Raw genomic sequence first — 144179 nt, 5'->3', positions numbered from 1 at the left:
AATTACTCTTTTTATTTTTTTTTTATTTAGTGGCTGAAACGGGCTTCCATACAAAAGACCTCCGTTCATCTTCGGAACACAAATGAAGATATTTTTGATGAAATCCGAAGGCTCAAAGGTCAATGAAATGTACACTCTCAAGATCCATGATGTACTAAAAACATATATAAATCAGTCCATGTGAGTACAGTGGTTCAATATTATAACGCGCCGAGAATATTTATCGGTGTATCGAGTGTATCGGTTCGGAGCGGAGCGCCAAAGTCATGTGATTTCAGCAGTTTGGTGGTTTGACATGCGATCCAAATCATGATTCGACTGGCTGATTTGTTTCCGCAGTGTTTTGAAATCGGTTATCACTATAAAGTATCATGCACTTTCCCTGCATCAGCTTACTCTGCATGCTCTGCTATTTTTCAGATCCGCTCGAATCAATCTACTGTATATCGATATAAACGGTATTGCCTCATTCCGTATCGCATCTAAAAAATATATCGATATATTGTACAAACTCGATATACCGCCCAGCCCTACTACTGCGCACTGTGCACAGACTCAGTCCCAAATCTGCACAGGATGTCAGCGCCATATTCGGACCTCTGGTGGCTTCACTTTTCTTCAGCGGAAGAGAATGAAGTCACGTCGTCCATATTTTTTTTACGGTCTATGGGCGTGACATTTAAAATCTCAACACACTGGGCCAGCTAACCAATCACAGCACATTTCATATTTCAGAAAGCGTGGCTTCATCGAACACGACACATTCCAGTCAGACTGGAAGAGAGGAGCTGTAATAATGTTAAATATTTTTGAACAATCAAGCAAGAAAACCCAGAGCCAGCCCAAGGCATAAGCAAACTAATCGGCTGCTTAGGGCCCTCTTGGCCACCAGGGGCCCCCAAGAGCACATGAAATTACTTTTTGCTGTGTGTTATTTTATGATGATTGAAATCACGAAATGGCCTTAAACAATTATTAAATAAACTGCAAAATGTTAAGTTTTCTAATATATGCACGGATTGATTATATATAGAATATCTTGTCTGACGTGCTGCATGTTTTGGACGGAGTCGGCTACAGCATAGCTTCCAGTTCCTCAGTAAATGTTTTTCTGCAAGTGCTATATCGTCCTCTTGGAATTATAAGTTGTGTAGCCTACATTTTGGAAGTTTTTATTTAGAAAATAAAAAGGTTGTTTCTACACAGTCGAATGACTGTACATTTTATTTCCGCCAAAATAAAAGCTCTGTTTAATGTTTGAAAGAAATCAACATTTCTTGTTGTTGAAAGGAGTCTCTTCTGCTCACCAAGGCTGCATTTATTTGATTAAAAGAAAAACAGTAAAACAGTAATATTGTGAAATATTATTAGCCTATTATGTAAAACAGCTGTTTTCTATGTGAATATTAACACATGACCACTCTTGTGGGTTTGCTACTGTTACAATTAAAAACCATATAAGGGTAAAACATGACAGCCAGACGATGTAAGCAACACAGCTACAACTACTATCATTGATACTGGGTGCGTGAATGATCAAGAATTGACAATAGTCAATTGTAGTGGTGGAACAGAGGGGCCCCCAAATAAAATTCTGCTCAGGGCCCCATAAGGGCTTGGGCCGGCCCTGTGAAAACATATTCTAGGACACCACAAAAACAAAATCAAGACGTAAAAGGGCATATTATGACCCCTTCTAGTGTTATTTACAGTATCCGCCAGAGGGCGCCAAACACCCAACAGCCAAACGTGTGAATGAAAGAGTGTGAAACTGATTTTCATTTACAGCTATTAAAGGGATAGTTCACCCAAAAAATGAAAATTCTGTCATCATTTACTCACCCTCAAGTTGTTCCAAACCTGTATGAGTTTCTTTGTTCTGCTGAACACAAAAGAAGATTTTTTGAATAATGTTTGTAACAAAGCAGATTGAGCAACTATTGACTTCCATAGAAGGGGAAAAATACTATGGTAGTCAATAGTTGCTCAATCTGCTTTACTAAACCTCTGGTTTACTGCTCCCCATGTCACAAGCTCTTTGGGATGAATCACTTTTGTTTGAAAAGCATCTGCTAGCCTAATGAATGAATAAATGTGGGAGAAGCTGATTAACAAAACCGCCTGTCGATGTTAATAGATTATATTACAAAATAAACACTGATGTAATGAATAGACATCACACATTTGTCTGAGCTAGTTTGTTATTGGTTTCGATCCAGTGAGGTAAACGTTCTCAGAGATCCTAAAAAATTCTCCATCTTTTCCTACAGAATGTGTGCAGCTCTCGGCTGCGACTCCTGAACGACGAATGCTGTTTTAAAGCAATTAGATTAGATTAGATTAGATTTGATTAGATTAGATTAGATTAGATTCAACTTTATTGTCATTACACAAGTACAAGTATAAGGCAACGAAATGCAGTTTAGGTCTAACCAGAAGTGCAATAGCAGCAAGTGCAGGATATACAACGTTTGCATAAGTGCAGGACATGGATATGTACTGAATATATATAAATATATCTATAATTAATACATAAAAGTGTCATTTCAGGCATATGTCATCGCAAGCATTCACAAACATCACACTGAATTTCCCCTGATAACAGCAGGGCTGTGATTGGCCTCTTTCAGGTTACACAGGATCCAAAGACATTCCAGACGTGCCCGGACAGCTTATGATCAAACATCATCTGATCCGCTGAAACCAACTAATACCATGTATCACCCAAAATGATCCAACTGTGATCAAACTAATGGCGTATGTAAGGATAAAATTTATATTCTCAATATTTTGGTCTTGTTTTCCAGTACAAATACCCAGCTAACAAAAATATGTTCTAAGAACATTTAGCTAACATTGTCATTAAGTTATGAAAACTTTATTTCTGAATGTTCAAAACCAGTTTTTTCAAATGTTTTAAAAAAGTTTTTTTTTCTTGGTTATGCGAATGTTAAAGGTGCACTATGTAATTTTTTTCCCCAAAAACCACTAGGCTAGTGTTGTATATTTTGTTCAGTTGAGTACAATATCCCAAATGTTTCCAACTATTTGTAAATCGTGTGAAAAATACTATTTAATCAAGGAACCAGGACGTGTGAGGGAGTCGCCTGTCAATCGGTAAGCCCCTCCCCTCGAACGCAGATGAGCCAATAGCAGTTGAGTATCAGTTGCGCTGGGACCGGAACTCGGACATCTTTAGGTGTCAGCGCCATAGAGAAACATTGGAAAATACGAAGCGTGTTTATGCTACAAAAATGCTAAAATGTCGTGCCTGAGGTACTGTAACACTGATTCCAGGGATCCTGAGAGGATTTTCTGTCTGTCATACTCTTGTTAAGTTACGATTAAAGTCCCTGCTAACATTCAAACCGAAATTAAAAAAACACGAAGGTCTACATTTCAGTGCCTCTCCATATTAAACTGATTATATGTAAATTAATTACATTTTAGATATGTTTAAGGTCTACATTATCTGTAAGGAGGACTCCTATTTTGATGGGTATTATAGTCTCCGGGTAACGAAGGGAAGAGCTCGCACTTGCAGTTTATCGGAGTTGTTTTGCAGATACAAAGTTCACCAGTTATTAACTGCACCCCCGAAAAGTCATAAGCTCTGTGTATATGTTTGTTTACTGTTAGTTGTATGAGTGTTTTTGTGTAATTTGCTGTGTATGTTAATGGTAATGCAACGGAGAGAGATAGTTTGTGAATGAGTCTTTAATGCGCACTTCTTATGCTTTGTTTGTTCAGCTCTTACGAAGATTTTTTGGAGTGAAAAATGACATAATAAACTTGATAAACCATCAGTTCAGTTTGGCCATCATTCAGACAGGGTATACACTACATTCTGTGTCCAAAAACATCTTGGGATAAGGTTTTCACACTGACCGCTGTCATTGTAAGATATAGCAACTCCTTTTGTTTGTCCGATTTAGCAACAATAACTAAGGGGGGCGGGGCTTACCGATAGGTCAATTGCGTCACACCTGCATTAGCCTGGGTTTCCGGTTTTATTTTGCAGAAACGCTTTACTCTCACTGCAGTGTGAAGAAGTGTCATAGCAGCCGCCGAGAGAACGCACAGAGTAACCTCATAACATCACTAACACACTCAAATGTGTCTAATATGATAAACAGAGCTACCTCATACTCATGACCGGAAATCCCGCCGGCAACTATGCCATAATAAAAGTCCCGCTGCTTGCAAGGCATGTGTTCCGCTCTTCTTATTAACAATCGCTCCTGCGGCCTTGCTCAGCTCCACAACATTCGGTCCTGCTCTGCTTCATCAGATACTACAGTAACGTTAATAATCTCATCCATCAACATGATTTCTACTCGAGTCCTATCCCGATTCTTTCCCACCGGCTGTGAGGTGAAGACCACATGTCCCATGAATCCGTGCTCAAACTTGGCGTCATCAAACTACGCCTTTGTTTTGAACAGGCGACCTCTAGCAGACGGAAAAGTTACATAGTGCACCTTTAAGGGAACATTCCATTTTGCAAACATTATGAGAACGTTACTTTTGAATGTTTTCTAAACCTGCTGAAACAAGTTGTAGCCTAACATTTAAAAAAAAAAAAAATTAGGCTCGATCACTTTTAGTTTTGTGTAATGTTTTTGTGCTAACATTTCGAGAACATTATTAAAGACCAGATAACTTTGAACAAATGTTCTATTAATGTTATCGGAAGAACATTTGTTCATAACTTGTTTGCCAGAATTCTGAGACCCTTCCCTGTTTTTTGGGAAACATAACTAAATCAAGATGCAGTTACTTGGGATGCAAAATAACAGATATTATTATATAAGTGAATGAAGTGAGTTTATGCTTAAATAATATCTGCAAATGTAGTTTGAATTTTTTTTAATTGTTTATTTTTCTGACCCTATAAGCAGATATTTCATCTTGTTTTAAGCAGACTCACTTTATTTTGACATATTTTTCAGAAAACAAGACTTTATACCTTGACATTAATAATGTCATTTTGCATCTCAAGTTATTTATCTTGATTTAGATGTAGGACAACGTCGTCCCACCAGTGATCGCTTCGAACCCTTATCCACAGATGCCTTTTTTGGGTGTGTTTTTATGTTCATTTTTTTTTTAAATGTGTGTGTATGTGTGTGTGCGTTCATGTTTTTCTTTCCCGGTGGGGACTTCTGAATGCACACAGAATCATGGAGACTCGTGTCACAGTTGGGCCCTAAATTGAGCTTATAATACAAACTTATAAATCACACAGAATTCTTTTTTTTTTTTTTTTTTTTTGAAAATGTAAACATGCAGGAAGTTTTGTGTGATGGGTAGGTTTAGGGGTAGGGTTAGTGTAAGGGGAGAGAATATACCGTTTGTACAGTATAAAAACCATAATGCCTATGGAGAGTCCCCATAAAGAAAGTGAACCAGACGTGTGTGTGTCGTTGAGGCAAACAAAAATTCAGGAATATCAGTCAGGGCTGACTTGTTGGCATTGGTGTTGGTGAGGTTCTGGTTTCAGTGTAGACGTACAACTGTTTGTGGTATGTTTATCAAACTGGAGCTGTCACACGTCTCCTGACCTTTGACCCGTGATAGTAACTCCTACAAAAAAATGTCAAAGACCATGTAACTAGAGAACAAAACAAAACACGAGAGCAGCAATGAGACTGTTGACCAAACAGACTGACATCGTGTGTGTGTGTGTGTGTGAGAGAGAGAGAGAGAGAGAGAGAGAGAGAGAGAGAGAAAGAGAGAGACTCTACTACAGCTAATAATTAATGTCCATGAATGTCCTTTGTAATTTAAGATATTATTGTACATTGAATATATTTACATGCACCCTCATAATGCGAATAAGTCAATATTGTGCTAAAACTTTAACTCACGTAAACACAAACCTTCGATCAAATTGATGCAATTAAGCTCATAATTGTAGTGACCATAATCATAATAAAATGATCACATTTTTGGGGTTCTGAAGAAACCGAGTTCATGTTTACAATGTTGCATGACATATAATGCAGTATATTGATGGTCATTGAAATGAAAACATTTTAGGTGTCAAAAAAAAAAAAAAAAAAAATCCATTAGGTCATTAGAAATGTGTTTTGTAATTGACATAAGTAGACTAAAATATTGTCCAGTAACACAGACTGCACAGACTATGCAAGTTCATCATTTGTGATGTGCATGTGTGAATAATGCACTAAAAAGTAACCACAATACTTCAAATAAATAATCAGAGGTGCGTTTCCCGAAAGCGTCATTAGCCAACTATGGTCGCAAGTTCCGTCATTATCAACATATCAACGAGTCAGTGTTTCCCGACACCATAGTTCCAGCAATCATTCGCAAACAGCATCGCAAACTTGTGTGGTTGGAACGACTGCTCTCGACCTGTGGTTAGAAGCAGAGTTTCTTGTTTGCATGACATGTGGACTTAATCTTAATTAATCTTTATTTGTTGAGCAAAATAAGCAAGCTGACATTTAGTACAATCTATATCTTTTATTTCGGATGCATACAAATGTAATGTATGTCTTGTTTGTCAAGAGATTTAAAGCACCTTTTTTGAAGAGTGCGCATGTGCGTACATGCTCTAGTACGTACACTCTAAAAAATGCTGGGTTAAAAACAACCCAAGTTGGGTTGAAAATGGACTAACCCAGCAATTGGGTTGTTTTAACCGAGCATTTGGGTTGTTTTAACCCAGCGGTTGGGTTAAATGTTTGCTTAAAACAACCCAATCGCTGGGTTAAAACAACCGAATCGCTGGGTTAGTCCATTTTCAACCCAACTTGGGTTGTTTTTAACCCAGCATTTTTTAGAGTGTAAGAACGAGCCTATTTAAATCTGGAAATAAAGCAAAATAACTGAGAAAAATAAGAATAAGTCCTCAGGTGCCATGTCCATAATTTATAGCAAAAAATCTAGCATGAATTCGATCTCAAAATAATTCACTAGAAGCAATACGGTTTCGGGAAATATTCGTGACTAGCTAGTTGATTTCTTCAACGATGCGTCGTACTATGGTAGTTCAGCAGTGAGTTACGTCGTTGTACGGGAAACACAGCCCAGAATAATGAAAATTGCATGCAAACAGAGGTTTGTCATGTCATGTTAACATCTTACTGTGATTAATTCCTCAGTCTGATTAGTGGGAATAATCACATTATTGGAGCACATATAAACATAGTCATTTACTCTCAGTAAAAACACACAGGACATCTGTGAGCTGCATTAGCGTGACGATCCGTCACAGCGTGTGAAACTCAAGCTCTGATGTCCGTCTGCAGTGGCCCCTGAGAGACTCCTGAGGGCCGCTGGACATATTGATGAATGAAATGAGGCTAATGAACTTCAGCTCAGACCTTTACGTGGAAAAATCCTCTATATTTCTCACCGAAAGCAAGCTACAGACTTGTATTTGCTATCACACTGCACAATTGGGACAAACACCACGGCTCGCTTGATATGGACCATATTTGGTGTTTTAAATGCTTTCACTTCTGTGGAGGCAGGTTCAAACCATGTCAGTCGACACAGAGACAATGATGAGGCTGTTAAACCACGGCCACATATTACAGGCCTGCCCAGTGACAAGCTGACAATGACAGCATCAGATCTTTGATATTATCAGTCTTTTCCTTTCTTTCTTATTATGTGCACTGCAGCATTTTAATTGCAAAGGCAACTGATGTAAAATGCAGTGGTTTTAAACATGAGAGTGTCGTTAACTATGTCAGTATGATATACACCAGTCAGGCATAACATTATGACTGATAGGTGACGTGAATAACACTGATCATCTCTTCATCACCTGTTAGTGGGTGGTATATTTTAGGCAGCAAGTGAACATTTTGTCCTCAAAGTTGATGTGTTAGAAGCAGGAAAAATGGGCAAGCGGATTTGAGCGAGTTTGTCAAGAGCCAAATTGTGATGGCTAAACGACTGGGTCAGAGCATTTCCAAAACTGCAGCTCTTGTGGGGTGTTCCCGGTCTGCAGAGGTCAGAATCTATCAAAAGTGCTCAGAGGAAGGAACAGTGGAGAACCGGCGACAGGGTCATGGCCAAGGCTCATTGATGCACGTGGGGAGCGAAGGCTGGCCCGTGTTGTCCGATCAAACAGACGAGCTACTGGAGCTCAAATTGCTCAAGAAGTTAATGCTGGCTCTGATAGAAGAGTGTCAGAATACACAGAGCATCTCAGTTTGTTGCGTATGGGGCTGTCCCATGGGGTGCCCATGCTGACCCCTGTCCACCATCGAAAGCCAACAGTGGGCACGTGAGCATCAGAACTGGATCACGGAGCAATGGAAGAAGGTGTCCTGGTCTGATGAATCACATTTTCTTTTACATCACGTGGATGGCCGGGTGTGTGTGTCGCTTACCTGGGGAACACATGGCACCAGGATGCAGGAAAATGTGCCCTGCCACAAAGCAGAAACAGCTGCAGACCTCGACCTCATTCAACCTGACACACATTTGTAACTTCCTGGAACAAAATCAAACAGTAAGTGATTTCCCTCCCATAATGCAGCGTTATTGTGGTGTGTGTGAGAGTGGTTGTGCCTCCGTGACGCTGATGATAGAGCCTGTTAACAGTCACACATTGTGTTTTTGTGTTTTATGGGTATTTTCATTAGACATAATGCTTTTTATACTGTACAAACTGTATATTCCATCCCCTTACACCAAACCTACCCATCAAACAAAACGTTCTGCATTTTTACAAATAAAATAAAAACATAATTTAGTATGATTTATAAGCTGTTTCCTTAATTTTGTCCCCATAATGTCAAAAATTCCAGGTTAGGAATTATCCCTTCAGGGATTTCACACTGTACGTCTGTAAACTCTATGTTAACGGTGTCAATGTCACTTTGACATTTTAATTCCCCCCTACAATACAGTCTGATATAGTATTATACTGTACAATGCTCATGAATTTATAATCAATATTCATCCTCCTAAATAATTATTATGACTTTAATAATTCTTTCCAGTTCTGATTTTGCTTAAATCAAGAGGACCAATGATTGTTTCTTCCTTTATATTTTCTAAAGTTTGTATTTGATATTTGGAGTGGTGACTGCTTCCAGAGATGAAATATGGATTTGTCTTTCATTTTATTTTATTTTATATTTCCTTTTACTGACACACTAAAGAATTGGCCTGTCTGAATCTCTCACTGAGAGAAAAGCACATGTTATCAGTGTTTTGGAAAACTTTCTCTTGTTGGGACCAGATCTCACCAACTCCAACCTTGGAGAGGCTGTTTATCTGTGTATGTGCGTAGTATTCGGTGTTAAAGATCAGTATTGGAGGTGGATTACGGGCATCCTAAGAGATGAGTGGACGTGTTGTTCTGGACAAGCTGGCGCCTGCTCCAGAATCTGGAAGGTCATTACGTGCCTAATTCTGGGGTGAAATCGTCAACAAGTGATATCTGTACACGTGAATCTGATTAACTGACAATGTGTGGAAATTTACCAAGACTGTCCATTTTCTCTGAGCCAATCCACTCAAAAAAATTATTTGTTGCATCAAGTGGTTCCACACAACTATATTGAGTAATTTTTACAATAACAATTTAGTTATATGAACAAAAGAAAGTCAAGTAAAGCTGACAAAATTTCTTTAAGTAAATACAAACCATTTGAATTTGTCAATGTTACATAATAATTATATGTGCAATTTACTTAATAATGTAATGTTCAATTTATAAAAGTTTATTATGTTAGGTGAACACATTTATGGATTTAATTTAACATATTAAATTAACTACTTGCTCTACAATTGCTCTACAAATACCATTATTACAATAATGGTAACCACAAAATTACAGAAACTCCTCTAAATGTCCAACATAACTGCACATAACACTAACATAAACTCACAACATCTTTCCCTTTATACTGAAAAAGATAAAATAACACTTTAATCCCTAAATTTACTCTCCTAATGCAGTCCCTTGCAAAGCATGCTGGGAACTACAGATCCACTGCCCAGTTTGTTCATTTCACTCAGCAATGTTAAGTTGACGGAACAAACACTTATTAAGTAAAGCTGACAATACTCATTTTTAGTAGAAACAACTCAGTAAATCTAAGTGCATTTAGTTACATGAGTTTTTTAAGTTATGTGAACAAGGATGATTTGAGTGCAATTAACAACAGTGAAAGTTCATTTTTTTGAGTGAATCAGATTCATCCACATGGCAGTAATGACGTGGTTAGACCTTGAAAACAGTATAACTGTTGAGAAATTGTATGTACGATAGGCGGAGGTGGGTAGAAGGAGCGCGGCCGACTTGAAGCTGCTTCTGCTGATGAAACCGCAAACTATTCTTCAGTAAATTTATCTTGAATTAATTACACTTCTTACTCTTGGTCTTCACTTTTCACTACTGGTCCTGGGTCCAGTCTAAATCATTGTTGCGGTTCCTTCATACAGACACCATCAATGTCGAGACAAAGACTTCATTCTGCAGTGCTGGAGTTTTTCCAGCTCCTCACGGACACTTCAGCTCTCAGCGGCTTTACACCGCTTCAGGATTTAACATTAAACTGGAGGAATTCTGGAGCTGCAGGGCGTAATGCGTTTACCAGCCGCAAACTCAACGTGAATCATCTGAAAGCAGCTTGTAGCACTTAGTTTGAGCATCAGTAACTCAGTGGCTGTTTGTGCTAGATGTCTCAAATTTGAATACATTGTAGTCACAATTGTCTGCTTCAAATATAACTCGCTTAGACGTGTACTACACATCGACAGATTATGTGAGTTAATACAAAGAGTTCCGTTGTTACAATCTACCCCACTACTTTTGTTGTAACGCTAGCTGGGGATAGCTGTAACACTGAGAGGTCATTTGCTGAAATAACACCCACATACAATTTTTGCATAAACATTATTGAAGAACAAAGAAAAACAGTTTTGAACAATTTAAACTTACAAAAAAGCATTGTAATGTAGTGTAAACAATTGCTGTGTGCGTCTGTGTGCGTGTCACATAAGGGTTCAGTCACTAGCTGTGTTTCCAAGATCCACCTATTTTTATGAGTTTTGAGATATTGAGACATCATGGTAACACACATGACATTTTAAAAATGCAATAAACATTAATTTAACAACATTAAATGTAACATAAAACCCTGATATACATAACTGATTATAGAAAAAACTAAGAAGAAACAGTTATTTCAATGAAAATACATCATGATGTGAAGGTTCAATTTGTCAAGTTGTCTTTTTCAATTCCAAAAAACTGTCAATTTAACGGTATTTTACTGTAAAATACATTAAATGTAAGGTTAGATCTATTACAGTTATTAACCATATATAGTGCAGAAACTTTCTGTTAAGCAGTTTTTAACCGTGGCATTTTTACAGTCTTTTACCGTTAAAGTCAAACATTTTTACAGTGAACTTGTTCAATTGAGGCAGTTCAATTGAGGTGTTCAATTGAGGCAGATCATTTTTTAGCTGGTAAGAAGACATGCACATAAATTATGATGGAAACACATTTACTGAATAAATCCCTACGCAAAAAAAAAAAAAACCTCACAAGATTTTGCCTCAACAGAGGATGTGATTGATAACTGGACTCATTACATTTTTAATAAACTGTTACCGCACTATCCCCACCGCAAACAGCATAACAAGGCCAACTGTTTAGCATGTGGGCTTGAAGTTAGCATAAATACAAAGCATCAAATTAAACTACTTCAGGTCATGTAAGTTAAATAACTATACCTACAATTCAATGATTGCTAGGCAAAAAAATAATCCTGATGAAGAATTTTCCTTTCTTACCTGAAAATCTTTTTTTTTTCTTTGTCACAAAATCTACAAATTTGTTCACAGTCACTTACAGTGTTATATCTAACCCAGTGTTACAACACTTCCCGGTCTCCCCTACATGAGCTCATGACCATACGGACAATATAATCTTGTTTTTATGAATGCAGATTCTTTCAGTGACACGAGCTCACTTGTCAAAGCTGGGACACGTTTGGCTAATGTTCCCATATATGAAAACGTTCCCTAAACATTCAGTTTTTTAAATGTTTAAAAAAAAATCTTGGAACATTAAGTGTACATTACAACATGAGAATGTTACTTTTTTTTTTTAAATGTTAGACACATGTCAGACTAAAACATTTCCGAAAAAAAGCGCTCCGTGAACATTGTATAAATAATGATTTTGTTCTAAAGTTTTGAGAACATTATTAAAGACCAGATAGCTTTGTTCAAACGTTCTATTAACGTTACTGGAATAATGTTTGTTCATAACGCTGAGAGAACCTTGCCAGAACGTTCCCTGTTAGCTGATATGGGGGGTTTAATATTGCTGAGATTATTTTTAAAGGTAATTTGTTCAGTTATTATTTCTGATAGTATTCAGCTTGGCATTCTTCAAGAGCTTCGGCTGAACACAGGACCTGAAAGAAACACACAGTCACACTTCTTGGGCTGAAGCGACGGGTCAGAGGTGAGACCGTTTCAGCAACATTTCAACAACATCAGGGTCTCAAAGGAAACAGAGCTGCACTCACACACACACACACACACACACACACACACACACACACACACACACACACACACACACACACACACACACACACAATAACACACACGTTGGGTTTTCATCTTTTAAGGGGACTTTCCATAGACATTATGGTTTTTATCCTGTACAAACTGTATATTCTCTCCCCTTACACTAACCCTACCCCTAAAAATACCCATCACACAAAACTTCCTGAATTTTTACATTTTCAAAAAACATCACTTAGTATGATTTATAAGCTGTTTTCCTCATGGAGACCAAAAATGTCCCACAAACACAAGGATTTTGGATATTGCCATCTTTGTGGAGACATTTCTGTGGCCATAACTAGGGTTGGGAATCGTGAGAAATTTTCCGGTTCCGGTTCCGGTTCCGGTTCCGCCTAACGATTCCGGTTCCGATTCCGGTTCCATTAAAATTATTAAACAAATAGTGGTAAAGGAAAAAGGCACAATACGCAACTCAAACAATCCATTTTGTGTTTATACTTGCTCTAAAATTCATTTACAGGTTGGCAATGTCAAAAAAGTCCTGTACTGTACATATATTACAGTATTAATTAAGCCATTCTTGCAACACATTTTTTTCATATGAACACCTCTGAAATTGTCTTATTACATTTTATCTCTCTGTCTCTGAATAAAACCAAGTTATAAATTATATTTATTAGTTATATTTATTAATTAGTTGTATATTAATTTAATAGTAATTCAGTTATTCAGTGAACTTGTAAATAATACATTGCAATTCAGCATTACAAAGGTAATTGTGCCTAAACGCTTACCTAAACCATGGTGACTCAACGGTTGACAAATATATATATATATATATATATATATATATATATATATATATATATATATATAGGCCTTTCACTATAAATCTGGTAAGCCCTGAGGCACTCTGTGCTGTAGCAAATGTTTTGTCAAATTGCTAGTGCAGCCTCCTTTGCATGTTATTAACTTTTCACATGTGTTACATTTTGCTTCATTATCATTCATTCTTTGGAAATGAATCCATACTTGTGACTTTCTCTTCGCCATGCTGGTGGTTAACGAGAAAATATCTGACGCAAAACCGTAAATGTGTAGCGCGAGGGCTTTCAGGCTTAACACTCCTGGAAGCGGCAGGCAACGTAATTAATATTCATGATGAGGTGAGCCAGGGTTGCCAGGTTTTTACAAAAAAAAACACACAATTGCACAATCGCTTCTACTCGCGGACATGAAACACAGCCCGCGGCAACAGTGGAAAGCGGGAAAACCACGGACTTGGCAACACTGGCTGTCACTCGCTATGAAAGGATACGCTTCCAGCGCTTCGCGCACACACATTGCACCAGAACCGTTTTCGGAACCGAAACTTAGGAATTTCGCGCGGTTCTGGTATTTTTCAAAAATCAGTTTCGGTTCTGCATAAGAACCGGTTCTCGGTTCCCAACCCTAGCCATAACATAGGTTTTACCTAAACAACACACTCACATGAGTTTTGTCCCAAATTACGCATTATACAGTGTGCTAGTATGCAAATATGTACCCCAGCCAACACATACATGGGTTAAACATGGGTACAGAGTGGGCATGGGCTCAAAATGGGTGACCCAACTAAGTGAACTTATGGGAAATGTGTGCATGGGCTCAAAATGTCTTGATGCCGCCATTTTCAAAATTCGTTGTGCTGTCAAGTACCCGGAGGTGTACTAGAATGTATTAGAAATACATTGTTTTCACAACATAACGTTAACCGAAACATTAGTTTGGCTCATTTTCACGTATTAACTTCCTCAGAATTCGTACTTCTTTAGAAAAATCTGATGCCCTATACCAAAAACGATAAAATTACTGTATGAGATTACAGTAACATTCTTATTTTCTTATCATTTATATTACACAAACTGTGTACAACCCCAAATCAGAAAAAGTTGGGACAGTATGGAAAACGCAAATAAAAAAAAAAGAAGTGATTTCTAAATTTACTTTGACTTGTATTTCATTGCAGACAATATGAACACAAAATATTTCATGTTTTGTCTGGTCAACTTCATGTAATTTGTAAATATGCATCCTTTCCTGTCATTCAGACCTGCAACACATTTCAAAAAAAGTTGGGACAGGAGCAATTTAGGGCTAGTAATGAGGTAAAATGGTTAAATAATGATGTGATTTCAAACAGGTGATGTCAACAGGTGATTGTAATTATGATTTGGTACAAAAGCAGCATCCAAGAAAGGTCTAATCCTTTAGGAGCAAAGATGGGCAGAGGATCGCCAGTTTGCCAACAAATACGCGAGAAAATTATTGAAATGTTTAAAAACAATGTTCCTCAAAGAAAGATAGGAAGAGATTTGGATATTTCACATTCAACAGTGCATAACATAATTAAAAGATTCAAGGAATCTGGAGGAATTTCAGTGCGTAAAGGACAAGGGCGCAAGCCTAAGCTGAACAACCGTGATCTCCGATCCCTCAGGCGGCACTGCATCAAGAATCGTCATTCATCTATAAGCGATATCACCACATGGGCTCAGGACTACTTTGGCAAACCTTTGTCAAGTACCACAATACGTAGTTACATCCACAAATGCCAGTTAAAACTGTACTGTGCCAAAAGGAAGCCCTATGTTAACAGTGTCCAGAAGCGCCGTCAACTTCTCTGGGCTCGGCGGCATCTGGGATGGACCATCACACTGTGGAAACGTGTACTGTGGTCAGATGAAGCAGTATTTCAGGTATTTTTTGGGAGGAATGGACGCCGTGTGGTCAGGACCAAAGAAGAAAAGGATCATCCAGACTGTTACCAGCAACAAGTCCAAAATCCAGGGTCTGTCATGGTATGGGGTTGTGTCAGTGCACTTGGCAAAGGTAACTTGCACTTCTGTGAAGGCACCATTAATGCAGAAAAGTACATAGAGATTTTGGAGCATAATATGCTGCCTTCAAGAAGACATCTTTTCCAGGGACGTCCATGCATATTTCAACAAGACAATGCAAAACCACATTCTGCACACATTACAAAGTCCTGGCTGCGGAGGAAGAGGGTACGGGTACTTGACTGGCCTGCCTGCAGTCCCGAACTGTCTCCAATAGAGAATGTGTAGGGCATTTTGAAGCGCAAAATGCGACAACGAAGACCCCGTACTGTTGCCCACCTTAAGACTTGTTTGCAGGAAGAATGGGACAAAAATACACCTGAAACACTTCATCACTTGGTGTCTTCAGTCATTAAACGTCCTTTAAGTGTTGTGAAAAGGAATGGCAACATTACAAAGTGGTAAATGCTTTACTGTCCCAACTTTTTTTTAAATATGTTGCAGGTCTGAATGACAGGAAAGGATGCATATTTACAAATGACATGAAGTTGACCAGACAAAACATGAAATATTTTGTGTTCATATTGTCTGCAATGAAATACAAGTCAAAGTAAATTTAGAAATCACTTCTTTTTTTTTTTTTTGCGTTTTCCATACTGTCCCGACTTTTTCTGATTTGGGGTTGTATTATTGCAAATTGATTCAAGTTGAGACTCCATGTTTAATATTTGACCATAGTTTTACGATATAAATCCAACAATGGCAGTAATTTGTGTGTAATCAGTTGTACACATAAACCCACAAAATGAAGACAGGAGTTATTGATATTGTCAATGTAATAAATAGCCTGTTCAATCGTGTCAGTGAACAGTCCAAAAGTGTGCATATCAGTGAAATATTGATATTGATATCTATTAACAGAACTATAATATATATCATTTTTTCACCGAATTCTGTGATCTGTAGAGCTTTGGAATGAATTAATGCTTTAATTAAAATAGTGCATTGGACAAAGTGATGAATTGCTGTTTAAATTGAGTGATTTTCCTATGGATGTTGCATTCTTTCATTGACAATGATTAACAGCTAGATTCGGACATTGAAACTTGTACAACTACATAATTATGCATCACATTTTGTACATTTCAAGGCCAGCACTACTCAAGGTTTCCCCCCCTGAAGATGGTCTTGGAAGTTGAAGCAATTTTAATTGTTAAGCAACATGTTAAAACAATTAATGAAATGTATATGTAATCAATCTTTTAAAATGCACAGTTTTGCTGCATGGGCACCATGGTGACCATTAATAATGTGTATTAATCATGAGAACACAGAACACATTTTTCCATTCCAATGTGCTACTTTTCCGTTGTTTTTCCATGCAAACATGCGCATGTTTATGTGTATGACGTGTATGACCGTTGTGCGCACGTCTTGTGTCTTTTAAAGCATCTCGCGCATGACAAGGCATTCTAAAAACGCAGCGCAGTTGAATCAGTTAAACTTTTAAAAGATGTGTCTCAAGATCTTGCACGAGGAAAGGTCTTAGAAACAGAATGAGGAACAGAAATAAGGGCCAAATTAGTATTTCCATTTAGACATGCAAATACAGCTGTACTTTAACTCTAGGTAAGATACCCATCTCATGAGAAACTTAATAAACAAGATACCACACATACACCACACTGAGCAGAAAATGGAAATATGATAGCAGTAGCCAGTAGCCACAAAATATAAACGTACATTTTCAGAGTAGGTGTGAACTAAATGTCTGGTCTGAATTAAACACATGAATGTGAGTATAACCGAGTATATAAAAGGTGCTGTATTTAAGTTTTTTACTTTACTAAAGCATAAAAATATCATATTATGCCGATATTTAGGAAACAAAAATCTTCTCTGAAAAGCTATGCTACAGTCTTGTTTTGGTCTGTGCATTAACGCACGCTGCCAATTTACCCAATAGTATTTTGACACCCCGGGTTGCTAGCTGGCAGAAAACACAATGTATTGCAGCCATGGAAGCCAGCGTGCGAACTGGGTCAGAGATCTACCCGACCTAAGCCTCTGCATCCATCTAAAAATGTCTATGAATGAGAGCATATAAAAACGTGGATAAATCAACTCATCAACTTACAGTGTGGCTTCTATTGTCAATTGCGAGAGCTTCTGTTGCATGTCCTCAATCTGGCAACCCGTGTGAGCGAGGAGGGGGCGGGAAAACAACGATCTCCAATATTTTGAATTTGGACTGCATTTCGACCTCTAGTGATCAATCCTACATACCGCTCAGACCTAGATAAGACCTAGCTGGGTCCCATCACTAACCCATGTAAGCAGACTCCTGAAGGCACCAAATGGGAGTTACCTAGGTAACCCATAGTGGCCCTATATGGAAAAGGAGGACGAAATTAGCTGGGTCTCAGTTGGGAAGCCCAAGATATCAGCCCAGATGCAACCCCTTTATTTTGTCATCCAGATTCTGATGGCTCGTCCTCTTCTTCTACATAAGAAAAGCTGCGACAGTTGAGTGCATGAAGTATCCAATACTGCACACTTATTTTTTCCGGTTAATTAAGTGCATCATCCATGTATTTTAAGTGCACTACTTTTTGTAATATTTAGTGTGAACACATTACCCATACTACAAAATTATATATAGTAATGCATAAATATGTGAATTGGGACGCATCTATAGAGCGCATTAATGCTGTTTTAGAGGCCCTCTTATACATAACGCACAATAATGATTTACTAAATCGTACCTCACACCAACCCGTTCTCACTCCCAAGGCGTCAAAATCTGAAGCATGGCCAAGTGCCTTCTGCGTCACAATGAAGACGCTAAAGGCACCCCTAGGAGTCACTATAGACCCTTTTTGTGTCGACGTCACAATTACGTCATGGCGTTAGCTGGAGGCAAAACAAAAGAAAAACTGGAGGCGGCCAATACAAACCAGCTCAGAGTAGGAGCTCAAAATGTCATCTTGTTGTGATTTTGGGCGCCAGAATCGACGGAGTATAGGCTCCAAATTGAAATTTTACCGCATCCCTGCTACTACTGCCAGACAAAAAAACGATGACAGCTGTGGTTAAACGCAATAAAACGAGCAGACTGGAGTGAGTGTGTGTGCAGGCGCTGGCTAACCAGAACTTCGGATCGTACGACACAAAACTGATCTGTTAAATCTTTGTATTTTAAGTCTTGTACGTGTCCATTTAGCACATAGTTATAGCCAGCATCTAAGATCTAAACTATATGCACATTCATGTTTTCCCCATGAAGTATAGCCTAAACTGAGAAATTTTGATATTTAACCCTTAATTGTCCCTTGGGGTCCAGCTGACCCCACTGGACTTTTCCTCCATTTTATAAAAGTGTTCCCTTCATCTCAGGGCCATGAGACTCTGGGCTTGATTTGGTTGTTCTAAAGGTGTGTAAAAATTTTTTTTACCGTTTAAGTCCCTCGGGGTCAGATTGACCCATAAAAGGCACTTAAAACATTGTTACAAAGTCCATCTCACCACAGTGGCTCTACAATAATTTTACGATGCGACGCCAATAGTTTTTGTGCGCAAAAAAAAATAAAAATAACACCTTTATCCAACTTGTTATTGTCTTCCGTGTGTGCCTCCACGACGCATGCGCGAGAATATGACGTAGCGCCGGGGTTCAGGAATCCATGAAATGCACACTTAAAGGTCCCATGGCATGAAATTTTCATTTTATGAGGTTTTTCAACATTAATATGAGTTCCCCTAGCCTGAATATTGTCCCCAAGTGGATAGAAATGTTGATCGGTGTAAAACCGAGTTCTGGCTGTCTTTCTCTGCCTTTGAGAAAATGACAAGCCAGATGAGCCAAACCTGAAGTCTCCTGCTTTGACGTCCAAGCAGGAACGGTTTCCTCCCTTTCCTCCGCCCAGAGAATCTGGCACACCCATGCAAACGCTCGAGAGATCATGGGTTGTGAACGAGTGAATGCTGGCAGTTTCTCAGTGTTTGGATGTACAAATGAAAACAGAAGTCTTTTTTCAGTTCCTTCTGATCTGTGATCAGTGATTTCTTATGTGTAGCTAATTATTTATTATTTGTGCACACACTGTGGCTTCTCTCTCTCCAGACAGAACGGTGTTTTCGTGTTTTCTATCTTGTGAGTCAGTGTTTTTGTACGTCCTCGTCGCGTCTATCTGTTCTACAATGTGCATACAGTCGTTTCTGCTCAACATCAGCAGAGCCACATCTTTAGAGATAAACCTTACACACGCCGAGGCTCGGGCTGCACTGGCCAGTCGGCCTCCAACATCCCCGACCCCCAGTACTGCATCAGGCCCACAGCGGAGGCACCAAACGCGGGCGAGATGAAGCAGAAGGGGGGTAAGCGTGAGGGTATCCGGCTATGCTAGCCAGCTATTCCCACAATAAACTGGATTACATTCGATTACTGCTGTTGTGTCTTTGTTTGCGCTGTGTACTCAATGCGCGTCACTGACGCTTTCCATATGATTGGAACATATCTAAAAATAATGCTATACTCAACACTTACTAACTCGTTCATCTCGCTGTAATGGTACTTTGCATGTGTTACAAAGTTGGTAATAATGATGAAGACGGACTCGGTGTGACTGGGACTCGTGTTTATTCAGAACTCTCAAATACAAACACAATAAACTCGCGCTGACTGACAGCGCTCTCATAACTCAGTAGTTACTATAAATAACTTTGTTAGCAATCGCTGAGCTCAGTCTCTGGTACATTACTGATGTCCGGTTCGCGAACGATCTTTCTTTTGAACCGGTTCTTTTTAGTGAACCGAATCAGTTCACCAAATCGGACTGAATTGTTCTAAACGGTTCGCGTCTCCAGTCAGCGCTGATCCATAATTTACTAAAGTTACTAACTTTCTGACATGAGTGACAGTCCCTCCGACTAGAAATAGACTAATAACCTGAAGTATATGCTGTAACTAAAACAGTTCACTGAACTGAGACTGACAGAACCGATGTGAAGTGAACTCAGGTCCATCCGTCTCTCTGGCAGCAGCTCGTGCGTCGTAGACCTCGTTAAACCACGCCCCCTCCGCTCATATCAAATGCAAAGATGTCAGCCAATCACAACAGTGGGCGTTTTTACTGAAGTCTCACAGCAGACACGCCTCTTGTAACAGGGCCTTCAGCCACAGGGCAAACAGCAGTATAGAAAAAATGCCTTTTATTTCTAAATTATGACATTTTATGATGTAAAAATCATACTAACAATATAAGTACACCTCAGGAAACATTATAAAATAATAGAAAAATGCCATGCCATGGGACCTTTAAGCCCCATTATGAGAACTACGCCGAGACCTAAAGCACGATCAATGTAGAATCCAACAGCTTAGACACGCGCGTCTTCCTCTGCTTGTAAACAAATCGCTTCTGGGTCATGTGTCCGAACGCCGGATCTGCGTCATATTCTCGCGCATGCGTCGTGGAGGCACACACGGAAGTCGAGAACAAGTTGGATAAAGGTGTTATTTAGATTTTTTTTTGCGCACAAAAACTATTGTCGTCGCATCGTAAAATTATTGTAGCGTCACTGTGGTGAGATGGACTTTGTAACGACGTTTTAAGTGCCTTTTATCGGTCTTGGGAGTGAAAATATACTGAATGCCAATGGAGGCCTGTCTGAAGCCTTTCTCAGCCATCAGCTTTACACTAAAATATCTTCATTTGTGTTCCGAATATGAACGGAGGTCTTACGGGTGTCGAACGACATGAGGGTGAGTAATTAATGACAGAATTTTCATTTTTGGGTGAACTAACCCTTTAATGTTTAGGGAACATTCTGCAAACATTATGGGAACATTACTTTTAAATGTTCTGAAGCTAACATTTTAAAAAACAGACAAAAATATTTGTTACACATTACTTGCTATAGTAACAGTAACAGTAAAGTGTGCATAATTACATGCAACTAACTAACCCTATAGTAAGTACATATTGTTAATTAATATTGCTTAGTATTTAAATGTATAATTACACTGTAACAAGGATACCTTTAAAATATGAGTGTAATCAAAAATGTCCCATGAACAATGTATAAAAAACATTGTTTGTGCTAACATTTTGAGGACGTTATTAAAGACCAGATCATTTTGAATGAATGTTTTATTAACATTACTGGAAGAACGTTTGTCCATAACTTTGTAAAGTTCTGAGAATGTTCTCTGTTAGATAAGCAGCTGATCTCCAGAAACATCAAGAGACGTTTGAGCTTGACAACCTTACAAACAATTAATGAATCAGCAGGGTTTGTGTTGGTCATTATGAAGAGCCTCATGTAAAGCAGTGTGTTCAGATAGCTCACTGAACGTGTGTGTGTGGAGGAAACGGCTGCTGTATGTGCGTGTGTTATCAGATCACTGAGCGCCCGTGAGGATCTGTTCAACGGCCCGTGTGCGGTGAGAGAGACGGCTGATATCTGCATCTGACACACTCGCTGTCTGTCACTCTAGCAGATGAAATATAGTGAAGGTTTCCTGTAAAAAAAAAACACACACCCACACACACACATATATAGGCCTGATCATTACAAAACTTCCAGGAAATGTAAGTTAATTATGGTTTTAGTTTGTAAATTACCTAGTAAAAGTGGGTTCATCGCTGTGGATCGCGGTTGTGTTTTATTTTTGTAATCTTCAGTTTGGTTGTTTCCTCAACTAAAGACACTTTTACATTAAACTCCCCTAAAACACATTATCATTTTTCCAGCGGTGGACAGAAGGATCACAGACATGAACAAGTTCATCGGATCTCAAACGATGTACCTTGTTTGACAACATTCTATGAATAGCATTTTAAATAAAATTACTTATTTTTCACATTCAGCATGAAACACACAATTGACACTGTTTTCATGTCTATTTTCTCACGCAGTGTCTATCAGTTATAACATACAGTATAGTTAGCAATATTAGACAAGGAAAAAGAAAGCTTTTATTTACGAATACCAGCACAATTGCAAATGTGATACTAATTTTCTAAACTCAAAAATTACATTTTAGACATACACTCACCTAAAGGATTATTAGGAACACCTGTTCAATTTCTCATTAATGCAATTATCTAATCAACCAATCACATGGCAGTTGCTTCGATGCATTTAGGGGTGTGGTCCTGGTCAAGACAATCTCCTGAACTCCAAACTGAATGTCAGAATGGGAAAGAAAGGTGATTTAAGCAATTTTGAGCGTGACATGGTTGTTGGTGCCAGACGGGCCGGTCTGAGTATTTCACAATCTGCTCAGTTACTGGGATTTTCACGCACAACCATTTCTAGGGTTTACAAAGAATGGTGTGAAAAGGGAAAAACATCCAGTATGCGGCAGTCCTGTGGGCGAAAATGCCTTGTTGATGCTAGAGGTCAGAGGAGAATGGGCCGACTGATTCAAGCTGATAGAAGAGCAACTTTGACTGAAATAACCAGCAAAGCATTTGTAAAGCCACAACACGCACAACCTTGAGGCGGATGGGCTACAACAGCAGAAGACCCCACCGGGTACCACTCATCTCCACTACAAATAGGAAAAAGAGGCTACAATTTACACAAGCTCACCAAAATTGGACAGTTGAAGACTGGAAAAATGTGGCCTGGTCTGATGAGTCTCGATTTCTGTTGAGACATTCAGATGGTAGAGTCAGAATTTGGCGTAAACAGAATGAGAACATGGATCCATCATGCCTTGTTACCACTGTGCAGGCTGGTGGTGGTGGTGTAATGGTGTGGGGGATGTTTTCTTGGCACACTTTAGGCCCCTTAGTACCAATTGGGCATCGTTTAAATGCCACGGCCAATCTGAGCATTGTTTCTAACCATGTCCATCCCTTTATGACCACCATGTCCCCATCCTCTGATGGCTACTTCCAGCAGGATAATGCACCATGTCACAAAGCTCCAATCATTTCAAATTGGTTTCTTGAACATGCCAATGAGTTCACTGAACTAAAATGGCCCCCACAGTCACCAGATCTCAACCCAATAGAGCATCTTTGGGATGTGGTGGAACGGGAGCTTCGTGCCCTGGATGTGCATCCCACAAATCTCCATCAACTGCAAGATGCTATCCTATCAATATGGGCCAACATTTCTAAAGAATTCTTTCAGCACCTTGTTGAATCAATGCCACGTAGAATTAAAGCAGTTCTGAAGGCGAAAGGGGGTCAAACACAGTATTAGTATGGTGTTCCTAATAATCCTTTAGGTGAGTGTAGTATTGTCTGTTTTTGCTCTATAATGTCATCGAAAATCGTTAAAAGATGTTACAAAGTTAAAGGGTTATTTCACCCAGAAATTAAAATTCTGTCATTAATTCCTCACCCTCATGTCGTTTCAAACACGTAAGAACTTTGTTCGTCTTCGTAACACAAATGAAGATATTTTTTTGTGAAATCCGAGAGGTTTCTGAACCATAGGCAGCAACGTCATTGCAACTTTCAAGGCCCATAAAAACATCGTTAAAATAGTGCATGTGACTCCAGTGGTTCAACCTTAATATTATGAAGCAACGAGAATACTTTGCAGGTAAAAACAAACAAAACGAACGACTTTATTCAACAATCTCTTCTCTTGCACGTTATTCTCCTACGCTGTTCATGTAGTAAATACAGTGCAGCTCTTCCGGGTTCCATGTCAGAACGCCGGCTCATTATTGGCCATCTCTTGCGTCAGCATCACACGCATGTGTCGTGGTGCTCACGCGAACAGCGTTGACGTAGAACCTGCACTGTATTAGGTAAACAGAGGAGAATGATGTGGAAGAGAAGATGACAGGAAAAAAACTACAAACATGGAAACAGGAAACTAGCATTACAACATAAAAGTCCAAACAGAGAACATTGACAGTGACAATGTGATACATCAGTTTATAAATACCCAGGATTAATTGTTAACCCCCGGGTAAGGGATCTGTTTACTCGGGATACTAACTAGTTCAAGTAAGGCCTAGGCCCTATTGTGTCCTAAATACATATTAAATGGCTGGGTAGTTGACAAATAAACAGTTAAAACACTTAAAAAACACATATTATTATGTTGTGTGAAGTCTGATGTTTGAGAAAATATAAGGGGTCCCTGACTTTGTCAATTCTTTCACTGTTTTTTTAACATTTTTACTGAAATGTGTCCTATGGTGTGACATAGCAACAATCAAGAATATAGGAATGCCGCACCAAAGGACAACAGAACTCAACACTTATGGGCTTCACAGGGAGCTTCAGTGGCAGGACCTTGAATTGGGTCCTTCAACTAATTAAACTTGTCAGTGGAATTGCCGGATATGGCGGGATCTGGTGTCACACCGGAGGACATGGTTTTCAGTGACAAAATGTATACGCTTTTAGAAATATATGGAGGAAAAAAATATTGTTGTTTACTAAAATAGACACTTGTAAAATTATGCCTGAGATATTTATTAACATTTTAATGCTTTTCTTTTTAATTTATAAAAGTTGTAATTTATGGAACCATGCTTGAGACAGTCACACCATTGGACAATTTTGAGATTTTGCTTAAAAATCTAAAAGACAAAGCAGTTTTTAAATGAATAGGTCCATGTAAGACAAAGAAATGTTTAACCACATTACATTTTAAATGATGACAAATACTAATAATAATAATTTTCATCTTGTGTGACAGTAAAAAAAAAAAAAAAAAAGCCATGTCACGCCAACAACCCAAATACTAAAATATATTCAAGCTTTTTAATTATTTGACAAAATTACAGCTTTATTAGCAAATTTATACAAATACAACTTTAACAAATGTTCTGTTTACCTTGATTTATTTTCATCTCAAGCTATTCACTCTCTCTGGGGTTTTCAAGTATATTAAATGTTAGAAAATGTGACCGTTAAAATGATGCCACAACTGTCAGACAGTCAAAAATGTAAAAGAAATACCTGACACTGTAAAAATTAGTTTGAAAAAAGCATGCAAACCGATTGCCTTAAAAAAACAAGTAAAGTGAAATAGGAATAGTATGTTGTGCTAACAAATGCTTAGTAGTTTGCTTTCACGAGTTCTAGTAACTGAAAAAGAACTGTAGAAAGTTGATATTTTAATTTAGGTTTACTCTTGACTTAATATAACTACCATTGTTGTACCATATAACTTACCATTGTTGTGTTTTGCTGAATGTTGAAGTGTGTGTGACTCAAGCATGATCAACTGCGAGATATCGTTACAAATATAGAGGGATTATATCAGCCCAATTAACAGTTTCACATGTGTTTATGACGGAAGTGTAGAAATAAAATAGTAAATTATCATTATATGACATAAAGGGAAATATTACAACGGTTAATTTTAAAAGATAATCTTAATTTCTGACTAAATCACCAATAGTGATATATTCAGTCAGAAGCTATAGGTCAACTTTAAAAAGCAACCTATTTATTACTTCTCTTCCTTTGAAACCAAATAACTGTGATTTCTTGTTGCATCGCTGCATCAGAAAGAGAGTTATAATAATATGAATGTGAACACTAATCACCATAATGGTGAGTTTTTTTGTTTGCTTGACAAAATGGCACTCAAACCAGTCAATTAATCTTAACTTGTTTTGTGAGTAAACAATGAATAGTATGTGAATAGTACAGATTACTAGATTTTTACATTTAAGTTAAGACACTAAGTAAAGTTAACTAAAAATTTAGAATCGCTGTTTGTGTTTATTTCACAATATGTTTAGATTATCAAGTTTTAGATAAGAAATAGGCTATTTCACTTTTTAATAATGAAAGTGTGTATGTGAGAAATGTCTTTATTATTTTACGGCTGAACATCTGTTTCTGAGTCAAAAGTTAATTAACAAAATAAAGGAGTGTCATTTGCGGGTTTCTGCTTGTCTCACTCTTGCTGGCCACACACAAACTATCAAAAGACCACGTCTGACAATAAGTCAGAATATTTCAAATCAGAACGGCTGCAGTTATGGCCTCCTCACATTAGTATTCAAGAGTCATTGTGATAATACAGTTTATATGAATGGAACAAAAACAGTGTTTTCTTCTGTTCACCTACAGGACAATTCAACTCAGTGCATATGCGTGTGTATGTGAATGCAGACAGTGATGCCATGCTGCGTTCACACATTCATTGAGTTTTATGAGGGTGATTCACACACTCAATTACAGGCTGAGTGTTTCTTCGATTACACACGTCTGTCTGATTGTCTCACACTCTTGCTTGTCTGTGGATCACACAGCAGGCCAAACAGAGAATAAGATTTGCCTGATAAAATTGTTGTGAATGAATATGAATTTGAGGTGTGACATAAAACTGATTTACATATTAAAATGTTGGAAATATGTTGCTGATTGACAAACATTGACAAACAGTAGTGTTCATTAAAGGTGTAGTGTGTAGTATTTATGAGGATCTAGTGACAGAAATGCAATATAATATACATTTCTGTCAGGACCACTATTAGGGTGACCACCATCAAACATGGGACAATTACTAAGTTTGTGTGGGACAATGTGGGACATGTTACCAACACTAAAACATAACCTGAAACATGTTGTATAATCTTAAATTCAGCATCACTGAGCCCAAAGGAAGCAGGCATCATGCAGATAACTATTTTTGAAACAGTTCTGAAGTGGAACTAAAATCCAACTAAATAAATAATGAAACAAATAAAACAACATGAAATTAGTTCATCTTACCGAACTATCCATTCGTTTTCTGACAGGGAACACATGGAACGAATCACCGCTCCACATTTTGATTGACAGCCGTCACAACCTACTAGTGACTGTGTTTACTCCTTTCTTTTCAACCATTGGATATGATTTAAAAAACGACTGTTGTATTTGTGTAAGGCGGGATGTTACTTGACGAAGCGCTGTTAAATATAGTTGAAAAACGAGGCCGCAAAAATAATAAATAAAATGCTTTCTTAAAAAGGCAAAAGAACGCATGCATGTTTTCTCAATATGATCATTAAAAATCAACAGACTGATGAAAATGCGGAACATTTTCTCAATATGCGACATGCGGGACAAGGGGTGAAAATTCTGTGCGGTACAACGCAAAACGGGACGGGTGGTCACCCTAACCACTATTGTCAAAGATGATAGACGATTTGCATATAGTTTGGATTGGTGGTATGGTTCTGTTCTGGGCAGGGGCGTTGGACTGGGGGTAAAACCAGTTCTGATTAACAGGGCCCCAAGGGGAGAGAGGGCCCTTGAAAAGTCTGGAATATATTTTAACATGGAACATGGGGGCCCATCAGGACTGCCTATGCATAGGGCCCGGGATCTTGTGCTACGCCCCCGGTTCTGGGGAAAGAACTCCCTGTGCATCCATGCAGCCTAGCATGAATAATAGCAGGGAGAGCTGTGATAAACGGGTAAACAGAACAGAAGCAACGATGTATTGCAGATAGCATTAATGTCAATATTAAAATGTACAACATCATTTGGGAATTTAGTCTGATTCAGGGGGGAATCAGAATGCCAAATCCTGGCTTTTAAATCCTGAAAATCTTACATATTGTGCCTTTCTTCTTAAACTCTGAGGACCCTGTACAGGGAATGACATCAACAAGGATATACTTTAAATTTTAATTGTCTGTGGAGGAGCTCTGACCTCATATGTGGTACCATTTGAAAGCTTGGAGTTTCTACTTTCTGGGGATATGCATCACAGCTCAGACAACATATACTTACATGTTTATCACTTTTAGCAGTGGTTTATGTAACTTCAAAGGGTTTCCTTTAAATGTGTCATGAACTGGCTTTTTACATTTTGTTAAACTGTTATTTGAGGTCAACTTATGGCGTTCGCATGGTTTTTACATTCAAAAGCATCATAATGAATAAGTTATAGGCTATTTTCTGCCTTGGTTTTGAGGCTCCCTGAAAAACGGTCGGTTTTGATGGACGTGCTGCACTGAAGACTTGGTAGTAAACGCCCACGGCTAGGATTGGATAAGATTTGCATATTTAATGAGCTTCAGCTCCTCTCTGTACATGTGGGGTTTGTTTTGGAAGCGTGTGGGGAAACGCTCAAAGGACCCGCAAAATATATTTATCAAACAAACACAAAGATTCATCTCTCATCCAGCCACGATTGATTGGAATGTTATTTCTGTATTACTTGGTCGGCCCGATCATCAGTGAATATAACCGCAAACTGTACACACACACACACGCACGCGTAAGGAATGTTATTTCACTATAGCCCGTCGGCAGGCCAGTTATAGCCCGTCTGAAAAGCACATAGCCCCGGGACTTTGGGCTTTGCGAGCTGGTGTTACAAGTCAGAGTGTGATCACGAATGAACCAATAACACCTTCTCCAGCCTGTGACAGAGTGCTAAGGTATGTAATCAATAGATATCAAACAATCTGTAACAATACAATACTAACACATATAAGTTTTACTCACATAAGTGTGTTGCACCATTCCTGTCGGATCCAATATAGAAGACACAGCATTGTGTTTTAATCTCGATATGTCTCCAAATCCAGTCTCGACCTGTGTCTTGTTTACAATCGATTCTGCGGTGAAATGAACAAACAAACGCCCAATGTCTTACGCACGTGAGCTGGAACCGGCATCGTTTAGCTCCACGAGTCGGTGGGCGGGCTTGAGGCGGTGCTTCTGCATCCTATCACGTCAGTGGTCGACATATTCTGAGATCTCTCGTTTTCTGGGCCTGATGTCAATAAAAGCTTTTCTTTGACTAACAAGGCCGTTTTCAGCTCTGAAACTTCCAGGATATTCTTATATCACGATGGACTTTTACATACCAAAGGCTCAAAGGAAAGTTGATTTCTCAATTCATCACCCCTTTAAAATTGTGTATTTAGACCACTGTATGTGGGTATGGGAAGCTTTTCAATTTGGGAAGGCAAAATCCAGGCTGAAATCCCCAAAATGGTCCTAGAGCATAAGTAGTTAAACATGTTTGGAATAAAATTGCCAATACTAAGTCATATTTAATTACATAAAAGGACTAGATGTTGCAATCCCAACTGATTCAGTCCGATACTTGCCTTGTGTTGGTTTTGAGGCATAATCTAGGTTGGGGGGTTTCATTGGTGACCACTTAGTGATGTTTCCTCCTATACAACACATCTTCAGTTGTGCCCCTTGGCTTCTTTGGGTGTTTCGGCCATTTACCACAAGACACCCTCCACTGAGGCAGGCCCACCACAGGCTCATCAGACCTGGGTGTGTGTCGTAAGGGGACTAAGTGGTTATTTGATTCCTCACGCTATCTCCTTTCTTCTCAGCCACAGCCAGTGACTGCTCCTTTCAGCAACTATGGCAAGTTCTTTGATGGGGACCCACTTTATATTAGGTGGCCTTAACTACTATGTACTAACATTTGAATTCATCACTTGATACAATGTGTACATACATGTTTTTACATTGTACTTACATTTTTAAAAATACCTGCATGTAATTACATCTGTAATTAATTTCTGTAGTTACATTTATAATTACACTGCTGACCCTTCCCTTACACCTAACCCTACCCTTAAACTTACCCATACCACCACATCTGTCCCTAACTTTACCCTACAATATAAACACAATAAGTACATTGTACTTATTTTTTATGTTATTTTATGGTAGTTAAGGCCACCTAATATAAAGTGGAGCCAGCCCGTGCAGCCTACCTCCGCTGGACACACCGGAGAACAAGTATTTGATACAGTGCCGATTTAGCAGGTTTTCCCACTTACAAAGCATGTAGAGGTCTGTAATTTTTATCATAGGTACTCTTCAACTGTGAGTGACGGAATCTAAGATCCAGAAAATCACATTGTATGATTTTTAAGTAATTAATTTGCATTTTATTGCATGACATACGCATTTGATACATCAGAAAAGCAGAACTTAATATTTGGTACAGAAACCTTTGTTTGCAATTACAGAGATCATACGTTTCCTGTAGTTCTTGGCCAGGTTTGCACACACTGCAGCAGGGATTTTGGCCCACTCCTCCATACAGACCTTCTCCAGATCCTTCAGGTTTCGGGGCTGTCGCTGGGCAATACAAACTTTCAGCTCCCTCCAAAGATTTTCTATTGGGTTCAGGTCTGGAGACTCCAGGACCTTGAGATGCTTCTTACGGAGCCACTCCTTAGTTGCCCTGGCTGTGTGTTTCGGGTTGTTGTCATGCTGGAAGACCCAGCCACGACCCATCGTCAATGCTCTTACTGAGGGAAGGAGGTTGTTGGCCAAGATCTCGCGATACAAGGCCCCATCCATCCTCCCCTCAATATGGTGCAGTCGTCCTGTCCCCTTTGCAGAAAAGCATCCCCAAAGAATGATGTTTCCGCCTCCATGCTTCACGGTTGGGATGGTGTTCTTGGGGTTGTACTCGTCCTTCTTCTTCCTCCAAACATGGCAAGTGGAGTTTAGACCAAAAAGACAATTTTTTGTCTCATCAGACCACATGACCTTCTCCCATTGCTCCTCTGGATCATCCAGATGGTCATTGGCAAACTTCAGACGGGCCTGGACATGCTCTGGCTTGAGCAGGGGGACCTTGCGTGCGCTGCAGGATTTTAATCCATGACGGCGTAGTGTGTTACTAATGTTCTTCTTTGAGACTGTGGTCCCAGCTCTCTTCAGGTCATTGACCAGGTCCTGCCATGTAGTTCTGGGCTGATCCCTCACCTTCCTCATGATCATTGATGTCCCACAAGGTGAGATCTTGAATGGTGCCCCAGACCGAGGGAGATTGACTGTCATCTTGAACTTCTTCCATTTTCTAATAATTGCGCCAACAGTTGTTGCCTTCTCACCAAGCTGCTTGCCTATTGTCCTGTAGCCCATCCCAGCCTTGTGCAGGTCTACAATTTTATCCCTGATGTCCTTACACAGCTCTCTGGTCTTGGCCATTGTGGAGAGGTTGGAGTCTGTTTGATTGAGTGTGTGGACAGGTGTTTTTATACAGGTAACGAGTTAAAACAGGTGCAGTTAATACAGGTAATGAGCGGAGAACAGGAGGGATTCTTAAAGAAAAACTAACAGGTCTGTGAGAGCCGGAATTCTTACTGGTTGGTAGGTGATCAAATACTAATGTCATGCAATAAAATGCTAATTAATTATTTAAAAATCATACAATGTGATTTTCTGGATTCTGTCTCTCACAGTTGAAGAGTACCTATGATAAAAATTACAGACCTCTACATGCTTTGTAAGTAGGAAAACATGCAAAATCGGCAGTGTATCAAATACTTGTTCTAACATATAAATATTCCCCCACACGAAGTACACATTATCTTACAACATGAATTAGAAACGTTGCGTAATTTAAGGATTAGAGAATTAATTTTATATAGAACTACGGTATGAAAATGGGTCTGTTGGTGTTCTGATCATTCATTCATGAGTTTATTATGTTTCATAACGTGATGAAACATTTACAGACGAGCCGTTCCAGATCCCGTATCGCTGCTGGCTGTCGACTTTGCCATCTAGTGGAAGTGAGAGATCTTTATGAGAACGACAGGCCTGTGCTGCTACAGTGAACGTGATTCTTAAGGGTTTCAGGAACACACTGATGTGAAACAAAGACTGTCATTCATCATCAATACGGCCCGCAGAGGAGCTTCATCACATCTCATGTGATCTCCTCAGTCTGAAGCTGAAAGCAGCATAAAGAGCGAGATGTTAATCAGAAAAACATCCAGACACAACAGCAGTTTGTCTTCATGACTCAGTGGGTTCATGTTTTTTAGCTTCTGTCAGATCAGTGTTGTTTACATAACCAAGAAAAAAAAGGTTTTAAAACATAAAAGAAATAAAGTTTTGGGACTGTAACTTGTTAGCAAAAAGTTCTTATAACATTATTATACAAAGGGCAAGATCTAATATTTAGTTTAGTGTTACGTTCAGGTCTGTTAATAAAAAGCTTTAAAATGAGTGTAAGTCAACAGAGAAAGACTGATATTCTTACAGAAAAAAGGGTTTATTTTAAAAACACTGTGTGTGTGTGTGTGTGTGTGTGTGTGTGTGTGTGTGTGTGTTTGTTTTTGTGATTTATGAGGACACAAATTTGTATAATGACAGGTAATACACTGGTATTACGACGTAAACAGGAAATATGAGGACATTTCAGATTTCCTCATTTTTAAAATAGATTTTAAAACATACTAAACAATGTTTTATTAAAAATGTAAAAATGCAGAATGTGTGTTTTTGTGTGTGTGTGTGTGTGTGTGTGTGTGTGTGTGTGTGTGCGTGTGTGTGTTCAACCTGAATGCACACAAACCCATGGGGACTCATGTCACCGTGGGGACCCAAAATTGAGGTCCCCATGAGGAAACATACATTGTTTCACACAAAGCTTATAAATTGCATAAAGTTTTGTGTGATGGGTAGGTTTAGGGGAAGGTTAGTGTAAGGGTATAGAATATACAGTTTGTACAGTATAAAAACCATTATGCCTATGGAAAGTCCCTAGAAGATAGCGAACCAGACGTGTGTGTGTGTGTGTGTGTGTGTGTGTGTGTGTGTGTGTGTGTGTGTGTGTGTGTGTGTGTGTGTGTATTTGTGTTTGTTTTGCAAGCACGTATTCAGGCAGATGGCTGTGAGACGGTGGGTTTGTTTAGTCTTATAAACCTCAAAAACAACCTAAACAGAAAGAAAGAAGAGATGTTCAGATACTACAACAATCACAGACAGACAGATAAGCAGACGTGAGTGTGAGGAATGGCGTGTCTTTCTGCTCATGTGACTTTCATGTTTTCAGATTTCTTGTGATGAGGTTTACAGACACACAAACAGAATCGTGTTGCGTTGGTTTAGACAGACACAGATTCACAGACGAATTAAACTCTTCTGAACTAAAGCAGGTCAAAATGAACACCCCAGCTCACAGGGAACGTTCTGGCAAGGTTCTCTCAAAGTTGTGAACAAACGTTCTTCCAGTAACTTTAATATAACACACAACAGCCATATGTCACACACACACACACACACACACAGGACTCATAATTGTACACTGTAAAAAAAAATATTTAAAAAGTAAGTTACCTGGTTGCCTTAACATTTTGAGTTCATTGAAATTAAAAATTTTAGTTAATGCAATGAACATTTGAGAATCGACATCACCCTTTATTCAAATATTATTCAATATTCTGTAAGCATAATGCGTAATTGTGTATTTTATTTGTAATAATGCAGTGAAACATGCCAAATTGTGAAATTTCCATGATTTATCACATTTTTTATTTATTTATGTGGTTCAGATACAATAATATTTTGAGTTTCTATTTATGAAACCAATTTCCTTCATTGTATTACCTCAAATTTTTAATTTCAATGAACTCAAAATTAAGGCAACCAGGTTACTTTTTTTTTTAAGTTAAACCAACAATATGTTTTTTACAGTGTACAGTGTTCATTTCAACTCTCTATATTACAATTTACATTCATCTGACTTACAATTTTGAGTTGAATCTTGTGTAACTTAAATTAAAAAGTTGAAATTGCTTAACTTATTTTGATTTTGAGTTCAATTAACTTAAAAACATATGTTGTCATAACTTATTGATCCTATAATTGTTTACAGTGTAAATAGCACCAAGAAAAAGACAAAGGGAACAAGATGGGAATCTCATCAAATGTGTTTGAAATGAGAATGTCATAGATACTCTTAACAATTGCTCTATATGAGGAGGAGGAGAGATGAAGAACACACTAAACATGCTACTCATCACTTTACTGAAGGACAGATGATGATATATACACTGAACCATCATAAACCACCTACCCACTCACTACACATAAACCTGCACACACAGCAGTCAAGTTAGTTTTAAGAGCACACATGATGGACAAACAGAAATGTTTAATATCACTTGAATGAGTAAAACCATCTGATTCTGAAATGAGCAGCCCAACATACATGTGCCAACAACTGCAGAAAGACAGGAAACAACTCCTCAATTACCACAATATATTAATGAAGACCTGCAACCACAGCAGAGCCGTGGCATTTACAAGAAATACACATAAAATCTCATTTTAAAGGTAGGGCCTACTAAGACTTTTTGCGGCAACAGCTGCAGAAAGACAGGAAACAACCTCCTCGTTTAGGCCTATATTAATGAAGCACTGCAACCACAGCAGAGCCGCAGCATTTACAAGAAAGAAAGAAAAAGAATTGTCTTTAGTAGGCCCTACCTTTAAAATCTGATTTTACGAAAGATATTTTGTTTATTCCGTTCTTGATTTTGCATTATTTTTATGCTGCACTGTGCAGTGTGACCTCAAAGGTCAAAGTGGATGCTCAGTCTGACTCCGTCTGACATTTAACAGTCAGTGATGCACACGAGCTTTAGACAAAACTATGAACATTCATGCTAAAAACTAAACTACACAAACAAACACGCTCGCTTATATTTAATTCCCCGATACACCCATGAGAACTGCATCTTTCGTTCTGCAGGATCTGCCCAGAGATAAACCGGATCAGATTATCTCTAGACTCGTCTGTTTTGCCTGTGCCGTCTCTCAGCTAAACACAGATGCTCAGTGTGTGTTTTATTCGAGGGTTCCTCTCTCGAGTCCTGTTGGCAGTGTATGGCGTGTGTCATGGGACGGGAGGTTCCCTACACGACACAGTGACATAGTTCAAAGACAAATATAAACGCGCAGGTGTGTGAACAGGAAGCTCAGAGATGCAGTCGGGCAGGTCGGTGGGCAGTAACAGTAACTCTGATACCTGAGGCGAAACACGAGAAGACAAGTCTGAGCTCGAGTCTGATCCAACGACAGTCACTTTCATTACATTTGACTGAACCTTCATTCGGCTCAGTCGTGTCACAGCCTTTCAGATACACGATGAAAGTGATCCAGTAGGCTTAACTAAAGAAGGTAGAACGCCATAGAAGGACAATTTTTGAAATCTTTTTCCACTATATATGTGTCTTTATTTTTAAGGGTAGGTAATTAACATGGTTACATCGATAATAGCATTTTGAGCTAATTGACTTGTTTATCAGTGGACATTATATTGTAACGCCTACAGCAAGATCCATATCAGAATCATGTTATGACTCACAGAAACCAACAAACATAAAAAGTGTTAAACCCTCAACCACTGAAGGAGGAGAGAGGGAGAGAGATAGAGTGAGAGAGCGAGCGAGTCTCCAGTAAACGTGCAGCTCCTCTAGTTTCATGTTGAGTCGTGTTTCTTTCTGCCACTGAAGTTCTTCATGGCACAGCAGAAGCTTCACTGACACACAACCAGAAACGGTAAGTGATCTCTAGCCTTTCTGACAAATAATTACTATGAATAATGCGGGTCAGGAACTCTGTGAGAAGAGATACGCGTGTGAAAGTTGTCCCTGTGTGTGTGTGTTTCTGCTTGGAATTACTCATTCCAGTTTGTGTATTATTTGATGGTTTTATTTGACAGGGACGATACAGAATAATATTGCTAAACCATTTTGAAAAGCAGATTCTCATATGTGCTCTTAGATGATTAATAATCTAGCATGTGTCTCTTTAAAGCGTTTACTAAGAACCAAAGACATCTGACATCCAACAAACAATCTAAAATTTATAACAGAAAAATTAAAAACATGCAAAAAAAAATGTGTATTTAAATGATTTTAGCATCTCTTTAATTAACTTTGTGGAAAGCTTAATAAGATTTCATTTGATAACATGAACTAAAATTACTTCTAAAGAATATAATAGTCTTAAATCATGTTCATTTCAACATTTACTAATATATGACTAAAATCAATATCTGTTAATATTATTACATGGACCTGAGCTGATATGAACTAAAAATGAACAGCTCTATTTAATAAATATTGTAACAAATGTATTGCTCATCATTGTTAATGTTAACTACACTGCAAAAAATGCTTTTCTTACTTAGTATTTTTGTCTTGTTTTCAGTCCAAATATCTAAAAAATCTTACATTAAGAAGCATTTACTAGACAAGCAAAAGTTTTTGTCTTATTTTGGGGGAAATGCCAATGGGGTAAACAAAATAATCTTAATTCAAACAGAAAACAAGATTATTTTGCTTACCCCATTGGCAGATTATTTTGCCTATTTTAAGCAAAAACTCCCTTAATTTTCAGTTATTTCCCCCCAAAACAAGACAAAAACTTTTGCTTGTTTAGTAAATGCTTCTTAATGTTAGATTTTTTTTATATATTTGGACTGAAAACAAGACACAAATACTAAGTAAGAAAAGCATTTTTTGCAGTGTAGCATGGTAACACTTTATTTCAATGGTCCGCTTTAGACTTTCCACTGACTATAAGTAAATTTGCAACTACATAACTTATTCTACTAACCCGAACCCTAACCTAAGAGTCTACTACTACTCTAATGAGAGCATGTAGTTGCAAAGTTACTTATAGTTAGTAGAATGTCTGAAGTGGACCATTGAAATAAAGTGTTACCCATTAACCTCATTGTAAAGTGTTACTGAATCAAATATAGGCCTATCTGAACATTTCAATGGACTGATTGTCTTTAATTTGATGCTACCTTATCATTAAAAGTAAATCGATAGAATTTGCAAGAGCTTTTTCATTTAACGGTAGAACTTACTAACAGTTGAGTTGCTTTCCTATGGCAAACAGGCATCAATCTTTCACACACGCAGTCCTCTAATGTAACACGATACAGCTAAACGTTAACATGTGTCTGAATGGAGCCTTCCATTGGAGAATTCCTTGGCTCAACATCACTCACACGCGTCTGAAACTGAACAACTGTAAAAGACTAAAGATTTCTGGTCCTGGAATGAATCAGACTGGCTCAAGTGAATTTCTCTAAACGCCATTAAATACGAAGAGTTGACTGAATGTGAAGTTAATCGGATGACTTTGGATGCTAATTGAACTTTGGGGTGTTTGGTTTGTTTCTGCTCCCTTTGTTTAGTAAGCTGATGTTTTCATGCTCTTGTGTTTTAAGGGCTGAAGTGATGGACCCAAATGAAGCAGCTCTGCTCACTTGCGCCAACTGCTGGTCGCTCAGTGTTCAACACAATCGGCCTGTATAAAACTCAACTCTTGTTTGGTTTTTTGACACTGCAATGATGAATAGCTGAATTTAACGCTGTCTTATCACTGAGGAAGACTAACATCTAGAAGACGTTTGTGACTGTTGATGACCCATGGCGATGTCTCCCAGTGCAGGGATGCCCAAACCATCCTCATCCACTCTCTTAAGCACCTATCAAAACAATTCAGTCCTTCATGAGCACTATAAGCACGTGGGCAAACTGGATATGGGCCGTCCCAAAGATGGGCTCAAACCGGAATCCATCTTCTTTCTTTTCATTTGCCTCATCATTGTTGTGGAGAACTTTGTCGTCCTCATGGCCCTCTGGAGAAACAAGAAGTTTCACATGCCCATGTATTATCTACTGGGCAACCTGACGCTTTCAGACCTGCTGGCCGGATTCACCTACATGCTAAATATCATCCTGTCAGGGCCGAACACACTGAAATTGACACCGCTGCTGTGGTTTCTAAGAGAGGGCGGTGTGTTTATCATGCTGGCGGCGTCCATTATCAGCTTGTTGGCCATCGCCATTGAGCGCTACTTCACCATGCTCAACACAAAGCCTCATTCCCACGCCAAGCGCAACCGCATGTTTGCTCTGATCGGGGTGAGCTGGGCACTGTCACTGTTGCTAGGCACCCTGCCCATTATGGGCTGGAACTGTTTGCATCACCTGGAATCGTGCTCCACCGTGCTGCCGCTTTACGCCAAAAACTACATCTTCTTCTGTGTGATTGTGTTCACGACCGTCCTGTTGGGCATCGTCGTTCTGTACGGACGGATCTTTCACTTCGTAAAGTCTAACACGCAGAACCCGAGCTCTGTGCCGCGCAAACCCTACGGCCTTCGCTCCCGGAAGTACATGGCGTTGCTGAAGACGGTCACCATTGTGGTGGGAGTGTTTATCCTGTGCTGGCTGCCGCTGTTTGTGCTCCTGCTCATGGATTTCATGTGTCCCGCGAAGAAGTGTCCGGTGCTCCTCAAGGCTGATTACTTCCTGGGCGTGGCCATGGTTAATTCCTTCATCAACCCCATTATTTACACGATGACGAACAGAGACATACGGCGGGCCATCCTGAAGCTGCTCTGCAAATGCTGCCTGATGACCAAAGACGGGCAAGTGAGGAATATCGGTATTAAGATTAGCTTCACAAAGACGGACGCAAATCACCACGGACAGGAGACGACCGTTTCATCTGGCAATGCCACAACCGTAAATCTCAAATCAATCTACCCGAAGCTCAAATTATCCGTCATCGCCTAACGCCATGTCAAGGTTTTTCCTAAACAACAACATACACTGGAACAACAACATACAAAGTGTGACAATGATAATCTCAGGTAGTAATTATATGCTTTATCTAATGTTAAAAGCATCTATCATTTTGCGTGACCTTTATAGCCGTACTGAAAGCGACAATGGGAAATTCAAACAAGGACATTCTAACTGTGAACAAACAAAAGTATTCTATGACAAAGTTTGTTTGTCACTCAGAATGTATTTTTAATAATGTTAAAATTGTGTAATATTTATGAATTTGATGTGCTTATCCATTTCGTTGCAGCGAGACTCCGCCCACACGCTCTTCTGATTGGCTGTGATTTTGAATGGATTTGGTTGCAAATGCATTGCCCTTGCAGCGAGACTCCGCCCACACGCTCTTCTGATTGGCTGTGATTTTGAATGGATTTGGTTGCGAGTGCATTGCCCTTGCAGCAAGACTCCGCCCACACGCTCTTCTGATTGGCTGTGATTTTGAATGGATTTGGTTGCGACTGCAGTGCGCTTGCAACGAGACTCCGCCCACACACTCTTCTGATTGGCTGTGATTTTGAATGGATTTGGTTGCAAATGCATTGCCCTTGCAGCGAGACTCCGCCCACACGCTCTTCTGATTGGCTGTGATTTTGAATGGATTTGGTTGCGACTGCAGTGCGCTTGCAACGAGACTCCGCCCACACACTCTTCTGATTGGCTGTGATTTTGAATGGATTTGGTTGCGAGTGCATTGCCCTTGCAGCGAGACTCCGCCCACACTCTTCTGATTGGCTGTGATTTTGAATGGATTTGGTTGCGAGTGCATTGCGCTTGCAGCGAGACTCCACCCACACACCTTTCTAATTGGCTGGATTTTGTTGCAAACCCAAGCACATTCAGGCTCTGGACTGAATCATGACAAATCAAACCGAATTAAAGGCACACAAAAAATCACAGTCACAAAACACAAACTGTGGGCACAATCTGACTTTGGCAAAATTCCCCTTTGCTTGCGTTATGGAACCCAATGAAGCGGTCGTGGGCAGAAAGAGGTCCATACGCAGGTGTTTTCCGGCATTTCAACATTCAGCCACATGCCCTTTTACATTTGAATCGAGTTAGTCACAAGAGATTTTTATAACCCAGTAGCACTCTTTGCCTCTTGTGTATGATACAGACATACTGTATCAGTTCATCAACCAGTATCTTTTGGAGATCTGCAGTGCATGCAAAGACTTCAAACAAACATACAGTTTGCTGCAGGCTGCACTGAACATAATGTGATAAAAGAAAGCAACATATTACTGTAGATTCTGGTATTGTAAAATATACAAACCCTTCACAGCAAGATGAGGAAACTCACTGTAAATATTCCACTTCTAGAAACGCTTCATGAGTGCTCTTATTGAAATCTCTTACCACAAAAGCATTTAAGAGTTGTTTGTACAGGTTCTTTTGTACAGTGTATATGTTTGACATGCTGTTTTTACAAGCCTTTTTCATTGCTACTAAATTATATATTTTCTTATTTGACATTAAATATTTTTTAAGATAACAGATACAATGTAGCCTGTTCATGCATTTCAAATACAGTCCCAATGTAGAAGTTTAACGAAGGGGTCTAGTTAAGCCTGAAAATATATATTAGCTCACTATATAATAATATAATTTAATGAATTGAATGTGTGTGTGTGTGTGTGTGTGTGTGTGTGTGTGTGTGTGTGTGTGTGTGTGTGTGTGTGTGTGTGTGTGTGTGTGTGTGTGTGTGTGTGTGTGTGTGTGTGTGTGTGTGTGTGTGTGTGTGTGTGTGTGTGTGTGTGTGTGTGTATAAATGAGTAGGTTGCCAATCATTCTCTGTTCATCTGTCATTACACGTCTGATTTTTTCGGTAACACTTTACAATACGGGTGCACTAATATGCATTAATTCATGCTTAACTAATGCACAGATAATCATGAGTTAATGTATGACTCATGAAGAACTAAACCATTTATTAATGATTACTGCATCAGCAACAAATGCAGATTCTATATGATTAATAGATTAAGTAATATATGAATTGCTAGTAATTAAATATGACAGCATGTATTAATTCCCTAATAACATATTATATTAACTATAATGTAAATTAATGTGTTAATTACCACAATGGGTCAAAGCCATGCATTTCAACTTCCAGTTGTCGGCTTTAATTCATAATTAGCTAACGGTTTGCAAAGGTTTCATTATGTTATGACTTTACTTGTCGAGGCACATGACTGTTAACTAATTGTTGTAATAAGTAATATGTAATTCTGGTTATGGGTTTTCAATTAATTTTGAATTAGTTAATAGTCATGTGCCTCAACAAGTAAAGTCATAACATAACGAAACCGTTGCAAATAATTAGCTAATGATTAATTAAAGCAGACAACTGGAAGTCGAAATGCATGGCTTTGTCCCATTGTGGTAAAAGTGGTAAACATATGAATTTACACTATTACATATAAAAAAGAAATCAGGTCTCCAATTGAAACTTTTCTAGTGACTGATCACATCTAAATTTTTCAGTTGGCCAAATTGAATTTCTGTGAATTGATGCAATAGAATTCACAGAAATTCAATTTGGCAAACTAAAAATTTTTGATGTGATCAGTCACTAGAAAAGTTTCAATTGGAGACCTGATTTTTTTTTTTTTTTTTTACAGTGTAGTTAATATATTCTATTAGGGAATGAATACAATATGACACATTTAACTAATAACAATTTAATGATTACTTAATCTATTAATCATATAGAATCGTCATTAGTTGCTGATGCAGTGTATCATTACACTGTAAAATAAATCAGGTCTCCAATTGAAAATGTTCTAGTGACTGATCACATCTAATTTTTTTAGTTGGCCAAATTGAATTTCTGTTAATTAAATTGCATCAATTCACAGAAATTCAATTTGGCCAACTGAAAAAATTTGATGTGATCAGTCACTAGAATTTTTTCAATTGGAGACCTGAATTTTTTTTACAGTGTAATAAATGGTTTAGTTCTTCATGAGTCACACATTAACTCGTGAATATCTGTGCACCCGTATAGTAAAGATTTTTCAGATCAAGACTTTCTCTTTAACCAGGCACAGCTATCAGGTTCAATTGGATTCTATATAGAACTCTTGACTTCATTTTAAAGAACCCTTTATAGTTTATGGAAAAAAGAGTCTATATGGTTAAGCATTTATGTCACTTTCCCACTGTAACACACGCCCTCAGTCAGACTGAGTGGCAGAAGAGCTGCTGTATGACTGGATTTAATAGGGGAAACTACGAAAACGTGAGTGAAACAAACGATCATCAGTTTAAAGTAAAGGTTGGACTCCATATGGTGTTCATTACAACTTACCAAAGATCAAGTGATCCATGGATATTGACAGCCAGGATTGTGTTTCTAGACATTTATATGTGCCTGATTTCAACGCCGGGAAAATACATAAAGCAAATTTGCCTCAGTACGCTTCATATAAATACAATATAGGTAGGATCACTTATATCAATGTTATATATATCGTCAAATCATCCAGCCTTAAAAATTGTATAACTTTTGTCAGTGTTTATTTAAAAACATCAAATTAGCAGAATATATACAATGATAAATATTTAATTGATGACTTGTCAATACAATATATAAAAATACAAATTATAGCGTATGATTTTACCCCCAAATTCAACATATTGATAACTGCAAATCCACGTTTTGCTGCTGGAGTCCAGATGTTTTTGTGAATTTTGTGAATTGCCATTTGCTCCTCTTTTCTATAGCTTTCAGAAGTCTGTAAAAAATATACCTCAGATTTCTTGTCAAATTTGTTTGTACAGTCGATCTCAAAGCTCTTTCCCGTCTTAGATGTGTTCTGGCATTCACACTGAAAACCAATGCTGACGCTCAGTCTTTCTGTCACTCAGTGGGTGTAACCACAGTGATGGTAACGTCACGCGCATACCCTCTATATATATATGGAGAAATGTCTAATTCTGCGTTCACACCAAACGCGAATAGAGCGTCAAAATCGCGTCTACCGCGTCAAGCTTGACGCGTGAACATTTTGAATCCATTTGCAAGTCCGCGGCGAATTGGACGCGCGTACAAATCTAGCGTTTGAAGCGAAATAGATCGCGTTCGAGGCGCTCCAGAAGAAATATGTCATAAAACACCACTCAGCTTCTTTTCATTTACATTAAAAATATATATTAAACATTAATAGCCACACAAATGTGGTCCAGACAACTCCTACATTATCTTCACTGCATGTATATATTTAAATATCCTTAAAAAATAAACTTATGAAACTTCTCTTTGCCCTCAGTCAAAACGATTTGGCAGACAACAAATGATAGATTCATGACACCAAAGATTTGCCGTTAGATCCACACAAGACGAATCACTTCAGGACATCAGAGCCAGCGGCAAACGTCAGAAGGACAAGCCGAGGAAAGGCTGCTCTCGCCGGGGTTAATGAGCGCTGAGTGCCCGGTGATCGCCTGGATCTCACAACTCCAAAAACAAAAGATTTTTTTTTTTTAAATAGGCGCTCTCTTTATAAATAAACCACAGATTTGAGCTTTAAACAACTACATTCTCACCTGAAAAAGTCTTAAAACTACATTTTATGACACAATAGTAGTATTTTTAAATTATGCAGGGTTTCTTATGACGTCACTTTACCACGTGACCGCATCAAGCAGGCTCCTGATTGGTTAACGCGGCGCGAATTGACGCCAAAGTTCAAATTTTTCAACTTGGGCAATATGACATCATGACTTTGCGTAAACATACACGCCACTTTCTAAAGCCAAATGGCGTGTTATCTGTACGCATTTTGAGCTATCCGCGTGTATGTCTACGCCGTGTGATTCCGCGTGGATGTCTACGCCGTGTGATTCCACGTGTATGTCTACGCCGTGTGATTCCACGTGTATGTCTACGCCGTGTGATTCCGCGTGAATGTAAATGGATTTATAAACATACTATATTATGTTTTTTTGAAAATGTCAAAATGCAGAATGTTTCTTGTGATGGGTAGGTTTAGGGGCAGGGGCAGTGTGTGTGTGTGTATGTGTGCGTGTGTGTGTGATGGGTAGGTTTAGGGGTAGGGGCAGTGTAGGGGGATAGAATGAAACGGCGTTGATAAACACCCTAAAAAGCGATTATGCGTCTTGATAGCACGCCAAAATGGCATAGCGAATTGGCGTGTCATACATACGAATTCGCTTCAAACGCGTGAATGCACAAAAGCACCACTCGCGTGTAACGCGCATATCGCGCAAGACGCTCAATTGGCGTCCAATTCTCACCGCGCGAAACGCGCCTTCCGCGCCGCGGGACCTCCAGACGCGCGTCAACGCGCCTTTCCATTGACTTAACATTGAAATCACTAGCGCCAGACGCTCTATTCGCGTTTGGTGTGACCGCAGCATTAAAGGAACTAGGCCTATATGTAGAATTATTAGTGACACCGGTGGCCAGTGCTTTAAGTGGGCCGGTACGCGCCGGTACTCAGTGCGGCCACTTCCAAATATAGCTCGAGCGTACCGCCACCTCTCAGTTCACCCAGAACGTGCTTTTAGCGTACCGGTACGCTCATTTGCGAGCAGAGACTACATTACCCATACACCCTTGAGTTTTACAAGTGAAAAGCACATGCGTCGCTTTTGCCGCTGTCAGTGTCAACAACTCAAAGTGGTCCGGAGAGGGAGTGTGAAACGCGCAACCATAGCTGCTCGTTTAAAATATATGGTTAAAATACAAAGCACTTGTGTCGCGGTCACAAGTGATTCAAGATTCAAGATTCAAGAGTTTTATTTGTCACATACACAGTTATACACAATATACAACTGGCAGTGAAATGTAAACAGGTCCGCTCCATGGACAGTGCAAATAACAGTTACAAGAAACACAAGGGGAAATTAAAATAGAAATAGAATAAAATTAGAATAAAAAGTATTAACATAAGTAGAATTATAAATAAATCAAGTAAAAGATAAAAATAGGAAATAAGATAAAAATATAAAAATAAAAATATAAAAATATAAAATAAGTGGATATGATAAGTGAGATAAACTGTAGACTTAAAAATAAGTGGTTAACATAAAATATATATATATATTATATATATATATATATAATATATATATATATATATAAAATATATATATATATATATATATATATATATATATATATATATATATATATATATATATATATATATATATATATATATATATATATATATATATATATATATATATATATATATATATATATATATATATATATATATATATATATATATATATATATATATATATATATATAAAGAAGTATAATGATAAAGGATAAAGTATAAAGTGGTGACGAGGACGAGGACGAGAGTGGCACCACTTCTACCGATGACAACAGCCGCATGTTGTAGCTGGGTCGTTCCTGTTCTACAGTGACTTTTCTGTCTTTATGATTTACTTACTCATATTTTCTATCAAATGAGTCACATAAGAAATGGCTTAAATTATAAATGTAGGTCTTCTTTATCACTTAAACAGATATAATAGGCATTAAAAATACTATTTTGTATTTTACACACTTTTTTATTGATATATGCAATCAATTTGATCATGTCCTCAGTGCAAATTGTAATCAACTTCCACAAGAACTATAAACCATGAAATGATGAAAATCTCAAAATATTTTTAGATTATGTTATAGAATAGGCTAAACTACCTCTAGTTATACATATAAATCATGTGAAACTATAGTTATTTTTTTACAATTGTCTTCATTTACTGTGTCCCTGAAGTCATCTTCCACCCTGTTAGTATGTATTTCTCGACTTCCAAAAAAGACCACAATTTCATTGAGACAATTTTCAGGAAATTACATAATTCGTTTTTCCTGCTGGAATTCAACCGTACAAAATTAAGTTATGGTCTTCCACCCTGTTAGGCGAGTCATTTTTAAATAATAATTTGACAGCAACGTTAAATGTTTTGCATACTTATGTTTTATTTTGGGAGGTGAGGATCATTAACAGCATATACAATATATGTTTTAGAACACATTTTTTTATTATTTACCATCCTATTGGCAAAAATTGGTTCAAAAAGTACCTGTTCTTAATAATCTAGACATTCTATTCATCAATAATAGTTTTGTTATTGTTTCAAGAATTTAAAAAAATACCATAATGGCATAAGGGACATATACTATCCAAGAAAAACTTGTTATTGTTTAACATTTACATTATTACAATTTTGTGATAACTATATGTCCCTAACAGGGTGGAACACCTTCACGGCCAGTGTCTGAACAATGAATCTACCCATAATTTTTATTTTTTTAGTCCCTGAGCTTGACCAATATGTATTCCGACTAGTTAAACATGTCACCATTTTGGTAGAATGCTAAAAACATGAAAATCATGTACTTTTTTTTCAAACATTTATGAAGCCAAAATGTTACCACATACCAGGAATGACCCAGCTATAGTTTCTAACTGTGTTGCTATTTGATTAGAAAAAAGAAAGACAAAAGTGAACATTGGCCTGCATGGTAGCCTAATGAGGTGCCGTCAATGGTCTTTCTTTGTAAATAAACCCTTATTGTAACAAATGCTATAGTTAAACAATTACAAGAACTATATGTTAGTTCTAAGGCTGAGAACAAGTAAGAAAGAGCTTTAAAATACAGACCTTCTTGAATTATTGACTAAACAATCCCCCCATAACCACGCCCCCAACAAAGCCCCGCCCCCTCTGGTGAGTACCAGCACTTTATTTTTTCCACTTCAAGCACTGCCGGTGGCCATTAAGTGAACTGCTCGTGGACACGTAAAATACAAGAGACTGAACAAAGTTATTTTTCATTCTTTGCTTTGATGTAAAAAGAAGTTTGGAAATACCGTTGCAGCGAATCAATATGTTGTTAACGAACATCCCGACGCCGTCCACTGCTGAGAGCGACATTTAGATGAATATGTAAATATTTGCCGCATGCTCAATAAAATAAAATATACCAAAAATGACAGCGGTGAGAAAACAGCAGTTCTGAAAGCATCTGATCATAGTGATGTGGATATGTTCGCACCATCTCTGCAATTCACCAGCATCATGTCGACAGATGAGGGAATTAAAATGCTCTGTTATGTTGAGTTTATAGATCTGGCTATGAGAGACTCTGGTTTGAATGAATCCCTTTTCTTTGCTCGACACATGAATAGCTCTTTCATCATGATCCTCAACACGGTATATGCATTCATTAATTCCATGTGTCAGAGGCTCTCAGGATCGTAACGTCACATCCTTTTGATTTTCCCAGGAAAACATCCCGAATCCACCTTCACATAAAAATCAGTTTACAGGCTTTTAAAGATAACCTATAGGAAGCCGGGGAAGGTCTCGTTTGTAAAGTTTCATGACCAGCTATTCAAACATTGGCAATAAAAAAGTGATTAATACATGTAAGTTCTTACATATAGCCCCTTTAAATGATTGCATAATAATCATTAAATTTTTTTCTAGTGATAAAGTATGTTTACGAGCTGTTTAATCCATTAAAAAAAAATCAGGAAAACCATGATGATGGGAACCCTTAAAATGTATGAAGTGCCTGACAGAACCCATATAGAGCCTTCAGTCATTGTGTGATACAGCAAAAGTCATGATTCTGCATTAAATGCGTAAACACTTGTTTCACTGCATATTTAAGAGTGAATTAATCTCTGATTTCTAGTTGTTTCTTTTCTGCCGCAGAGGTGTTGTTGATTGAGCTATTCACATTGAAGATGCTTTAGGGTCACTTTATAATTTAACGCTTCACACAATTTGTCATCCAACACGTTTAGCACGTCCAGCGTGCTTCCTGTCAGTAGTGTGTTGTTAACCACACTCGATGACACACAGCACGCCGGGTGATGCATGTAGGTTTTCTGTGGGTTCAGATCTGTGGGAGTTTGCACAGGGGCTGGTATATTTGCACAGTAACATGCATGGAAACACACCTCAGCTCAGTTTTGCCCTCTTTACCGTAAACACACATTGCCACACAAACACACACCAGCTTCAGAGAGCCGTACGTACCAAAACCACAAGCCTTGAGCGCTGCTAACAAAGCCACGACCATGAGGCAGACGTGTGTCACACATGCACTCACACATATGCACATACACACGCACAATTATGTAATTCATTTGCCATAACTGAAACTTATAATGAACATTTTTTAGAAAGTACTATGGCGATTAGGGCAGATGCTTGTGGGTCAAAATAAATAAGTAACCCCACACACACTTACAGTTTTTTATAACCACTAGGATTTCTCAACACTTAGGCCACTTTTTCAAAACTCTTCACACAGTTCTCCTAACTAACTTTCAGCTTCACAGCGGTTCATTTCACATTCAAAATGCACTAAAACATCCAAAACATCTAAAACATCCTTTATTCATGTCTCAAATCAAGTCATTATTACTTAGTAATTTTGTCTTGTTTCCAGTCCCAATATCTAAGAATTCTTACATTAAGAAGCATTTGCTAGACAAGCAAAAGTTTTTGTCTTGTTTTGGGAAAAAATAACTCAAAATGAAGTGAGTTTTTGCTTAAAATAAGCAAAATAATCTTGTTTTCTGTTTGAATTAAGATTATTTTTCTTACCCCATTGGCAGATTATTTTGAACCCTTCTAGGGTCTTCGGGGTCTTTTCTGACCCCAAAGGACATTTGCTCAAATAAAAAAAAACATTTTCCCTTTGTCCAAATGGCATGAGACTTTGTACAGTTGTCAACACTCTCTAGATCTACAAATAAAAAAAATAAAAATTTTGATTGATATCTGTTTTTATGTTCGTGTGACAAAAAAAAAGTCACACTCACGGTCTCTGGAGACCACGCTTAGAAAATGGAAGACATGACAAATTCAAAAACAGAAACAACACAGAACACGCATACATTTCTGTACATTTTTGTACACACTGTTACAGTTTGTAACTGAAGTGTAGATTAAATTTGCAGAATTATAAGAAAATCATATGTTTGAAATAAATGATAAACTCTAAAGACTCCAACTTTTCTCTTGTTCAGGTTTGATTCTAATCATAATGTAACATCATTGAAAAAAAATTAAAAATTCAGTACAAAAAAAATGCTAAACTTTGAAAAAATTATTTAATTTATTTTAATTGTTATAATTGTGATTTCATAACATTTAGATATGAATCCAACTGAAAAATACTTGTGAAAAGATGTCTTTCCATCAGTCAAATATAGCAAATAGTGGAGCTCTGCAGCCATTACTGGTAAAAGTTTTTTTTACATTTTTTTATGTATTTTCCAAAAGATGGGCAAAAGTCTTTTATATAAAGTGAATTTTACATAAAAAAATTATTTTTTATTTATATAAATTTAAAAAGTATTATAAATACTCCAAAAACTGCCCAGATGTTGAGTAAAAACATTAATAAACAGAGTAAAATTACATTTGTTCTAAAAAAAACAAAACAATTGTTTTGCTACAAATTACATTTTGTTGCCTGGGGTCTGTGGAGACCCCAAAGACCCTCAGTGAGTGTAATTCCCAAACGAAGACCGTACAAGGGTTATGCAAAAACTCACTTCATTTTGAGGTATTTTCCGCCAAAACAAGACAATGGTTTTTGCTTGTCTAGTAAATGCTGCTTGTCTTAAGAATTTTTTAATGTTTGGACTAGAAACAAGACAATACTAAGTAAGAAAAGTTATTTTTTGCAGTCACTAGCAGATGTTTCACCCAGCAAACACACTTTGTCACATTTATAAAACCCAGCCCTAAAAAACACTAACGTCAGGCAGCAGTATAAAATGTCTTTACAAAACAAGAATGACCATGTTTACATTACAGTACAAAATATTATTAAATTTAATCTTTTGAATGCATGGTAAAGAAATTGAAAGACTAACATCTAATTGCTTTGATAGCATTTTATTTTTTATATTTATATAAAAATTATAAAATTATTATTTAGTATATTTCAATAAGGTATTACTGTAGAAATGTTGTATTCTTATTCAATTGCATATTATGTTAGGTTTTGAACTGAAGTTTAAAGGGTTAGTTCACCCAAAAATGAAAATTAGCTCATTATTTACTCTCCCTAGGTCATCCATTCTTCTTTCAGACGAGTCATATTATGGTTCTTCCAAGCTTTATAATGGAATTGACTTGATGGGTCATTTTTGAAGTCAATAAAAGTGCATCTATCCATCATATAACTGCTCCACACGGCTCCAGGGGGTTAATAAGACCTTCTGAAGCGAAGTGGCGCATTTGTGTAAGAAAAATATCCATATTTAAAAACTTTATGGACTAAAATAACTAGGGTTATTTATCTAATAACAAGGGTTACCTCTGTCTGGACCCAGGACCAGTAGTGAAAAATGAACACCAAGAGTCAGGAGTGTAATTAATTAAAGAGAAATTTACTGAAGAATAGTTTGCAGTTTCATCAGCAGAAGCAGCTTCAAGTCTCACAAGGAGTTCGTAGGCCGCACTCCCTCTACCAGCCTACCCGCCTCCGCCTATCACACAATTTCTCAACAGTTATACTGTTTTCAAGGTCTAACCACATCATTACTGCCATGTGGATGATTCTGATTGGCTCAGAGAAAATGGACAGTCTTGGTAAATTTCCTCACATTGTCAGTTAATCAGATTCACGTGTACAGATATCACTTGTTGACGCTTTCACCCGGAATTAGGCAGGTAATGACCTTCCAGATTCTGGAGCAGACGCCAGCTTGTCCAGAACAACACGTCCACTCATCTCTTAGGATGCCCGTAATCCACCTCCAATACTGATCTTTAACACCGAATACTACGCACATACACAGATAAACAGCCTCTCCAAGGTTGGAGTTGGTGAGATCTGGTCCCAACAAGAGAAAGTTTTCCAAAACACTGATAACATGTGCTTTTCTCTCAGTGAGAGATACAGTACAGACCATATTCATCTTGATTCTTTAGGGTTTCAGTAAAAGGAAATATAAAATGAAATAAATTTTATATTTTATATTATATATTAGGGCTGCACAATATATCGAAGTTATCGAAATATCGCAAATGTACATCGCATTATATCGCAAGGGCACACAATATCTGAATGATTTTAATAGGCTACTTCATCATTGTGAAAAGTGTATGTTTTAGGTCGACGCATATAGCAGAGCAGGGCCATGCAGAGAGTTCTTCAGGGGCAGGGGCTCAAATGTAAAAAAGGGGCAAAATGTATATATATATATATATATATATATATATATATATATATATATATATATATATATATATATATATATATATAAGATGTCTCTTATGCTCATCAAGCGTGCATTTATTTAATCAAAAATACAGAAAAAAATGTAGCCTAACATTGTGAAATATTATTACAGTATGTTCTTTTTAACCTTTTATTAATCAAAGAATCTTGAAAAGAGTATCACAGTTTCCATCATTGACATTAAATCCTCATATTAGAATGATTTCTGAAAGATCATGTGACACTGAAGAGTGGAGTAATGATGCTGAAAATACAGCTGTGATCCCAGGAATAAATTATATTTTAAAGTATTTTAAAATAGAAAACCGTTATTTTTATAATATTTCACAATATTGCTGTTTTTTATCAAATAAATGCAGGCTTTATGAGCATAAGAGACTTATTTCATAATGTTGCATAATCATCAAAAATGGTAATATAATAAAGTCCTTTCACATAACCATTTCTCCAGCCTACACTTCACATAATAGGCCTGTAGGTACTCGTGGCACTTGGGCTTCATTAACTTTGATAGTTTCATGAAATAGTAAATGGTGTAGCCTAGCAATATACATATATACAAGTGAATTTAACACTTACCATTAACGCGACTTTTGCTGCTGAATGGTTTTGTACAGTGATTTGTTTGTTGTCAGTTAACATTCATTTAGTCAGTGATGCAATTTATAAAATGAGACAAACCGCAGGAAATCGTTCCACAAACGTTATTTCATCTGTCCATGTCATTTTCAACCGATTTATGAATAAGAACAGAAAATTACCGCTTCACATCGCCCAATGGAATTTGAAACTTGTTCTGCCAGATCACGATTGGTTGGTTTGTATACATGAAAAACGGGCATTGATGAATTGTGTAATATTTTAAAATATATAATATATGTAGATTTGTAATTTTAATCAACATTATGGATGAAAAAAAATTATTGGTTTACTTTTTTCCCTTAAGGCCACATTCTCTGAAAGAACCATATTTGGCTCGAGAGCCGTTTCCGAACAGAGGAAAATCAATCAAAACGCACGCGACCCATAGCAACGCGTTATGGCAACGCCTCAACAGAAATTGTCCGACTTTTGAGCCGTTCGTTACTATTGTATACATTGTCATGTTATTATAATCACATTTATTTAGTTTTATTGACCACGATATTATCATTGATATTTGTCTGAGAGGGGCACTTTTGATTCATTTTGAAAAAGGGCAGGGGCTCGAGCACCCAAAGCCCCCCCCTCTGCACGTGCCTGTAGCAGAGAATAGGCCGGGCACACGACTGTTACTTATGTGACTTGCTTGACGTTAAAAAGAGTTATTAAACACAATAAGTTACGAAAAACAACTCCTTGCAGTCTCGCGCTGTCTGACACACACACACCGAAACGTGCACACAAGCCGTTCTTTTTTTTGTGTCTTGTTACACACTCGAACTGTCAAATACACACACAGTTACGTCAAAATGGCTGTCTTGATGAGTATTAATGTAAACACAGTCGGTTATGCTTCAAGTGAATGCGTGTCAATAGGATCTGTGCATTAGGTCTTAAAGTGACAGCCTGCTAATACAGTAAACCTGCTCCTGCTAATACAGTAAACCTGCCGCTGTCTGTCAAACAACAAAAGAACAAGAGAAAATCACTCAGTGCTCTTGGCTGAATAACATTTGTAGCTTTATTATGTATCAGTGTATATTAAATTTATGTAAAGACTAGCGTTTTTAGTTCTAATTTTAAATACATTTCAAAAATAATCGTCCACCCCTAGTTCAGGTGTCTTTGTTTACCTGGATGTTCTTGATGTTAAGTTTTAGGTTGATACATTTTTTGTTTGTTTACATCGATGTTAAAATGATATTGTCAGATTTGTGACATTAATGTTTGCTAAAACACTGCTGGTCACTTTCAGAAGTTGTAGCGATGCTTTCTTTTCCCAGAAAGAATGTGAAACACATAAATGGTATCTTTCTCAGTTTTTAAATAATTGTTTTAATATAATTTAAATAGATTTTACACACTTAAAGCACTATCGTATCGCATATCGCATTTTTCTTCAATGTCGCACAGCCCTAATATATATATATATATATATACACACAGTGAGGAAAATAAGTATTTGAACACCCTGCTATTTTGCAAGTTCTCCCACTTAGAAATCATGGAGGGGTCTGAAATTGTCATCGTAGGTGCATGTCCACTGTGAGAGACATAATCTAAAAAAAAAATCTAGAAATCACAATGTGTGATTTTTTAACTATTTATTTGTATGATACAGCTGCAAATAAGTATTTGAACACCTGTCTATCAGCTAGACGTCTGACCCTCAAAGACCTGTTAGTCTGCCTTAAAAATGTCCACCTCCACTCCATTTATTATCCTAAATTAGATGCACCTGTTTGAGGTTGTTAGCTGCATAAAGACACCTGTCCACCCCATACAATCAGTAAGAATCCAACTACTAACATGGCCAAGACCAAAGAGCTGTCCAAAGACACTAGAGACAAAATTGTACACCTCCACAAGGCTGGAAAGGGCTCTGGGGAAATTGCCAAGCAGCTTGGTGAAAAAAGGTCCACTGTTGGTGCAATCATTAGACAATGGAAGAAGCTAAACATGACTGTCAATCTCCCTCGGACTGGGGCTCCATGCAAGATCTCATGAAGATGGGTCGGGGCTGGGTCTTCCAACATGACAATGACCCGAAGCACACAGCCAGGATAACCCAGGAGTGGCTCTGTAAGAAGCATATCAAGGTTCTGGCGTGGCCTAGCCAGTCTCCAGACCTAAACCCAATAGAGAATCTTTGGAGGGAGCTCAAACTCCGTGTTTCTCAGCGAAAGGCCAGAAACCTGACTGATCTAGAGAAGATCTGTGTGGAGGAGTGGGCCAAAATCCCTCCAGCAGTGTGTGCAAACCTGGTGAAAAACTACAGGAAACGTTTGACCTCTGTAATTGCAAACAAAGGCTACTGTACCAAATATTAACATTGATTTTCTCAGGTGTTCAAATACTTATTTGCAGCTGTATCATACAAATAAATAGTTTAAAAAATCATACATTGTGATTTCTGGATTTTTTTTTTTTAGATCACCGGTATGTCTCTCACAGTGGACATGCACCTACGATGACAATTTCAGACCCCTCCATGATTTCTAAATGGAGAACTTGCAAAATAGCAGGGTGTTCAAATACTTATTTTCCTCACTGTATATATATATATATATATATATATATATATATATATATATATATATATATATATATATATATATATATAAATATATTGAAGCGGCGGTAGATTCCAGAATCTTTCGCCGTAAATCAATGTGTATGGCAATCTGCCGGAAGTTAGTTATTCTAGTTTATAAAGCTTTAAATATGGATAGTTTTCTTACACAAAGGCGCCACTTCGCTTCAGAAGGACTTTTTTAACCCCCCAGAGCCGTGTGGAGCAGTTAAATGATGGATAGATGCACTTTCATGGACTTCATAAATGAGGCAACAATTCACTGCCATTATAATGCTTGGAAGAACCAGGAGATTTTTATAATATAACTAATGTTTTAGTCTGAAAGAAGAATGTCATAAACACCTGATGACTTGAGGGTGAATCATGGGCTAATTTTCCTTTTTGGGCGAACTGAAGAATGTAAACAAGCAAATTGGCCTGGTATATAAAGTTGTGTTTTTTGTGTCCAAGTGAGAAATTAATTAATGTAATTTGAAAGATGTAGTCATTGAATGCTTTTTGTGCCAAAATAGGTGATAAATGACGCACACTTGAGCTCACATAATGCTGTGATCACTGAGAGGAGAGTTTTTAAGAAGTGACCTAAGTGTTGAGAAAAACTGTAATTGTGAGAAAACTCAAAATCATAAATGTGAGTAACAAGAGACAATTTCATGCCCACTCACCACTGACTGCTGTTCCGCTCAATCCATGCATTGTTGCACGTTTTCATGTCTTTCTGTCCTGTTTATCACTACTTATAAAGAGTAAACAGACGCGGTCTATGCCTAGTCCCAGACTAAAGTGCACATTTGAGCTGTCTGTGAACTGAAAGCCACTTACATTGTTTTATCTCAAGATGCACACCAGTGGTTTTTTCTAGGGCACGTTTATCAAAGCTACTAAAATGTCCCATTTTAACTAAGGCCTAATCCTGCCTTAATCTAAGACCTGTCTGTGAAACCAAGCCTGTTTATGTCCAAAATAAAAGCAGTTTAATTGTAGTGTCATCAAAACGGATCTGCGCGCGCAGGTTTTATTGACGTGCAGCGACATCTAGTGCGCGCTCTGTGTAGCTGCTGCTTCATTATCACGCAGAACACCTTAATGAACTCTACACCCACACACACACACACACACACACACACACATAATGATGATTTGATGATGTTTCAAAATCGAGAGCAGTCAACAAATGTCAGCTACCTGTGTCTAGGTTTAAAATCATATTTTGTATAATACAAGTAACATTTTAGTTAACCCTAATTGGTCTTGGTACAGAAGATCCTGTACAGTTGAGCAGTGTTTACGATCGATTGATTGGCGTCTGAACGCTGTTTGCGCGTGCACGCGGGTTCGGGAGCGCGCGTTCCTCGGCTGTGCTTAGTCACGCTGAGTTTCGCTTTCTGCGAGTACGAAACACACACACACACACACAAACACACACAAACGCTGAAGTACACGATAACACACCGTAACACACACACTGTCACCGAGAGCCGTTTCCGATGAGCTGTAAGTGTTTAATGAGATACTTTGTTTACTGTGTTTGTCTTTCTGCTGAGATTTAAACGAAAGTATTGAAATGTTTATTATTATTATTTCGTGATGCGCGTGTTGATTTGTTCAGTTTGCTGATTGACAGTGTTTATGATGATGATGATTATAGCTTGGTTATATTGATTATAAATGAGCATCAAATCATTATGAAGTTTAATCATATTGAGAGATATTTACAGGCTTTCGCATTGTGGTGTTATAAAGCTTGAGCAATAATAATAATAACACTTTTACAGTACAACAGTTTGTCACCTTAGATTTTTTTTTCCGCCGCATATTTATCAAGTGTTGAGGTTTGCGATCGTGTGGAAACTAACTGTTAGAGTGTTTTGATTCATAATTTAAGCATATGGGATGTTTTGTACAGAACGGTTTGAACATCGACTGAAGCTTCTGATTTCTAAGTACATGTCAGCGAAGTAAATTAATTTCTCGAGTTGCGGCGCTGCTGCTGCGTGTGCCCGGCTTTGAGCTGCTGGAGAGCGGATAGAATTTAAACTCCAGCCCGGGGATTTCAGGCCCATCACTGTTTGCATGTTGACATTTCAGACTTAACGTGGCGCTTTGCGATTTTAGTTTTACTGAAAATCTGTTAGAGAGGTAATCAGTAAAATATAAATTTAGAGCCACCTTTATTAAACTGCTCATTGAATGTGTTGATTGTGAATAAAAACTGATATGAAACACTTTCACTGTTGACAGTCTCAATTAATAACCATAAACATTTGTTTAAATATGTCCTGATTTCCCAAACGTTCCCTGCCAGTCATGCAACAGATGTTATGCATATTCATATTTAACATTTCTATGACAATCTCTGAAAGGACCTATAGTTGATATAATGCAGTCCCTACTAAAACCAAGTTTCAACTAAGTTGATTGCCTGCTCTTCAGCTCAGTGATTCTTTCTGGATCAGTGATTCTCTTCTGATGGGTCACTGACAGCAGATACTAACTGTGCTGATAACCATTTAAATAATGTACTTGGGCGTCAGTAGTATAGCAATATAAATAGACTTGTTAACGTTTAAACCGGAGAAGAAAACCCTCCCCATATCTTTAGTAGTTCATGTCAGACGTTGTACATCCAATAAAACTATGCGGCGGCCCTCGTCTTCTTTTTAATGTTATATAAAAACGGATTAGAATCAGTTATTGATGTTTGTTTTTAAGGACATGTTCTCTTCAGTGAGCTGAGTTAGTTCTTTTGTACCTCAGTATGTTTTGTTTTAGTATTGTTTTACTGCTATAGTTGTGATTTGTGCTGTGTTTCTTATTTTTATAGATGTTTGCTTTAAACCTCTCTGTGTTTTCTCTTCTCAGGACTCCCAGTCACCAATGAAAACAAATCAACACGATTAAACTCTTAAAAAGGAGATTGAGAGACTGAATGACACACGTGTGACCCGTTGTACGGCGTTCTGACGGGTCTCACTCTGACACAAAGACTGTAAGATACTTCACAGTCAAGAGACGTCCGGCCTTCAGATTCAGATGCTGCTTTTAGACTCGTTTGTCTTCACCTTGAAGTTGAACCTGCACATAAAGATAGTTTCACTTCACATGCTCTAGAAGTTTTTCTAGAGCTGCTTGAGGAAGAGACACAAATATTTGAGCAACAGACCGGTTGGATTCTTCTCAGCTGACGGGAGCTTATGCTCTTCCTTGTTCATAAATTCCCCTGTCAAATCGAAAAGATTGCGTATGAAATGGAGAAGTGTCACAGACCTAAACCATCAGGAGATTATAGACTTCTATAACAGCACGTTTCACTTGAGTAACCCGTAAGACCCTGTAAAACTCACCCGTCTCCCATCTGACGCCGTTCAACCTGCGCTGGCGAGCGAGGATGCGAGTGCCGGGCCGCGGCCGGTGAGGATGTACGCGGCATCCGGGATGACGGAGTGCAAGGCGGAGGTCACGCCGTCGGAGCGCAATGGGCATCGCGTGTTCAGCTACACTCTGGAGAGCCACACGGCGGCCGCATTCAACATCATGAATGAGCTGCGGCTGGAGCGGCAGCTGTGCGACGTCACACTGAGGGTCAAATACAACGAGCTTGAGGCTGTGGACTTCGTGGCTCATAAGGTGGTGTTGGCATCATCGTCGCCGGTGTTTCGTGCCATGTTCACCAATGGGCTGAAGGAGTGTGGGATGGAGGTGGTGCCCATCGAGGGGATTCACCCTAAGGTACGAGTCGTGACTGGGGATTCTAGGCCTGTCACCATCAAGAATTGTGTGCTGACGATTAATTGTCACGATTAAACGTTAAAATATTGGGATATCAATTCATACACCTATGCAATATTATTCCTAAATGACAACGATTCGGCAATGTCTATTAAACCTTTGACAAGTACGATCATGGCGAACATTCAGATTCTGACCCAGAGAGAGCAGTTGTCATGTATAGGTATGAAACCGCGTCTTTTCAACAACACGGTATCATTATTTCTATCTTAAAATTATTCAAAATATCACAAAAATACTGGGATTAAAGTTAATCGTTCGTATATAAACACTGATATAGAGCAAATCACCTTTTGAAAGTCACTTGATGCGTCACATAAAGATTGTATCAATTACATTGTTACACCAGTAGGTGGCGACTAGTGACTTAATTTTTACATTTACATTTATGCATTTGGCAGACACTTTTATACAAAGCGACTTACAGTGCCCTTATTACAGGGACAATCCCCCTGGAGCAACATGGAGCAAAGTGCCTTGCTCAAGGACACACTGGTGGTGACCCATGGGATCGAACCAGCAACCTTCTGCGTATCAGTTCCATGGTTTAACCCACTGGACCACCATCCCATGACTTAATTTTTTTTTTGTCATTTGAATCATTCATTCAACAGATTTGTTCCAAAATGCTGATTCATCCTTGTCTGGCTATCACCAGACCGAGCTCAATTTAAGAATGAACTTTGATCTGGGGAGTCTGCTCTGTATTTTCTACTGCACAAGAGGCGCGATCAACGAGCATAAATTAAATGACTCTGTAGGCAATTGGATAGTCCTTCAACCAATCAGACAACAAGAGGCGTGATCAACGAGCATAAATGAAATGACTCTGTACGCAATTGGATAGTCCTTCAACCAATCAGACAACAAGAGGCGTGATCAACGAGCATAAATTAAATGACTCTGTACGCAATTGGATAGTCCTTCAACCAATCAGACCACAAGAGGCGTGATCAACGAGCATAAATTAAATTACTCTGTACGCAATTGGATAGTCCTTCAACCAATCAGACCATAAGAGGCGTGATCAACGAGCATAAATTAAATTACTCTGTACGCAATTGGATAGTCCTTCAACCAATCAGACCATAAGAGGCGTGATCAACGGGCAATGACCCATCGCTTCTCTATCCGTCATCGTGTTAAACACACCAATAGCACGCCAGGTGTATAAGCCAGTCTGTGATTGCAATAGTGTAACAGAAGCAGTAGAAATGAATGTACAGGAGTTGCAGGGTGAAATCAAATCGCCGGGAGATGAGGCTGAGTTTACCCAGTCTAGATTCATCCAGTAATGAAACAAGTGAAGTCTTTATTAGTGAGTCATTGAAACATTAATTCAAACAGATTTTTTTAAATCTAATTTTCTTTGTTCACTGTTTTGTTCATCAGTTCAGGGCTATTATGTTATTTTATGTTTTGTTTGGTATCACATATAATATAATTTTTTTCACATTTTATGGCATTTCTTTAAGTGCCTAAATTTCCCTTATTTGTATAACAGAATGTGATTGAAATAAAACTCTGGGAGCGAAACAACAGCGTTAACAGCTCAGGATTTCTGAGTCTCGATATGACTGACACTTGCTTTACTGCGCACCAGGCGCTTTATCCCGATGCCCAGGATATCACAAAAGTCCAAAATGTGATTGAATTAAAACTGAAACTGCACAATTATTGCTCGGTTATAATTGCAATTAGATCAAATAACCACGATCAGATGATTCATCAGTAATCCTACGTGATGCTCTTTTATCTGTAAATGTGACTGGTTGTTCTCAGGTCATGGGGCGGCTCATCGAGTTTGCGTACACGGCGAGCATCTCTGTTGGTGAGAAGTGTGTGATTCACGTGATGAACGGGGCCGTCATGTACCAGATCGACAGCGTGGTGAAGGCCTGTTGCGATTTCCTCATGCAGCAGCTCGACCCGAGTAACGCCATTGGCATCGCCAACTTCGCCGAGCAGATCGGCTGCATGGAGCTTCATCAGAAGGCCAGAGAATACATCTACATGAAATTCAGTCAGGTCAGTGACACACCTCTGTACGAAGGGAGCGTTCACCTGTTCTGCAGCATGAAGGCCTGTTCACACCGGGACGATTTTCGCGCGCGTTTATCGCCGACGTTTAACGCCTCGCGACTAAACAATGGGCGCCAATGTGAGTGTTCACACCGACGCGTAAAACGGCAGGCGTAAAAGCGTCATTTTAAAAAAAACGCCTCGGGTTCGTTTTTTTATTTTGACGCGGCGCGTTAAAAACTGGCCGACCAATGAGATCAGCGTTTTTGTTCACGTGCCTGGAGCTGCTGAAGTGACAGTTAAACACGACTTGGTGGCGCTCAAGCACAAAATCGGTCTGGCCGAGCACACATTGATACGACGAAGAAGTAGTAAGTAGACAAAGAAGAAGATGGGCTGCTAATGCTGCTTGCCAGTTAGCAAAAAGTGTGTGAATGGTTTTGCCATAGACATAATATATCTGTGGTTTTGGCAAGCACGTAAATACTGTCTCTCCTCTTCTTCTGTGTGACAAGCGAGTGTCAGAAGCGTAAGTGCCGCAGCACCACCTTGTGTACCGGGAGCGCATCTACTGAATGTGCACGTTCACTCGGCGCATCGCCAATGGAAATCGCTTGGGTGTGAACACTCAAGACGCGCCGAAAAACGTCACGAAAAACGCTGGCGATAAGCGCGTGCGATATTCGTCCCGGTGTGTACAGGCCTTGACACTGAAACACCTGCACACAAACCCGTGCCGCAGTCTGCCAGGAGTAGGGCGGCACGGTTAATCAGAATAAAACCAAAATTGAGTGTTTGGCTTAGAGTGATTGTCAAATTGCAAACGTTGTGGCTTATTTAAATAAATACATGCGCTGTGTGTTTCAGAGTGAAGCGCAGCGATGTGTTCATTTACAAGCGAGCAGCTCATGATCAGCTGGGTTTTTTTCAGCATGTCAGAGTGTCTCGTTTCACAGTTAATGTTCCACACGAACTCCATCTGCATCTGCTCTCAGTTTGAGTCGCTTTAACATGCTTTTGAAAACGCAACATGCGCCAGCCATCTTCACAAACTCAACAAAAGAGAAGCTTTAGAGGCTTACCGTGGTTTTCCGTCAAAATAAGTTTAACGTTTGAAAATGGAGATATTAACCCATTTAATCCCAAATTTTTCCCAGACACAAAAATATCCAAATCATGTGTCAATAGTATCCCTTTGAAACAATCAATCATCATTTTTTGAAATTTTCATGGAAAAGTGTGTGAAAAAGTGTGTTTTATGATCGGTCACAATTGTGACCGGTGGGATACTGTGTTGTATCAACCATTGTATTGATTTAATATAGGACTATTTGACCTGTGCAGTGTTTTTGTGTGTGTGTGTATGTTTTTTTTTGTTTTTGTGTGTCTGTGTGTGTGTGGGTGGGTGTGTGTGTGGAGATCAGACATCAGAGGAGACGTGACCATGTGTGTGTGTGTGTGTGTGTGTGTGTGTGTGTGTGTGTGTGTGTGTGTGGAGATCAGACATCAGAGGAGACGTGACCGTGTGTGTGTGTGTGTGTGTGTGTGTGTGTGTGTGTGTGTGTGTGTGTGTGTGTGTGTGAGTTTGTGTGTGAGTTTGTGTGTGTGTGTGTGTGTGTGTGTGTGTGTGTGTGTGTGTGTGTGTGTGTGTGTGTGTGTGTGTGTGTGTGTGTGTGTGTGTGTGTGTGTGTGTGTGTGTGTGTGTGTGTGTGTGTGTGTGTGTGTGTGTGTGTGTGTGTGTGTGTGTGTGTGTGTGTAAAATTAGGTAGAAAGTAAGGTAGAACAGTTAGCCTATGTGTATTAGTATGTAGATACAATGGGTTATCCCACCGGTCACTATTGTTGCCGATGAGATGTTTGTGAGTAATTGCAAATGCATATATCAATACTAGACGCCTTAAACAAGATGTGTACCAAAAATCTATGTCCTATCTTTATGTTAACATACTTTACCAGCCTTTTCTTTGGGAGCTTTCCTGCTGCCATCATCTTCTCTTGGCACAAACAAAAAAAAGCTCTGGTCATGTGACAATTTACAGTAAACATGCGACACTGCACATATTTCATTGAGACCCTTTATTATTTCAATATCTGCTGGAAATGCATTGATAGATCATTCAGTAACATTTTTATAGCCTTAGAAATGAAACATTTTTTTACGGTCACTATTGTGACCGGTGGGATTAAATGGGTTAAGACAGACTGAAATTTCAGTCTTATAATGTAAAATAAAATTTGTATATTATTGTTCAAAAACACTGATTCATCCAGGAATGTGTTTAAGTCAAACATTTTAAATACTTATTTTAAATATTATTTTAAATAAACTGCAGCAATCAACATGTAGTCAGTATTATAATAATAATAATAGTTATTATTATTGGTATTATTTTATAGCCATATTGAAATATAATCACATATTTATGGCGAAAATGTGCAGCCCTACAAACGAGCACAGCAAACCTTTTTTTTTATCAGAAAAATCACAATTTAACTGTTTTTTGTTTTTGTTGTTGTTGCTATAGTACCTTTAAGATTTCCTGCATGTACCGGTTATTGATCTCTGTTATGTTTGGCTGGCCTCTTCACCTGTTCAGTCTAGTTTTGACAGGAACCGCTCAAGCTTTCACACGTTTTTTCATATTGAGACTTCTTCTATGTTCTTCTGCTGTTGTGGAACAATAGTATCTGTCCTGCTTCCTCCTCATAACCTCACCGTGACTGACGGACCAAGTTTCTTTTTCTGGCGTGTTAATGTGGATGGTCATGTTCATTTTTTCATTAAGTTCCATATGTTGGAACGAGCCATTTCTGCAGTTTAGTTTTGGTAAATTGCTCTTGTTGGGAAGAGGAAGTTTTGAGTTCTCACAGGATGTTTCATTGTATAATGAACTGTAATCTCAAATGATCAAAGAGAACTTGATTCCTCATCATGGTGTTCACCGTTTAGTGAACATTCTGTCATCATTCATTCACACTCATGTTGTTATGTAATGCTGCGTTTCCACCGCAAATTACCCGGAACAATTTGTACCAGGAACTTTTTTTACAGGAACTTTTTTCCCCCCAGATCTGCTACTGTCTGCGTTTCCACTGTAGTCTAAAGTACCGGGACGATTAGGCAAATTAGTCCGGTGATGTAGGACTGCACGCGGCTGCTCCTCCCAGTCACAGACGGACAGGAATCATTTTTGCGCGATAATGTCTGCAACAATAACAAGTGAAGGAGATGCAAGCAGCGCTGCTTTTGGTAGTTATGTATTGGTTTAATAAAGAGGTCATTAACAAAACGGCGAAAAAGAGACGAGCACTGATACTAAAGCGCATTCTGAGAGCTTGTAAAGCTAGATTTAAAATAAGACAACGTATGTTATTATCAGCAATTACCGACATTGACCGTGAGATGGCTGAGACGAACACGCGCCATCAGACAGAAAGAGCAAGACTGATATTTACTGAACACAGAACGAACGAACCTAGCAAGAGACTTTTAAAAATGCCGGTTGAAATAAAATGCTGTGTGAGTTCAACCAATCAGCATGTTCAGCGCCCAAGTCCCACCCCCGAAAGTTCCCAAACTTTGAAAAAGTACTACCCTGGGAGCAGGGCCGTTTGGAGGGGGAAATATTTACCCGGAACTTCATTTAGACCCTGGTTCCTGCGGTACAACCCCAAAGTTCATAGTTCCTGCGGTGGAAATGCGGCATATGTGAACTGGCTCTTTAAAGGCCCGTTCACACCAACAAAGATACAGTCGTGCTCAAAAGTTTACACACCCCTCGCAGAATCTGAGGGACAAAATAAAAGGGATCATACAAAATGCATGTTATTTTTTTATTTAGTATTGTCCTGAAATAAGCTATTGTGCTTAAAACATGTTTACATGTAGTCCACAAGACAAAAAAATTGCTGAATTTAGCCCCCGGCTCGATTTTTGAGATGTACATTTTTGTGATGAGATGTACTAATATCCATCTGCTCGGGCAGATTCGGCTCAATGTCGTGCATCTTCGGATGCGGCGGCGCTTACACTGTTGCAATGACGTCATTTTTCCCGCACGCACCTTCGCGCTCATGCGGACGCACGACAACCTAACAATATTATTGTAAATTATATCACATAAAAAAGCGGTAGCTAACGTTAAATGAATCAAGCAAACAAATAGCTGTTGTTTTTGCTCCAAAAAGCTTGACTTACCTTGAATTTAACAATAAGCTTCCTTCCATCAGACTCGCGTGGTAGCCAGGCGTCTCATTCAATGGCAAGCTCAGTTGACTCTGTGTGCTTCAAGATTCTGACGCAAGTGCTAAGATTCCGATTGGCCAAGAGAAAAAGTGCTAAGATTCCTTAGCAAGATTCCTTGCTAAGATAAGAATTATCCAATAATGTTTCAAAATTCTAGCCTGCATGATTGTCGCCGAAAAGCGACAAGTTTACAGGTGTGTAAAATGAACATTTTGCAGATTCTTCAAGGGGTATGTAAACTTTTGAGTATGACTGTAACTATAACAACCAATATATTAGCGTCCACACCAGCGGACAGTATTGTTCTGTTTATTCTAACTGTGCGTTCACACCGCCGCCGGCGAGAGCGTCAAACTTCGCTCTGGCCGCCCTGCCATCGACGCTGTAGAAGATTCGTGGACGCGCTGCCGCTCTGACGTAGATCGAATGCTTGGTCTTTTTTGAAACAGCTGCAAAGCAAACAATCATGTTGATCGGCGTTTGTGCTGACTGACCACAATTAGGGTATAACCGTATAATATAACCTCATGAAATCATTTAAATGTGAAAGTTAAAAAAAGCAGATCGATGGAAAGAACTTAACAAATATAGTTACATGTTTGCTAACGAAATAAACCAATTAAAAGCCATTTGTGTGGTGTATAAATAATGTTGCGCATCTTCTTATCAAACCCGCCGCACCAGCAGTGATCAACCTCTCTCTATTTTGCTTGGGAACTAATGTGGTCAGAACCGAAGTTTACAGCGCTGCGTTCTCTAGAATCATCTCAAGCGGAGCACTTCTACATTCCCATTGGTTGCCGCCGGCTGCCGCCGAAGCGCGTCGTAGCTCATTACCATAAAGTTGACCTGATCCCAACTCTCCTCGACGCCCAAATCGTCCAAGACGCGCCGCGCCGCTCTCGCCGGAGCTCGCCGCCGGGCTCCCATTGAGAATGAATGACTTCCGGCCACTTTGACGCTCTCGCCGGCGGCGGTGTGAACGCACAGTAAGCACGCTGCAGTTTTGTCGTGTTCTGCTTTAAATGCTCCATCTCTTAAAGCAGGATGGATTGTGATTGGCTGTTAATATTTTTATCCTTCATCAGCTGTGAAAAAAAAAAAGAAGAATTGTAATAATGTGGTATGGACTCTGCTAGTCTTTTAGGGCGCTTTCACACCTACCTTGTTTGGTCTGTATTTTCTGACTTTTCAGTTTGGTCCGAATCAAAATTACAGGAGTGAAACCTCCCCCGTACCACGGTCCGGACCAAACAGACGAAATTTGGTCCGATGAAAAGAGGTAGTCTCAGTCCGGATCAAACTGAACAAAGGTTCGGTTCGTTTCTAGTGTGAAAATATTTTCTGTTTGGTTCGTACTTTCAGACCATTTACAGGAAGTTCCTGTTTATTTTTAATATTATAATGTTATTTTTATATTTCATCTAGGCTGCATTGATTATGAAAAGTGAAAAGATGCGCAATCTGTCAGAAGACAGAAGGTCAGGAATGATTTTGCTTAGAAAGCCTTTCTTTAATGTGAATTTCGTTTTGTATAAATTGTATCTTAATTTTAATCAATGTTTCATCAGATAATTGCCTGAAATTGAATAAATAAGAAGCAAATAGTCTATAGCAGACAATAATCGCGGGAGCGATCACATGCTCTGCACATGAACTGGAGCGCGTCTCAAATAAACCGAAGCTCAGCAGCTACGGCCTCACAGACAAGAGAAATATGTGTATATAAAGCTTGAAATGTCCACTTTTAAACGTAACGAAAAGAAAATAGTCAAGCAATGCGCACTGTTCAATAGTGGCAACGATATGCGTCCGTTCATTCATTCTTGTCAAAGACGCTGACGTCCGTTTACAGACCAATCAATGTCCAGATGCAGCCCACATAGATGATGACGAGTGGACGCAAGTGTGTCATGTAAAGTTCTTTAGTGCGCTCGCATAATTGCAATGTGAAACCAAACCAAAACTAACCGAATGTATAAAATGTATCAAAACATGAACTTCGGTTCGGACCTTGGTGCGGACTTTCAGGTGTGAAAACGCACTTAGAGCAACTTTTAGAACTATATCTTTATTGTTATAGTTATAGTCATTGTCCTTTGTCCTTTGTGTGAATAGGCCTTAAGGGGAGATGCAATGAGATAAAAATGTGAATGCATGTCTCTCTCTTTCTCTCTCTCAGGTGGCTACGCAGGAGGAGTTCTTCAACCTTACTCACTGTCAGCTGGTGACGCTGATCAGCCGCGACGAGCTGAACGTGCGATGTGAGTCCGAGGTGTTTCACGCGTGCGTGGAGTGGGTTCAGTACGACCGCGAGAACCGCCGGCCGTATGTGCAGGCGCTGCTGCAGGCCGTCCGCTGCCACTCTCTCACACCCAATTTCCTGCGGCGGCAGCTCGAGCACTTCGAGTGGGACGCTCAGAGTAAAGATTACCTGTCCCAGATCTTCCAGGATCTCACACTGCACAAGCCCACCAAACTCATTCCCTGCCGGACACCCAAAGTCCCGCAGCTCATCTACACGGCCGGCGGATATTTCCGGCAGTCGCTCAGCTACCTGGAGGCGTTTAACACCTGCACGGGGGCGTGGCTTCGACTGGCCGATCTGCAGGTGCCTCGCAGTGGGCTGGCGGCGTGCGTCATTAGCGGCCTGCTGTACGCGGTGGGCGGGAGGAATAACGCTCCGGACGGCAACATGGACTCAAACACGCTGGACTGCTACAACCCAATGAATAACTACTGGCTGCCCTGCGCGCCCATGAGCGTCCCGCGCAACCGCATCGGTGTGGGCGTCATCGATGGCATGATCTACGCTGTGGGTGGCTCTCACGGATGCGTCCATCACAACAGTGTGGAGAGGTGAGATGGGGCAGATTTCACAGTGCTTGTTATCTTCTTGGTGTTGTTGATATTTGTGTTTTATCTTTTATCTCTTCCACACTAGGCATGTGCCGGTATCATGCTGCGATTAATTGCTGAAGCTTTTATCACGGTATTATCACGATATTGAAATAAGCTGCAAAAAAAGTGTTGTCATACTATAACAGGTTTAATAACTTTCTTATAGCAAAAATAACCAAACTTTTAAATACAATAAAGCAATACACTTTATACATGTATAAAGTAAACAAATATTTAAAACAGATTAAAGTGTAAATAGGTAATTGTGATGTTCAGTGATGTTCAGTGATGCGCGCTTGTGACGTCACGTAATACACAATTGAGTTGAAAAGGTCACGCTAAACGCAGGTGGAAGTACCGAGTCAGTGTTTACAAATGAGCGGAAGGAGGACCGTATCCACATATTCAAACGTCTTTGCGCCTGCGTCTAGCGTGACCTTTTCAACGTAATTGCGTTTTACGTGACGTCACGAGCACGTATCAATGAACAGAGCAAGGCGAGCATTTGTGCTTATAAAACTTAAACTTTATTTATTTAAAAAAAAATGACCGATCGTTTCGCTAGATAAGACCCTTATTGATCGTCTGGTACCGTTTGATGTGGTTTAAAGCCCTTTTGAAGCTGTACTGAACCTCTCATTTGGACCTTGAACTGTATGGGGTCTATTGACTTCCATTATATGGAGAAATATCCTGAAATCTTTTCATCAAAAATCTGTATATGATTATGTAATTTGTAAAATTAATATTATAACTTTATTATTATAAAAAACTATGTAATTTAGAGTAATTTAAGTGTTTGTCATTTTTACCTTTAATACTATAGTACAACTGACTCCCATAGTTTACAGCATTAGTTAAGAGTTTTGTTTTCCCAAATTTGTTTTAGATTTATCGCGAGATTTGTTTTACATTCCAAAATTTGCCATGTATTGTATCTGATATATATCCAAAATAATCAATATTGAACCCAGCCTTTCCAATGTTTTTTTGTGAAAATGTATTTATTTCATTTAACTCAGTTTTTTTAATCACAAAAAAAAAAGTTTTTCAGTTATCACAACTGTTCTAACACTGGTTATTCAATAAACAGATATTACTGTAACTAAACACTGCTCAAAAGAAGTTTAATTCCAAATTGATCCATATCGTGACGTGACTTCAGTATCGTGATGCGTATCGTATCGTGACTTCAGTATGGTGATGCGTATCATGATGCGTATCGTATCGTGACTTCAGTATCGTGATGCGTATCGTATCGTGACTTCAGTATCGTGATGCGTATCGTATCGTGACTTCAGTATCGTGATGCGTATCATATCGTGACTTCAGTATCGTGATGCGTATCATATCGTGTCTTCAGTATCGTGATGCGTATCGTGACTTCAGTATCGTGATGCGTATCGTATCGTGACTTCAGTATTGTGATGCGTATCGTATCGTGACTTCAGTATCGCGATGCGTATCGTATCATGACATTGTTGGCGATACACAGCCCTAGTACTATACTGTACTGAACCGCACCGCATGGTGGAAACCATTAGGCTGGACCAGCCAATGCGTGTGTGCAGTCTTAAGGCTTGTAAACACAGGCACTAATATCGCGCACGCTTATCGCCAGCGTTTTTCGAGACGTTTTTCGGCCCGTCTTGAGTGTTCACACCCAAGCATTTTTTTCACTGGCGATGCGCAGAGTGAAAGTGCAAATACAGTAGATGGCGTTCCCGGTACACAAGGTGGTGCTGTGGCTTTTAACTTTGTAGACAGGCAAACTGCGCTTCTGACACTCGGTTGTCACGCAGAAGAAGAAGAGAGACAGTATTTACGTGATTGCCAAAACCATTCACACACTTTTTGCTAACTGGCAAGCAGCATTAGCAGCTCATCTTCTTTGTCTACTTACTACTTCTTCGTCGTTGTATCAATGTGTGCTCTTTTATTTAGAAGTCGGGACTTATTCCTCCATATTGCGTGTTGCACTTTCTCCAATTCATATGTAATGCGAGAGCACTGTCTTTGTATATCTAAAGACTTTGACGTCGCTCTCAGCAGCTTGGGCGGCATCAGGATGTTCTCTAACAGGATGTCGCTGCAAAGGAATTTCAAACTTCTTTTTTTCCCCTAAGCAACGAATGGAAAAGAACTTCGCCATGAGTATATCTGAGCATTAAGTGTACTACGAATCCCCGTTCAGACTGCCAGTAACTTTGTTGCTTAGTGGCCGGCAGTTAGGTCACTTGTGGGTGTTCCCACATCTGGTTCACAGATTTCATTCCATGTTGTAGACAACAAATCAGTTTTCTCACTGCTAAAAACAAACATTCTGGAGAGACGGATCATGTGCGCTCCACTGACTTCACTCCTATTGGATGTCATTCCCATAAAGTTAAACATATCTCAACTTTGTTGCATCACTGGACATGCCTACATACTGTCACCAATGGCCACTGTTGCTCCTATTGCCTGAAATTGCCAGCTGTCATTGAAATAAATGCATCATGTCACTGGATTTAGATACAATGTGCTCACCGAGTATTGGATTTTGAAATGGCTTATTCTGCCAACAACATGGTTGTTGATCCCCCTAAGTGTCTTTTTTTTAGAGTAGAAGCCAAAATGATTACACACTTCTGCTTTGTACGCCAGAAGCTGGTATAATTAATTTGTCTTCCATTGGTGGTTACTAGTAAGCTGGGTTTGCTAATGCTCTTATCACGCCAGTCAAGAAGAAAACACCTAAAACCTTTTGCATCCACATAACAATGGTCTGTTATGACACTTCCTTTTGTGATGTTTATGGAGATAAGTGATGAAAAACAGATGACAAACATTATTCTGTGAGTTAAAGGAAGTGGAACCAGCTATTAATAGATATTTAAATGCTGTGAGTTACTGGAGTTATAAAATACATGTCTGTCTGTCAAGTGTGTCTCAAGTAAATTATTTTTTTATATAAAATATAAAATATAAAAAATATATATCAAGTACAGTGCGTCAAATTTTCTCAAGGAAAATATGCTGTAAACTATACAAGAAACCCTGTCAGTCGGTACATTACTAAAATATTGCTGGTTAAAATGACTGTGGTTACAACATTTAAATTACTCAGAAGGAGTTTATAATATTAACATTAAAATAAGTTTTTAATGACAGTCATGTTTCTACTCTAAAAGTCTGTCATAACTTGTTTTCATGATGGATTTATTCAAATATTATTATAATAGTGCATGCATTCATCAAAATGCTTCTCTCTAGAGTTGATTTTTCTAGCAGTCTAACAGTGGTCATTGAATGACTTGCCTGAGGTAAATGTGACGTTAGGTGACATTGTTCTCCAGCTGATTTATTGACGTCTTTACGCAGTTGAAACACGGATTGAGCAACTACACGAGACATGATTCATTTCAGTAAATTGTTCTGTATCTTTCAACATTCCTCATGATGTTCATTCATGTTTATTTGGTGCTGTAACTAGTAGTAAAGAGGAAGAGATGATCGGTTCACAAGCTGTCACCACACAGAACTAGTGCTGGGCAGAATGACAAAAATTCTAAATTATATCGGTTTCGCGGTATATGATGGTATTTTTTTCCCCCCTATGCATGACCAGGTGTTAACCACATTTTCTTCTAATTGAGAGAGTAAATACTGCTGTAGATTGACTAGAATGCCCTATTTTACTGTCATGAGTGAATATTGAAGAATGATTTCACACTAGAGTTAATACACGCTCATTACAGACACCTGAATATTAAAATATGACCACGCATTAAAGCATAAAAAAAAAAAAGATCAAACCCTATATAACAGCAAACTGCCAGAACGAGGGAGAAACGCGGAAGAACATTTAAAAAGGATATTTTCAATACATTTAAGAGCACTACAGTCTCTGAACAAACGACACAGTTTAACACAGAAAGAATAAAGCAGTTACTTTTTTGCCCATTCTTCTTTGAACTGTCAGTCTATTTATTAACTTACATCATTGTCTTCGGTGTAGCAGAATAACCCATCGTGTCATCAGTGTCCTTGTTTGCATACATTTCATTTGAAGAAGACGTGATGAAATATGTGAGCATACACGCTGCTGGTTCATGTTTAGAGCACTAGAGTATATGAAATAGGTCCATAAAAAACTTAAACGCGCTTGCTCCGGTCTGTATATGTGCTATATGATCCATGAGGAGAACGTTGTTAATCTCATCGCGGCGCTCTGCGCAGAAACCGCTGTCTCTCGAGCGTGCCGCATGTAGTTTGAATTCTCCGCTGTAATCAAGGGCTGAATCTGAAATTGCCCCCTATAACCTCAAATAGGGCATTATTTGAAGGGACAGCCATTTGTAGTGGTGAACGAAACCATAGTGGACGTTATTGAGTTCACTCATTCAATCCCACAAATGCACCGCAATAACGAGTGTACAGCCGATGAACACACACAATGGCTGTCCGAATTCACTCACTCGTTTTCATTCACTCCTTCAAGTGAACATTATAAGTGGATAACGTAGGGAATAGTGAATGAGGCTTTAGGGGGCGATATCGGATTCAGCCATAGGCTGTAATGCGATCTCAGCTGTGCTCTCACTACAGTGCAACAGTGAAACGGGACCCCTCTCAAACAATGACGTGCTGCGCCGCGTTCCAAACGTTGTTTAAGTGACATATACCGGTATTAAGGTATTATGAAAATTCATATCATAACAAAAATAAATACCGGTATTCGGTATGAACTGGTATACTGCCCAGCACTACACAGAACCACATTTATTGTTTGAAATTCATAATAAAATGGACTGAATTTGAAAGCTGATACTTTGTTTCATGTTAAAAGTAACAAAGCACAAAGCCTATTGAGATCATTGGATGGGAGTCGCTCTACAAAGTTTTGTTCACGCATCAATCAACCGAAAACAGCATAGACTTAAAGACTGATTCTTGGGATTTAAGAATCGATGTTGGTTAAACGAAATGAGAATCTAATAAAATTGATAAATTGATATTTTAACCCAGCACTAGTCAGTATGAATGCATGTTTGTTCATGTTGTGTGTTTCAGATATGATCCAGAGCGAGACTGCTGGCAGCTTGTGGCGCCCATGCTGACGCGGCGTATCGGTGTAGGTGTGGCCGTGATTAACCGCCTGCTGTACGCAGTGGGCGGCTTCGATGGGACGCATCGGCTGAGCTCGACCGAATGTTACAACCCCGAGAAAGACGAATGGAGGAGTGTGGCGTCCATGAACACAGTCCGCAGCGGAGCCGGTGAGATTTCACAATCAAAGACAGCGGCTCAAGCACATTTGCATAAATCTCCAGATGTTTTTTGCACTGCGACTAAAAATCTAAATGCCATCATTTGCTTTCCCTCATGTCGTTCCAAACCTTGTTCATTCTTCCATGTAGCGCAAAAGGAAGAGCCAATGAGGTTCATTCTCGCGTGTCATTTGGCATGTTTGAGCATCCGTAAGAGCCAATGAGGTTTGCTCTCGCATGTCAAGCAAGTACGGTCGAGCTTCTGTTTATGTTCACTGACCGGTGTATATGTGAACAAAAGCCTAAATTAAATCTGTTCATCATATAAAGTGATCGTGTCTTTTCAGAAGACTTGGATTAAACCGATCCCTTCAGATTTATTTTACCATCTCTTCATCTCTTTCTACCATCAACTTTTTGAAGCGTCAGAGTTTTAGGTGAACCGACTGTCAATGGAGGGACCGAAATCTCTCAAGTCTTATAGGTTTAGAACGACATGAGGGTGAGTGATTGGATGACAGGATTTTTTTGGGGGGGAACGGGGGGACTAAGGAACTTCAAGCTCCAAACATGACAAAAATCATCATAAAAGTTGTCCAGTTTCATTATGTTTCTCACACAGATCATCAGATGAGACGGAATATAGTGCACGAGTCAAATGGATGACGGTTTTATTCTTATATGATCGTATTTGTTCTTTTTGGAGCTGAGAGATCTTGATCACTATAGAAGGGCATGTGTGTTTGGAACAGCGTGAAAGTGAATAAATATACTTTTTTTTTTTTTTTAAAGGTTTGTCCAGGTGTTCTCACTGGACTCTCGTTTAAGTTCTGAAGAACTTTCTTGGTTTTGCTGACACCATGGTGTTAAACATTAATGATCAGACACCAATCATTCATTTTGTTTATAATTGTTCAAACTGCAGGTCCTGCATAAAGCTGTAGTGAACAAAAACACCTGTTCTTTGATTCGTCCGTGTGATGTGAGTCATGTGATCTGTGTTCAGGTGTGTGTGCGCTGGGGAACTACATCTACGTGATGGGCGGATACGACGGCACGAATCAGCTGAACACGGTCGAGCGATACGACGTGGAAACGGACAGCTGGAGTTTCACATCATCCATGAGACACAGACGCAGCGCGCTGGGAGTGACGGCGCATCACGGACGCATTTATGTGCTGGGTACGAGCTCGCTGAACTCACACACATGTTTAGAATCAAAAGACATGTTTCCAGTCTTATTGTGAGCGAATCATCAGTGCCAGAAACACAGCCAAAGCCAAAAAGATCCCTTCAGTTAGGCACACGCAATATGAGCACAATAGCGATATTTGTAAAACTTGATATCAATATATCACATTCTTATGGAAACATGACTTAAAAAGCTGAACAAATAATGGTCCAGTTTCTAATGTAATGGCAGATTTATCACAAATTTAATACATTTATATCAAGGTTGAAATGAGTCAGATGTTGATTCAGTAACTGACGAATTCAGTTACTGTTTGTTCTCTCACTAATCCCTCCCTGTTCTAGCTTGTACTATTCTGAACAATATCTGAAACTTTGTATCACTAGCACTTCTCATGTTATTGCCTCTTAAAGCTAAATCGCTTGTATTGCTAATTTATGTTTAAAAGCGTCTGCTAAATGAATAAATGTAACGCGAGTCTGTCTGGAAGGGATAAATCAATAGGATGTGTGTGATCTTCATCTCATTACATTCGATTCAGACTCTAAACTCACAACATGGGTAAATATGACTTCTTATGATTGGGAAACATTGGCATAACCATGATAGAACATTACTTAAAAATTAGTGCTGGGAATCGATCATTTTTTTAAAACTAATTAATTGCATTTCTTTCTGTAATTAATCGCGATTAATCGCAAGTTTTTTTTATTTTGGGGGAGTTTTTAATATTTTGATATTGTATTAATTTCAGTTACTCTCCAAATGAATGTAGAAACAATTTAATGAACATGGCGCGGCACGCGCATCTCATTTTCTCACAAGTTAATTTAAGGCGTTATTTAACTTATTTAAGACTCCTAATATGAGAATACTCGCCAAAACTGGCATTTTGCAACATTCTTGTGTTGTTATTTTTTGTTCAAGAGCGAAAGAGAACTCTGTGTGTGTGTGTGTGTGTGTGTGTGTGTGTGTGTGTGTGTGTGTGTGTGTGTGTGTGTGTGTGTGTGTGTGTGTGTGTGTGTGTGTGTGTGTGTGTGTGTGTGTGTGTGTGTGTGTGTGTGTGTGTGTGTGTGTGTGTGTGTGTGTGTGTGTGTGTGTGTGTCCCTCGATTAGCTTCCTAGGTGGTGAACCCTGATCAGTGCCCTGACTGCTGAACTAGGGAGTGGATTGAGACGCGCACGCACACAGACAGGACATTGACATACAGCGCGTTCTCTTGTGTCTTGTCGCGCTTAGATTTTTTAAAAGCATTTACATGAATAAGAAACGGATATAAAAACGGACGCTGCGTTAAATATTTTGAATGCGTTAAACTGAAAAAAAATAATCGCCCGCGTTAACGTGGTAATTTGCCCAACACTATTAAAAATGCATAACAGTTAACAAATATCTACAAGTTAAATGGCAAATTAGCATGAGAGCGCAATTGACCGTTCGCAAAGACCCGCCCCCTTTAGTTACTGTTGCTATGTCCGACAAGCCATGGCGTTCTCACACCACACACACACTCTCACGTAGAGAAAATACATCGCGGAGCAAAGAGGACACTGACAACACGCCGACAGACAGGACAGAGCAAGTTACTTTTGATATGAAACAAAGTTTCAACTTTGAAACGGTCATTTTTTTAAAGAAATTTAAACAACAAATACCGTTTTGTGGCTCTTTAATGTGTCGTGATCGCTGTAGCGCCTCAGTTAAAGCTGCTCGTGAACCGATTATCTTTTCCTTCTAGTTCATTGATAGGCATGAAATAAACATCAATGAACATTAAAAGAAATATTTCAACTGCGGAAAGACGTCAGTAAACACCGTTTTTCCAAGTTCAAGTCCACCAACATTAATATACTAACTCTCTTGACTGCTTTGTCGGACAAAACGGCAGATTCTGCGATGTGATTGGTCAAATCGCCTGTCAATCAAACTTGCGGCGAAGGGTGAATTGACAGCGCAATGGTAGTGTAAAGTTCTGCGTGTGATCTACCGACGACGTGCAAATTAAAGAACACAGACGCAGCCGGAGCATTTCCAGAATGACCAACACAATCAACCCAGAGCAGCGCAAATTAGCGTCTGGTTTAAGACGTGCTTTTCTTGGGCGGTAAATAATGGCACAAACACCTGTAAATTGACAAGCGCAAACCTTAGTAAAACACCTTGCATGATTCATTTAAATACTCTCCTCCCATAAATTTTGCATCTGAAGGGGAAACTCCTACAAATGCATATGCAATAAGATCAGCCACAAAAATAACGCCAGTCCACGCCTTTTCAGTGCTAATGTTTCACTGCGTGACTTTAGCAAATCCTGACAGTAGTTTTAACCCCAAAGGAGGGTTTGCCTTGGCTCACGCTGTTAGTAAATCTGGCCCCTAGTCATTTTTGGGTGGAGAAGGACTAGAAATGCTAAGAGGTTTGGCTGATTTAGTGATGATTATTGAAGTTTTCAGAGACATTAGCTATGTTTCCATCCACCTATTTTGGGATATCGCGTCAAATAATTCTGAATGGAAATGGCAAGATGCACATAAATTCTAAAAATGCGCATGAAAAAACATATGCGCTCGTTTGAGTAGGATAATTTTTCTATCCAATACGAAAACATGCGCATAACGATGGAAATGCATTATCAAATAAATTCCTTGATGCGCATAAAAAAAATCATGTGACTTTCGCAATGTAATAGCATAACTGTAGTAACCAGCGGAAAAATCTTGTTTGCAAAACATCTGAAATGCTGTATTGGTCATTCAAAGATGCTCGGTATATTTCCCTCCTAGAACTGTCTTACATGACTGCGTTCCCAAACAACACATCTGCCTCTGAAAGCAAGACAACAAGTTTATTGAGACGCAAATAATTTATTATATACGAAAATGATTATATATGGTGGCTTCTCCTATGTTTCTTAGTGATTTTTAGTGGTAGTTTATCAGGAAGTGTTCTCTTCGACTCAGTGGATGGAAAGTTTGGAAACGGTGCTTTATTCGTAAATGTTTTATGCGATATTGCATTTTTGCGCATAAATTACATTCGCAACTTTGGATGGAAACATAGCTAGTGATTTGTCCGTTGTGCTGCAGCTGGATGTAACCATCTGTCTGTCTGTCTGTAGGTGGGTATGATGGGAACACATTCCTGGACAGCGTGGAGTGTTTTGATCCCGAAACAGACACATGGACTGAGGTCACCAACATGACGTCTGGCCGTAGCGGGGTCGGCGTGGCCGTAACCATGGAGCCGTGCCAAAAGGGTCTGAGCCCGTGTCAGAAACACTAGCGCCTCGTCCGTCTCCGTCTGTCTGTCTCTGCTCATTAAAGATCTGTGTCTTTCTCTCTCCCAGCCACTGTCATTAGCGCACAGGAAACTGAGAACTTCGGTCTCAGTGCACCAGGAGATCTCTGGACATCACGCACTTCCAGACTTCTCCCTGTTTTGTATTACTAGTCTGACTTGCAGAGTTGATCCGAGTGAAGGTTAATCGTGCAGCAGCCACTTCTATACAGGATGTTGTAAAAACATTCAGTCGTGTGGATGTGTACCTGAGCCCAATAAAGTGCCATGACCTGCCGCATCAGTATGTCTGAGGGCTCGAACCGCTCGCCGAGGTTTGAGCTGTGTGAACGGAGATGGCCAAAACAAACCCTGACCTAAATGACACTTCAGTTGAGAATCAGTTTTTCAGCTCTGATTAAGCTGTTTGGATGATTTTGTATTTCTTTTTCATGTCAAAATGTCCATCGCTCTTGAAGCTGATTTTTCGGAGCTTTTGCAGAATTACACACACACACACACACACAAGAAGGTTTTTACTAATGAAATGAGATTTCCAGATTTATCTAACTGTATTCCAGCCTAGAAAGGCATTAGATGCCAATGTTGTTTTTGCTCAAATGAAAGATGATTTTCACTGGCTGATGAAACAATGTATTTGTAAAAACCAATTTAAGCTGCTTTTCCAGGGATTTTGTACATTGGTATATTGCATGAAGTCTGTTTTTTTTTTCTTTTATTTATTTGTAATATTGTCCCTTTGCTATTGGTTTATGTTGGCTCTTTATCAATGGACTGAACTGGGGCTAATTTTTACAAATTAAGCTTTTTATTTGAAAAGGGATGCTTTTTTCCCCCCTTTTAAAATCACTCAATTAAATATAAAGGATTATTTAAAGTCTGCTTTGTAAATTTTACAGCATCGAATACCTTGTAAAAACATTGTATATTAAAAGCGTATGTTTCTTGCAGTAGTTTGTCTTGATTTGTTTCAGTCGCGCGGTGGCGACAAAACACCGAATGACGCGACGCACGCGCAGCATTTTGGTCAAACATTAACGCTGACCTTACTTTTAAGCAGCTTTAAATCAAAACAAATGAGGGATTCCCTATCGTTTCCTGCTGCAGGGTACAAACATCATTTTACGATTTGAACTAAAATGTTTTGAGTGGAGAAGATGCTCTGAAATATATATTGGGTGCCACTGTCCACGTACGAGGATTTTATTATATTTGAGTGAATTTCTCTGACACCATGCCACAGTTTTATGTCCTGATGTCCTGTAAAGAGCATAATCAGGGCTTCTCAGAGATACCATTTGTTTTGGTCTTTAAAAATGACTGAATGATCCAATTTAGCACTCTTATGGAAATATATTTTGTAATTAAATCTGACTCATTTTCAAATTGTTTGTTATAAATCAACATCTCAAGAAAATGTTATGGGGTTTCTAATCAAAATGTGACTTTGTTATATTAATTTCATACATGTCCTCAGAGGACACCGGGATCTTAAAGAGGTTTATCAGGCATTCTGGGAGACACAACAATAGGGAAAGAAATGACATATCAATGTTCCTAAAATATTAGATATTATGCTAATGTTGCTAACTATTATTCCCATTATTACACTTCTTTTTTTCATTACATGTTGCTCCAAGAACACATTAATATGCAGATTAGATACAGTGAGTCTATAGAGACATTGCATTGAATGGGAAAACTCATGCCTACGGCCATTTTACCCGCATATGGAATATCAATTAATTCCGTTAAAACTTTCATAGCATAGTTGAGAATCAGCTATAAACATAGTTAAAGTTGAAAATTGATTGGTGAAGAAGAAAAATCCTATTGTTTTGCCTGTCATTTCATGTCATTTTATTTTTAAACTGAGTCCCGGTGTCCACTTACAAGGAAATAGCGTAACATATGAATAAAATATCATTAAATGCGTAATTATGAATAAAATATCATTAACCCTTAAAGAGTTTCTGTATCTTGGAGGATACAGACATTTAACAGGCTGTAGGGGGAAGGGCCATGGGGGAATGGGCATTATGTGGTTGCAGTTGATGAGAAACACTAATGGGAGGATGGGTCATGTAATCAGGGTCATGTGACTTTATGCCAACATTCCAAACATTTGTATCAAAATCCAAAATGGCAGCATACGTGGACAAAGACACTGGCCATGAGGTAAGTGTTTTTATATTTTCACAATTATGATATTTTAGAGTGATTTTGTTTTAGAAAATATTTTTTTAAGGATAGTTTTACATGTTCTTGTGCATATTTTTAAAATAATCGTCTCACAACTTTGATTATCAGCCATTGAATGTCTGTATCCTGGGGGATACATTGCCCATATAAGGGTATTTAACAGGGCTGATCACTCACAGATATTCTTATGTTTTGAGGCCTAAATGTTAGTAAATGAGTGGAGGGAAGAGGGAAGGAACCCCCCTTCCCAATACTTTATTTCACACACACACACACACACACACACACACACACACACACACACACACTCGCACACACACGCGCGCACACACGCACATACACACGCACACACACGCGCACACACACACACACACGCACACACGCACGCACACACACACACACACACACACACACACACGCACACACACACACACACACACACACACACACACACACACTCAGACACAAATGTATACCCTGCATAGGCATCTTGGGAGAAAAAGTTCAGTTTTTTCCAATTTTTCTAATGTTGCATGGATAACATGAAAAAATTTAGCTAAATAATTGTTCATTCAATGTTTTAAAAGTTTTCATATGAACTATAATAAAAAAAAATACATGTTACAATGTAACCCTAAATGGGCAATGTATCCTGGGAGATACAGACTGTAACTTTGAAAATAAAGGTCATATTTTGAAAAAAATGTATGAACTGTGTCATTTTAGTCTAGATACATACAAAAATAGCAATGAATCATTTTTCCATCAAATTTATTTATGCTTGCCCCTTTAAGGGTTAAATATCAAAATTCTTATGCTCTTAACAATGTATTTTATTTTTAAACTGAGTCCCGGTGTCCACTTACGAGGAAATAGCGTAACATATGAATACAATATCATTAATCAAAATTCTTATGCTTTAAACAATGTATTTTATTTTTAAACTGAGTCCCGGTGTGGTGTCCATTTACGAGTAAATAGCGTAACATGAATAAAAGATCATTAAATATCAAAATTCTTATGCTTTAAACAATGTATTTTATTTTTAAACTGAGTCCCGGTGTCCATTTACGAGTAAATAGCGTAACATGAATAAAAGATCATTAAATATCAAAATTCTTATGCTCTAAACAATGTAATGACATGATACATATTTAGTTTTCCTGTGTCTTATAAGGTTAATTCTCAGAAACTTCTCAGATTAAAAAGTTAACAGTCCGATTTAAATGTCCTCGCGAGTCGGTTGATATTTCACTATTTGCCGCCAAAACTGACTGTTCGCGCGCGCTGTATACATTTCACAACGAAATGTCAGTCAGGCAAAAAAAAAGTGACAATGAAATATGAATGGCGAATATGAATCTATTGTAGGGCTGTTTCTAATGACTGTTGCTGTTGACAGGCTGTCTCATCTCTGACTCATTTGGTTCTCATGATGAAACTTGTTCTGGGAGGCGCTTGAACGAGGCCGCCCTCAAACCGAAGAGAAACTTGTGCTGTTGAAAGTCATTGAGTTTGAGGACAGAGTCAGTTTTCAGATTTAAACCCCTAGAGATGGAAAAACGCTCGAGGCGCTGACGCTGTTCGCTTCAGACGTGCAGGTGAGTTGTGCTTTTCTTGCAGTTGCAACTCCATATCGTTTTCATTTCCAAACTTGTATACGAAACTGACTGATAGAAACTATTAGAGAAGTGTTGAAAATGGAACTAAATTCAGTAGCAAAGATTAATAAAACAAGTGTGAACGTTTTTCTCAACTTCATGGGCGTCAGGTGACCCGTTTTCCGACATGGAAACCGGGGACATTTCCTACTTGAGAGGTCAAAATATCATCTCATCTGTTATTATCTATTAATTTAAAAAACGGGGACAATACTTTATTATTGTTGTGGGTTTTATATTAGGGATTCTGTATTAGGCTATTATTAATATTAGTAATTTTTCTTATTTAGTTGGTTATTAGGATTTTTGGTCTGGTTTTAATACAACACACACACATAAAAAAAATGAAAACAGCTAATAGTAACCACTGTAGCAAGCAGTTTGAAATAATATTATATGATTATTTTTATATATTATTTATATTTTATTATTTCTTTTAAAAAAAAAGGTCTTTACAAAAACGCAAAATAAAACTTTAAAATATTTTTTTAACATTTTATAAATTGTATGTAATACTATTCATTTTCACAAACTGTTTATACTGTATACAGCATTTAGTACGACTTTTTAAACTTTTCAAATGTTTTATGTTTGACTACTATGCTTAATTAGGTTTAATATTTAGCATTTTAAGCATGTTTTCTGCTAATGTAATTGTTGCAAGTCTAATTTTTTTAAGGGTTTTTTCATATTTGGGTTTACCTTCACCACGTGATATAGTTAAGGTGTGTGTGTGTGTGTGTGTGTGTGTGTGTGTATGTATTACTGCGTTGTTGTGACTATGGAACTTTTGGGGACGTTGAAAATTGTGCAAAACAGTTGCACAATTTGTTATAACGTACATACGGTATTAATTAAATTTAACTTGAATATTTAGCATGTTACGATCTTGAAAGCTCTAACAATATTTCTTTTGATATTTGATAATGACGCTCTTCTCAAGTTCTTCATGAAGTAATAGTAGTGGCGTGCGCGACCAAGTAGAGTCAGCGTAGCTCGCAGCGCCATCTGACGGTGAAAATAATCACTAACTTAAAGGATTTTTCATAACCAGCTGGCTGCAAACACTAATTCGTGATCGCTTCAGTTCAGTCTCTTTAAAAACATATAAAACCGGTGGCAGGCTTCGGCTTCGCCCTATGAGAAGCCATGTGTCTGCATGATGGATCCCAATGAAGTAGTGTAAATGGAGAAGAGGAGAGGTCCAAGCCCTGAGCCCTGGGGAACCCCAGTGGTCAGTTGATGTGCTTTGGATACCTTCCTTCTCCAGGCAACCCTGAAAGACCTACCTGAGATAGGACTCAAACCAGCAGAGTCCCTGTGATGCCCAGTGATGAGAAGGTGGACAGGAGGATCTGATGATTGACAGTGTCAAAGGCAGCAGATAGATCGAGGAGGACGAGGACTGATGATTTGATATCAGCTTTTGCAATCCGCAGGGCTTCAGTGACCGACATTAATGCAGTCTCTTGAAACCTGATTGGTTGATGTCCAGCTAATTATACTGTGAGAGGAAAGATGAAACCTGGTTGAAAACAACTCGTTCAAGTGTTTATTTTACCTGCATTACAATATTTTTTTCTGACATTATATTTTCCTAACATACAGGACTGTGGCAGGTGTGAAGATGATTCCTGTGAATGAGTTCCGGAACATTACATCAGAGCAGAACCCCCAGTTCAGGGTCCTGAAGCCCTGGTGGGACGTCCTGTCTGAGTATCTGGGCATCGCTATGCTCATGATTGGAGTGTTTGGCTGTACAGTTCAGGTACAACATTTTCAGCTCTCATCATGATATCATAGAAGTTTGAATCCGCCACGGAATAAATGAAAAAGTAATTCAACTTTTTTTATTGTGGCATTTTTGAAAAGTCAAGATTGCGAGATATGTATGAACTATATCTGACAATTCTGACTTTATTTCTTGCAATAAAAATTAAAAAGTAATTGCTTTATTTCACAATTCATATTTTTTTCCTTGCAATTCCGAGTTCTGAAAAAAAAAAAAAAAAACACAATTCTAAAAAAATAAGTAAATATTGCAACTTATGAACTTTATATCTCACAATTCTGACTTAATTTCTTAAAAAAAAATAATAATAATAATTTACCGTTCGCAAAGACCCGCCCCCTTTAGTTAATGTTGCTATGTCCGACAAGCCATGGTGCTCTCACACCACACACACACACACACGTTCTCACGTAGATAAAATACATCGCGGAGCAAAGACGACACTGACAACACACCAAGAGACAGGACAGAGTTTGTTATGAAACAAAGTCTCAACTTTGAAATTGTAATTTTTTAAAGAAATTAAAAAAATAAATACCGTTTTGTGGCTCTTTAATGTGTCGTGATCGCTGTAGCGCCTCAGTTAAAGCTGCTCGTGAACCGATTATCTCTTCCTTCTAGTTCATTGATAAGCATTAAATAAACATGAACACTAAAAGAAATGTTGTTTCAACCGCGGAAAGACGTGAGTACACACCGTTTTTCCAAGTTCAAGTCCACCAACGTTAATCTACTAAATCTCCTGACTGCTTTGTCGGACAAAATGGCAGATTCGGCGATGTGATTGGCCAGATCGCCTGTCAATCAAACTTGCGGCGAAGGGTGAATTGCAACTTTATCTCACATTTCTGACTTTTCTTGCAATTCCGAGTTCAGAAAAAAAGTCCAAATTGCGAGATATGAACTTTATGGCCCAGTTTCACAGACAGGGCTTGGATTAAGCCAGGATTAGGGTTTAGTTAAATTTTTATAAACGTGCCTTAGAAAGAAAAAAAAACATTACTAGTGTGCATCTTTAAGATAAATTGTTTTCAGTTAAAACAGCTCAAACATGCATTTTAGTCTGGGACTAGGCTTAAGCCTTGTCTGTGAAACCAGGCATAAATCTCACAATTCACAATTGCGGGTTTATATCTCACAATTCTGACTTTATTTCTTGCAATAAAAAATGAAAAAGGTAACGGCAACTATTTAACTAGAATTCTGACTAGTGAATTGTGAGATATGAACTTTATGGCCCGGTTTCACAGAAAGGGCTTTGATCAAGCCAGGACTTGTGAATTGTGAGATATGAACTCGCAATTGCACAAGTCAGAATTGTGAGATAAAAAATTGCAGCTTACATGTTTCATTCCATAGCTGAGGCGAGCTTCCATGTTATATAATTGTTACATCAGATTTACTAAGAACTGCGATATGATGATTCAAACTGTCTGTGTACTCATGCTATTATTCACGGTCTGAAAAGAGAGTTCACATCAAAATGAAAATTCTCATAATTGACTCCATGTCATTTATTGTAGGATTTTCTCCCTTTCCTTAAATACAAAATAAACCTTTTTCTTTCATTGATATTGGGCAGTGATTTTTACTGCGCCTCTAAAACAAACACCATCATGGTATCATAAAAGTATAATAACATACGTCCATGTGACTCATGCACTTTCAGAAGTCATATGATGCTTTGATTGTGTGAGGAACAAACTGAAATTTAATTCGTTTTTTACTTAAATCATTTTCCACCACCACAGCTTTCAAATCTATTATATTCACAAATGCTGCATGAAGACAAATGACATGGCTTATTTTGGGATGAACTATTCCTTTGAAAAGTACCATTATTTTGGTGCATTTATGTTTAAACTCTTCAGTGGTAATGTTAACAAATTATACTTTTGTAAAATTTTGGCAAACACTTCCAACATGTTCCACGATCTACATGTAAATACGATATTTTGGATACTAAATGGGTGACGAATAAGATTTGCCCTACAAAAGTGGAACTTCATTAACAAAGGAAAATATTTTGCAATAACAGTCCACTCAAAAATCAGCAGTGGCACGTGAATGGGCACGAAGCTTCTGATCAGGAGTGTGTGCAATAAAGAGAAGTGATTAGGCAAGAGCGTTAGCTGATTAGATAAAATGGCTGTTTGGTGTGTTTACCATCAGGCTCCTGTTGTGATACTGTTCTTCCATTGTTCCTTTCATGTGCCGCCAACTGTATTCTATTGTCACCACCAGAAACATGTTCACGGGATAGTTCCCCTAAATTAAAATTCTGTCATTAATTACCCTCATGTTGTTCCAAACCCATAAAGCCCAATTTATACTTCTGTTTCTCTCCTCAGCTGACACAAGACAAGATATCTTGCCTGCCAAACCGACTCACGGATCACGCTCATGGAGCCAGGGACTGCAGTCACCTACGGCAGCACAATGAGAATGAAAGTCTATGGGAATTCGCCATCACCAAACATCTCAGTCCAGACATCGTGGAGGTGTTCGGGAGGAAGAACGGCCTCGATATCCACCAGTACGAGTTTGTCAACCACTTCTGCTATGAACGTGCTGTGCATTGGTATGGCAAGTACTTCCCTTACCTTGTGGTCATCCACAGCATGATCTTTATGGTGGCCAGCAGCTTCTGGTTCAAGTTCCCAGGGACATCATCTAAGATCGAGATGTTTGTAATCATACTGGGGAAATGCTTCGACTCTCCCTGGACCACAAGAGCCATCAGCGAAGTGTCCGAAGAAAGGCGAGAAGAGAGAAGGGTTGTATGGAGAAGGAATACAATGACCAAATCAGCCATGGACAACGATGAAGACATGGTGTCTCTGATCCGATCATCCATAAAGGACCAGAAACAGTCAGAATCGGCCGCGTCACTCCTGGATAAAAAAGAGGGAGAGCAGGCCAAGGCCCTGTTTGAAAAAGTCAAGAAGTTTCGGACACATGTTGAGAAAGCAGATCTTCTTTACCTCATGTACGTGCTACAGACGGTGCTGAAAGTCTTTAAATTTGTTCTGATCACTGTTTATAGTATCGTCTTGGTTCCAAACATCCAGATTGTCGTGATGTGCTCGGTGCCTCCAGATCTGACGGGGTTCGGGGCTTTCTGCTGTAACTACAATAAAGCACATCTGTTCTCCAAATTAGCATATTGTTACATATGCTTCGTCGGGGTGTATGGAATGCTGTGTATCTATTCGCTTTATTGGCTGTTTCATCGACCACTGAAAGAGTATTCCTTTGAGGCGGTTCGCTTGGAGACCGGAATTAACGACATCCCGGATGTTGAGAATGATTTTGCGTTTCTCCTGCACCTTAGTGACCAGTATGATGCCTTGTACTCCAAACGCTTTGCCGTCTTCCTCTCTGAGGTGAGCGAATGCCGCTTAAGGCAGATGAACCTCAACAACGAGTGGACGGCCAATAAACTCCGTGCTCGCCTGACGCACAACGCGAGCAAGAGGTTGGAGCTCCACTTGTTCAAGCTGCCAGGGTTACCGGACACCGTCTTTGAGGTTTCTGAAGTCGAGTCACTCAAACTGGAAATGATAAGCAATGTCACGGTCCCTGGAAGTGTAACGCAGCTCACAGCCTTACAGGAGATGGCGTTGATCAACAGTCCAGCCAAGCTCCAGCTAGCCGCCCTCAATCATCTGCGCGAGAACCTGAAGGTTCTGCGTCTGAACTTTGAGGGCCCGGACCAAGTGCCCCTGTGGATGTACACCTTACAGAACCTGGAAGAGCTTCACCTGAGCGGCCCTCTAAGCAACGAGCTCTCTCGCAGTCCATCCCTGGACTCTTTACGTGAGCTTAAAAACCTGCGTGTGCTGACGTTACGTTGCAAACTGATCAAGATACCACCCAGTATTGTGGACGTTTCTAATTCGCTCTTGCGACTGTGCGTTCACAACGAGGGCACTAGACTTCAGGTTTTCAACAGCCTGAAGAAGCTGGGCAACCTGGCCACTCTGGAGCTGAGGGGCTGCTGTCTGGAGCGAATCCCCAGTGCGGCTTTCAGCCTTTCCCACCTGCAGGAGCTGGACCTTAGAGAGAACCGGCTCATCGCCTTTGAGGAAATCTTCAGTCTGCAGCACTGCCGCCGTTTGACAACCCTCAAACTCTGGTACAATGACATTTCATATATACCAGAGCATATCAACAAACTCTGTGCCCTGGAGATGCTGGACGTCAGCTGGAATAAGATCCACAGGCTTCCACTTCGCCTGTGTTTCTGCACCAATCTCCGACATCTGGACCTCTCCCACAACCAGCTGACATCTCTGCCCACGGAGATCGGCGCCCTACAGTGTCTGCAGTTCCTCTCGGTGGCCTTTAATTCTCTAAAGTGTCTCCCTGAAGAGCTGTTCTCCTGCAGGAAGCTCAAAGTCCTTGCGTTGGGAAATAACAGCATTTCCACCTTGTCCCCACGGGTTGGGAATCTGGCTCTGCTGGTTCGGCTCGAGCTGAAGGGAAACAGGCTGGAGTCTCTGCCTACAGAGATCGCCGACTGTCTCTCACTGAAACTTGCTGCTCTGATAGTGGAAGACAGTCTGATGGACCTGCTGCCTCAAGACGTTAAAGACAGATTGAAGCACAGATAAATGCCATACATCACAACACTGGCTGCCATTCACACATTTTTATTTTTAATGGAGTATGGTTTGAACAAGTGGCGGGCCATGCATTTCACACCTAGGCCTTCAGTGGTATCCTACCTGAATTAATTCACCTCTTAATAAAACCATCAAATCAGAAATATTGTACAGAAACGCAGTATAACAGGGCGTTGCGTCTCTCATGAAGCGAGAATGAATGATTAAATTATTAAATCATTTAAGAAGTATTAACGCTGGAAACGTGAAAAGTCTCCTTTCACTACAGCCACAACTGTGCCACATACATCATATCTAACAGAAGCATCGATCCGCTCCGGGTTTTCCGTGTATACTTTTTGAGTTCTCCCAAATTTTGGCAATTGTGCAAATTGTAGAGCAAAGAAAATGCAACAGCATAAATGGTTCTTGAAAAATCTTACCAACAGTATGACATTTATTTCAGGTGAGGTTCAAAGATAATACAAAGGTTTTCATTACATTTGATTTAAATCCACAAAACTCATGATTTTAACAGTAAGAAAATGTTGAAAATAATACATTAATAATGAAAATAATAATAATAAAAAAATTAGATAATACATGAACAAGAAAAAAATAAATCACATTCATCACTGAAAAAACGGGGCACGGATTAGCCAGCCCAGGGTTGACTGTAGGATATAACAAATTTAAATAAAATGCATTTAGCTTATTATATAATTAATACATCCATTTCTTCTCCTATGTCAGCCATTGGGGTTTGGAAAAAAAAAACGCTATTAAAACTACAGATGTGTTTTATCTTGTGCGGTTTGCTAGTTATTCTGACTTGGCCACTTGTTATAGTACGCTCTCTGACCATCCAATCAAAGGACATAAAAATGCAGACGTTATTGTACGCCTGTGATTATCTGATTGGTTAAAGCGCACATTGCCATTCATTTTAAGCTAGAGGCGCCGGCAATATTGATTCTGAAGGCCTCAAGGCAGATTTCTTTGACCCTGGCAACACATGATGCCTGAAATTTGATTGGATAAAAGCTCTAACATAAATAAACACTACTTTAAGCAGCGCAACCAAGAGAAAAGCTATGAAATTAAGAAAATAGACTATTGGGAATAATTTAACACACATTCATGGAAAAAAAATATATAAAAATTTAAGTCAGAGATTCTAATAGTGATTAGGCCAGCAGAGCCCTGACGGCCCACCACTGGTTTGGACAAATCATACACTGTGAACCCGAACAGTGAAATTAGTTTCTCTCAAATGACTGAAAGCTCCTTGAACTTAACAGAAAAAAGTGAACTAGTTCCCAGCATGCCTTGCGTCAGACTGCATAAAGAGAATAAATGTTGAAATAAAGTGTTATTTTGTGTGTTTTGCATTAAAGGGGTCATGAACTGATTTTTATACTGTTGTCTGAGGTCAACTTATGACGTTTGCGTGGTTTTTACATTCAAAAACATCATAATGAATAAGTAATAGGCTATTTTCTGCCTTGGTTTTGAGGCTCTCTGAAGAAACGCTCAGTTTTGATGGGCGTGCTGCACTGAAGACTTGGAAGTAAACGCCCACGGCTAGGATTGGATAAGATTTGCATATTTCATGAGCTTCAGCTCCTCTCAGTACATGTTGGAATTGTTTTGAAAGCGTGTGGAGAAACACTCACAGGACTCGCAAAATATCTTTATCAAACAAACACAATGATTCATCTCTCTCAATTCATGACCCTTTTAATATAAGCCAAGATTTGTTAGTGTTTAAGCCTCTGTTATGTTGGGTTACAGGGTTTATGTTATGTTTGAATGTTACCTTTGTGGTGAACAGTAGAGCCTGTGGTTCGGTCGAGGATGAATTGCTATTTTTTTAAGACTGTATATGGCATGTTGTGTACATACACATGTATAGTGATAATCTATTTTCTAGTTATATTACCACATGCAACTGTGCTATTGTTCTAAAAGAGTTCAAATGTTGTTAATGAATTTGAATTGTATGAGTTTGGTTAGTCAACATTTTTATTAAAATTGTGATTAACATGTACAAAATCAAAATTTTATGCTCTGCTAACTTAATTTTGGAGTTTTTTGGATTTCTGCCAACTTAATGTTTACATAGTAGCTGATTTATTTGATGATATGAGCAATGAACAGAACTCAATGTTCACTGTTTACAGCAATTAAAGTTCCTTTTTGTGAGTTATACAAGCACAATTCTTACTACACACATAAGGTGGGTCCCATGACATTCATTGTGTTCGTGACGTGAAGCAATGAACTTTCACCTGACAGACTTGATAGACTAGATCATCATCTAAGGCTGCGCCTGATATCGCACTCTTTTAAAAAAATTTAATAAGTACTTACTTTGCGGCCTCTAAAAAGTATGTTCTGTAGAGTACGAATGTGTGTAGTATGAATGAAATTTGGATGTACATTTGCTATGTTGTCATTATCATGTGACCTACCAGCGTCAGTCACTTCACTGCCATTCACAAATCCTCTCCTGTGGCCTCATGGGATAGTGAAGTGTCCATTGTATGCTCACTTCAGAATCCCGTCGGAAGAAGTAGGTCAATCGGGTAGGTTGCCTACTCTTTTATGAGTACTCTGAATTCTGACATATTTCTTTTGTCACATACTGTTTTTCCGTCTAATATTTCGGATGCAGCCTAAAATGGGAGCCCAGTCCTGTTCCTGCTGAAGAGTTCAGAGTTCCAACACACCTGTCTGTAATTATGAAGTCTTTATGAAGATTTGAATTAACTGGTTCAGGTGTGTTTGATCAGGATCAGGGTTGGAGCTGAAGTTTACAGGAAAGTAGGGCTGCGTCCGAAAACCTAGACAGTGACTCGTTGCCTCGCTGCCTTATTAGACAATGGCTTGTAAGGCAGAGTTTGTGCATGAAGGCACCTCAAGAAACTGATTTCAGACAGACTTCTTAGGCAGTGTAACAGAGCTGCTGTGTCTGCCTGCTGTGTCTGTTGCTCTGTAGCTCAAGTCTGTAGCTCTGTAGAGCCTTGCTTACGTTTGAATCTTTATTTTGATATTTCTCTTTCTTCTACTGCTAAATATAACTTACTCATCACCATACATTGTTTAAAAATTGCTTATCACATTAAATTTGACATCGCTAGCTTTTAATCTAAATCACCATCACACGTTAGCATTTTGCTAGCCTGTTAGCTTGTTATCTCTGCACCCGGGTCTCCCTTTTTCTGAGTTCATAACTTGGATTAGTAAATTGTGTCCAGCAAACGATTGTGGTAAGTGGTAAATTGGATTAATCAACAAACACGGTAAGTCATGTCTTCTCCTGTCATTATCACCTGCACTGCATGTCGCATGTTTAGTGTAGGCTTCTCCGCTGGCGAACAGGGCTTCACATGTGATAAATGTAAGGAGATAGTTAGGCTGACGGAGAAGATTTCAGAATTAGAAACACGCATCCATACTTTATCTGAGAGTAGTGAGGATGTAACAGCTTTAGACACTGATTTGGATGCGAATAACTTAGTGAACTCTGTACATTCTTCGGTTCCGGCTGCAGGGCCCCCGCAGCAGGGAAACTGGGTAACAGTGAGGCAGCATAATCGCAGACCAAAGAACCGCTTTTCCGTTCCGGTTAGAACTTCAAACAGGTTCACCCCTCTCAGTGAAGCACCCACTGAGTATCCTGTTGAAAGTGCCCTAGTCATTGGCAATTCTATTACACGGAACGTGAAGATAGAGACACCAGCCACCATAGTCACTTGTTTACCGGGAGCCAGAGCACCTGACATCAAAGCAAATTTAAAAGTGCTGGCTAAAGCTAATCGTAAATTCTCTAAGATTATTATTCACGTCGGCACTAATGATGTTCGACTTCGCCAGTCGGAGATCACCAAAATTAACATTAAAGAGGTGTGTGAACTCGCTAGTACGATGTCTGAGGCTGTTTTTTGTTCTGGACCGCTCCCGGCAAAAAGGAGTGATGAGATAGTTAGCAGACTATCATCACTCAATGGCTGGTTGTCTAAGTGGTGTCTGCAAAATAACATAGGGTTCATAGACAATTGGAAAAGTTTTTGGGGCAGACCTGACCTGTTGAAGAAGGATGGCATCCATCCCTCTTGGGGTGGTGCCGCTCTTCTCTCTAGTAATTTGGCACATAGTCTTAGAGCTAAACCTTGACTCACTAGGGCCCAGGTCAGGAAGCAGACAAACTGGCTAAACCGACCGTCTGCTAGCTGTCTCACGTTACCGGAGTCAGATAAATCCCAGCACATAGAGACTCTTTCACCTAGATATTATCATATAGAGACTGTGTCTGTTCCCCGAATTAGTAAATACAAAAAAACATCAAAACCATTCAACAGTAAAAATTTAATTGACGTCCAACAAATAAACAAAATATATAATACAGATGAACAATTGATAAAGCTTGGGTTGCTGAATATTAGATCCCTTTCCCCAAAAGCGCTTATTGTTAATGATATTATTACAGATAATAATCTAGATGTGCTCTGTTTGACAGAAACCTGGCTAAAACCTGACGACTACATTACCTTAAATGAGTCCACCACCCAAGATTATTGTTATAAACATGAGCCGCGTCTGAAAGGTAAAGGGGGAGGGGTTGCTGTAATTTATAATAATATCTTCAGTATTACTCAGAAGTCTAGTTTCAAATATAATTCCTTCGAAGTTTTGGTGCTTTATGTAACGCTATGTAGTGTACATGATAAAACCCGTTCAACATTTGTGTTAGCTACTGTATACAGGCCACCTGGGCATAATACAGACTTTATCAAAGAATTTGCTGATTTTCTATCAGAGTTAGTACTGGCCGTAGATAAAGTACTAATTGTTGGTGATTTTAATATCCATGTAGACAACGGAAAAGACGTATTGGGATTAGCATTTAAAGACACACTAAACTATATTGGAGTTAGTCATCAGTATCATCTGCTCAGCATCCCAGATAGTATAGAAGAACTCGATGTTGCAACAGAAACTATTGACTCTCTCTTTTCCAGTACTTTAGACACAGTTGCTCCTCTGTGCTTAAAGAAGATTAAAGAAAATAGTCCAACGCCGTGGTACAACGAGCACACCCGGGCCCTTAAAACAGCAGCCAGAAAAATGGAGCGCAGCTGGAAGAAAACAAAATTAGAGGTATTTCGTAATTCGTGGAAAGAGCACATTATCACATACAGAAAGGCTGTAAAAACTGCTAGATCTGCTTATTTCTCAACTCTCTTGGAAGAAAACAAACACAAACCAAGGTATTTATTCGATACAGTGGCTAAATTAACCAAAAATAAAGCTTCAACTTCTGATGATTGTAAACAGCACAGCAGTAATGACTTTATGAACTTCTTCACATGTAAGATTGATAATATTAGGAAAAATGTTTTAACCATGCAGCCGTCTAATACAGCATCACATCAGACAGAGCATTGTAGTGTCACTGAGGAAAAATTACACTCATTCACTGCTATAGGAGAAGAAGAATTGGCTAAACTCGTTAAATCATCAAAATCGACAACATGTATGCTCGACCCTATACCAACTAGGCTATTAAAAGAGATGCTACCAGAGGTCATAGATCCTCTTCTTAATATCATTAATTCATCTTTGTCATTAGGATATGTACCGAAAACTTTTAAGTTGGCTATTATTAAACCACTTATTAAAAAACTGCAACTTGATCCTACAGAGTTAGTCAATTATAGACCAATCTCAAATCTACCCTTTCTGTCAAAAATACTTGAAAAGGCAGTGTCTTCACAATTATGTTCCTTTTTAGAAAGAAATGGTATCTGTGAGGATTTCCAGTCAGGATTTAGACCGTATCATAGCACTGAGACTGCTCTCGTCAGAGTTACAAATGATTTGCTCTTATCATCCGATCGTGGCTGTATCTCTCTATTAGTGTTACTCGATCTTAGCGCTGCATTTGATACTATCGACCACAACATTCTTTTGAATAGACTCGAAAATTATGTAGGTATTAGTGGAATTGCATTATCATGGTTTAAATCATACCTATGCGACCGTTATCAGTTTGTAGTAGTAAATGAAGATATGTCACACCGATCGCAAGTTCAGTATGGAGTACCACAAGGCTCAGTGCTAGGACCGCTACTCTTCACCCTGTACATGCTACCACTGGGAGATATCATTAGGAAGCATGGCGTTAGTTTTCATTGTTATGCTGACGATACTCAGCTCTATATTTCTTCACGCCCTGAAGAAACTTACCAATTCACAAGATTAACGGAATGCATAGCTGATATAAAACATTGGATGACTGGTAATTTCCTGCAACTCAATTCAGAAAAAACTGAATTTTTAATTATTGGACAAAAAAGCTCCACAAGTAGTAACCTAGAATACTGTCTAACACTTGATGGCTGTTCTGTCAAGTCCTCGTCGTCAGTGAGGAACCTGGGTGTGCTCTTTGATACCAATCTTTCGTTTGAAAGCCACGTTTCTAGCATCTGTAAAACTGCTTTCTACCATCTTAAAAATATATCTAAATTACGGCACATGCTCTCAATGCAAAATGCTGAACAGTTAGTTCATGCGTTCATGACCTCAAGTTTAGATTATTGTAATGCTCTACTGGGTGGTTGCCCTGCTCGCTTAATAAATAAACTCCAGCTGGTCCAAAACGCAGCAGCTCGAGTTCTTACTAGAACCAGGAAGTATGACCATATTAACCCAGTTCTGTCAACACTGCACTGGCTGCCTATTAAACATCGCATACATTTTAAAATCTTACTTATTACTTACAAAGCACTAAATGGTTTAGCTCCCCAATACTTGAGCAAGCTCTTAACATATTATACTCCATCACGTCTACTGCGGTCTCAAAATTCTGGCCAGTTGATCATACAGAGAATATCCAAATCAACTGCAGGCGGTCGATCGTTTTCCTATTTAGCACCTAAACTCTGGAACAGTCTTCTTAACATTGTTCGGGAAGCAGGCACACTCTGTCAGTTTAAATCTAGACTAAAAACACATCTCTTTACTGTGGCATACACATAAAACACTTTTTCAATGAAATGATTATTAGGCTGCATTAACTAGGTCAGCCGGAACCGGGAACACTTCCCATAACACCTGATGTACTCGTTACATCATCAGAAGAATGGCATCTACGCTAATGATAGTCTCTCTGTTTTATCCCGAGGTTTACTGCAGTCAGCCGGATCCGGGCCGTATCCAGTTCAGATGGTGGACCTGCGCCCAGAGAAGACCAACACAGGACCCCGAAGTGTCCGGGAGACCGTGATTAGACTCCCCCTGCCTCATCGACACGGCATCTCAATAAACCCGTCTCCGGCGTGTTGACTCAGATTGTTCGAATATTACAATTAAATAATACTTAAATCGATATGTCATCCTCAATAAACCCGTCTCCAGCGTGTTGCCTCCGATCATTCGAATATTGCACTTTAATAATTATTTAATCAACATCATCCTCAATAAACCCGTCTCCAGCATGTTGCCCCCAGTCCCTCGAATATTCTGATCTATTATGACCTCCGAGCTGTAAAACTGCCAGAATAATAATAATAATACGCTGTTTGTTAATTGGCCAGAGGAGAACTGGCACCCCGACTGAGCCTGGTTTCTCCCAAGGTTTATTTTTCTCCATTAGGTTACCTAATGGGGTTTTGGTTTCCTTGCCACTGTTGCCTCTGGCTTGGCGTGCTCAGTTGGGGACACTAAATTTTCAACTAAACATCGAAATACATCTAAATAATAAACTAAATTAACCATTTAAACTAAATTACTGATCAAATTATTGATCTAAAGCCCACACTGTCACTGTATGATACTTGAAATTTTTCCAGAATGGCTATACAGCTGAATAAAATTATGCTGCATTATTTTCCTGTTTAACACTGTAAAGCTGCTTTGAAACAATCTACATTGTTAAAAGCGCTATATAAATAAAGTTGACTTGACTTGACTTGACTTTAATGATCTACAGCAAAACAGAGAGAGCTTTGGTACGTTGGTAAAAACTTACATTTATACACAAACTGACCAGGAAACACAACTTTCGGACGGCATCTTTTTTTTCCAGCTCAACTGTCACGGAATGAAAAGCACAGGATTGCGGGATATCAAAGGCAGTGAAGGATACATATAAGCTGCCTTCAAAAATCGATCAGATGAAGGTCTCTCAGGAGACAGGAAGTGGAGCTAACGTTCGGATGTGCCTTCCTACCTTGAAATGTGTCCTCTGAAGGCAGCATTTTCCAGGTTTCGGAAGCAGCCTAGATCTCCAGAATTGATCACCGCTGATCTCATTTTGGGCTGTCCCAGACGAAAGAACACCAATCGTGGTGATTTCTGTGGTCATGGCTCCTAAACGATGGTCCTGTCATACAGTGAGAGAGGTTCAAAGATGGCCGTTGTCACGGTTTTGGGACCAAAGATAGCCTGCAATAATTTTCTTATTGTCAGAAATGTAACATGTTTATCTCACAGTGTGTTTGCTGCTACAACCTACAGAATAGCCAATAAAAATGCAACATATAATGGCGTAAACAACGTAAAACTACTTAACCTTAATCTCCGTTTGCAAAATTGGCATGAAAAGTTGGCCTCTTTACCCTATAGCCATGACCGCGCACATAAAAACCACAACTTTTGGTTTTGGTCTTGCTCTATTTGTTTACCTCCAGGGCATGCTGTTAATGTTTTGTTCTTCTATATATCAATGCTGTACAGTGTGATTTGTAATGATGTTTTAGGATTGCCGAAATCGCAGTCTATAGCAAGCATAAGATGACAGTCTCTCAAAACGAAAATCTCTCAAAAATGATTAGTATGTTCATGTGCAGACACATTTTTAGAGCGCAACAGTTGGGGTCCGGAAGTAAATATCCCATTTATTTTCCATCTAGGGAAATAGATTTTTAATAATAACTAATAAACCAACTACACGGTTGTTATTCTATGGTACTGGTTAAAAGGTTCAACTAATTTTTCAAGTTCACAAATTACTGGTGCAAAATGATACTACCCATGTTTCCACAAAGAAATCTTCACCAATCAGTGAATCACAGCAAGCAAATTGCGCCGCCCACTCCGATGAAGCACTGCTAATGACTATTGTAGTCAGTCTCCCTACACTCCCGTATACTTAAATATTTGTATGTTTATGCATATTTTGCAATAAACATAAAATGTTGATTCTGTACGTACAATCGACATCTTCAAATCAATGGTTTTTGTCCAATTTTCAACTACTTTTTAGCAATCCAACTTTGTAATGTAATGAACCTTGCTGTATTATGTAGGCTATTACAAATACTTATACTGAATACAAATACTGAAAAATGTAGTGGGCACTGTTGCACTCTATACTACCACTGACATTGGCCATGAGAATAGATGAAATGTAAATGAGATTATTATGTTTTGAGCAGCTGTGGCCTCTTCCCACTGAGAGAACGTCGTGCTCTTGAGGAGGTCATGAACACACTAGAGGTCATTGATCAACAGCTGCTACAGAAGACAAGCATTGTTCATGCTGATAACCCCCGTGTTTTTGTTTTTCTGCAATAATGGATCTGATGAGAAATGATTACTTTTCTTCATAACAACAGACACACACACTGCAGCCAGGGCTCTCAAGGCAAATACAATTCTTAACAATGAAGCTTCTGTTGTTTCTTAATGGTAGGTGTGGCTGAGCAAGTGGAAATTTCCACAGGTGTGTGTGTGTGTGGAGCTTTATCTTTATACCTGGACAAAGCTGTAAACATTCCTTTTCATATCATTAACTAGTTTACTATTAGAAACATTGCACAATCGCATTCAGTTCAGCCAACCACCTGAGCTGTAAGTGTCATGTTACAACTGACTTAAATCATCTGATGTCAACACTGATTGGCTGATGACACCACAAGAACACACACAGTCCAAAACCCTTCACTACTTACTTTTTATCCTGAGCTGTGTCAACGTCAACACTTTCAAGAGCCTCCAAAGCAATATAATGAAATAGTTGTAAATTAACTGTCCGAATATGCAAATAATTTTAAAGTATCAGCCAATCAGCTGAAGCTTCAGTGGCTCCCTCTACTGGCAGATTCGTTGTAATCAGTTTGTGAGGGTGTGAGGAAAGAGAACTGCACTGACTTCACTTGCCAGGGTTTTCTCAGGTCTTTAGAGAATATAAAGAAGTCTCTGTCCATCAGTTGTGTTTATTTACTGATTTACACGTTTAGTCTTCAGACAGGCACTAGACATTGGATCATTTTGTCTTTTCTTTGATAGGCCTACGGATTCATTTCATGACCATGTTCAACAACATTCATGAAATCAGTAGCCTACTGAAAGGCTGCATTACTTTTCTTAGTAACAAAATGGTGGACGCCTGGACATATTATCTGCTGAAAATTGTCAGAAATTCTCATATGATACGATATAGATGAGAATTTGTGACTAATTTTCAGCATCATTACTCCAGTCTTCAGTGTCACATGATCCTTCAGAAATCATCCTAATGATGATTTATTATCAATGTTGGAAACAGCTGTGCTGCTTAATATTTTTTATGACCTGTGATACGTTTTTCAGGATTACTTGAAGAATAAAATGTTTAAAAAAGAACAGCATTTATTTAAAATAGAAATCTGTAACAATATTCAAAACAATTCACTCCCGTTCAAAAGTTTGGGGTCAGTAATTTTTTACATTCTTTTTTTTGAAAGAAATTAATACTTGTTATATTTATAAAAAGTAAAAAAAAAAAAAAAAAAAAAAAAAATGATGTTGCACAACTGTTCCCAACACTGATAATAACTATCAAATCATCATATTAGGATGATTTCTGAAGGATCATGTGACACTGAAGACTGGATAATGATGCTGAAAATTCAGCTTTGATCACAGAAATAAATTATGTTTTACAGTAGGCTATATTTAAATATAAAACCATTATTTTACATTGTAATAATATTTCTCAATATTAATTTTTTTTCTGTATTTTTCGTTAAATAAATGCAGCAGAAGAGACTTCTTTAAAAAACATTAAAAATAGTAATGTTTCCAAACTTTTGACCTTTATATGCCAGTCTCTTCACAGATGAATATGTTCTATGGATGTGTAGACACTTGTTTTTATTGTACCGTATTATAAGTTTGTACGGTTTCATTTTTGTGTACATTGGACTTCCTCCATTACAATGAAGAGTTGTCATTCATTTCTTTTGCAAACAATTCAAAATATAATTAAAACTCACAAGATGCCAGTATATGGTGTCTTGAAGATCATTGTGTATGAATTATAAAGTTTGCTATGTTTTGGTAGATTGTGTTGATTTTAAGACATCTATGAAAAAGGGACTATAGTGTATTTTAGAAGAAACATGACCGAATGTGTCAAACTGCTCAGAGTTTGGAATAAGTGCACTCAGTATCGAGAAAAGTTGCTTTGTGTCATTGACACTGCATCCAATCACCTGAAGTGAACAAAAGTCTGCCTAAAATTGTGTCATTTCAATCTACAAGAAAATAAAGCTGAAGCTTCAGGTCACCAGGCCTCCAGTGTTTGAGAAAAAGAAATTGTGATTTAAGGGAACGGCACGAGTCGGCCACTGCTGAGATCATCCAGTTGGTTTAAAACCCATTCACTTCAAACAGTTATTCCAGAGGATGATTTACTTGTGTGGTATGTGGACTTTGTTCAGTGATCTCAAACACTCACTGTTTTATTAGTGACAGCTCTGATGTGGGCACAATTGATGAAGTTGAGCGTGTAACAGTTGTTTGTTTAATCATCTACTGGTCTTCTCCTTATCAGGCTTCAATTGATGCATTACAGAGAATTGCACCGCTCAGACTGCCCTGAAACCCTCAGTGTAATGCAGCAGATACAGTGCAGGCTTTGCTGCTGGATGTAAGAGGTATCCTGAGATTCTGGCTTGAATGCAGTGAGCAAACAAGCGTGCCATTGTGTCTGTGTCCTCTCTGAGTTGTAAACCCCCCAGAAAAACAGACTGTCTGTTCAAAGCAAAGCTCTGTGAAAGCACAATGTTTGCCTTGTACAGTCACACACATTCCTGTGTTGAGTAATTGTGCCTGTACAGGGTCACCTTGAGCTCATACAGACTCTAGACGCACCTTCGGGGATGATTTGAAGGCAACACTAGGCTCATGCATACATACTGTAACTCGTCACATGAATTTGTCAGATTTTACAGTATAAATCAAGCATTCTGCGTTAGTTCAGGCAGGACATGTAGTCATTCTCCGCTATCAGCTGACTGGAAAAGTTCCAACCCCACCCATATCAGCTGATCCGATTCCTATGCACTCCTTACTTGGGGCGTCTTACTTAAAGGGTTAGTTCACCCAAAAATGAAAATTCTGTCATTAATTACTTACCCTCATGTCGTTCGACACCCGTCAGACCTCCGTTCATTTTCGGAACAGAAATTAAGATATTTTAGTTGAAATCTGATGGCTCTGAAAGTCCTCCATTGGCTCAATGGTACACTACACTCTCAAGACCCTTAAAAGACACTAAAGACGTCGTTACAAAGTCCATCTCACTACAGTGGTTCTAAAATAACTTTATGAATCGGTGACAATAGTTTTTGTGCGCAAAAAAACCCTAAATAACGTCTTACATAGTGATGACGATTTCAAAACAAAGCATCATGAAGCTTCGAAGCGTTATGAATCACTGAGTCGATTCAGCGGTTTGAATCGCCAAATTTCAGCAGTTTGGCGGTTTGACACGCGATCCGAATCATCATTTGGCTCACTGATTCATAACGCTTCGTAGCTTCATGATGCTTTGTTTTGAAATCGTCATCACTATGTAAGTCGTTATTTAGGGTTTTTTTGCGCACAAAAACTATTGTCGCCGATTCATAAAGTTATTTTAGAACCACTGTAGTGAGATGGACTTTGTAACGACGTCTTTAGTACCTTTTAAGGGTCTTGAGAGTGTAGTGTACCATTGTGCCAATGGAGGACTTTCAGAGCAATCATATTTCAACTAAAATATCTAAAATATCTTAGGTCTGACGGGTGTCGAACGACATGAGGGTAAGTAATTAATGACAGAATTTTCATTTTTGGGTGAACTAACCCTTTAAGCGTAGCTTCAGTTCAATCTGCCTGCTTGGCTGCTTCTGCTGCACTGCGACCCACCTCCTCCCCAGCTCCTCCTTAAACTGTGTTTAACTTAATCAATGTCATTCTGTTGTCATTGATGCATACTCTGTTCTAAATGGGGGATTTCGCTGCCCTCCCAGTTTAAAAAATGTGAGGTTGTCCCCAGGATCTGCTGCTGTTCCCTGTCTTGGCTTTTTATGGAGCTCATGACAAGGATGGGGAATTTAGAACAGAGCCGTATCGCCAACTGTAAAGTTTTGTAAAATATGGCAATAAAAATTTGACTAAAAGTTTGTCTATGGTGTCTTTGACTTAAGTGGACCTGACTGAATTGTAGTTAGTGGTAATATACATATGTGACCCTGGAGCACAAAACCAGTCATGCGTCTCACGGGTATATTTGTGGCAATAGCCAACAATACATTGTATGGGTCAAAATTATGCTTTTTTCTTATATGCCAAAAATCATTAGGATGTTAAGAGAAGATCATGTTCCATGAAGATATTTAGTAAATTTCCGTAAATATATAAAAAATGTCTTATGACTAGCAATATGCATTGCTAAGGACTTCATTTGGTCAACTTTAAAGGCCATTTTATCAATATACATTTTTTTTCGCACCCTCAGAGAAATAGCTGTATCTCGGCCAATAATTTTCCTATCCTAACAAACCATACATCGATGAAAAGCTTTTTTGTTCAGCTTTCAGATTGACTGGTTTTGTAGTCCAGGGCATGGGTTTTCAAATTGGGGTCCGGGGACAACCCAGGGAAGGTCCTAAGGGGTCCCCAGAAAATTTCAGAGAATAATAACACAAAGCAAATATGGATAAAGTCTACCGAATATCCTGTTTCATTTCTAAAAGTTTCTCGTTTTCTTTGTATCTTTCTACTGAGTCCCATTATCTTGCTTGGAAGGCACTATTCTTAACGCAGTACTTAAGCTGCTTACATGCATTTATTGTGAAAGTTGCTTCAAATCATTTTTAATAGAAAAATGTTCTTCCGGTTTATACATACAACATTAAGTATTTTTTAATTTTGCAAACAATATTTTGCATTTATAATGTCACAAATTATCTAACAGTAAATGTGTTTTTTTTCTCTCATAAAAATAGATGGAATTTAGGATGTGGGTCCCTCATAAAAGTTTCATTGTATTTGGGGGTCCTTGGCATCAGAAAGTTTGAAAACCCCTGGTCTAGGGTCACAAATGATTGAGTATGATCTCAAACTGCTTCAATGAGTCGCATTATTGGTCCTAAAATAAAGACACAGCATGACCTGACATGTGCCTAGTGTTTTGTTTTAATTTACAGGGATTTTACAGGTTTTATGAAGGTACATGTGAGACTTTTTCAACAACTTTTTAAGACCAAGTAAAGAAAATGGAAGTAATAAACTGAACACATTAGGCCATATGTTTTCTAAATGTAAATGTATAGGGAGAAACAGGACTTGTATTAGCAATGATTCAAAGGTTGAAAGTTCAACCGCCAGATCTCCATTACAGTTGAAACACTATGAAAATAACTTTTACTTTTCCTTCTAATCAGCAAAATATTGATGTTCTTCCGCAGTATTTTTGTCTTGTTTTCCAGTGCAATAGTCAAAAGATTCTTAAATCAAGATACATTTCCTGGAGGAACAAAAGGAAATAAGACGTCTTGTTTTCTGGAGGAAAAAAAAATTCTGCCAATGGGCTTAGTTCAAAAATCGACTTGATTCAAAAATAAAAAACAGTTTTTATACCTCACACTGTAAAATCTAATTAGTTAGACTTACTTGAAAAAGCATGTAAACCGATTGCCTTAAAAAAAAACAAGTAAAGTGAAATAGGAATAGTATGTTGTGCTAACAAATGCTTAGTTAGTAGTTCACTTACACAAGAGTTCTAATAACTAAAAAATAATCTAATCTTTTACTTTAGATTTACTCTTGACTTAGTATAGCTACCATAGATGTAACCAGTTGTTTTGCTAAATGCTGAAGTCTGTGTGACTCAAGCATGATCCAAATATAGAGGGATTATATCAACCCAATAAAAGGTTTCATGTGTTTATGATGTAAGCGTTAGCAATAAAATTGTAAACAATCATTATACGACAAGAAGGGAGGTAACATAGATTGCTTTTAAAAGGTGTCTTAATTTCGGGCTAAATCATTAATAGTTAATTATTCAGTCAGAAGCTAAATCAACTTTTAAAAGCAACCTATTTATTACTTCTCTTTCTTTGAAACCAAATAACTGTGATTTATTGTTGCTTCGCTGCACCAGAAAGAGTTATAATAATATGAAAGTGAACACTAATCACCATAATGGTGAGTGTTTCTTTTTTTTGCTTGACAAAATGGCACTCAAACCAGTCAATTCATCTTAACTTGTTTTTTCTGAGTAAACATAGTATGTGAATAGTACAGATTACTCAATTTTTACAATTAAGTTGAGACACTAAGTAAAGTTAACTAAAAAGTGTTAGTTAGATTCACTGTTTTACAGTGACACTTGTTATAAGCATTTAGCATCTCAAGTAAATGTACAGTATTTGATTTTAGGATTGTCAGATATTTGTATGGGGAAACAAAACAAAAATACTGAGGATATTCATCTTATGCAGCGCATGCAACATTTAATGCCATTTTATGAATTTAAGACGTTCTGCTCTGAATTCCGACTTTTTTAAGACCCGCAGAAACCCTGATTTATTTTTATCTTTAATATTCTTGATGAGAAAAAATATCTGTTGGAAAAATCTCAGCAGCTACAACACGACTAACAATTCAGACAAAGTGAGTTTTCATTTATTAAACATTAATAAATAACATTTGAAATACCACAGTAAACATAACGTTAATATACAATTCTTCAATAAATAAGTCAAATAAATTCATACAATGTTATTTACAGATGTTAACACTCCAACCAAACTTACACACAAAACCAGAATTCATCAGTGCACGGATGGCAGGGAATAATTTCACAAGAATAAAAATGTTAACAGTTCAAGTTTCTGCACAGAAATATTTAGCAAAATACCAAAGAAAGTTATTTACACGTGTGCCTGGCAAACCCACACGTGACTGAAGGAGAGCAGCTCTCTTGAGTCCAGTGCAGGGATTTGCTCTGTGCAAAACTGGTGCTACATGTTCCAGCTAATATTATGAGTTCAACTACCAACTATGGAAACATATATCTCAACATCCAACATATTAATATAAATTACAACCTGCTAATGAGCACTGAGGGCTCGCACACCATATAGTTCTTCAATTCGAACTGCTTGCCATCAGGTGCTCTAACAGCTCCACGATCTCCGGAGCGCACGCGTCCCGGGCCACGTCCAGCGCATTGGCTCCTTGGTTGTCCTGGTGCCTCAGGTTTGACAGCGGGGCCAGGTACTCCACCACGTCCCAGTTGCCCTCGCGGATGGCCATGTGGATGGGCAAAGCGCCGCTGTGGTCGGGGACATTGACAGAGGCGCCGTAGTCCACCAGAACTCGCACTGTGTCCAGGAAACCCGTGCGGGCTGCATCGTGCGCGGGGGTCACGCCGCAGCGGTCCTGGATGTTGGGGTCAGCGCCGTGGTCCAGCAACACACACGCCACACTGGTGCAGCCCATCATCATCACCTACAGCACACCAAACGTCTCATTGTGTGCTTTAAAGCTGAAAAAACTTCTTAGGAAGCTAAAAATCTGACCTCTGAAGGGTTAGTTCACCCAAAAAATTGTATTATCCTAATTTACTCACCCTCAAGCCATCCGATAACTAGTGATGAAAAAACTTCTTAGGAAGCTAAAAATCTGACCTCAGTTAAAGGGTTAGTTCACCCAAAAATTTTAATTATCCTAATTTACTCACCCTCAAGCCATCCGATAACTAGTGGTAAATCTGACCTCAGTTTAAAGGACAACTCTGGTGAAAAATGAACCTAGGGGTAATTAACACATACCGAGTTATCGTTCTCTGGGATGCGTTCTCATGAATATCGAATGTAAAAGGTTTTATCTCTAAGAACAGATTAGCTTATAACGCTAGTATATGGGGCATAGAATAAGTCAAATTAAATCGCTAGTTTATTCCACTAACAAGGCTCAAAATAGCCTCACACTAACACGGTAGCATAATGAGGGTCCCTACATGCAAACCCAAGCATTGAGACCTTTGTAAGTGTACAAACAGTTTAATAAGAAGATACTTTATAAAGACAGTACATTACGCATACAGACAGGAGCCATCTTGGAAAACAGTCTCGACAAGTCGAGCCACAGTTGAATAATCCGCCATCTCTTTAGTGTGTATCCTTTGGAAGCACAAGTCTCTGTTGCGTTCAGTTGTTTTTTGTTTAGTTTTTTTTCTCTGTTGCATTCAGTGCTTTCTTCCGGAAAAAACGGACCATATGAGATTCCAAGTCACAGTTCATCACTTAGCACAGAGTTTGTGGCTCGACTTGTCAAAATCTATTTTTTTTTTAAATATATGTACATTTATAACACTAATACTTTGTATTTTATTACTTTTGCATTAAATGACAATAAAAAAGTTACCGCTGCTGTGAGGGTGTTTAGTAATCGCGTCTATGGGAGTGATGGTAAAAATTAACATATTTCTCTCTTTTCACTGCCGTTATCAATCTCACTCTATTTTTTCCCTCTTTTTGTAAGTTGTGAAATCGCTACTGTGGCGTTTTTCTTTTGCTATGTGAGAAAATGGGCACACAAAAAAATATTATACATATAATACATTCACAGCTATAATATTTAACCCAACTATGACGACTTCCGCTCTGAGAAACCTGGAAAATCAACTTTAGGCGCTCAGAGCTTTATTAACCCCCTGGAGTCATATGAATTACCATTATGATGGATGGATGGGCTTTTTTGGGCTTCGAAATTTAAAGTATCATTCATTCCAATTATAAAGCTGGGAAGAGCCAGGATATTTTTTATATAACTCTGGTTGTGTTTGGCTGAAAGAAGAAAGTCATATACACCTAGGATGGCTTGAGGATGAGTAAATCATGACGTTGGGCGCTTTTCCGCTCAGTGTTGATTTTTTTTCAACTTCAGGCGCTCCTTCTAAAACGTGAGGCGCAACAGACGGTTAAAATGTGAGGCGCCAAACAGAAATCTATTAAAAAAGGTCCCCCCCCCCCATCATTTGGAAAACAATAAAAAATGTTGATCACAAAAGAAATCTATTAAAAAAGGCACCTCTCGCTGCAAAAAACGCGTTCTGTCTGATTGGGGCCCTAGACTTCTAATTTGTGATATATATATATATATATCCTCTGCACTTCTGCGATCATCAATACGTCATGCGTCGGGTCAGAGGTCACTCTTCCAGAACTCGACTCGCTAACGGCCGTTACCGGAAGCCAGTGATTACAGTTTATAAAGTTATAAATATGGATATTTGTCTTACACAAACGCATGGATTCACTTCAGAAGGCCTTTATTAACCCCCTGGAGTCGTGTGGATATCTATTATAATGGATGGATGGGCTTTTTTGGGCTTCAAAATCTACCATTCACTCCCATTATAAAGCTTGGAAGAGCCAGGATATTTTTTAATATAACATTGATTGCATTTGGCTGAAAGAAGAAAGTCATATACACCTAGGATGGCTTGAGGATGAGTAAATTATGGGATAATTCAAATTTTTGGGGCGAACTAACAATTAAAAGCCAGGACAAAACGCTATGCAGTTCCTCTGATAAATGAAAATAACGATAACATTATTAGACGTTTAGTTCCTGTTTTTATACGTGTATGTTGTAGTTTTACTTTCTGCATTAATTGGATGATTGTATTGCTCGGCAGAAAAGTAAATAAACGTAATGATGGATGACAGCGGTCATTATGACATCATCGCAGTCCGTCAGATGCTCACGGCCGAAAGGAAAGCGAAACAAATATCGCTTATGTAAAAGAATGTGTATTTTAAAGCTGTAAATGAGTAAATCACCTGCAGTGCGGTTTTCCCGAACTCATTGAGCGTGTCCGGTTCGACCCGGTGATCCTGGAGGATCCGCCGAACCGCGTCCACATTCCCCCGAGCCGCCGCCGTGCTGAGACTCTTCCCGCAGCCGAACCCGTCAAGAACCATCATCTGAAACACCTGGACCGGACACGAACCAGTCACATAAGATCTGATCTGAGAAAAAACCCGAGGAAATAATTCAGTGATGCGGAACATTAACGCGGATCTCTCCGGAGAACCGGTTAAACGGCACCGAGAAACATCAACATTAACGTACGAACAGCATTTAACGCGCTTACCTCTCCGCGGCTGTTTGTGGATGAGTGACCGTTGGTTGTTTATCTGTTTACACAAACACGTCAAAACAATCACATATATATATATGCTCCGTTCGCGTTTGCGCCTTTACATTGCGCGCTTGATCGGCAACAGAGCTGCATGACGACAGGCACACTTCCACCAATCAGAAGCCACACACGCCAACGCGGCTGCCATAATTGGACAAAAGGGAGGAGTGCTGATAGGCGTTGCTACAGTATCGCCGTGGTAACTGCGCCAGCGACCAATGAGAATCTAGAGCGCAGAAGGCGGGCGATTTGAGAAGGTTTATTTGTAAACTGTTGCGTTCATTCACTGACGGACTGAATGTGTGTGTGTGGAAAAAAGAGCGGGCCTTCGTGACAGTCTGCACAAGACCCAGTAATATGTCAACATCAGGAATAGTCACCACATTTAACAATCATTTCAAGACAAATACATTCAATTTATTGCAAAAAGAAATGATTGACAACATATTCCATGATTTGGTGCACTTGTGAAAATACATTGTGACTGAAATGTTTGGTATGTTTACATTCAGCGTCCTTTTTTTCTAATGAAATTCTGACAGGATAAAATCGACTAAAAACATAGACATAAACATGGGACATTTCTAAAACGCTTAACGTGGCTTAATGTACTAAGACAGTGTTAATAACAGACCAAACTCAGTAAACAATACTAATAAAGTATCCCATGTACAAAAAAGTTTGGTCTCTTAATAACACTGTCTTACTACATTAAGCCACGTTAAGCCTTTTCTTATAATGGTTTTCTATGGGAGGAAAACGTTTAACGTGTAATTAAACGTTCATATTCTGGGCTCGATTTTTTGTCCATAGTATACTTCATTAGTATTATGTTTACTGAGTTTGGTCTGTTATTAACACGGTCTTACTATGTTAAGCGTTTTTCACGTTAAGCGTTTTAGAATGTCCCCATAAACATTACATAAAAGTATTTTTCTTCACAAAAAACAACAATTCGATGTGCAAATCTCAGTCATGTGTCTGCAGTGCACATTAGTTGTTTGTCCTGAGCTGGTAATCTGAAAGCATACACAGATATAAATAATTAATCAATTAATAATTAATACATCAGTCATACTTTTGACATATGCTCCATTGCCAAACACACAATCTTTTTAAAAAACTGCTTTATGGGATGATAAATATACAGTAGTAAGTGTAAGGAATTTCAGGGTTTTTTTTGTTTAGTTTTTTTTGCTATTTGTAATAAATTCTAATTATATGGCAAGGCCTGGAAATTTTGTTTATTCATTATTGGTCATTATTCTTATAATTCTTTATTATTATGTTTATTCGTTAAATTTAGTTTTGTGTGTGTCTGTCAATGGTTTCTGTTTAAATGATTGAGCTTATGTATGTTTTACATTTTTGCATGTTTGTGTGAATAAGAAAACCTACTAAATATGCAAAACCACTTGCTCACCTCCGCTCTGTGTGATGTAGCGGACCCACGGCAGCGCCTGATAGCCACTCTTCTCAATGATCTTCATGTACCGTACCTTACAAAACAAGACACATGTTCCATAACTGATCATAAAGTCTTACATTAGACCTTAAGCAGACCAAGAACACATCCCATCCTGCAAAAACTCATTTACGGGAGATGATAAACACCACCCCACCACCCTAAAGGACATTGCATTTCAACAGAATATTATATTATATTATATTATATTATATTATATTATATTATATTATATTATATTATATTATATTATATTATATTATATTATATTATATTATATTATATTATATGTTCAAGACTGCACCTTTAAATCGAAAACTGTGCTGCATGACATAAGCACACTTCCACCAATCAGAGGCCACACAAACCAACACGGCTGCCATAATTGGACAAAAGGGAGGGGTGCGGTCTCGCCATTAGGCAACTGCGCCAGCGACCAATGAGAATCTAGAGATCTTCTCAATGATCTTCATGTATAGTAGCTTTCAAATAAAATCCAATTATTAATTTCCTACTGATCATAAAGTCTTACATAAGATCTTAAATAGGCCATGTTTAAAGAACAAATGCAGACATCCCATCCTGCAAAAACAAATTTCCAGGAGAAGACACAAACACCACCCCCTTAAAGGACATTGCATTACAACAGAATATTATATTATATTATATTATATTATATTATATTATATTATATTATATTATATTATATTATATTATATTATATTATATTATATTATGTTCGCGGCTGCACCGTTACATCACACACTTGATCGACAACAGAGCTACATGACAACAGGCACACTTCCACCAATCAGAGGCCACACATGCCAACGCGGCTGCCACAATTGACCTATCGGTAAGCCCCTCCCCTAGAACACAGATGAGCCAATAGCAGTTGAGTATCAGTTGCGCTGGGACCGGAACTCGGACATCTTTAGGTGTCAGCGCCATAGAGAAACATTGGAAAATACGAAGCGTGTTTATGCTACAAAAATGCTAAAACCTCGTGCCTGAGGTACTGTAACACTGATTCCAGGGATCCTGAGAGGATTTTCTGTCTGTCATACTCTCGTTAAGTTACGATTAAAGTCCCTGCTAACATACAAACCGTAATAACTAACTGTTCTCACGTCATGTAACACTGTAGGTCAAAAACACGAAGGTCTACATTTCAGTGCCTCGCTATATTAAACTGGTTATATGTAAAGTAATTTAATTTTAGATATGTTTAAGGTCTAAATTATCTGTCCTACTAAGGAGGACTCCTATTTTGATGGGTATTATAGTCTACGGGTAGTGAAAGGGAGAGCCCACACTCGCAGTTTATCGGAGTTGTTTTGCAGATACAAAGTGTACCAGTTATTAACTGCACCCCAGAAAAGTCATAAGCTCTGTGTATATGTTTGTTTACTGTTCGTTGTATGAGTGTATTTGTGTAATTTGCTGTGTATGTTAATGGTAATGCAATGGAGAGAGATAGTTTGTGAATGAGACTTTAATGCGCACTTCTTATGCTTTGTTTGTTCAGCTCTTACGATGATTTTTTGGAGTGAAAAAGGACATAATAAACTTGATAAACCATCAGTAAAGTTTGGCCATCATTCAGACGGGGTATACGCTACATTCTGTTTTCAAAAACATCTTGGGATAAGGTTTTCACACTGACCGCTGTCATTGTAAGATATAGCAACTCCGTTTGTTTGTCCGAGTTAGCAACAGTAACTAAGGGGGGCGGGGCTTACCGATAGGTCAATTGGACAAAAGGGAGGAGTGCTGATAGGCGTTGCTATTCGGTTGTTAAGTCTGATGTCACGCGGTAGCGCTTCCGGGTCCAAACACTCTATCTCATACCACAAGAAAAGCAACAAACGGTGCTACTATACACACAATGTGGTGTAATACTACAAAAAATTATAATCATAACCTTTATCTCCATACCAAAATTCCAGTTGGCCAGACAGTGATTCATCTTTTATAAATCGTTAAAATATTAATGTCTGTGACGCTGTGAGCACAGAGAATATTGTGTAGACGGTAAGTATTTAAAATGTTTAACTTTTTTAAATGTTTGATGTTTAATATGAATAAATAGCGCTCATAAATGGCCGTCGATGGCAAATGAGTTGAGGCTTGGACCCAGAAACGGCGTTCCTTACGCCACGACTTAACAAGCAGATAGTATCGCCATGTAGCAACTACGCCAGCAACCAATCTAGAGATCTTTTCAATGATCTTCATGTATTGTCCTCGTATAGTAACACTTGTTTTCGGGATATTGTATAATTTGCAGGCATCAGGGAGCCACTAGCAATATGCAGGAGACTCCCAGAACATCCAGGAGAAGTGGGATGTCTGCACCTATCATTTGTCACAAGCAAAATAGAGTGATAACACACATATACAAATGCCCATGCAAAGTCATACACACACCTGTATGCCTGACACTGTGAAATATGGGATCTCAAACTTAACGGTGATCGGAGGTTTTCCCTCTTTCTCGTCATTTTCAACACTTGGCAGGCCGAAGTGGGCACGCATGAGAAACTCCTTTCCACCCTGCCAATGGACACAACGACACAGAGAGACGAGAGCTCAGTTTTACAGATACAATAATAATCTTAAAGTGCATGAGAGTCTGAAATAAATAAATGACAAAGGTCTTCATAAAACAGAAGAGCTAGGCATCAGTAATTGGTTCCTTACTGGGAAGGATTTAATGCTCCACACCACCCAGTTCTTTTCAGGAACGTATTTAGCGTGACCTGTGCTGGTTTTAAACTTGGGAGAGTCGGCATCACTTGGCACAGGCACACGAATCTCAACATTATTGGCTACAGACTGCTTTTTAAATTGTCCTTTAGCCTGGAATACAGAGAGAGAGAGGATTCACACATGGAAAATCAGTCTACATTTCTAAATTAGCTGAACAATGCTATAAAAAAGACATTAAATCTTTAAATTTAGACTGAAATGTCTCCAGTATGGTGCAATGAAGAAAGCTTTGATGACAAACCTTCACCATGATCTCCACTCGACTGTGAGAGAACTTCTCAATAACTGACTCGATCCAAATGAGCGGCTTTACCTGCAGATGAAAGACTGATAGGGTTAATAAAGAGACTTCTGCAACACTACACACAGCAGATGTGATCAACTATGATGATCATGTTCAAAATAGTGTAATAGATGTTCTCCAGTTGGATTGTCTAAAGTGCCCCTATTATTGTATTTTAAACGTTTTTATTTTGTTTTGGAGTCTCCTACAATTTTTTTTTACATGCATCCAAAAAAAACTATTTCTCATAATATCCATGTCGGAAACAGTTCGATCAAGGATTCGGTCTCTCTAAACCCTACCTTTCTGAGAGCTGCTCTGCTCTGATTGGTCACCAGTCTGTAGTGATTGGCCGACCGTTTACAGCATGTGTCAGAAACGAAACACCCATTACTATAACTGAATTTCCTGAGCTCTTGATACACAGTGATACGAACAGTAAAGATGGCGTCAGTTTTACCGTATCAATCTCATCAAATTGCATTCGCTTTGTGAGCAGAAAACAGCGTCTTCTCCACATGAACAACAAGAACCAAACTCTTCCAGTCTCAGCTACAACTACAGTGTTAGAGGACGGGGCAAAGGAGACGCTGTTCACCGGCAGCCAATGAAGAGCATAGTCTGGCATTATGCAAAATAGTTACAAACCTATAAAGACAGAGCAACACGAGTCATAATCTGAAAACCACGCCCACCGCGGGGGGGACAATCCAACGCTCTCCATTGACTTTACATTGCGTGAAGCGTTCTCCTTGTCATTTCGGACTTATAACAAAAAACAGAACAATGTCTAAAAGCGGATATGTAACAAAGTGTACAGCAAACAAGCTAAACAAAACCCAGAACCAAAAACCCAGAAGTTTTTATAAGCTGTTCACCCAAAAAACGAGCTTATAAGGACACAAAAGTGGATACAGGCAATTGAGACAGAGCACAACATGTTATATTACACTGAGAACTAAGGAAATATAATATATAAAACTGACATTTGGATATTTGACTTAACAGTGACAAAATGTTTACTGCAGTTTACTGAGTGTCAGGATCCCAAAATGTACCCATTCTTCCTGTTGAAGCTTCACGTCTTATTGAATTTGTCCAATTCTGTCTACTTAAACGCTCGTACACTTTGTCACATAGCAGCTTATAGACATTGTTGTTTTTTGTTATAAGTCCGAAATGGCAAGGAGGCTGCTTCTCGCAATACAAAGTCAATGACAGGTGAGAGCTTTGGATACATCCCCCCCCCCATGTGGGCGTGGCCTAAATGCGGCCTGTCTCTATGTAGGTCCGAGAAAGGAAGTAAGACTGGAATTACTGATGACTGGTTTCGGCAGATCAGAATCGCTTCTTTCTCTTGAGAGACAATAACTCCATTTATCTGCACTTTGACCTTTTACATTCACTAACAGCTCTATTACACACTACATGAAAGGGAATAAAACAAAAAAGTATAATAGGTGGATTTTTTTGGACAATCTGTAAGATCAACCTAACAACAGCATTTAATAAACTGTCTCCCTCAAATTTTCAGTGAGTTTGAGAGTGGGTTTGTTTGAAGTGTGTGCTGCATGAACAGAACCGCAGTTAACAACTAGTTGTTCATTACCTCACTGAGATACTGTACGTACAGCACAGGCATGATGCTTATTCTGTCAATCAAACTCACTCAGTCACTTCATGAAAAATTGCAGAAAATCGGTCAACTGCATGGCCATAGAGGAAGATAAAACGGGTGGGCGACAGAGATAAAAAAACACAAGCTGTTAGCCACTGAAGGGCTGGTGCAGGAGCCTTACGTGTGTATTGATCCGGTATGACATGAGCTCGGACTCTCCGTCAGGTGGAATGAAGGAGATGGTTCGGTCACCTTCGAAACGCGACAGACGGACACACTGATGAAACTTCACATCCTCCATGGTTACAGTCTTCCCTTTGTCTCCTGTGCACACACAACACTTTATTTTCAGGACTGATCCGGCACAACACACTTAATGAATTCAAACTGCTTAGTTAATAACGGCTGATTCTTACGGCCAGTGATGGCGAACAGCACGCGGTCGTTGAGGCCCAACCGGAGCTCTGGCATTCCTGAGAGCATCGTCTTCAGTTTGATGCTGCCCACGATATCACTGCTCATTACGCTGCCGTTAGCATTCACCTAAACACACACAAACAAAGTAAAAAAGAGTCATTCCCTGCAACCTAAATAATAAGTGAGAATAAAATAAGTGTGTCCCAAAGAGTATGCCAGTCCCCGGATGGTCTACTATTTCCTGTAGATTTTTGAAGTGTGGATCCGTGCACACTATAACGGCTAATATTGCCCACAACCCATTGCGCTTTGGGAGTAGGATTCGGTTCAGAACTACAAATAGAAGTGTTATAAAAACTACAAAACATGGCGTCTGGGCGCGACCGACAGTTAATTAGAGAGGTTTAGATAAAGGGGTTTGATTGACTAATAATCAACATATAAGCTGACAAAAAATATGTATTTAACGTTATCTGTGTTATATTTAATCTGCAACAACGTGAACTTTTATAAAGATCAGATTGGCCATTAACTTTTAAATGCATCGTTGTGCATTAATATGAGGAGAGTCTCCGCATGAAAGACCCACGACCGGCAGATCAACGTGCTACTGCATTTCTCTCCGGTACATTAGGAAATTAATTTTTTCCGGGATGAAATGTGGAGGATATTAACTGTGACAAGATGATTGACAGGTCAGTGTACGGTGATAGGATGTGACAGAGAGAAACCGTTAAAGACGCTATTATGACGTCCCAAAGCTTGCCTACTCTTCTGATACACACTCAAAATAATGTACTTTCTCTTCACAAAAAGAGTACATACTTTTAGGGCGTAGTATAAGTAGGTGAATTGGGACGCAGCAATTGAATTTCAACCATTTCATTCAAACGGCTCATTCATTCAGGAACAAAGCATTTGCCTGTCTTAAAGGTGCAGTGTGTAGTATTTATAAGGATCTATTGACATAAATCCAATATAATAAGCATAACTATGTTTTCAGTGGTGTATAAAGACCTTACATAATGAACAGTTATGTTTTTATTACCTTAGAATGAGCCATTACTATCTCCTTACAGTGAAGTCTCTATTTTGCGCCGCCATGTTTCTACAGTAGCCCTAAATGGACAAACTGCTCTACAGAGCGCTAGCTACTCTCTGCTCTCTCCAACGACGACATCTTTGTCCTGTGTCGGCCACCGTAGCTTCTCTATGTGCTTCGAAAGACAGGGGTGCACGGTGGGGTGAGGGGAGATGCTGCTAAAATTTACACAGTGCACCTTTAATGAGTGACTCCTTGAATAATTTATCCAAACTACACAGCTGTGTGTTGCTCAGAGACCCAAAACAGTGCTGTGGTTTGGTTTGGAACTATTTTCGATGCCGAAATAGAGCAAAAACAGGCAATATTGTATCTAAAGTGTAAGTCACTTAATATTAACTTCTTGTTTATTAAACTGCTGTATAAAATCACAAAATCACATTTGTAATCATGCAGATATTTGGAGAAAAAATGGCACCCTTTGGGTGATATTGATTAACTATATTCAATTATATAAATATAAAAAGACATACAGAGGTAAATATTGTAAAGAGGTATATGTGTAAATATTCCCCTTATTTTGAATATTGGGCATTCTAAATGCATTTTAATAGACTAAATCACGCAATGAAAGCGTGCACTCTAAATGCACACTAGTCTAACCTACTAGACTACATCACATAGTGTATGTGATATATATCGTACACCCCTAAAGGAGCCCCAAGAAACACCTTCCTCTGTGAAACACCTGCTGAAATACTATTTAAAGAAGATGATGTTACTCACCAGCACATTAATGGACTCAATCACGTCGATGAAAACTTCGTTCTTCTTGTATTTAATGCCCTCTGATCTCCAGGACACGGCGTTGGTGACCGTAGTGGGCACTTTGGTCTTTGTCACCTCAAGTTTGTTACCCTGCTGAGTGATGTACCTAAGAGGAAGACCATCAACACACAGAAGGTCACAGACCTGCGGGAAATCAGCTTCTCCATGAGCGAATGAAGCAAATGTGTCTTACTCCTGAAGAATCTTGCTGTCCGTCGTCTGCGGGAATCCAAAGTCCATGAGCTCGTCGAGCAGCTCGTACACGATAACAAAGTTATCCTGAATGCTCTCTTCCTCCAACTCCTTGAAATACTCAGTGAACACCTGAAGAGACCATGAGAAGTGTTAGTTTTTTAGCATGAAATTCCGTCCTCGCTTGGAGAATTAACAGCGGTAATTAATGAATGACCACGAGCGGCGATCTCAGTCCACTCACCTCCACGAGCTTGTACAGAAAGGCGTACACCAAAGATGCATTAGAGTTCTTGTTGGTGGTGGCCACCACTGATTTTAATGGCAGGTTAAGTTTAAACGGGTACATTGGAAATTGATACACAATTGAACAGCATCAAACATTCAACATATATCAACAAAACACAAGTTGCATCTGAAATGACGCACTATACACTATGCACTTATGCGCTATGCACTTATGCACTTATGTACTTATGCACTTATACACTATGCACTTATGCACTTTGTACTTATGCACTATGCACTTGTACACCATGTACTTGTACACCATGCACTTATACACTATATGCACTATGCATTTATACACCATGCACTTATACACTATATGCACTTATGCACTTTATATGCACTTATGCCCTATGCACTTATACACTATGCCCTATGCACTTATACACTATGCCCTATGCACTTTTGCACTATGCCCTATGCACTTATACACTATGCACTTATGCCCTATGCACTTATGCCCTATGCACTTATACACTATGCACTTATGCACTATGCACTTATACACTATGCACTTATACACTATGCCCTATGCACTATGCATTTATACACCATGCACTTATACACTATATGCACTTTATATGCACATATGCGCTATGCACTTATACACTATATGCACTTTATATGCACTTATGCCCTATGCACTTATACACTATGCACTTATGCACTATGCACTTATGCCCTATGCACTTATACACTATGCACTTATGCCCTATGCACTTATGCCCTATGCACTTATACACTATGCACTTATGCACTATGCACTTATGCACTATGCCCTATGCACTTATGCCCTATGCACTATATGTACTATGCATTTATACACCATGCACTTATACACTAGATGCACTTTATATGCACTTATGCGCTATGCACTTATACACTATATGCACTTTATATGCACTTATGCCCTATGCACTTATACACTATGCCCTATGCACTTATGCCCTATGCACTTATGCACTATGCACTTATGCACTATGCACTTATGCACTATGCCCTATGCACTATGCCCTATGCACTTATGCACTTATACACTATGCCCTATGCACTTATGCCCTATGCACTTATACACTATGCACTTATACACTATGCACTTATGCCCTATGCACTTATGCCCTATGCACTTATGCCCTATGCACTTATACACTATGCCCTATGCACTTAAGCACTTATACACTATGCCCAATGCACTTATGCCCTATGCACTTATCACTATGCACTTATGCCCTATGCACTTATGCCCTATGCACTTATACACTATGCACTTATGCCCTATGCACTTATACACTATGCACTTATGCCCTATGCACTTATGCCCTATGCACTTATGCACTTATGCCCTATGCCCTATACACTTATACACTATGCCATATGCACTTATACACTATGCCATATGCACTTATGCCCTATGCACTTATGCCCTATGCAATTATGCCCTATGCACTTATACACTATGCCATATGCACTTATATACTATGCCATATGCACTATGCACTTATGCCCTATGCACTTATACCCTATGCACTTATACCCTATGCAATTATGCCCTATGCACTATGCACTTATACACTATGCACTTATACACTATGCACTATATGTACTATGCATTTATACACCATGCACTTATACACTATATGCACTTTATATGCACTTATGCGCTATGCACTTATACACTATATGCACTTTATATGCACTTATGCCCTATGCACTTATACACTATGCCATATACACTTATACACTATGCACTTATGCACTCAAGTGTAGTGTATTCATTTTCTACGGTTATTTAGTCATTCATCATCTGAGTCTGATGCCCCTCCCCCACGTAATTAAAGCGATGACAGCCGAGTCCATAAAGTGTTCAACATTCCACATTCAGTTAATTAAGTGCATCATCCATGTATTTAAAGTTATACTACAAATCGGTATAGAATAGTGCATAAGTACGCGAATTGGGACGCACCTACAGCCTAATTGGCACTGGTTATTTGGAATAACTTTATAACTAAAGTTTGCGATGTAAAGGATACAGTACAGGTTGCTGTGCTTGATCCAGAGGAAGTGGACACTGCCATGTGACATCACAGGACAAACAAGCCCCTCCTCTTCCTGTTGCATTAGCAGGTTGAAGAAGTGGTCAATCTCGGACATGTCAACATCGCCTTTGTAGTTGCGGCATATCAGCACCTGATGGGAAGACAAATTGGGAAACGTGACATTTGCATCAAAGTACGACAGACAGATTTAATTTCATAATTTATGAACTTCCCATTTCATGAGTGACATCATCTGTAACTTCACAACAAGACAGATGCTGAATTTAGAACCGCCTACTGCTTTTAACACATCTTTCTATGGCAGAAAAAGTAAGAGTAGTATGTGGTTCCAGCCACACTCTTTCACATGTAATAATACTACTTCCTCTTTGGGAAGGAAATGACATCTGCTCATGTCATGTACTGTAACACCTCTAAGCTGTTTAAATAGGGCACATCTTCAAAATAGGTTACATACTATCATATGACATATTAAATAATTAACCACTATGTCTGATGTCGTTTGAGTAGACAGCTGTATAAATGCTCAGATTATAATAAACAGCGACTCGCGGATGTTTAACACATATTTAAATCAGGTTAATTTTAATATCACCCATAAAGTCGTTCATTATAAGTCATAATTACCTTCCCCTTCAGGTCCAGCACGAACACAGCGGACGCAGACATGCTCTAATGCTAATCAAATCACCTGGATCAGTGTTGAACACGGTTAAACCAGTTTAAAGTAGGTTTAGTTACATTCCCGTAGTTAGCGGAGAGTTATGAACTCATCACCAGTTCCTTTTCCTGCACGGTGCGCGATGACGTCACACAGAGCGCCAGGTAAAACATTGCCAGAGATCACGTGACCGCAGGGAAGCCCCGGTAGAGGGCAACATCAAACCACACACATCAGAGAGTGAAGGGCGTGTTCCCAATACCTTCACACAATGACAAGGCTTTTGCTTGAACCCTTAAGGCATGCAAACACCTCTAAAGCATAAATGTATGCAAATGCCCTATTTTCTATCATTGTTTTGTACAATTACTTAATAATAATATAATAATTGTTGTTGTTTTTATACAGTGAAGGCCACAATTATTAGAACGCCTGACAGAACAGAAAATATTGACCTTTTTTGCCTCCAAAATAGGGCTGTGCGATATTGAAGAAAAATGCGATATGTAATGCGATATTCGATATGCGATACGATATTGCTACGATATATTAAGTCTGTAAAATCTATTTAAATTATATTTAAAAACATTTTTTTAAACAGAATGATATCATTTGTGTGTTGTTTCACATTCTTTCTGGGAAAAGAAAGCAGTTCGAGTGTGTAACAAGACACGAAAAAAGAAAGGCTTGTGCGCATGTTTCGGTGTGTGTGTCAGACAGCGCGAGACTGCAAGGAGTTGTTTTTCGCAAGTTATTGCGTTTAATAACTCTTTTTAACTTCAAGCAAATCACATAAATAACAGTCGTGTGCCCAGTCTATTCTCTGCTGTATGCGTCGACCTAAAACATACACTTTTCACATTGTTGAAGAAGCCTATTAAAATCATTCATGCCCTTGCGATATGCATAATGCGATATATACATTTGCGATATTTCGATAATTTCGATATATTGCGCAGCCCTACTCCAAAACATGAATTTAATTTCATAATGTTCATGAAACATGCATCAGATGATTGAGTTGTACTGTTTTTATCCACTTTTTAACTTTAATATTTGGTATGTCCACCTTTTGCAGCAATTACAGCAGCACATCTCTCTAGTATGATATATTTCTTCTGAGAACTTCAACACAAATGTTATCTCATGCCTTCTGCAATTGCTTATAAATATCTTATTATGCTATATTATCATTGAATATTGCATTGTCAATTTGCATTCTTTCAATTAGCAGAGGTTTTGTATTTCATTTTGACACTGATTGATCATAGGTCTTATTAGTTTCCATCCAGCCATTTTTATGCAAACTTTGGGGTATAGCATTGAAACACCAAAATGCACATACATTTTTTAATTTGTATAAAAATTAATGCGCTCAATTAAAGGAGCACTACACTTTTTTGAAAAATAGGCTCATTTTGCAGATCCTGGAAAAAATGACCAAAGAGTTTCAATATTTTTCCTTAAAACTTGACCATGGGTGCATCGCCGCAATGACATTACGCAGCGCCTGAAAATAGTCCCCAGCGCTCTCTGTGCAAGCAGTTTAGTTATGTTGATGGACATTAGCCAATTTTCAGGCGCTGTGTAATATCATTGTGCCGCTGCACTCATGGTACGGCAGCAAAGTTCCTTGATTATTACAGGAATGAGAGTATAGTTGCTCATTTTTGACCGAGATGCTAACGGTCTAATCAGATTCAATGATCTATGCTAAGCTATGCTAAAAGTGCTACCGCCAGACCCGGAGATCGGCTGAATGGATTCGAAAACGGTAAAACTCAACTGTTTAACTCTAGAGGAGTTGGAAAACGAGCCTATTTTCAAAACTAGTGGAGTGCTCCTTTAAGGGAAATCATTTTTATCTGATAAGGAAACATGGGCATGGAAACAATAGATCTGTCCAGTTTATTTACCAACTCGCCCCAAACGTGTTGAGGTCCGGACTTTGAGGGGGCCAGTCCATCATTATCACTGTTCCAGCAGATTCCTTCCGTCGCAAGTAGTTCCGGCAATAGTTAGAAGAATGTTTCGGATAATTGTCCTCTTGGAAAATAAATCCAGGCCCAATAAAACGACTCCCAGATGTTCTAATAATTGTGGCCACCATTGTATAGATTTTTGTTGTGGTTTACCATTGATACTTAATCACTGATATCTTATCATTACACTTTCTAACCCTTTCCCCCACTGACAAACACTTATACATTGTATATACTGTATATTCAGTGTCAATCCCTTACAATATCAGTCATGCTGTGTGAAAAACGAACATGGTCATGTATTGTGAGCTGCTAGGATAAAATGAGGAGTAAATGAGGATTTTATGTGAATACACGTAGCAAACTCAATATGTGTAAAGTGTGCGTAAATGTGCTTCTACACAACCTAAGGGTTCCTGTTAGACTTCAGCTGCCTTTGGGAAGGAAATATGATCTGATCTCATGGGATTCAGTAACAAGCACACGAAATGTCCTCATTGTCTGGTGTCCAACAGCAACTCATTCAAACATTCATCACACATGCAGTGAAAGTATTGATCGCTGTGTGTTACTACACCATCAGCTCCAGGAAACTGCTTCTGTTTTTAACTTGTCCAGTTGTATATGACGTGTTATCTTATTAAAAAGTATAACTCATACAAAACTGGACAAGAAGAGCATATTAAACAACACTGGAGCACATCATTAAATTAAATAAAACAAGAAAATTAAGAAACATTAAGCATTGTTAATGTTTATTAAGCATTGTTTCATTGAGGCAAAGTCATAGATGGAAATTTTAAAAACTCTATATATGCATCACAATCGAACAGAAATCACAGAATATTAAAAAAGATTCAGTGACTTAAAATCTGCATGGAATTACATCTCAGTTTGTTATCATCATCATAACAACACACACACACACACACACACACACACACACACACACACACACACACACACACACACACACACACACACACACACACACACACACACACACACACACACACACACACACACACACAAGACACACCCTCCTGCCGCATCACTGTTGTGGGGTGAGATGTGAACTCCACCCACCACGATGACACTGACCAATGAGATCTTCAGAATGAGAATATACTAAAGTTCTGAGCTGCTGATTGGACGCAGCATCATCATTCACCTGCACACTCTGGGCAGACCTGCTGATGGAAAATATGCCTGCATGTTGACTGAACTTCTGTTTCTGTGAATAGTCTACAAGATTTTACATTAATCTAAATTGATTGGTCATTTGGCAGACACCAAAACATCAAACTCATGCTCCTGCTCTTTTATCCAATGCATTTTATGAATTAAGAAAACCACATGCAATTTATTTTAAATGAGCAACAAAATTAGCAGAACCGCAATGCTGAATTTAAACAGACAGAAACATAATAGTGTCTCGACCCAGAAAAAGTGTTGTGACGAATTTCGACCCCTGCCAAATTATTACCCCCTTAGTTGAAGTTGCTACCTGATTGCCTACTCCTATTCCCACCCCAAATCCTAACCCCGCCCCCACACCTACTCCTAAACCTACCAACACTGGGGGTTAATAATCTGGCAGGGGGTCGAAATTCGCCACAACACCGGTGTCATGAGAAATCCTGTCCCCCCTGTGAAACAGTGTCCGCTTAGGACCCCAGAGCGATTCTATTGGCTGAAAGAACTTTTAATGGGTAATCTGTTCAGAGCCTGATTACAATTCTTACGAAATCACGTTTTGATTTTTGTCATTTAAATTGTGTTAAAATAGTCTTTAACGTCTTGCAAATCCTATGTTTCATAAACTAGTATATAACCAAAGCTATAAGTTGTGAAATCAAGAATATCTCGTTCTTAATGTTTTTTTAGTTAGCGTATGTTCTAGCATAGCATACAGCTACCCGATTAGCTTAGTTTATACACCACGATTGCACTCACCCTACATCTTAAAAGCCCCTGTTTATACAATAAAAAAAAACCCTGTTGTATTTATTTTGTGCACCTGTTCTGTATATTATTGTTGTTGTTTTTTTATTCTTTATTATTTACATTATAGGTACATTACTATGTTATGATTTTATATTGGTATTATTACTTAGTTTATCTATTGAAATAATTTACAATATGTTAGGCATGTTATTGCTCCCATTATAGCAATCAATACATATTTCAAATAAATGTTGTTTGTGTGTACTTAGTATGACAATGAATTCATAATTTAATTTTGAACAATTGCTTGTCCAGAACCATGTGTATTGTGAATTACTGTATTATATTCTGAATCGATTTCTATTTAAACAAAACATTGAGATAACAGCTTTTGATCAGGCATTTAAAACAGCTACCACATTGGGTCCTAAGCGGACACTATTAGGGGGACAGGATTTCTCATGACACCTGTCCACATCGGGTATGCACAGAATCCATATGTACCAGATGTGGCCCGGATCTGGGCCGACACTATTTGCTGTCTTCGGTTAATGATCTGGCAAGGAACAAACGTTCTTCCACTAACATTAATAAAACATTCAAAGTTATCTGGTCTTTAATATCTTTTGCAAAACGCTTGCACAAAAACGTTATTTATGCATTGTTTTATTTTTTACTGAAACATTCCCTTATTGTTTTCTTTAATGTTTGCATTAATTTTGATAAAACAGGACCTTTTGAACATTCAGAAATTACGTTTTCATCACTTAATGGGAACGTTAGCTGAACGTTTACCTAAAATAAAAGTGGTAACACTTTATTTTACAGTGTCATTACTGTTACATGTACTATAGTAATCATTATAAATGATGCATAATTCCATGCAACTGATCATAAACCAAACCCAAATCCAAAGCTAAACTTATAGTAAGTACATGTAGTTACTTAATACTACTCAGTACTTAAATGTATAATTACAGTGTAACAAAGACACCTTAAAATAAAGTGTAATCAAAATGTTTTGCCAAAAGGAAGTGCTTTTATTTATGGTTCTATAAATAAAACCATATATATAGGTAAAACTTTACAATAAGGTTTCATTAGTTAACATTAGTTAATGTATTATCTATCATGAACTAACCATGAGCAGTACATTTGTTACTGTATTTGTTCATCTTGGTTAACGTTAGTTAATACAAATACAGCTGTTCATGGTTAGGGTTAGGGTTAGTAATGTATTAATAAATGTTGAAATTAACATTAACAAAGATAATTAAATGCTTTATACGGGAAGTTCATTATTAGTTCATGTTAACTAATGCAGTTAACTAATGTTAAATGAAACCTTATTGTAAAGTGTTACCTATTTATATATATAACTGAAATAAACATGGTTCTATAAGTAAGTGTGGCAATATAAGTGAATGCCACACCTAATGTCATGTCAGTCATGTGTCACTGTATTGGTAAAAGCGTTTCTACACAGCGAACACGAAGACTGTCGTCTTGTTCGTCTCATGTCCTGTTGAACAGCATGCCAGACATTAGTGAACAGATACTGTGCTGGAACACGACATTCTGCTCGGCATGTCCCATCCATCATCATGTAAAAGTACCTGAAACTGATGGAATCGATGATTAAATGCTGTACAATGAGAGTGAATGATCAGTCACGTGCTAATGATTAGCTCATGAAATATGCAAAGATGAGTGGATGTGAACGGCTGGACAGAACAAAAGCTACTACCAGCGCTTAATAATTAATGAACATGGAGGGGTTAAAGTTCAGGGCTGGTAATGGGCTGTGGCTGTAAGGAGCGAAACATTATGGTCTTGATACACACCGAACTCCAGTAGGGCTGAACCTGACAATGAAACGCCTCATAAACGATCATCAGCTTCCCGACTGACAAAAATGTGTTCTTAGAACGTTTTGCTTTGTCCAGGTTTTTCTTGGTTATTATATGAACGTTAAGGGAACTTTCCAATCCACTGATCATTCTGCAAACATTATGGAAATGTTAGTTTTGAATGTTCTGAAACAAGCAACACCCTCTGGTGCTGTTTAGTCTTTTTTGAATGATTTTTTTTACTCCATTGGAATATACAAAATTTGGTAAAGGTTTTGGCACTTGCTGTGTGAACACACACACACACACACACACACACACACACACACACACACACACACACTTAAAATAACTCATTCTGAATTATTTAAGCTTTTGTAGCTACCCATAGGGACTTCAATTTAGGTCCCCATAGTGACATGAGTCCCCATGAGTCTGTGTGAAGTAGAAAGTAGAAAAACATGTACACACACGCGCGCACACACACAAAACTATTCAAAAAGGATAAATTATCCTGAAAAAAATTAATCACACAAAAATGACTATTGGAAACGAATGGGAGAGGAATTTCATCAAGTGAAAACTTTTGGTACTGCACCAAACATCTGACTGAAAGCTAATTTTTTTTGAGATGTCAAGCTCAAATTTGAAACAGTTTGTCTAGATTTATGGTTTGATTTTTTATTTTTTTATGGTAAAACGTGTTTTGGAAAATATTTTGTATACAAATTGAATATGGGATTTCATAACAATAAATGTAAAATTGTATAACTTTTCTCAAGGTCACTTTTTTCTTTTACTTTTTTCACTTACAGTTTTTTACAGACGCTAGGACACATTTCTCAATACTTAGGTCACTTTTGCAAAACTCTTCACACGGTGAGCACAACAGAAGTCTATGTGGGCTAAACTGAAGATCAATTATCATTGCTTTGGCACAAAATGCATTCAATGACTACATCTCTCAAATTTCATGAATTCTTTTCTCACTCAGACACAACTGCCAAAACTCTTTGTACATACAGGCCAATTTGCACATGCTTACATACCGTTTTCAAAACTGTTAAACTTATATTCAAAACAATAACATAATACAAAACAGAATAAGACGGCAATTTGCGACATTCCTACAGTAATATTTTAATTAAATATATTTTAAATCTTTAAATGAAATGCTATAAAAACAATTGGAGCAGCCACAGCTGATTCTCATTGTAGATGGTGTGTATACACATTCTTGTATTTTGGAATTACTCACATAAATAAACAACATAAAATATTGACGAATTCTGCATCATGTCTGATTCATTCCATTAATCCTATATTGCTGTGAATTATAAACAGAGATGTGTCCTTGTTTTGTATAATGCTACATGTTGTGTGTGTTTTTTAACTCATTGTTTTGTGGGTGACAAAGTGTGTTTGTCGGCTGTCGACCTTTGCTAGTGTTCTGGAAGAATGAGTTGATTTGAGTCCTGAATAAAGTGTTTTGGTAGTTGTAGTGCATTTTGAATGTGAAATGAACTGCTTTGCCAAGCTGAAAGTTGGTTAGGAGAACGGTGTGTAGAGTTTTGCAAAAGCGACCTAAGATTTGAGAAATGTGTCCTAGCGTCTGTAAAAAACTGTAAGCAATAATCTGCTCAATAATCTTTAAAGTGTCGTCTTTAAAAGAGACCAAACTCAAGCTTGTGTTCCAAAGCATTCAAGATTTATGACAGTTTAAGTTGGACATTTTCAGGTCTATGCTCAAAATGTGAAAAAAATGGATCATAAACTACTACATAAATATAATTTAGTAGCATAAAAAATATGAATGTTAATGAAAAATATTATTGAACTGAAATATTTGGTAGTACATCATTTTATTGAAAAAATAAAAAAATAACAACAAACAAACAGCATTAGATGAATGTCCAATTAAAACTTTTAAGGGAGGAAAAACGCTCCATGAATGATGTATAAATAACGTTTTTGTTCTGAAGTTTTGAGAATATAATTAAAGAACAGACAACATTTAATGAACTTTTTTGTTCATAACTTTAAGAGAATCTTGCCTGAATGTTCCCTGTTAGCTGGGTTTGTTTGTGCTGATGAAAGTGAATCTGTGAACAGATGATCAGACCAACACCTGAATAATAACAGAACAACAGATTTCTGGTTTCAAAACATAGATTTATTTAACAACGTCAAAAACAGTTTGGTTGTTTCTTTGGGTGCAATTTGTTTCTCTAAACCTGCAGAACATTCAGATCACTGGACCATCAGTCCTGAGATAAAGAAATACAACTCAAACAGGTTCATAAAACCTTCACAAAAGTATAACAGATCACAAAAATGACCCATCCACAGTAACAGAATCGGTTCAAGACCGACTGGAAACTTCACAAATCTTCTTCAAATATCCTTCATAAACTATAAAAGTCCCTGAATGTCGTCAAATGACGCACAGGTTCGTATCTTTTGTAGTGCAGGAAGATGTCTGGATGACAACACAATGTATTTAACAGAGAACAGCAAGAAATTCAACACAAAAAACAAACAAACAAAAGAAAATCACACATTTACACAATAAATAAAATAGTTTTCTTCGTACAAAGTCTGTGTGATAAAGGCAAGTATCTACATTAACTGCAGATGTTTGAGGAGCGTTTGTGATTCTTCATTCATCCGACCCTTCAGATGACGCACTGCACACGCCCCATAATAAACAAACCGTTCGCGCATCGATAACAAAACTTAAAAGCGTGATTCCTCTAACGGACAGGTGAGGTCAGGTCACCTGAAGCACAACGCAGACGCGCGACCCTGAGGACCGACTCACTCTTACGTATCGAAGGCATCGTGGAATATTCTGTGCGTTCAAACAATATGACACATCATGCTGTACATCAGGCACGTTCGCTGGTTTTAAGGCCCAGAGTTCACTCTACAGAACTTCACATGCTCGCGAGCGAACCAACAGAGAGAACCTGCTGCCAATCGCTCATTATTACTAAAGCAGCCCTGGCTGTGCATTTATAAAACGAGCAAATCATTAAAACAAAGACAAAAAGATCGTTCAAGTGTGTCTGTGAAAGAGAAATAAATAAAGCCTACGTGACAGTGAACATATATAGTGCAAGAAGAGAGACACCTGTCTGCCCTCCACATTAACATAATCATCACTATTTACAAGGATCGTTTTAAATATCAAAAAGTGGTAATACCTTCAAAAAAGCTCAAACACATCACGAATGGAAACAGCTGCGAGTTTATAGTGTGCGAAGCCACGGGATCCTATAGACGCCCGAAGAGTTTCTGCTCTTCTGACTTTGAGCAGCTGTGATGAACATTCATTAGATTGGAGTGCGTGTGTCTGTCTTCATTCCTTACGTGATATTAAAATAAAAAAAGGATTGATCCTGCGGTCCTGGGGCACATCAGGACGAGAGTCCTTCAGTTTCAGAGCAGCATTTAAAGCGGAGGTTCTGGAGGAGTGTCAGGCTGCATCTTCATCCATGCTGACCATCTGATCCTGTGACACAAACACACACACACACACACATTAAACACGGTCTGTCACAGAATCCAAAAAACACACTCCCGTCTGAGGTCATTTACGCCTCTCATATTGACATTATCGCCATTTAACCCTCTGGTTGTGATCCGGTCATTTTGATCCAGATATCATTTTCTTTTTTCCTGAAAATGCCGTTTAATGTTATTGCATTGGACTAAAACTTGCTGACTTTGCAGGGTTTGTAAAATTGCTTATAATTACCTCATTATGCTATATTATCATTGAATATTGCATTGTCAATTTGGATTCTGTCAATTAGCAGAGGTTTTGTATTTCATTTTAACACTATCATAGGCCTCATTAGCTACGTTTCCATCCACCCATTTTTATGCAAACTTTGGGGTATAGAGACAGAGCGCATTTAGGCCACGCCCACACGTCGGGGGGGGGGGGGGGGCAATCCAACGCTCTCCATTGACTTTGTATTGTGTGAGGCGAACAAAAGACAGAACAATGTCTAAAAGCTGATATGTGACAAAGTGTACAGCAAACAAGCTAAAAAACACAGAAGTAAGTTTCTATAAGCTGTCGACCCAAAAAAACGAGCGTTTAAGGAGACAAAAGTGGATACAGGCAACAAGACGTGAAGCTTCAGCAGGAAGAATGGGTACATTTTGGGATCCTGACACTCAGTAAACTGCAGTAAACATTTTGTCACTGGTAAGTCAAATATCCAATTGTCAGTTTTATATATTATATTTCCTGTCGCTGATTACGTTCCCCTCTAGTGGCTGTAGTTCTCAGTGTAATATAACATGTCGCGCTCTGTCTCAATTGCCTGTATCCACTTTTGTGTCCTTAAACGCTCGTTTTTGGGTCAACAGCTTATAAAAACTTCTGGGTTTTTGGTTCTGGGTTTTGTTTAGCTTGTTTGCTGGACACCTTGTCACATATCAGCTTTTAGACATTGTTCTGTTTTTGTTTTCATTCAAATGATGCGAACTGGACGAATTGTGTTTTTTGTGCATTCACGCGTTTGAGGTAAATTCATGTCTGACGCCCGAGTTGAATTTTTTTTACTTTGGCGTCAATTTGCGCCGCGTTAACCAATCAGGAGTCTTCTCGCTGCTGTCACGTGGTAAAGTGACGTGATGAGAAACCCTGCATAATTTAAAAATACTACTATTGTGTCACAAAAGGTAGTTTTAAGACTTTTTCAGGTGAGAATGTCGTTGTTTAAAGCTAAAATATGTGGTTTATTTATAAAGAGAGCGCCTATTTAAAAAAATTTACAAAAGTTTTTGGAGTTGTGAGATCCAGGCGATCAGCGGGCACTCAGCGCTCATTAACCCCGGCAAAAGCAGCCTTTCCTCGGCCAGTCCTTCTGACGTTTGCGCTGGCTCTGATGTCTCTATACGGGTTCGTCTTGTGTGGATCTAACGGCCGATCTTTGGTGTCATGAATCTATATAATTTGTTGTCTGCCAAATCGTTTTGACTGAGGGCAAAGAGAAGTTTCATAACTTTATTTTTAAAGGATATTTAAATATACATGCAGTGAAGATAATGTAGGAGTTGCCTGGACCACATTTGTGTGGTTATTAATGTTTAATATATAGTTTTAATGAAAATGAAAAGAGGCAGAGTGGTGTTTTATGACATATTTCTCCGTGAGCGTCTTGAACGCGCGTCTATTTTCTTCAAACGCTAGATTTATACGCGCGTCCAATTCGCTGTGGATGCGCAAATAGATTCAAAATGTTCAAGCGTCCAACTAGACACGGTAGACACGATTTTGACGCTATATTCGTGTTCGGTGTGAACGCAGCATTACAGTGCCTTTAATTCATGCAGATTTCCATAAAGCTAGTATCTGAATGTGTGTTACAAGAATGAGAGTTAGTAAAACATCTGGAATCAAGCTCCAGTGTGTTTGGTGTCATACCGATGGATGCGAGTATCCATCCAGACTGGGGCTCCTGAAGATGTGGACTGTGTCCTCTGTTGTCTTCTGGTACACTGGGTTGGAGAAGTGGATGGTGTTGGTGTTCTTCACCCGCCAGTGTCTCCAAACCAACATGCCGCCAAATGCCAGCAGACACGCGGCAACTGTGAGACAGACAGACGGTTCATACACACTGGCGATCGGTCAGTGAGTGACGTGCGTCTCATGACTGTGGATTTACTCACCGAGTGGAAGGGCGATGTACAGGACCGTGGGATGCTGGGAAGGGCTGGAAACCGGCTCATGTTCTGCATCACTTCCTGTAAAGAGGCGGACAGAGATGGTGAGTGTGTGAACATGAGAGAATGAACAGACAGAAAGATGGAGAGTAGGACAGGAACTGACCCCTGCGAGAGCCCGTCTGTCTGGGGTCTCCGCTCTGATGCTGAGACGTCAGAGCTGCTCTGGTTGCAGTGGGCGACGGGCCGGGTGCAGTTCTGGTCGTCGCCTGTGGTGGCGCTGTGGCATTCGGAGCTACACAGAGAAACAGACGTCGGTGAGCGTCATAATGAAAGCATCTGGTGTGAAACCGAGCGGGTCGGAACGTACCTGACACACACGTCCTCATGTCCACGCCCAGGGTCATGTGATCAGGACACGCACACGTGTATTTGGGTGAACGTCTGTTAATAAGCGGTGCTGGCAGACACAGAAACTCACAGCCGCCGTTGACCAGAGCCGTTTCTCTGCACCAGTCCCTTCCTGCCAATGACATCACTTCCTCATGAGCAGGACAAACATGCAGATCATCTTGAAAATACACAGATAGTAACAGAAACAAAGACACATGATGTGTGTGTGTTCACCTGTAGGTTGTGTCAGACTGTGATGGAGCACGATGTCTTCAGGAGACGGCACATGTTCGGCCACAGCCACGAGGTCTCGGCCCGTCATGCGGTTTGCGCTCCAGATGCCGCCATTGGACACGTCGGTCCAGAAGACTTTCTCCTGTTGGACAGACAGAGACACAGCGCTCATGAGAACCTGACAAACCCATCCGTCAGCCAGTCCAGACGCGTCATCGGCCAGCGCCACACACCTCAAACACAGCCAGAGCCAGTGGATGTGGCAGCTTCTGTTGGTTGCAGATCAGTGTGTGCCGTCCTTCTCCATTCACGCTGATGCTGGACAGCATGTGCAGCTTTGAGTCGACCCAGTACAGACGGCGACTCAACACATCTGAACACAAAGCAGTCACGTGTCAGCTTACATCACACACGGCACATGTGTTCACACGCATCAGTGTTAATTTTGAAAAAATAAATTTCAGTGAAAGTAGAGACAAATATGAACATATAATAATTGTGAGTTTTTTGACGCTGACATTTTTAGGCATTTAAAGGGTTAAAATCCTGATGTTGGTAAAAAAATCTAAGTTAGAGAAATAGGAAAAAAATATTAATATATAATTTTTGTGTGACAGTTTTTGACACTGACATTTTTAAGCATTTAAAGGGTTAAAATCCTGATGTTGTTCACACGCATCAGTGTTAATTTTGACAGCAAATTTTGATTTAGTTTTAGTCATAGTCTTTTGACTAAAATGCCATTTAGCTTTAGTCATATTTTAGTCACCTGAATTGTTTTTAGTTTTAGTCGACTAAATCTACAGTAGATGTAGTCTCCTAAAATCTAATGAACTTAGTTAAATTGTAATAAATTAAGCCTTTAAGCATTACATAACTGACTGTCACTTGAACTGACATTTTGACTTAATTTTGTTTTTGACATTAAAAATACACGAAAGAGCTCAATTCACTTTTTTGTTTGTTTAAAAAAAAAAAAAACAGCTATATAGTTTTTATAACTTTGTATTACTGTTTTAGTCAGTAGGCCATATCAGGTTAAGCTAAAGCTTCAAATAAATTTTTTTTTATTTTTTTTATTTAATTTATTTAATTTCAAGTAATGAAGATTTTCTAAATGGTTTTAGTTAACTATTATAACCCTGATACTTTATTGAATATGTGCCAAATACTGGTCTTTCCTCCTGAATATGAATTAAATGGGAATGAAATGAAATACAGTTTATTGTGTAACCAAAAACGAATATATAATGCGTTGTGATTATAAACAAGCTCGAAATACACATTGACTCTTATTTTGAAATGTCTGCGCCTCTGTTGCAGTTGCAGCTGCTCATTCAAGTTCAGATGAGGGAGATAAAACATGCATTGTTACAACCGTCTAAAACATATTACTATATAAACATCGTAAAGTAAACATTGTCATTATTCATCAGCATTAGTTCATAAACAATTGCCTGGCATAAATGTGCGCTAATGTTCATTGATTGAGCCGCTCTGGAGCGCTGGATTAGAGATGCGTGAGCCTGTAGAAGCGCAACAGCTCCGTGTTTTCCAGCGGTTAGATCAGATCAAATGTGCGCATCTGTTACAGGACATCAGTTCTGACTGGATCTCTTCCCTAATCGCCCCTCCCTAACATTTTTGTCTCGTTTTTATTTGTTGATGAAAGTGACGGTTGATTTTCATCATAGTTTTTGTCATCCAACACTAGTTTTTATTTAGTTATCGTCTCGTTTTCGTCAGTGAAAATTATTGTCAACGAAATTAACACTGACACGCATCATCTGGGCTTTCGACTCACCGAGCGTGATGCCGTTTGGCCAGACGATGTTGGTTGTGACAAGAGGCGTCCGATCTGCGCCGTTCAGTCCGCTTTTCTCAATCCGGGCCGACTCGCCCCAGTCCGTCCAGAACATGAAACTACGTGACATGAAACAATAAGGGATCAATAATCAGCACGAACGCTTCTTCCTGTAAGCCAGCGGCTTCAGACTCAGACACTCACTTGCTCTGAGGATCCACAACGATCGCGCGAGGATTCTGTAAGCCGTCGCTGATGAGCGTCTTGCGTTTGCTGCCGTCTGCGGTTGCCACAGAGATGGTTTGGAGCTCGCCATCCGTCCAGTATATGTTACCGTGGACCCAGTCCACAGCCAGACCCTCGGGCCTGGAGATCTGGCTGTCAATCACAGTGCTTTGGTGGGTGGGGTCAGCAGTCGCTGCGCTGCACAACACAAACACACACTGTGATTATGAGGAATACTATAAACACACATGACAGATTAAGAATTACACGGAGATGAACAATGATTAGAAGTGAAAACACATTTACTTAATAAATCCCTCCATGTGCAACAAAAAAACTCAGGTGACTGCCCAGTGGACCAATCACATCACAGCATCTCAAATGAGCCATCAGAATGATTTAGTTTAATTCCCTCCAGAAGCGTCTCACACAATTGCGTTCACAAACACCAGCATCCGAACACAACAGAACGTTTATAGCGTTTTGTCTGACGCTCTGAGACGCAACTCATTTATAATAGAGGAAAAAAAGAGCCAGATTGCAGCAACTTCTATTTTTATTACAGATAATTTGCGCCAGTTTCTCAGGAAGTGAGAAAACATGGGATGGAAAACGATGCTTTATTCTCAAATGTTTTATGCCATATTCCCATTCACTACTTTGGATGTAAACGATGAAATTGTATTATTTTATCAGCTCTTGCTTTCCCTGGGAGTCGAAAGCATTACTGTCTCTCACCTGTAGATCTTTTTCTGGCTCATGTCAGACCAGAAGATCCTGTCTTTGGAAATGTCCACGTCTAACGCCACCACGTTCTTCTGCTGGCGGATCAGTGACGTGTACTCTCGGCTGCCCAGCGCCATCTTCCTCACCTCGTGACGTGTGCTGAAGAGGAGGAACGCTCCAGATCCTGAGAGGGACACATTTGCATGTTGCTGGTTTCTTATACATTCACATAATACTCTCTGATCGTTAGAGTCATTCGTCGCACGTGTACCTGTAATCGCTTTGCAGTCTTTGGTCATGTGATCCAGCTCAAATCCTTCATTACAGTCACACTTGTAGCTGCCTGGCAGATTTATGCAGATCTGAGAGCAGGTGTCTGCGTCCGCACACTCATCCACATCTGCACACAAACACATGATGTCATGAGACCAAACACGCACCGACAGACCATCATGCAGTGGGTTCATCTGGATGGGCGCTCACCTTCACAGTGTGTGTGGTTGATCAGGTGAAATCCTGCCGGACACAAACATTCGTATCCGATCTTCAGGTTCTTGCACGTGTGAGAACAGCTGCCATTGTTAACGAGGCACTCGTTAGTGTCTGCACAGAGGAAATACACACGTCACATGATCATCTTTGACCATTTCAACAGTAGCATTTTATATGTAAAATGTTTTTATTTTTTCATAAAAAACAACAGTGACATTATGTAAACATATTTAAAGGGTTAAAAACCTGCTGTTGATTAAAAAAAATCAATGTCAGTGAAAAAAAATAGTAATATAATAATTAGTAAAAGAGTTTGACATGGACATTTTTAGGCATTTAAAGGGTTAAAATCCTGATGTTGGTAAAAAAACATTAATGTCAGTGAAAGTAGAGAAAAAATATGAATATATAACAATTGCATGACAGTTTTTTGACACTGACATTTTAGGCATTTAAAGGGTTAAAATCCTGATGTTGGTATTAAAAAAATTAGTGTAAGTAGAGAATAATATTAATATATAATAATTGTGTGAGTTTTTTGACACTGACATTTTTAGGCATTTAAAGGGTTAAAATCCTGATGTTAGTAAAATAAGATCCGAGTCAGCAAAAGTATAAAAGAATATTAATATATAATTATTGTGTGACAGTTTTTTGACGCTGACATTTTTAGGCATTTAAAGGGTTAAAATCCTGATATTGGTCAAATAAGATCCGAGTCAGCAAAAGTATAAAAAAATATTAATATATAATTATTGTGTGACAGTTTTTTGACGCTGACATTTTTAGGCATTTAAAGGGTTAAAATCCTGATATTGGTCAAATAAGATCCAAGTCAGCGAAAGTATAAAAAATATTAATATATAATAATTGTGAGACAGTTTTTTGACAATGAAATTTAGGCTTTTTAAGAGTTAAAATCTTGATGTTGGTAAAAAAATCTAAGTTAGAGAAATAGGAAAAAAAATTTAATATATAATTTTTGTGACAGTTTTTGACACTGACATTTTTAGGCATTTAAAGGGTTAAAATCCTGATGTTGGTAAAAAAAAATCAGTCATTGAAAGTAGAGAAAAATATGAATATATAATAATTGTGTGAGTTTTTTAACACTGACATTTTTAGGCATTTAAAGGGTTCGAAATCCTGATGTTAGTAAAATAAGATTCAAGTCAGCAAAAGTAGAAAAAATATTAATATATAATTATTGTGTGACAGTTTTTGACACTGACATTTTTAGGCATTTAAAGGGTTGAAATCCTGATGTTGGTCAAATAAGATCCAAGTCAGCGAAAGTATAAAAAATATTAATATATAATAATTGTGAGACAGGTTTTTGAAAATTTTTAGGCATTTAAAGGGTTAAAATCATGATGTTTGTAAAATAAGATCCAAGTCAGCGAAAGTATAAAAAATATTCATATATAATTATTGTGTGACAGTTTTTGACACTGACATTTGAGGCATTTAAAGGGTTAAAATCCCGATGTTGGTTAGTGAAAGTGGAAAAAATATTAATATATAATAATATGACAATTTACTGACAGAGACATTTTTGTCCTCCAAGGACCTCTGTGTAACTTTTTCTAAATTGACGCTCAAGGGTTAATAAAATAGATACTGGACAGGTGGATCTTCATTTGATAATAAGAACTTGTGTGTGATTCTGGGATGTCCTATTTGGCATCATGTATATATGATCAGATCCTAGCGATTGTTGAAAACAAAGATTCAACTTTTACCCACAGAAGGGTTAAAGGGATAGGTCACCCAAAAATGAAAATTCTGCCATCATTTACTCACCCTCAAGTTGTTCCAAACCTGTATGAGTTTCTTTGTTCTGCTGAACACAAAAGATGATATTTTGAAGAATGTGTGTAACAAAGCAGATTGAGCAACTATTGACTACCATAGAAGGGAAAAAAATACTTTGGTAGTCAATGGTTGCTCAATCTGCTTTGTTACACACATTCTTCAAAATATCATCTTTTTGGTTCAGCAGAACAAAGAAACTCATACAGGTTTGGAACTACTTAAGGGGGAGTAAATGATGGCAGAATTTTCATTTTTGGGTGAACTATCCCTTTAATGTCATTCAGTTTGTGATCTGATCACACATTACAGGAACACTGAGGGTGAAACTCACTGCAGTCTTTGAGAGGCTCATCTGACCAGTCATGGCAGTCTCTGTTACCGTCACACACACGGTCTGAGCTGATGCACTCGCCACTGCGACATTTAAACCTGCTCGGCCCGTCGCACGTGTTCACTACAGACAGACAGACAGACAGACAGACAGTTAAAGACAGCACCTTTAAAGGAACACTCCACCGTTTTTAGAAATAGGGCTTATTCAACTTCTTTCCTACATTAAAGGGTTAGTTCACCCAAAAATGAAAATTCTGTCATTAATTACTTACCCTCATGTCGTTCGACACCCGTCAGACCTCCGTTCATCTTCGGAACAGGAATGAAGATATTTTAGTTGAAATCTGATGGCTCTAAAGGTTAGACCCTTAAAAGGTACTAAAGACGTCGTTACAAAGTCCATCTCACTACAGTGGTTCTAAAATAACTTTATGAATCGGCGACAATAGTTTTTGTGCGCAAAAAAACCCCTAAATAACGATTTCAAAACACGGCCTCATGAAGCTTCGAAGCGTTATGAATCAGTGAGCCGAATGATGATTCGGATCGCGTGTCAAACCGCCAAACTGCTGAAATTTGGCGATTCAAACCGCTGAATCGACTCACTGATTCATAATGCTTCGAAGCTTCATGAGGCCGTGTTTTGAAATCGTCATCACTATGTAAGTCGTTATTTAGGTTTTTTTTGCGCACAAAAACTATTGTCGCCGATTCATAAAGTTATTTTAGAACCACTGTAGTGAGATGGACTTTGTAAGGACGTCTTTAGTACCTTTTAAGGGTCTTGAGAGTGAACCGTGCCATTGTGCCAATGGAGGCCTTTCAGAGCCATCAGATTTCAACTAAAATATCTTCATTTGTGTTCTGAAGATGAACGGAGGTCTGACGGGTGTCGAACGACATGAGGGTGAGTAATTAATGACAGAATTTTCATTTTTGGGTGAACTAACCCTTTAAGATATGTGGGCAAATGCATTTTTGTCTCAGTGCATGCATTGTTTTAGTTTGGCAGGGTCGCCGCTAGCTTAGCTTAGCATAATGAATGAAATCCTATGTTGCCAGCTAGCATGTCCCGAGTAAAAGTGATCAAAAAAAAAAAAAAACACCCACCTAATTACTTCTTGTGGCCTGCGTATTCACAACGAGTAAAAATAGCGATGCAGATTAAGACTAGGATACTGACTTGGGTCTATATTATGGGGAAGCACAGGCGAAGCACTGCTACTATATCACGCAACACATGTTATCCCCGTGATATCTCTGCGCCCAAGTAGCAGTGCTTCGCCTGTGCTTCCCCATAATATAGTCCCAAGTCAGTATCTGCCTAGGAAATCGCCTAGTCTTAATCTGCATCGCTATTTGTACTCGTTGTGAATACGCAGGCCACAAGAAGTAATTAGGTGGGTGTTTTTTTTTTTTTGATCACTTTTACTCGGGACATGCTAGCTGGCAACATAGGATTCCATTCATTATGCTAAGCTAAGCTAGCCAAACTAAAACAATGCATGCACTGGAACAAAAATGCATTTGCCCACATATCTAAATGTAGGAAAGAAGTTGAATAAGCCCCATTTCTAAAAACGGTGAAGTGTTCCTTTAACACACTCACACATGTGATGGATGGGTGTGCAATGCTCACCAGTAGCACAGTCCATCTCATCGCTCTGATCCCGGCAGTCAGGATTCCCGTCACACTGACGCATTCCTGGGATGCAGCCGCCGTCTGTGCAGAGGAACTCATCCGGACGGCAGGTGGGCGCAGCTGCAACAAACACAGAATATGAGCGAACCATCTCTAGGACACGCGTGCAAGAACCAGACAGACGTTCAGCAACATTGAACTCACTGCAGTTGACCTCGTCTGACCGGTCGGTGCAGTCGAAACCTCCATCACACCTCCAGCTGCCGTGGATGCACTCGCCGTTGCCGCACAGGAAGTCTTGATTCCTGCAGGCCGCCTCCTCTTTCTGACCGGTCCCGGAAGGGCAGTTCTGCAGCCACTCGTCTGAGCCGTCTGCGCAGTCGGCGTCTCCATCGCAGGCCCAGAGCTGCGGCACGCACACAGAGTTATTGCACTGGAAGGACCCGGGGCTGCAGGTGGGGACGGGACAGGACGCTTCATCGCTGCCGTCGTCACAGTCAGAATCCTCATCGCAGACGAACGACTGCGAGACGCACTGACCGCTGCGGCAGCGAAACTCCTCGTCCGTGCAGTTCTTCAGGACTAAAATAGGAATAAAACCGGCGTAAACACAACTGAGCGTGATTCATCATCTAGTGCAGGGGTTTTCAAACTTTATGATGCCAAGGACCCCCAAATACGATGAACTTTTATGAGGGACCCCGTTCCTAAAATCCATCTATTTTTATGTACGAAAAAACATTTAAACTGTAGAGAAATAGTAAGTGACATTATAAATACAACATATTGTTTCCCAACTCAAATTGGCTATTAATGTTGGATGTATAAACCCGAAGAATAATATTTTCATTAGGGCTGTCAAAAGATTAATCGCGATTAATCGCATCCAAAATAAAAGTTTGTGTTTACATAATATATGTGTGTGTGTACTCTGTTAATTATTATTTATATATAAATACACACACATTCATGTATATATTTAAGAAATATTTGCATGTATATACATTTATATAATCTATAATATATATAAATATAAATGTTTATATATAAAAATAATATTTTTTCTTAAATATATACATGCTTGTGTGTGTATTTATATATAAATAATAATTAACAGAGTACACACACATATATTATGTAAACACAAACTTTTATTTTGGATGCGATTAATCGCGATTAATCTTTTGACAGCCCTAATTTTCAATTAAAAAGTATTTGTATAAGCAACTGTCACAATAAATGTATGCAAGCAGCTTATGTACTGTGTTAAGAAAACTGCCTTACAACCCCAGTGAGCGAGATAAAGGGGACTATAGTGAGAAAAACTCTCTAAAGATACAAAGCAAACATATACAATTCTGGGATGTATACGGCAAGAAAGGAGAGAAACATTTAGAAATGAAACCGTTAGAATATTCGGTTGACTTTATCCATTTTTGCTTTGTCTTTTTATTCTCTGAAATTTTCTGGGGACCCCTTAGAACCTTCTGGAGGACCCCTGGGGGTCCCCGGACCCCAGTTTGAAAACCCCTGATCTAGTGAGCTTGAGTTTCAGTCATATTCACCGCAGCCCTGCTCGTCTGCGCCGTTCTCGCAGTCGGACTTCCCATCGCAGCGCCATCTGATGGACACGCACTGATTCAGACTCCCACAGGTGAACTGGCTCGGCAAACACGTCTTCTCTCCTGTGGAATAGTGAGATTTTAGATGTTTAATGAGAAAATCGTGTACACTCAGTAACAACAACTTTAAAGTGCCCCTATTATGCCTTTTCTGATATCCCCTTTCATGTAGTGTGTAATAGAGCTGATCGTGAATGTAGTTTCCAAGATCAAAGTGCAGATAAATGGCGTTATTGTCTCGTTCGTCTGTAATTCCAGTCTCACTTCCTGCTGAACCTACGTAGGTTTGTAACTCTTCATTGGCCGAGCAGTGTCTTATTTGGCCACGCCCTTAATTATGCAGAACTTTAATGCTTTATATAGTGTAAACGAATGAGTTGTAAAAAAATTCACCCCCCTCACAGTCGTCATGAAGGGCAAAATTAGCCGTATAGACCAAAACCACAATTTGTACCAGACTATAAACATGTTTTAATCTGCTGTAAAGTTGGCCATTTTAACATGGGGCTCAATGAGATTCTGCTCCTTCTGGAGCCTGTCTCTAGCGGCCAGTCGATGAATTGAAGTATATGTCACTTCCGTATTGGCTTCGAGAGAAACTGCGGGAGGTGCCGCTTGGTATCACTCTGTATCAAGAGCTGAGATTCAGATATGATAATGAGCGTTTGGTTTCAGACCAATCACAACAGCCATCTGACCAATCAGAGCAGAGCAGCTCTCAGAAAGGCGGGGTTTAGAGAGACTGAATCATTTATCGAACCGTTTCAGACACTGACGCTGCGTCCCAATTCGCATACTATCTGTACTAAATAGTATTCGAAAAAAGAATTAGTATGTCCCAAATCGTAGTATGTTGAAAAGAGTATTCCGGATGGTCTACTATTTCTGGTCAGAATTCGAAGTGCGGATCGATGCGCACTCTAACAGCTGATATTGCCCACAACCCATTGCGAGATGGACAAGGATTTGATTAGAACTACAAACGCGGATGAAAAGTGTTAAAAAACTACAAACATGATAGAGAGGGTTATAAAGGGGTTTGAGTGAGCAATTATCAGTATTAATATCTGATTAAAAGTTAAAACCTGACAAAAAGATATTTATTCAATATTATCCACATAATGTTTCACCTGCGTTGAGAACTTTTGTAATGATACGTTTGGCCGTTAACTTTTAAATGCAGCATTATATTTAAACTGCAAACACATGAGAGGAGTCTCTGCATTAAAGACCCATGAATGGCAGATCAACATTTCTCTCCGATACGGTAAGAAATGAAATTGAATGTGGAGGATTTGAATGATGATTGACAGGGCAGCTTAAACGGTGACGGGATGAACGTAACTAAACATTTAAGTCTGTTATAGATTTCGAAGTAGTATGTCCCAAAGCTTGCATACTCTTCTACACTCAAAAGTATGTACTTTTTCTTCACAAAAAGAGTACATACTTTTATTTTTATTTATTATGAGATAATAAAGTGAGTGAATCTATTGTAGGAGACTCCAAATTAAAATTAAGCATAGCATAAAGGGGCACTTTAATGAATAACGTTAAAGACCCTTAAAGGGTTAGTTCACCCAAAAATGAAAATTCTGTCATTAATTACTTACCCTCATGTCGTTCGACACCCGTAAGACCTCCGTTCATCTTCGGAACAGAAATGAAGATATTTTAGTTGAAATCTGATGGCTCTGAAAGGCCTCCATTGGCACAATGGCACGGTTCACTCTCAAGACCCTTAAAAGGTACTAAAGACGTCGTTACAAAGTCCATCTCACTACAGTAGTTCTACAATAACTTTATGAATCGGCGACAATAGTTTTTGTGCGCAAAAAAACCCTAAATAACGACTTACATAGTGATGACGATTTCAAAACAAGGCATCATGAAGCTTCGAAGCGTTATGAATCAGTGAGTCGATTCAGCGGTTTGAATCGCCAAATTTCAGCAGTTTGGCGGTTTGACACACGATCCGAATCATCATTCGACTCGCTGATTCATAACGCTTCGAAGCTTCATGATGCCTTGTTTTGAAATCGTCATCACTATGCAAGTCGTTATTTAGGGTTTTTTTGCGCACAAAAACTATTCTCGCCGATTCATAAAGTTATTTTAGAACCACTGTAGTGAGATGGACTTTGTAACGACGTCTTTAGTACCTTTTAAGGGTCTTGAGAGTGAACCGTGCCATTGAGCCAATGGAGGCCTTTTAGAGCCATCAGATTACAACTAAAATATCTTCATTTCTGTTCCGAAGATGAACGGAGGTCTGACGGGTGTCGAACGACATGAGGGTAAGTAATTAATGACAGAATTTTCATTTTTGGGTGAACTAACCCTTTAAGAGCTGTAATGGTGATGGAGGAGTGTGTTTGACTCACTGCAGGACTCAGGCAGCTCATCGCTTCCGTCTCCACAGTCGTCTGCCTGGTCACAAACCCAGCGGCTGGTGATGCATTTCCCGTTTCCACACCTGAACTGCTCCTGACTGCAGACCGCTGCACCTGACACACACACACACACACACACACACACACTCGTCTCAACTCCACCGTCATATGAACACCTCTGTTGTTTGACAGCTATGTGTCCTTGTACTTTAAATCAGAACAGTGACTTCTGAACACATCTGATGGAAACATATGTAAATGTTAACGCATCTCATTAGAGAGAGAGAGAAGAAAGAAGGCAGATCTTTGCACAAAGCATTTGCTAATCATAAATATTCAGTGTGTGACTGATGACGGGTGTGTGTAGTGTCTCTTTAAGACAATGGACAGAGGAGGAGTCAATAATCACACCACCAGTTGCTCACTAGTCTCTATGGAAACATTTGCATAATCAAGATGCAGTAGAGATGAAAGGGGCGGAGCTTGAAGGAAAAGATCCAGAATGAGGTTTGGGAGGAGAAACCGAAGGAGCTGCAGTGTTTATGTATTACATTGACAGCTAAATTATTGTTGTCCTTGATATAAACCACGTTAACCAACTCAAAGAACTAAAATAACTCAACTGGTTTTTCTCAAAATTCCCCAAATGTGTGTGTGTGTGAGTGAAAGAAAGTTTCACTCCCAAAAATACCAGATCACCCTGTCTCCCTCTCTCTCTCTCTCTCTCTCTCTCTCCTATTCCAGTAATTGAGCAGAAGTGTCACACACCCTCTCTCTGTTTCTCAATGTTTTGCGTAAGTGAGTGAAACTCCAAACACACTCAGTGAATGAGAAGCAGATGCAAAACATCCTCACAGGACACCTTTGAATCCTCAAACATATGAAAATAAATCTGCTATTGAATCTCGGTGTGTGTGTGTGTGTGTGTGTGTGTGTGTGTGTGTTTCACTGGATAAACAATGATTGATGTGGTGTGATTAGGTGTGTGACGGTCGAGAATCTGTGAAGAACTGGATAAACCACTTCCTGTGAAACTTCTGAGACGAGCGTTTCCACAACAGGAAAACCAGAGGACCCGATTGACATATAGATTGACCTATAGCAGGGGTTTTTCATCTTTTAGATGCAATGGGCCCCCAAATATGATGGTGTGAGGGACTCTCTCATCCTAAAATTTGAAAAGGCATCTATCTTTTATAAACACACTATTATATTTAGCTACTGAAAAATTCCCTAGTTTTTCTCAAGACTTTGCTATGGTCGTATACCTGCAGACACACACATTTATACAGACTTTATGAAACTTTAAAAAGTGAAGCAGGTCATAAACACACACTCTTTATTACATGTTAATCAACTCAACTGCATCAGGACAATGTCAATGATCCGGGACTGTCATCCCGTCGAAACCGACCAATCAGAACTGGAATTTAAAGTACCTGATTAGCGCATCCAACCAATCAGCGACAACAGCGCGCATGTGCCTCATCCGCGGCCAATCAGGAAACGAGTTTATTCCACATGCCGCTTATTCAATACAATATGACAGTAAAGAGACCAAGGCGGTTAAAGGAATAAAACACCGACACCGGATCGAATAAGCATATACTGTATAAAAGACCCTGCGATTTAAACGAACCCCAACCCGTTAAGTTACAAAACAAACCAAAGACATAGTTTGAAAACAACAATACCAAGAAGTAAAGAACGGAAGAAACTTTGAAATGGGAAACGGTCACACCTCATCAACGGTCACTCTCACAGAAGCAGATCTAGCGTACTTCATCATAAACTGACACTTACGGGTTCCGTGGACAGAGTGAAGCAGAAGAACCGAGCAGATGAAACCGAGCCGAGCGATGATCCGAATCTCCATCACCTGAATAATCACGAGCGCTCTTCGGTTCTCTTTTTGAATCGTAACAGAGCTCCTTGAGTAACTTTTATGGCTCGTGTGGACCGGTACCGCACTCTCGTCAACAGTGACAGGGCAATTCCTCCCTCCCAGGGAAAATCCATCCATTTCAATGAAGCCCGCGGGGGGCGTGGCTCTAACAGTGGTGTGATATTCGAAATGTGGAACGTCAGCGCGGTGGGCGGGGCCTCGCAGAAGGAACACACACTGTTGTTGATTCTCTTATCATCATCAGTATGGGCAGTTTACACATGGGGCGCTTCCACATTGAGATAAGAGAATGAATGAGAAGTATCTGAGCATCTGTCTTTAACTGTGAGAAGCGGGTGCTGTGTGTTAGATGTGCAGCGTTTAAAATGCACATGAATGACAAAAATCAACTAACATAGTGTATAACATGCATAACAGTACAGTATAAACACATGCCAGGAGAGTGAGTGCCACCTGAAACCCATGAATTGGTCCCTTAGGGGCCAAAACTCGCCAACTGGGCCTTTACTGTGAAACCACTTCACAAAGCACGTCCATAAGAGATTAAAATATCCCAGAAATTCAATATTGCACTGCAAATATATAATCTCAGATCTTCCAGTCGGTGTATGTAAAGTCCTAGAATACAAAAGTGAAAAAGTCTCTGTCCAGCTCAACTGAAGGGAACCTGATTTGCATTGTATTTGTAGATGCAGGGAAATTATGTTTAAAGATAGAGTTACCCGCTGATTATCAGGTGGACGTCAGGAGCTTGGACTGAATGTCACTTGTGGTTATTTCAATGTGTCAGTGTGTACAAAAGTCGGCCGTCAGGATCTTA

The 144179-nt window shown here is 38.9% G+C and overlaps 6 protein-coding genes across 8 annotated transcripts; 3 read left to right on the top strand and 3 right to left on the bottom strand.

Moving 5' to 3' along the window:
• Window positions 1–35055: 35055 nt before the first annotated feature.
• s1pr5b (sphingosine-1-phosphate receptor 5b) lies at window positions 35056–40237 on the top strand. 2 transcript variants are annotated; one of them, XR_013818292.1, is made up of 3 exons: window positions 35056–35641; window positions 37329–38762; window positions 38987–40237. XR_013818292.1 is itself a non-coding variant. In XM_079840626.1 (2 exons), exon 2 carries the CDS (start codon window positions 37531–37533, stop codon window positions 38683–38685), a length of 1155 nt encoding a protein of 384 aa, XP_079696752.1. In that variant the 5' UTR covers window positions 35061–35641; window positions 37329–37530; the 3' UTR covers window positions 38686–40233. The 2 variants fall into 2 exon arrangements, 1 of the variants encoding a protein (XP_079696752.1); XM_079840626.1 differs by having other exon boundaries at window positions 35061–35641; window positions 37329–40233.
• Window positions 40238–55628: 15391 nt separating this feature from the next.
• Window positions 55629–77898, top strand: keap1b (kelch-like ECH-associated protein 1b). The gene is made up of 7 exons (XM_079841352.1): window positions 55629–55742; window positions 57111–57977; window positions 59820–60065; window positions 66488–67164; window positions 72262–72467; window positions 73465–73641; window positions 76770–77898. Exons 2-7 carry the CDS (start codon window positions 57666–57668, stop codon window positions 76931–76933), a joined length of 1782 nt encoding a protein of 593 aa, XP_079697478.1. The 5' UTR covers window positions 55629–55742; window positions 57111–57665; the 3' UTR covers window positions 76934–77898.
• Window positions 77899–80648: 2750 nt separating this feature from the next.
• On the top strand, window positions 80649–89255 carry LOC307140677 (volume-regulated anion channel subunit LRRC8E). Its single transcript, XM_079840334.1, has 3 exons — window positions 80649–80751; window positions 82420–82579; window positions 84955–89255. The coding sequence occupies exons 2-3, from the start codon at window positions 82439–82441 to the stop codon at window positions 87217–87219; spliced, it is 2406 nt and encodes an 801-aa protein (XP_079696460.1). The 5' UTR covers window positions 80649–80751; window positions 82420–82438; the 3' UTR covers window positions 87220–89255.
• A 13883-nt stretch (window positions 89256–103138) lies between these two features.
• Window positions 103139–106770, bottom strand: cdkn2d (cyclin-dependent kinase inhibitor 2D (p19, inhibits CDK4)). The gene is made up of 3 exons (XM_079841604.1): window positions 106640–106770; window positions 106326–106514; window positions 103139–103986 (listed from the first exon to the last, which is right to left on the bottom strand). Exons 2-3 carry the CDS (start codon window positions 106467–106469, stop codon window positions 103624–103626), a joined length of 507 nt encoding a protein of 168 aa, XP_079697730.1. The 5' UTR covers window positions 106470–106514; window positions 106640–106770; the 3' UTR covers window positions 103139–103623.
• A 315-nt stretch (window positions 106771–107085) lies between these two features.
• Window positions 107086–118457, bottom strand: ap1m2 (adaptor related protein complex 1 subunit mu 2). 2 transcript variants are annotated; one of them, XR_013818289.1, is made up of 13 exons: window positions 118280–118457; window positions 117626–117782; window positions 115549–115616; window positions 115306–115436; window positions 115071–115218; window positions 113242–113368; window positions 113007–113149; window positions 111166–111237; window positions 110856–111014; window positions 110583–110708; window positions 108111–108186; window positions 107610–107706; window positions 107086–107271 (listed from the first exon to the last, which is right to left on the bottom strand). XR_013818289.1 is itself a non-coding variant. In XM_079840615.1 (12 exons), the coding sequence occupies exons 1-12, from the start codon at window positions 118319–118321 to the stop codon at window positions 107681–107683; spliced, it is 1275 nt and encodes a 424-aa protein (XP_079696741.1). In that variant the 5' UTR covers window positions 118322–118457; the 3' UTR covers window positions 107086–107680. The 2 variants fall into 2 exon arrangements, 1 of the variants encoding a protein (XP_079696741.1); XM_079840615.1 differs by having other exon boundaries at window positions 107086–107706.
• Window positions 118458–126246: 7789 nt separating this feature from the next.
• On the bottom strand, window positions 126247–143448 carry ldlrb (low density lipoprotein receptor b). Its single transcript, XM_079840673.1, has 18 exons — window positions 143257–143448; window positions 141445–141567; window positions 139004–139123; window positions 137643–138020; window positions 137436–137558; window positions 135795–135917; window positions 133640–133759; window positions 133428–133556; window positions 133169–133340; window positions 132410–132628; window positions 132206–132324; window positions 130635–130774; window positions 130402–130543; window positions 130145–130297; window positions 129941–130069; window positions 129781–129855; window positions 129536–129699; window positions 126247–127606 (listed from the first exon to the last, which is right to left on the bottom strand). Exons 1-18 carry the CDS (start codon window positions 143327–143329, stop codon window positions 127571–127573), a joined length of 2538 nt encoding a protein of 845 aa, XP_079696799.1. The 5' UTR covers window positions 143330–143448; the 3' UTR covers window positions 126247–127570.
• Window positions 143449–144179: the final 731 nt, after the last annotated feature.

The sequence above is a fragment of the Gobio gobio genome (assembly GCF_949357685.1).
Source record: "Gobio gobio genome assembly, chromosome: 17".
NCBI classification, from domain to species: Eukaryota; Metazoa; Chordata; class Actinopteri; order Cypriniformes; family Gobionidae; genus Gobio; species Gobio gobio.
This window is presented reverse-complemented; position numbering and strand designations above follow the sequence as displayed.

Coding starts and splice junctions, on each gene's coding strand:
- s1pr5b (XM_079840626.1), top strand. CDS start 37,531: ATGGCGATGTCTCCCAGTGCAGGGATGCCCAAACCATCCTCATCCACT.
- keap1b (XM_079841352.1), top strand. CDS start 57,666: ATGTACGCGGCATCCGGGATGACGGAGTGCAAGGCGGAGGTCACGCCG. Junction 57,978..59,819: donor TCGAGGGGATTCACCCTAAG/GTACGAGTCGTG, acceptor GGTTGTTCTCAG/GTCATGGGGCGGCTCATCGA. Junction 73,642..76,769: donor CGGACGCATTTATGTGCTGG/GTACGAGCTCGC, acceptor GTCTGTCTGTAG/GTGGGTATGATGGGAACACA.
- LOC307140677 (XM_079840334.1), top strand. CDS start 82,439: ATGATTCCTGTGAATGAGTTCCGGAACATTACATCAGAGCAGAACCCC. Junction 82,580..84,954: donor TGTTTGGCTGTACAGTTCAG/GTACAACATTTT, acceptor TTCTCTCCTCAG/CTGACACAAGACAAGATATC.
- cdkn2d (XM_079841604.1), bottom strand. CDS start 106,469: ATGATGGTTCTTGACGGGTTCGGCTGCGGGAAGAGTCTCAGCACGGCG. Junction 103,987..106,325: donor TCGGGAAAACCGCACTGCAG/GTGATTTACTCA, acceptor GGTGTGCTGTAG/GTGATGATGATGGGCTGCAC.
- ap1m2 (XM_079840615.1), bottom strand. CDS start 118,321: ATGTCTGCGTCCGCTGTGTTCGTGCTGGACCTGAAGGGGAAG. Junction 115,219..115,305: donor GACAGCAAGATTCTTCAGGA/GTAAGACACATT, acceptor TCTTCCTCTTAG/GTACATCACTCAGCAGGGTA. Junction 110,709..110,855: donor GGAGCATTAAATCCTTCCCA/GTAAGGAACCAA, acceptor GTCCATTGGCAG/GGTGGAAAGGAGTTTCTCAT.
- ldlrb (XM_079840673.1), bottom strand. CDS start 143,329: ATGGAGATTCGGATCATCGCTCGGCTCGGTTTCATCTGCTCGGTTCTT. Junction 141,568..143,256: donor TCACTCTGTCCACGGAACCC/GTAAGTGTCAGT, acceptor TGTGTGTGTCAG/GTGCAGCGGTCTGCAGTCAG. Junction 138,021..139,003: donor CGCAGACGAGCAGGGCTGCG/GTGAATATGACT, acceptor TTCCTATTTTAG/TCCTGAAGAACTGCACGGAC.